At 55.3% G+C, this 103,960-nt stretch overlaps 1 protein-coding gene across 4 annotated transcripts; it reads right to left on the bottom strand.

Moving 5' to 3' along the window:
* Positions 1–12,235: 12,235 nt before the first annotated feature.
* On the bottom strand, positions 12,236–100,376 carry PHF21B (PHD finger protein 21B). 4 transcript variants are annotated; one of them, XM_027595812.1, is made up of 14 exons: positions 100,109–100,137; positions 99,387–99,821; positions 99,136–99,201; positions 34,221–34,313; positions 31,384–31,734; positions 29,066–29,206; positions 21,462–21,513; positions 20,185–20,261; positions 19,666–19,720; positions 18,923–18,945; positions 16,677–16,835; positions 15,156–15,231; positions 14,714–14,817; positions 12,236–13,472 (listed from the first exon to the last, which is right to left on the bottom strand). In XM_027595812.1, exons 2-14 carry the CDS (start codon positions 99,402–99,404, stop codon positions 13,254–13,256), a joined length of 1,434 nt encoding a protein of 477 aa, XP_027451613.1. In that variant the 5' UTR covers positions 99,405–99,821; positions 100,109–100,137; the 3' UTR covers positions 12,236–13,253. The 4 variants fall into 4 exon arrangements, with proteins under 4 accessions (XP_027451613.1, XP_027451611.1, XP_027451612.1 ...); XM_027595810.1 differs by lacking the exon at positions 99,387–99,821 and having other exon boundaries at positions 100,109–100,376; XM_027595811.2 differs by lacking the exons at positions 99,136–99,201; positions 99,387–99,821; positions 100,109–100,137 and adding an exon at positions 96,444–97,583.
* Between the last annotated feature and the right edge of the window lie 3,584 nt (positions 100,377–103,960).

The raw sequence follows: 103,960 nt of genomic DNA, 5'->3' as shown, positions 1-103,960 counted from the left end.
GGTCAGTGGCAAAGCAAGTGGCTGGTCTGCCCCGGAGAGAGCCAGGCTGCCATCACTGGGGGGAGCCAGGACCGGGCACCTCACTTCTGCCACCAGCTGAGATGCACAGCTGTGGGGTCCTGGGCCAGTCATTTTGCCCAGCGTGGGGAGTTCTAGAAGGCTCAGCTTGGGGTCTTGTCCTCCCACGGTGGGTGCATGAGTGGGGTACATTTCTCGAGCCTTTTCTTGCTGGTACAGTGCGGAAGGCGGTATCCACTCTGCAATCCCCTGTGTGCTTTCGAGCACCTGCTTTGGGCCAGGCAGTGCCTGTCCCACAGATACAGAAATGAGAAGGATGCACTTCCTGCCCTCAGGGGCTTGCAGAATAGTTGGGGAGTGAATAAGCAAAGAAATGCACAAAGAAGCGTATTTAGAGCGAAAGCAGTGCGCACAGGACACAGGCAAGAGCAGGGAGGGGACAGAGGAGAGGGTCGTGGGCACCTCCCAGGTTTCTCATCTTGAGATACGCAGGCAGCTGAGGGTGGTGGTCTTCCCTGACGTGGAGAGCGTGGGAAAGGAAGGGCAAGTTCTGCTGTTGGTTTGGTCACAAAAAGTCTGCTGTTGTAAGAACAACCACTGCTCAGAAGGGGAAAAAAAATTCAGTGACAGAAAGTGTAGAAAGAGAAGGTGAAAATCACTTGAAATTTTACTGCCCGTAGATAACCACTGTTCATATTTTGAGGAGCGGGCACTTTTATGTACTGCCAGTAGAGAGAGAAATTAGTCCGGTCACTTTGGAGAGCAGTTTAGCAAGCTGGTGAAGGTAAAGCTGATCCAGCAGTTGTGTGTCTAGGCAAGGAACTGAAGAGGTAGGTACAAGAGCATCACTGCGGTGCTCTTAGCAGAGCAAATAATTAGGTGCAGCCTGAGTGTCCGTCAATAGAAGAAATGGCAGATAAAGGAGTTACATCCATGTGACTGAACGGTAAAAATGAACGAAGCGGATCTGTATGTCTCAACAACGGCAGATCCCCAAATAGTACATTGAGAAGGAAAAGAAAAATCAGAGAATGATAAATACTGTGTGTTTTCACTTGTGCAAAGTTCTAAAAGTCCCCCATCCTATATCTACCTCACGAATTATACGGCATTACGCTTTTTAAAAAAGATTTTATTTTTTTAAAGTAATCTCTACACCCATTGTGGGGCTCGAACTCACAACCCCGAGATCAAGAGTCGTGTGCTCCACCCACTGAACCAGCCAGGCACCCCGGTGTTACACTTTTTGGACAATATACATAGAAGACGTCTCCACATAAAAAGTGAATAGGTAGGAGACATACCAGATTCCTCAGGAGAAGAACAAAAGGGTCCTTAACTATTTCTGTCATGTTTTGTATATGTAAGTGTTCTGTTTCCAGTATGGCTGAATAGCACCTACAGGATTTGACCTTTCCACAGACAACATTATGAGCTCTGGACAAAATACAAAAGAACAAAAATAAACAAAAAAGTGAGCAATGACTTGAAGGCACTGGAGAATGAACAAGGACAGATTCTGGAAGGAAGTCCACACTTAGAAAAGTGAATAGCACAGGATGAGCTTCCATTATGTAGCTTTTAAGCTGAGCCAGACTGAAGTTCGCACCTGTGTTAGAGTGGCTTTATCTCCAGGAGAAATTCACACTCTTTTTGGCTTGAAGAACAGAGGACAGAGTTTGGGACAACAACAGTCACCAGAGAGTGAGCAGGGAATCTCATACAGAAGAAAGCCAGCTCAGGAGAGCCTAAATTCTGTGCATAAACTCTGCTCCAAGTTCTGCCTGATCCCGGAGCCACACCTCTGTAGGACAGACACCAGCTATGGATAAAACACCCAACCTGAGGTTTGAGCTACCAATGGACAGGGTCTGTGGCTTGACTCCAGCGGAACCCAAAGCCTCTACAACGTAATGTTAACAATGTTCCGCATACAACGAAAAATGATTCTATGAAGAACCAAGAACGTGCAACCTACTCTAAAACAATCAACAGACACCAACCTTAAAATGATACAGGTGTTAGAAATAACTGTCAGGGATGTTACAGTAGCCATTATACACATCCTCAAGTATATAAAGGAAAATAGGCTTACAATAAATGCAAAGATAGGAAATCTCAGTAAAAAATAAACATAGAAATCGTAGGAAACAAAGGGGAAATTCTAGAAAACCAAATACAATACCTGAAATTACGGGGGGGGGGGAAATTCCCAAAAGCAAAATAAAAACACTGGTTGTGTTTGATAGGAGAATGGAGATGACAGAAGAGAGTCGGTGAATGTAGCGTAATAGAAATTACCCAGTCTATAAAATAAAGAGTAAAATGGGAGCACCTGGCTGGCTCAATATGTAGAACACGTGACTCTTGATCTCGGGGTTGTGGGTTTGAGGCCCACGTTGGGTGTAGAGATTACTTAAAAAATAAAGAGTAAAAGGATTGAAAAAAAAATATGAACAGAGCCTCAGGGACCTGTGGGACAATATCAGAATATTTTACATACGTGTAATTGGAGTTCTGGAGAGGAGAGAGTGGGGCACAAAAAAATCTAAAAACTTAATGGCTGAAATATTTCCAGTTTGGTGAGACATAGTCAGAGTCAATCATCTGAGTGAACCCCAAGCTGGATAAATTACAAAGAAAACTACCACAGGCACACTATAGTGGGCCTTCTGAAAACCAAAGATAAAGAGGAAATCTTGAAATCATCAAGAGAAAAAACGAAACAGAAGACCAACAATTGAGACTAGCTGACTTACAAGCAGAAACTATGAAGGCCAGAAGACAGTGCAACAATATCTCGTTCCAATACAATAAAGGAGCAATACTAAATTGCTCACAGGAGGGGGAAAATATCAAAATCAGAATTCTCTGTCAGCCAAAAGCATTTAAGACTGAAGGTTAAATCAAAACTTTTTTTAGGTCAAAGAAAACTAAGGAATTATTTTCGTTGGCAGACCTGCACTACAGAAAAAATGCCAAAGGAAATTCTTCAAGGTGATAGGAAATGAGAACAGATTGAAACCTGGATGTTTTGGAAAAGATCAAGATCATTGGAAATGGCAAATATCTGGATTATATAAAGGAATACTTTTCCCTCTTAATTTTAAAGAAATAAGCAGGGCTGTTTAAGGCAAAAGTTATAAAATTGTCCTATAGGTTTTAGGATATATGTAGATATAATACAAACCATGGCTGAGTGGGGCTGCATGGGTTCAGGGCTTCTACCTTTCACTGGAAGTAGGACAGAAGTCATCCCAAGTCAACTAAAAAGGTACGGTTGTATCCCTAGAACAGCTACTAAAAAATGATGCAAAAAGATTTAAAAATAGATAAGTTGCAAGTGAATTCCAAAAAATAGTCAAAAATCCAAAATAAGGCAAGAAAGGATAAACTTGAGAACAAAGAGACAAACAGGAAAAAAATAATAAAGTGGTAAACCTAAATCCAACCCTATCAGTAATTATCTTCTAACGTTAATGTACTAAACTCTACGGTTAAGAGGCAGGGCAGATATTGTCAAAATGGATATGAAAGCAAGACATAACTGTGTGCACTTTATCGAGATAGGCTGAAGGCGAACAGAAGCAAAGACATACCGTGCACACGGTGATCATCAAAACTCCAAGGTATCTATATTACTAATATATAAAACAGACTTTACTTTTATTTTTTAAGAAACGTGGGTTGGTTTACTTTTTTTTTCATTTTTCCATTAAATTTCTATTTTAATTACAGTATAGTTAACATACAGTGTTATATTAGTTTCAGGTGTACAATACAGTGATTACCCAGTGCCCATCATGATAAGTGTACGCTTTAATCCCCGTCCCCTATTTCACCCACCCCCCCACCCACCTAAAACAGACTTTAAAACAGAGTATTACTAGATCTAGATGGCCTTTTTTATAATGACAAAATGGTCAGTTTATTGAGAAGACATGGCTGTCATAAGTGGGAATGCATCTGATAATAGAACTTTAGATATATGGAGGAAGAAATCCCACAATAGATTTAAGGGATAAACAGGCATTTCCATATTCAGAGCTGGAGATTTTGGCATCCCTGTCCCAGCAGCTGAAAGACCAGCTCAACAAAAAGTGGGTAAAGTGATAGATAACCTGAGCACCACTACCGATCACCTTGACCTACATGATGCTTACACAGTACGGCACCCAACAACAGAATACACATTCCTCTCACGTGCACATGTTGTGATCACCAACATAGACCAGATTCTGGGGCACAAAATAAGTTCCAGTAAATTCAAAAGAATTAAAATCATATGAATATGACAATGGAATCAAGGTAGTAATAAAAGTCCTAGCTAGGTAAGTATCACATGATCTCACTGATATGAGGAATTTGAGAAACAAGACAGAGGATCACAGGGGAAGGGAGGGAAAAATGAAACAAGACGAAACCGGAGGGAGACAAACCAGAAGAGACTCTTAATCTCAGGAAACCAACTGAGGGTTGCTGGAGGGGAGGGGGTGGGAGGGAGGGGGGGGCTGGGTGATGGACACTGGGGAGGGCGTGTGCTGTGGTGAGTGCTGTGAATTGTGTAAGACCGATGAATCACAGACCTGTACCCCTGAAACATAATACATTATATGTTTATAAAAAAGTTTTCAAAAAAAATCCTGTCTAGGGAAAACCTAGATATAGGAAAAAAATTTTTAAAAGAAAGGGAGCCACACTTCTAAATAGTTCATGTGTCAAAAAAATCATGATGGAAGGGAGAAGATAATTTGAACTGAAGACTAATGCAAAATATCAACATTTGGGAAACAAAATAGTAGTTGGAGGAAAATCTAAGTGCTTATATTAAAAATAAAAATAAAAAACAGTCTAAAATCAACTAATGTTCTAACTTAAACTATATATATGTATATACACTGTGTGTATATATTATATGTATTGTGTGTGTATATATATATATATATATATATGTGTGTGTGTGTGCGTATGTATATTTGACCCCAACCATGGTCACAGTTGATTGTCCAGGGGGTGCTTCTCACCCTAATGAGCCAATCTGATACACATGTATATCAAAGTAACCCATTCAGTAAAAGGAATAAAATAACAGAAATAAAACAGAAAATTTAAAAAGAGAAAAAAGAGAAAATTGAAGCCCCAAAAGTTAACTTTTTTGAAAAGAGAAATTCAAGAACTTTGAAAAGATAAATTCAAGAACCCCTTGCTAGGCACGCTAAAATAAAAGAAACTCCAAATTAAGAATGAAAAGGCAATCATCACTTTGGAGTCTGCAGATAGTAAAATGAATTACAAAAAATACCTCTCCGCAAATAAAACTCCTGGCCCTGATGTCTTAACTGGTGAATTCTAACAAATATAAAGATGTTCTTTCAAAAAATAGAGAATACTTTCCAACTTGTTTAATACCATAATCTGACAAAGACATTGCAAAGAAAAATATCTATAGATCCATATCCCTCATAAACAAATACAAAAATACTTAGCAAATATTAGTGCATCCAGTAAAGCAATATGAAAGGGTACTACACAATGACCCAATAGAGTTTAGTTAAGGAATTCAAAGTTGGCTTAACATTCGAAGATTACTCTAACTCACCGTATTTACCGAATGGAGGAGAAAGCGCACGTGATTTTAAAGAAATGTAGTTATAAGCATTTGACAGAATCTAATCTTTCAGGATTTTTAAGAAGATTTATTTATTTTAGTGGGGGTAGGGAGCAGAGGGAGAGAGAAACTGCAGAATCCGCACTGAGTGTAGAGCCCTACAAAAGGCTCGATCCTATGACTGAGATCATCTGCCCTGAAACCAAGAGCTGGATGCTTAACTGACGGCACCACCCACACACTCCTATCATTCAGGATTTTTTTTTTTATATTATATGCAAACTAAGAACTACTTTTATGTACTAAATAATATACTTCATGGTCAAACTATTGACACTTCCTCCTCTCTGAAATCAGAAACACGGGGACTCTTCGTCTCACTGCTTTTGTTCAAATTCTGTTGGAGGTCCTGGCTATTGAAATAAGGCAAGAAAAAATAACAGGCACGGAGATTGGAAACCAGAATAAAACCGTCTCTGCGGGGGACATAATTGTTTATGCAGAAAGCCAAACAGAATCTATAAAACAGCTGCTATAACTAATGGATTTAGCAAGGTTTCAGAATCGAAGGCGTATCAGGGTTCGATCAGGGAAACAGAAACCACACAATAGTTTGAAAAGTTAGTATAAACATCACTAAGTATAAGAGGGCAGGGCTGCATGAGAGTAGCCAAGGAAGGTACAGCTTGGGAGGACTCCCCCTCCCTGCGGCTGAGATTCGAACTTTGGAGAAAGTGTGGTCATAGCCCTGTGGTTGGTAACGTGTGCTGGCTTGCCTGGACGGAGCCGGCCCACAGTCACTTGGCATGCAGCAAACGCCCCTGTGGGTTGCAGGTGAGCCGAGGCTGGTGGAGAATCATACAGACTGAATTGGAGCTTCATTTAAGAGTTTAAAGAAAAAGAAAGACGGCCCCGAGGTATTCCAGGCTCACATGGGCTTCGAGAGCCAGATGCTTCTTTCCTGATGTGCCAGTGAGGTTCCTGGGGAGCTCTCTGACTGCACGGTCTGCCTTGTGTGGCCCCTCCTTTCACAAATCCATGGAGCTGGAGTGGGCCCAGCAATCCTGAGTTTCAGCCAGTTCCCCAGGTGATGCCAATGCTCACTAGAGTTGGAGAAATTCTCCTCTAGAATGACATTAAAGACGTGCCTTCTGTCCAAATTTTGGGTAATTTTTTTGATCCCCCCCTGAAAGGCTGGTCTAACTGTGGTTTTGTGTTATTTGGCCAGATTCAATTACGTCCATGTAGGAAGCGGTGTTATTATCTTATGTAAGCCTCCTTGTGAAATCGGTGCAATTTAGAGCCATCCACTTCTGGTCAACTGCTAAATCGACAGTTAGCTTGCGTCTGGAAATTAGGTAAGGAATCTAGTGTTGCATTTGCAAACGTAGCACCTTTGGCCAATCTTGGACACGAGCGTACTTTGGCACCACACTCCCGTTTCTCTGTCATAAGCACCCATGTGCCCACACGCCTTTGCACACAGACACACACGCACACACACAACAGTGTGCTGGTAAGTGTTTAACTGCTGGCTCTCTAGGAATGTCAGGCCCTGATTTGTAGTGTTTGCCCATTTCCGCAGTGTCAGTACTCCCGCCGTGGACGGTTTCAAGCTACTGACACGAAGTCACCGGACACGGATTTGGAAGGAGATGCATAAACCAGTGGTGGCCCTTCCTGGCCAGGCTTCCCTTCCAGTTCTGGGCAGTGCCCCTGCCAGGGCCCCACCTGGCGAGACGGTGAGGACCACTCCTGCTGACTTAACCCTGGGTGAGGGAGGAAGCTGGGAGTAGAAGCAGAGCCACCCGCATCCTCCTGCAGCCCGGCTTTCCTTCCACAGCCCCATTTTCTTACACCGCAGGGAACCACCTGCTGCCACTGGAACAAATTGATCTCTGTCACTTGACCTCAAAATGGGCCTGTTAGGAGCTGCACTGTCCTATAAGTGGGTGGGAGTCCCTCTGTTCTGTCTGGAGACCGGGGATCCTTGGGGGTGGGTGTTGGGGCCTCACCATATGGAAGGTGGCCAGTGCAAGTAGCAGCCACAGCCAGCCCCCTCCGTGGCCTGGGGGGGGATCCTCCCAGGGGTCCTGTACCAGGGGAGAGACCCCTTTCCACCCAACTGCCTGAGGTTTGGCTCTGCAGGTGGTCTCACACTCTCTGGTCTCAGACTTCTCCCCGGTATGAGCCCCAGCCCCATGCAGAAATGCCGTCACCAGAACCCATCCCGCAACACCACCCAGAAACTGTAGCATTGTTTGGGGAGCCTCGGGGGATTCTGAGAGCTGGGGTTGGGGGCAAAGCTGAGCTTAGTGTAAGAAGTGCCCTTCCCCCACTGGGGGACACACAGGGTGGACAGGGGCTGGGTTCAGTGCTGGCCTGTGTGGTCAGCAGTGCTTAGTTGGCTTTATTTGTCCCCTTGCACCTGTGTGTAGCATCACCTGGGTCGCCATCCGCAGCCCCAGACTGGCAAGGTGGCTGGGTCAGGAGTGTGCGTGCATGCGGCTTGGCAGGGTGGCCGGCAGTGGTCCACCTCTGCCCCGAGAGGTGCCCGGGGTGCAGCGGGCAGAGTAGCAGAGGTGCTGGGAGCGCGGGCACAGGGCCACAGCCCAGGCGGAAGCCACCTGCTGGCTGCGTGACCTTCTCGAACTGGCAGAGAATTCATTCTGTTGTTTAAACCCCATGGTCTGTGGTGCTTTGTTATGGCAGCTTCTGGAAACAAAGTGCTCCCCGGGGGAGCCCTCTGGGAAGTGGTGAATCCTCATCACCATAGCTGATGGCCAGCCCCGGGGAGTCTCCCACCCCTGAGCTTGCTTGGTGGGCACCGCAGAGCTATGGTGGGCCCTGCTCTCCAGGGCCAGGTCAGATGGAGCAGGGGAATCAGAAGGTGTGGGGACCCCTGTTGAACCCCACATTTTCCATCACGTGGGCACAGGGCCACCTAGGCGCCAGTGGTGGTGGTGGAGAGACAGGAGGGACTATAGGTGTCCACACACTTTGGGGCCCCCTTTCTTTCTTTTTTTTTTTTAAGATTTTATTTATTTATTTCTTTGACAGCGAGAGAGGGAACACACGCAGGGGGAGTGGGAGAGGGAGAAGCAGGCTTCCTGTGGAGCAGGGAGCCCGATGCGGGGCTCGATCCCAGGACCCTGGGACCACGACCTGAGTCGAAGGCAGATGCTTAACGACTGAGCCACCCAGGCGCCCCAGGGCCCCCTTTCTAACGGCAGAGCTAATCCATGGAGGGGCTTCCCCAGGAGGGAGGGAGTTCTCATCGCGGGGCGGGGGGGGGGAGGCACATTCAGATTTGCGAGGAACTCCTGCCCTGTGTTGGGGCGCTGGAGCCCCCCAGGCCCCCGTGTCTCTTGATGGGAGCTGGGCAGGCTGTCCTGGAACCCCCTATGGATTAGAGGACAAAGATATGGTAGAGTCTGGGCTCACCCCCTCTGCAGCTGCAGGGTCCCACCCCTCCCCAGCCTCAGCTTCCTCACCCCTGCCCCCACCCTCACTGGGCAAGTGGACCTGGCAGCTGCACTGGGAACAAGGAAGCCCTGGGATACGACCCTGAGCCGGGACGGAGGCAGCCCCAAGGCCGGGCAGCTCTGTCTCTCGAAGCCTCCTTCCTGTATTCCGTGAGTCTTTACTGAGCACCTACTTCCTGTGTTCCAGGTACTCTTGTAGATGCTGGGGATTGGAGAGTAAAACTGACCAAGTTCCCTGCCTTCGTGAAGCAGGCAAAACCGAAAAGGTGAGTCACGGAAAGTTGTTATTTCAGTCTGAGGAATCAGGGGCGCCTGGGTGGCTCAGTCGTTAGGCGTCTGCCTTCGGCTCAGGTCGTGATCCCGGGGTCCTGGGATGGAGCCCCACATCGGGCTCCCTGCTCGGTGGGAAGCCTGCTTCTCCCTCTCCCGCTCCCCCTGCTTGTGTTCCCTCTCTCTGCTGTGTCTGTCTGTCTGTCAAATAAAGAAATAAAATCTTAAAAAAAAAAGTCTGAGGAATCAAACAACAAGGAAGGAGAGGAGATGCTAAATCTTGAGGGTGGCTGGGGACAGCTGCACCTTGAGGGGACTGTGGTCAAATTCCCAAGCAAGTGGGGAAGCCAGTCCAAGAGACACCAGGGCACACCTGGTAAGGATATAGCACGTGCAAAGGCCCTGTGGCAGGAGCATGCTGAGTGGGTTCCAGGTAGAGCAGGGAGGCCGTGCGGCTGGAACAGAGTGAGGAAAGTGGAGAGAGGCAGGAAGGGAAGTCAAAGGGCCAGAGAATGCAGTGACTGTGGCCTTGGAGGACTTGCTGCTGGGCAAGATGGGCAGCGACAGCAGGGGTTTAGGAGAGGCATTGTCATGCTGGCGGCTGGGTTGAGAACTGACAGCAGCGGGATGGGGGAGGGGCACGTGTTGCGGCCACGGCTGCAGTCATCCAGGTGAGGTGGCAGGCTGAGACCAAGGTGATGGTGTGGGTGGTGACACATGGCCACCCCCTGCTTATATTCTGAGCGTGCTGCCGATGAGCAGGTGTGGAGGGTGAGTTCGCTGGGCTGCTGGCCCATGTATTAGGAAGATGGAATCTCCCGGAGATGGGACAGGTGCCGGAGGGCTGGCCTGGCGGAGACGGACGCTTCCTGATGCCCAACGGGCAGAGGCCCAGCCCTGGAGAGAACAGCTAGGCACAGGCAGCATAGAGACAGAGAACCAGGAGGTGGGACAAGGTCAGTCTAGGAATTCGGGAGGAGAGGCGAGGTCAGAGCACAGACCCAGGGAAGAGACAGACTGGAACAACCAGGTGAGTGGGGGTCCTGGGAGTGTCCTTCAGCTGGAGGGCGTGGTCAGCGTGTCCCCCACTGGATCTGGCCACAGGGAGGTCACTACTGACCTTGAATTGGGCAGCTCCAGGGGAATCATGGGGAGAGGGGCAGCCCGGTTGGAGAGGGACCCAAAAGGGTGGGAGGAAATTAGGAGACTGGGGACGATGGGAATCCGACGGGAATCTTGAGTCCTCCGGGCCAGGGGTTGGGGGCTCCGCATGGGCCTCCAGGGGCTGAGACTGGGCCGGCTCTCAAGGAGGCAGAGGGGCGCTGGAGGAGAGTCAGCCGGGGGCCAGGCAGAGGCGCCTTGAACTCTAGGCCCCACCCAAGCTCTGTGATTCTGGGCCCACTTGGAAACAGGAGAGGACTGTCAGAGACCCCGCCAGCTGGGCCCCGCAGCCCCGCGCACCCCTCCCCTGTCTCTGGGTGCATCCCTCAGTCCTGGGGCTCCAGTGGGTCATCCCTTCGTATTTGATCCCACCCTTGGCCACATCTGGTGGTCCAGAGGGGGGCTCCCCACCTGACTGGGCCGACTGGAGGCCTCTGAAGTGTCCGGAGCCAGGACGCAGGGGGTCTGGCTCCCCAGTTTGCATGCTCTCTTGAAAGGCCAAGGACGAAGACCCGGGTGGGTAGGTTGCGGGAGCTCATGGGCAACAGAAAAAGTAGGTGCTGTTGATGGGCTGAGAAGCAGGAATGAGCGAGGGAGCAGTGTCCACACCGCACAGCACCTGGCCGGGTGGGTTCCTGTTGCTCCTGACCATCCACTGGGTCCCAAGAGTTGCACCTGCCACCTCGGGGTGGAGGTGGGGGGATCCGCATGTGGAGGGTGCCCATGAGCTCTCTCCTCCCTCCCTCCCTCCCTCCCAACAGGGGCATGACCCTGATTTTCCACCTCTCCAATTTCCCCCTCCCTGCCCCTCGTGCTCCCAGAGGCCTCTCTGCTGAAGGCAAAGCAAACCACACGGCTTTGAAATCATCAGTTGAGTTTAATACATCGTACAGAAGGAAAACTACATTGGCATATTTAAGACAAACACTTTTTCTCTACCCTCACTATCCACTGGACGGTCCTCCTTGGTCCAAAACACTAAGTCTTCAAGACACGTCGGCAGCTACCCCTCCCGGGTCCAACCTTCCATATCCTCCCATTACATTTTTTTAAAAATTTAATTCAATTCAATCCACCCAAGAAGAAAAACAAACCAACAAAAAGGAACCTGAAGACATTTACATCGCAAGCCACGCGGTAATGCATAATTGGCATCTAGAGTAACCAATATAGAAGACGTGTGTCTCACAGTTCACTTTGTTCATCAATAAAAGAATATAAAAATCTTGTTCAACCCAGTGTTAAGTGTATTAAAATAGATCTGTATCGTACAGCACAGTTTCTCCCGGAGTCGAGAAAATGACAGGAGGGACCATGGCAGTCTGTGGGATCCTGGCCAGCCTCCCTGCTCTGCACCTGTCTGCGTGCGTGTGTGTCTGGGGCCGCGTGTGCACACGCGCACCTGTGTTCAATGCAATTCGGCACCGTGTGATATGCTGGGGTGGGAGCCCGCTGGCTTCCGGATGCTTATCCTGTTGTGCTACGTCCCTCAGGACTGGAGAAGCTGGTGGGTGGACATCCCACCCCGGGGCGCGGGAGCCCTTTTATGACGCGAGCGCGCCCTCAGCTCTCACGAGCGCAAGGAGACAGCAAGAAGAGGGACTCTTGCGTCTCCGAAGGCCAAACCCTCCCGAGGCCACTGCCCCCTCTCCCTCCCTCCCCTCGCCCCCCCCCCCTTCTGAAAGAACCCTCTGGATCTCTCCAGTTCGGCAGTCCCCCAGGAGGGGTTTTCGCATTCGTACCTTGCAGCAGAGACCACTGTAAGCAGGAAAAGAAGTCAGCAAGCATCCCCCCTTCACATTAAATATCTTACAATAAAAACGCCATACAAAAATGTAAAGTTATTTTTTGGCATAAGTGTCTGTACTGGCAAGAAGAGAGGAATGGAATACTTTATCGGCTCTTCGAAAGGAGAAAAGAACAGGCTTCAGTCGTAAGTTGAATGATTCAACCCCGAATGGAAAACCCGCCAAAGGCCTCCCCTGCATATGCTTGCAGCTCCATCTTGCCCAAAAACCCCATGAGAAAAATACACCGGTGGCAAAATGAGTCCAGAAGGTCGGCAAAGGGCAAGAGGCGTACAGATGGGCACTCTGAAGACGCGGGGGCACGCGGAGGCCCTGGCAGGTGGAGACTGCAGAGTCCCTCCCCGGGGGGACCCGCCTCGTAGTTTCTTTCAAGTTCAACAGCTGTGACTCTTAATGCTAATAACACTGACAGACAGGGGCCCGCGTTCTGGAAGGCGCTGGAGCGCCCCGGCCCCAAGCCCCGGGGCCCCTGAGCGGGAAGGGCACGGAGTCCTACCTAGATTCGCTACCCACTGCTCGCCCCAACTACCGCTACTACTCGGCTAGGTCTTCGGGTTCTCGGCTCCCCTCCCAACCTCTGTCCTTCTCTCTCCTGGGGCGCAGCACGAGGCCGAGGAGACAGCTGTGCCTGGAAGCTGGAGGCCTGGGCAGCCCCCCAACAGCCAGGGGCTGACTGTGCACCCGGCCATCGGGCACCGCCCTGGCTTCCTCGGTGCCCCGTCTAAATGTGGAGGGAAAGGACTTCCACCCAGTTCCTTCCCCCTTCTTTCCTCTGTCTCTCTCGGTCAGGTTTTATTTTCGTCTGAAATTCATAGTGTTTATGAATTAAGGCGGACAGAACCCTCAGGTCTGCTGAGCAGGGTCCCAGGAACCTTCCGTGGGTGTGAAGCGGGTCCCGCAGGGTCAGTTGTGCCCCTGGGGGTGCTGGAGGGCAGAGCGCATGGCTGCCGCTGGGGGCTTGGTCCAGGGCCCGGCCAGCAGCGGGGCGGGGCTGGTGGTCGTCATGGTGACCTGCAGCATCTGCTCGCCCCGTATCAGTCTCAGGAGGGCCCGCAGGCGGTCCAAGGATGACTGGGTGCCCCTCTGCCGGGCCAGTAGGCTCGTCTTAAGCTCTAGGCATTTCTGGCGGAGGGAGAGAGGGGCGAGGTCTCAGAATCCCACCGCGCAGGCATCCTGGGGCTGCCACCCTCTCAGCCCACCCACAGCTCCCCCCGCCTCTTTCGGGCAGAGGCCTGAAGGCAACCAGCGCGAGGGCCTTCCAAAAACCGGGCAGCTGCAAAAAATGGAATTACAGCCAGACACACAGGAGAAGTTTGTTTTAGAGTTCAGGGCTAGAAATGGCATGCCTGGGCGGGAGCGTGGAACATTCCTCCTCCCGGCCGTGACGCTACGTCAACGATCAGGTCATTTCTCCTCCTGCTGAGGAAGCTGGGAGCCAGTTCTGGTTCAACCACTGCAGCTGCAGAAGATCTGCAGATGGCCAGCCAGCTCTCTGCTCTGTCTGCTGCCTGCCGTGCTCTTGTCTTCGGTTGGCTTTATACGTATCATGGCAGGGCAGGCAGCAGTCGGGACGGGGCCCAAGCTGGAGTGTAAGCTACTTGCTGCTCAGGGAACTAAACACTTATACTCCCTGATGCTGCACCCAAACTCTGAGACAGGAATAATCACAGATCCTCCTCTTGGGTTATTCTGAGGATTGAATGAGATACTATGTTTAAAGAGTTTCACCAGGGCCTGGCATTGCCCTTACCATCATCACCACCACCATCATCATGACCATCACCACCACCACCACTGTCATCACTACCATCATGACCATCACCGCCATCATCATCACCACCACCATCACCACCACCACCATCGTCACCATCACCATCATCACCATCACCACCAGCATCACCATCATCACCACCGTTATCGTCACCACCATCATGACCATCACCATCACTGCCATCATCACCATCCACACCATCACCATCACCATCATCTCCATTCTTACCATCACCATCATCACCACCATCACCACCATCACTGCCATCATCACCATCATCACCATTGTCTTGTTTACCACCACACTACAGAAGAGAAATCATTATGTTCACTTTACACAAGAAGAAACTGAGGTTCAGAGACAGGGCTTTGCCATAGACGGAGAGCTAGGTAGGGGCGGAGCTAGGGGCTCAATTGCTTGATAACTATTTGTTGAATAGATCACAGAGCTGCATTCTCTACCTCCTGGCTCACTGAGTGATGTTGGTGAGTCTGTCTTCTCCTGGAGCCTCAGTAACAGGACAGTGAAGCTTTGGATTTACATCTTGGGGCTCTAAGGTCCCCCATTCTCCTGCCCCCCACTGCCAGCGCACCTTCACTGCCGAGGCCAGGCGCCGGTCCCTCTCCTCCAGCTGCTGGTGCTCACTCTGTAGCTCGCTGCCTCTCTGTAGCAGCTTCTGCTTCTCTTCTTCCTTGACTAGCAAAGAGAAGGCCAGGTAAGCAAGCAAGCAAGGTGAGCAAAAAGCCTGGTCCGTGCGCAAGCGGGAAAAGCAAAAAGAACCCGAGGTCTACGCCTCTAGGCCATTCTGGCTACATCCTCCTGCAGAAGCCATTGGCCCTGGCCGCATACACAGGGGCTGAAAATGCCATCCCCCCACAGTAACTGCCTTGCACACAGGACCAGTCCCAGGGTCCCTCTTTGCAGAGCTCTGGCTGGGAACAGCTTCAGATGGGCCCAGAGTGAGTCCCGAGGATGGGGGTGGGGTTGGAGAGAAGGGAGGAGGTGCCCTTCTTCACTCCCCGAGGCCGCCTTACCCGTCTTGTGGGTGACGTAGGAGTGCACAATGGCCAGCATCCCGGTCCAGGGCACGCCATCGTCTTTCTTTAAGGCCTAGAGGGCAGACGGGTTGATGAGCAAGCGGACAGGCCAGAACCTGCCACGGCCTGGCCGTGCAACCCTGGGCGGGGGGCGGGGCGGACACAGGCTCTCTGAGCAGTAGGTTCCTCAACCGTGATGGGGTGGGGTTGCCCGTGTCTCACGATCTGGCTCACAGAGCTCTTTGAGGGCAGGAACTGTTTCTTGCCAAGGCCCCCCTTGGTGCTGGTGTGGAGGAGGCCCCAGTTCTTGACTGAATGCATCCATGAATGACCACCTGCCTTCTTCCCTTGTCCTGTGAGAGCAGCTCCACTGTGCTCTTGTCTTCGGTTGGCCAGGGAGGCCCCACCATCGTGCTGAACTCAGGCAGATCATCCTGTGCCCTCTCTGTCTTCCCTCAGAGAGCTGTGAGCCCCAGGCAGTCACAGCGCAGGGGCTGGTGGCCCCCACAGGAGACCATGACATAGGGTCCCCTGTACCCACCCTCTCCCTAGGTCCCCGGGATGATGCGAACCCCCGAGAATCAGTGTTTTCTGAAATAGAAATGATTCCCCTATGATTTTACAAGTAACACACATGCATTATATAGAAAAACATCCTTCGCAAAAAAGCACTGCTACTTCCCACGTGATTCTAACATTTGGAAGTATGTCCTCCCACGGTTTTTATTCTACCTGCAGCTTTTCTCAGGGGGCTAATGACTAAACCATACAGCCACTATAAAGCCTGGTGTTTTCTTTTTCAAAAACTTAATTCCACATAGAGAACAAGCCCCGAAAGAATCACAAACTCTTTGTAAAGATCATTTTCAATGACCACATAACATCGCCTTGCGTGCACATGCTGGAATTCATTTCACTGTCTCCTACTGCTGCGAGGCAGCTGTATCTCTTTATAAATATGGGGCGAGGGGCTTCTTCGTGCACAGAACTTTATTGGTATTTGGATTCTTTCTTGAGACTACATTCCCCAAACCTAGATTCTGCATTTAAAAGATATATACATTTTTAAGGCTCTTGATAAAATTCCGCAATGCGGAGTGTCTGCCTCCCCCGCATCATCACCAGAAGGGAGTGTTACTGTTTTTTTGAAACTGCGAGGTTTTCATTTGTGTGGGGGCAAGGAGAAGGAACGTGTTAGCTAGCACTGTTTTTGCGGTTTGCATTGCTAGTAGTCCTGGTCTCCCCAGGGGGAGTCTGGAGTTCAGAGGGGGAGTCACTGGGTCAGGTAGCTGCACAGGGACACCTCTGCTCAGTCGTCACCAGTGGGTCTCCGTGGGCAGTGTCTGAGATCTCAGGCCACTATGGGGGTGCTCCTGGCCTCTAGTGGGCAGAGGCCGGGGGTGCTGCTGAGCCCCTACAGTGCACGGGCCCAGCCCAGCAGACCATCCAGCCTCAGACGCTATGCCGGGGGAGGGTCTTTCGGTGCAGGGAGAGAGTCGGCAGCACAGCCTCCCATACCTTCTGCTGGCACTTGGGGCACCGCCATACGCCCTTGGGCGCCGTCTTGAGGGGCGGGTCCAGGCAGCTGAGGTGGTAGGCCCCCGGGCAGGTGCCGCAAGGCTGCAGGTTGGCCCCTCGCTTGCAGGCAGCACAGTGCTCAGCGTGGGTGATCTCACTCTGGAAGAGAAGTGAGGGCGGGAGGCAGGTCAGCAGGGCTGGGAGGGAGCTGGGGGCCCCCCGGGCAGCTGCCGCCCTGACCTGCTTGCGACCCACTGTTTCTCAGCAGCTCCAAGAGAGAGAGGGACAAGCCTTGGAACCAGGGGACGAGCAGCTGCCTGTCACATGGACTCTAGGGCACCACCTGGGCCACCTCTACTAGGGACACGGCCACCGAGTCAGTCAGGCGAGGTGTGGCCCCAGCACCCTGATTCATCCCAGCTGAGACCTGGACACCAGGAGTGGGTGGCGGGGCGGGCGGTCCTGCTGTGGCTCAGGAAACAGTCCCCCTGGGCCCCCAATGTCCCACAGAGCAATATCCTGGGAGGGGGCAGGCAAGTGATCACAAAGCCTCCCTCCCGCGCGTTCTTCATGCGCGCATGGCCTTGGGAGGTACGCGGCCACGGTTCTCCCCAGTGCTCTTGACAACACCTCGGTCCAACCTGGCATCTCCCAACATCCTGGGTGGGTTACTGTGCTCTTCTGTTTCCACATCTGTAACGTGGGCTAGTGACACCTGCGCCACAGGATGCTGGGAAGACGCAACAGGACACGGCGCACAAAACACAATCCATGTAGGAGCCTGGTAAGGGGTGACTTCCTCTTTCCCTGGGATAAAGGAACTTCAAATGTCCCTTCCAGAGTCGCCCGCATTTGGTGGTTCAACCTCTGCTTACACAGCTGTGGGGACAGGGAGCTCACTACCTCCCCAGCCAGCCTGCTGCACTGTGGACAGCACTGACAGAGAGAGGAGCCTTTCATAACCCCACACCTCCCGTGACCTGCAAAGTCTGAACGGTTTTCCACCACCCCCTAGAAAATCTTCTCCACGCACGGGACGTCTGTTCTCTACCCACATGGCAGCAGGGCCTTCTGACTTCACCAGAGGGCTTTCATCTGGAACGGCCCACGCCACGAAGACTCTGGACCCCAGGCCACCCCTGACGGGGGAGGGGGGCAGCAGACAGAGATGAGGCCTCAGAGACTCGCTGTCACTTCTCATTTCAGTGCAGGAGCTCAGGGAAGGCGAGCCACGCGCCCAGGATGGCTCAGTAAGCTGCAGGTGGACGCAGGACCAGCAGCGGGGTCTCCTGCCTCGAAGCCACGGCTCCTCCAGGACTGGGGTCTGTGGAAGCGGAGCTCAGGCTCCAGGCACGTCCTGCGTCCACACTGGTTGGGCACAGGTGTCTGTGGACAAGCCACCAGCACCAGTCTGTGACACTACACCATTCTGGTGGCAAAAAGCCCGGTATCACCAGAGTTTAGACCTGTCACCTGCTGCTGCTTAGTGGCCCAACTGTTACAGGCATGTAGGGGCTACAAATTCTAGAATTAGATCCAAAACTTATTTAAAAAAGGAGGTCACGGGGCGCCTGGGTGGCTCAGTCGGTTGAACAACTGACTTCAGCTCAGGTCACGATCTCAGGGTCCTGGGATCGAGCCCCGCATCGGGCTCCCCGTTCAGTGCTGAGTCTGCTTCTCCCTCTCCCTCTACCACTCCCCCTGCTTGTGCTCTCTCTCTCTCAAATAAGTAAATAAAATCCTAAAAAAAACCATGAGGTCACGACCAGCTTGTGTCCTGGGAAGCAGGGACACACTGCGTGCTCGGGGAATCGGGGTCTCACAAGATCACAGAAAGGGGAGTCCTGAGGGGTGAGACCCTGGGGATTTACTAGGTCTAGACCCTCACGAGGCGGGCAACGGGGCCCTGAGAGAGGCAGCTCCCCCTGGGGTCACACAGCAGGGCCGAGCAGAGCCAGGTAGAGCCTGGCCGGCATCAGCTGCCTCCACCTGGGCCTTCTTGGCTCCCGGGGTCCCTTCGTCCTCAGCCGTGGGTGGAGAGAGCTTGTGTTTGAGCAGCCTGTGGGCTGACCCTGTGGGGACGCCCGACTCTGCCAGGCTGGCTGCACAACGGCCTGGCTGGGGTTGCCAAGCTCTTGGTATCGCGCACGGAGCCCAAAGGCCCTCCGCTCGCTCGGCTCTCCCCTGCCTGGAGCGCCCACGCCTGCACCCGCCCCGCCCAGGTGTGCCGGCGAGGGGACACCTACCTTCCAGCAGGGGTCCTCATTGGCTGGCACAGGGAGGAAGGGCGGAGAACATGTTAGTGGGAGTTGAGGAACACCAATCAGGACCGGAGGCCACGAGGCCCGGTGGGGCAGGGGTTCCCACCCCGGGGCAGGACGGGAGCATCACGGGCCTGGGACATGGTGTTCTCACCCGGCGCACGGCGGAAGTAAGGGTCTCTGCCCTGGTCGTGGCCAGGACCCACCATGGGGTGGGCAGTGGGCTGCCCAGTGGGGGAGAGATCATTTCAGGGACCTCTCAGAGTGACTTATTTTCAACTGCGGTTTTTTGTTTTTTTGTTTGTCCATAACCCACTCTCCTTCCAGTAAGTGATGCCAAACCACACATTTAATGATCACAAAACATGGTTTTCCTTTTAGTTGCTGGCTCAGAGCAGTCCGCGGATGATACCGTCCAGAGGGAACACACGAGCATTTACCACGTGCCGTCACGTCCAGGCCTCTCTTCATCGTCCCGGCTCGGAGCCCTGGTTCTGACACCTGTCAGACGGCAGCAGGCTCCGCCGGCCCACCTCCTCCCCAGAGAGGGTATCGGGGCAAAGGAGGCCATGGTGTGGAGGGCCCGGGAGCCGGAGTGCACCATCCACCAGAAAGCAACTCTGTCCCGCTGCGGCCGGGCCGGGCCAGCCCCACACACGCCAAGAGCGGAGGGCCACCCACGCCGACAGCCTCAGGCCCCAGGGCAGCCACGGCCTGCGGGCACCTACCTCTCGCTGTGAGGAACAGGGGGGTGTTGAGATAGTTGGACGCCAGCCGTTTCCTCTGCAGGGGACCAAAAACAAAACAAAAGCAGCTCACGTGGAGCCCTCCTCGGTGACACTGCTCCTGCCCAGCACGCACCCGGGACAGGCTCCCCACCCAGGGCTCCGGAGGTCGCAACGGGGACGGACCCGCGGGGCAGGGGAGCAGCCTGTGCGTCAGCAAAGGCTCTGCCCCGTGGGAGGCACGGCCTCCACCCCTGAGCGAGCTCAGGAAATCAAGGAGGAAGTGAGGGGTATAAAGATGGACCCTTCGGGCGCGTTCTCCCGGCAGGGGCTGGGGGTGGGGGTATAAGCAGAGGGCAGGGGCGGCCAATGACATTCTGATCTCCAGCGTCTGTTTCTCAACTGACTCTGAACTCAGGAGGGGAAGGAGGACCCCATTTGTTGTCCTGCCCTGAACGCCAATGCCCAGAGGGGCAGGGGAGGGAGGCAGCCCAGGGCAGGTGCGCGAGGGCGGGGCCTCACCTCCGTCTCCAGGAGGCCACTGTACGCAGGATTAGCTGTGCTTCTTCTCTTCCGCTCTTGGCGTTTGCTCTGGATTTCTGGAGAGGCACAGACACAGCCGTTACTGGATCCTCCCTGGCCTGGGAACCCCGAACCCTTCCTCCGCAAGCTCCGGGCGTCCCCGACCCCTCCTGCCCTACGGCTTCCGTCTGCCCAGCATCCCCGCCCCAGAGTGGCCCCCCGAATCGCTCCCTCCGAGGCAGACGGATGGGCTGGCTTCGGGCTGGAGGGTGGCAGGTACCCGCTCTCAGCACGGGGTTCCCCATGTGCCATCATCCACCCCGGGGACGTCTCTCGTGGGATGTCTGTCGGCCAGGCACTGGCCCGGCCCAGCTGCACAGTGAGGCTCAGGGCTCCCGCAGGAACCCGTCCACCTGCCGCTCAGGTAGGCTCTGCCCACCTGAAGCCTCCAACACGAATCCTTCTGCAAGGGCCCCCAGTGTGGTGTGCTTCACGTAGTGACAGTGAGCACCCCACACGAATGGCCCCGCCTTTCCTTCCTTCTGTTTTGCCTGCCAGGTGGAACCTGGGACCTGTTTCTCTGAATTACAGCTGTTTTGACATTTTTTCCTAACGTGTCTTTTGGACTCCCAAATTTCCCTTTTAAATCTTTGCAGTATCATTCATGTGTTTCCCGTAAGGCACCCCAGACCCTCTGTGGAAGACAGGGTCCAAATAAATAAATATTTAGGGTATCAGGGGTGGGGAGAGAATTTTTACAAGGAGCGCTATTTATAAAAATCCTAACAGTCATGACGGTATCAGGAAAGCTTTTTCATCCCAGTCCTCATGACAACGCTGCAAAGTTTCAAGGTGCAGTGTGTTACAGAAGAGGAGAACTGAGGTTCAGAGTGGGGGAAGCTTGCCCAAGATCACCCAGCTTGAAGCAGCACGACCGGGACTCGAACACAGACCTTCAGACATGACCGGGAGGGCCCAAGCCTGGGTGGTTAGCAAGTGGCAGGACTGGGCATTCTGGCTCCAGCATCCATTCCCCTGGGCTGCGTGCAACGTGGGAGCAGGGGACCCACGCGGTTCCTTTGCCAAAATCAGAAAGTGAGCTCTGTGCACACAGCCATGGAGCCAGGGAGAGCAGGGAGGCTTTCTTGGTCTTTGTGCTGACAACCCTTGGCACTTGGGACAGAGCTCCCAGAAGGCGGTTCACTCATGTGTGCTGCCCTCCCACCAGCCAGCACCCCATGGCCACCACCCCAGCCTGCCACCATGCAGGTCCTTACCTTCCAAGTGTTCCGTTGTGACCAGGCCTAGAGCTACCATGAAGGCGATTTTCTGAGGGAAGGAAACAGAGAAGCGTTAACACAGCCTTCCACGTTTGTTGATTCAATAAACATTGGCTGAGCACCTCCGCGATGGGGCTGGCTTATCAGTTTCGGGTTTCCTTCGTTTTTACCTACCGTCCGTTCTCTGTCCCAGGACCCCATCCAGGATCCCACGCTGCATTAAGTTGCTGTGTCTCCTTAGCTCCTCTGGGCTGTGCCAGATTCTCAGGCTTCCCTTGTTGTTGGTGACCTTGACCATTTATTTGGAGCTTGGGCTGGTCAGGCGGGATGCCCCTCGGTTGGGACTGGTCTGATGGTTTTCTCATGATCAGACTGGGTTATGGGCTTGGGGCGGGAGACTACAGAGGTGAGGTGCCCTTCCCATATCCGGGGTACATGCTATCAGCGTGACTTATCACTCGGGCGCTGCCCTCGATCACCTGGCGGGGGCGCTGCCGGGCTCAGCCTTCTCCACAGCAAAACCCCTCTCTTTCCGCCGTCCACACTGTCCTAGTTGGGAGGAAGTGGCTGTGCACCACTCGCACTTCAGGAGGTGGGAATGATGCTTTTTTTGGCCATTTAAACGAAGAAAACTTGTGTGTGGTAGAAATCACCAGTATTCTCTTTTTCATTGTTTGGGTTTTTGGATCTTAGCTATAGACTCAAGTTACAAAGCAAGTTGCTTGTGTTCGATTGTAGTACCTATAATTTCACTCTTTACATTTATTTTATTCTTCTTCTTATTTTTAAGTAGGATCCACGCCCAACGTGGGGCTCAGACTCACGACCCTGAGACCTGGAGTCCCATGCACCACCAACTGAGCCCCTCACTGTTCACATTCAAATTTTGGATCCATTTGGAATTTACCCTGGTGTAGATGGTGTGCAGAATGGATTCCTTTTATTTCGTATGGCTACTACTTGTTTGTTCCAATCCCACCTATTGAAAATTCCATCGTTCCACTTTTCACTGGTTTAAGGAGCCCCTTTAATCATACACTGAATGATCAGGGGTCTCTGTGGTCTCTTCCTGTGCCTCCTATCCCGTTCCTCCAGCGTTTCCTTGGCTCTTCTTGCTTATGTTTTCACTTGAAACGTAGAAACCGAGAAGGAGACTGAGGTCTATTTCCTGGGATGTAAAGGTTTCCTTTCCAGAACCACGGTGCGTCTCTCTGTTCTTCTGCCTTTAGGGGTTTCAAAATTACCCTCCAGTGGGTATCGACTGTTAGTGTGCTTATCCTAGATTTTTCTTTTTCTTTTAGTTTTTTTTTTTTTAGGATTTTATTTATTTATTTGACAGAGACACAGCGAGAGAGGGAACACAAGCAGGGCGAGTGGGAGAGGGAGAAGCAGGCTTCCCGCGGAGCAGGGAGCCCGATGCGGGGCTCGATCCCAGGACCCTCGGATCATGACCCGAGCTGAAGGCAGACGCTTAACGACTGAGCCACCCAGGCACCCCTATCCTAGATTTTTTAAAGATTTTTTATTTATTCATTTGAGAAAGAGTGAGCAGGGGGGGAGGGGCAGAGGCAGAGGAAGCAAACCTACTGCCGAGCAGGGAGCCCGATGTGGGGCTCGATCCCAGGATCCTGGGATCATGACCTGAGCTGAAGGCAGATGTGCAACCAGCTGAGCCACCCAGGTGCCCCTAGGTTTTTCTTTTCTTTTTTAAAGAAAGGTAGAGAGAGATACCTCTAGAGAGAGAGGCAGAGGGAGAGAGAATCTCAAGCAGACTCCCTGCCGAGCACGGAGCCGACACAGGGCTCGATCTCTTGACCCCGAGATCATGACCTGATGAAATCATGAGTCTGGACACTCAACCGACTGAGCCACCCAGTTGCCCCTATTCCTAGATATTTAATCTGTTTGTTGCTACTGTAAGTAGGGGTTATCTGTAAGCCTTCTAGCAGGATGCTCTGCGTTTCTGTGACGATTATCAATGGCTTGCATTAATATTAACCCTGCCGTGCCAGATTCTGTCTGCAGTAGTTTTGTTTTTATTTTTTAATTGATTCTCTTGGGTTTTCTACACCATTTCAAATAGTGACTGCCCACTGTTTCTTTGCATTTTTTTTTTTTTACTCCTGCGCTGTTAAAAATAGTTCTCCTCCTCAATCTGTCAGCTTTCTGTGATCTTCATTGAGTCACTGAAAACCTCGGCTACTACAGAGGAGACTGGCCGAGAGCTCACGCTGCCTCCCACCTTCTCAGGGACTCTCCCTGCAGGGTTAGAGGTGAAGCCTTTGGATGTTGTTGGAGAACTTAGTATCTATGTTCTCAGCCGACTCGGCGGCGGGGAGCCAGGCCCACGGAGCCGCATTTCCAGAGTTCTTGGGCAGATTTAAACCCTCCTACGTGCAACCTCTCAGTTTGAAGGCCAGCTGGGCTGGACATAAAATCGTCGGCTCCTCCCTTCTTTCCTCAGGATGGTGTAGATATTGCTCTACTGTATTCTGGACTCGAATCCTGCATGGAAAAGCCAGAAGCCGGCTGTTTTCCCTGCAGAGTGACGTGATCACTTTTGCCTGGATGCCTTCTGGATGCTTCTGTGCTGGGTTATGTGTCAGTATTGACCCTTCTCCTCTGGTGCACACGTTCATTTTCCCTGGTGCCCAGTACCGGGGACACAGTCCATTAACACGCACATAGTCTCCTTTGGTTTCAGTAAACTTTTCTCAAATCATATTCAAAAAATCAGGAAGCACCACCACACCATGAAAAGCGGGGCCCATTAATTCTATCCTGGAAGGTGTGCACTCACACGAATGTAAGACTAACAAAATGGTTAACGTGCCCACAGAGGGGATTCTGGGGTCTGGCAGATTCAGCCCATAGCAGTCCAGGCTGCAGTTTGGGGCCACCTGGCTTTAGTGTTGTTTCTGAGCCCCGGGGTTGACTGCATGGTGGCAGGGATTCTCGGGGACCCCCCCCCAGTATTGGCACCTGCCTCGCTGACCCCACCTGGAAAGACTGGGCTGAGCAAATACCAGCAATGTGGAGACCAAGCTCCCCCTTCCTGCCACCCCTTCTTCCACAGGAGATAACCTGAGCCCACATTCACTTGAAGACAAGAAATGGGAGCCAACTGCCTATACGGTAGAGCCAAACCCACATCACTGCAGGTGATGCAAAATGTCACTTCCTCTACTTGGCTCCGTAATTCTGGGATCCGGTCCAGAAGTCTCCGCTTACACATCAGCTGTGTCCTCTTTGCTTGTCTTTGTCAGGGTCACTCTTGACTATTTAAAAACTCATTCTTCCTTTTTTATTGTGTGTACTTTGCTTGCTCACTCCCGCCTCCCCTGTGCCTCACTGTGTCCTCTGTCCTCGGCTGTGTCTAGGGCCCCCTGAGCTCATCCACTTACAGATTTATTTCCGGGAATAATTCCAGCTCATACTTTGTTCTCTCTGGTATGGTGGCCACTCAGCCATCTCCTCCCCTAAGCCTTGTAACTTCTTCCTTGGTGGTGACTATTTTACTGTTCTCTCTCTTTGAATTCATAGTAAGGTGTTGATTTTTTTTTTTAATCTAATGAGTATTACCTTATGGTAAAAAAAAAATGCTTCTCTTTTCCTTATTTTTCCTTAGGATGGCTTTGCAATGATGTTATGCCCCATGCCTCCTTTTATCAAAGGTCACTGAAGGAGCTGAATGTCCTGGACCAGCTCTGTGCAGAGGATGGTGGGAAGCAGTTCAAAAGCATCTGCCCAGTGAACTGACTTCATTCCATATATATTATAAATCATTGCTTCTTTGTATCTCTGTGCTACATCCGGGGCGGTGTATTCTTTTTTTTTTCTTTTTGGTGGGATGGGTAGAACACAGGAAGAGGAAAAGAGAAACTCTTAAGCAGGCTCCATGCCCAGCGCACAGCCTGATGTGGGACTCGATCTCATGACCCTGAGATCATGACCTGAGCTGAAATCAAGAGCTGGATGCTTAACCAACTGACCCACCCAGGCGCCCCTGTGGTGGTGTATTCTAAAGCATTAATTATGCCTGTTCATTCTGTCTAGTACCTTTTTAAATTTCAACCAATTACCATGTTTTTCATTCCCAGATTTTTAAACAATTTTTGTGTTCACCTGATCTTACTTTATTTTTCATGATATTTTTTGCTTCCTTATTCTTACTGAATTCAAGTGGATGTTATTCCTTTCTGAAAAATACTTGCCTGAGTATCCTAAACGTACTTATGTGTCATTCGTGGCTAGAGTACGCCACAAAGTTAACTTCCTCTTGAATAAACTCAAGTTCCAGATGCTGACTCTGACTGCCATCCTTAGCAGGGGTTGCTGCATGGATTCCAGAATTCTGTCCACAGGGTCATTTTGGATACTACTCCTTTTTCTCTTTATTCTGCGTTTTTATTTTCCCTGCCTCCTGCTCACCCCTCCCTTTGGGCAGGACTGCCATCACCCTGGCCTTTCCACCCTCCCCAGGGGCAGCTGTGGCCTCAAGCTCAGGTTGGAGCCTTTCTTTCTTGGAGAACTTCTGGGACCTCTGGCCACGTGTGAGCCATGCCCTTCCTGGTCACCCTCACTCGACTCTGTCTCTGGAGTCCGGTGGCCTGGGCATCGGTCCTGCTCACTGCCTGTGTTTCTGGGACACAGCAATGCATAGCTACATCTCTGTGGTCTCTTCCTGTAGCCAGCTAGACCCCAACACCTGACCTTGACTCCGCCTCCATCTTACATTCTTCCTGAAGTTCTTCTTTCAGGCTTACCTCTTAACTCAGGCAAATGAAACCCAAAACCACCCCTCAGGGGATGGCCCCTGCCCAGACCACCACGACCGTCTGAACTAAACTTGGCTCATGCTTGCACAGATGGGCCATGGAGCAACAGGACTCCATTACAGAACTAAAATCATTAGAGTGCTAAAATCTCTGCTCACGGAGGAACCTCAGCTGCGTTTACATAACATACAATGTACGTACAGGTGTGTTTCCCTAACATGCATGTGCGACCTTATGCCCACCTCTACGAAGGATGACAAGGCTTCCCCATCTAAATATTCATCCTAACCCTAAACAAAAGGTACCCATTCACCCCGTCTTGGGGAGTCACTGCATTGGAAGCGATTCCCTGTGATCTCATTTGCTGCAAATAACGTTTACGTTGTGCGATCGCTCCACCTGGCATATCTGACTCGCCAGGAAGTGAACTCATGTTCGTTCGGTTACGTTCCTACATTTTATCTGCTGTTCTTGTGTGTTTGCAGCAGAGCGCTACATCAGAAGCCTGCCCGAGCCGCTCTTGATGGGTTTCAAGAAGGGGGGTGACTCGGTTATTTCTGAATTTTAGAAAGATCCTTCTAGCTGCCGGGAGAATACGCAGGGGGGAACCCATCCAGGGGCAGGAAGGGATGGGGCAGGAATGGGGGCCATGGTAACAGGGGTGGCATGGAGGGAAGGAGCATCTGTGTGCACAAGTCTTGCCCAGGGAGGGTGGTTGGGCCTGGGGTTGCAGTCAGAGCTCATACCGGGCTGGGACCCTTGCTCTGGCTGCCCCTCTGCAAGGCACATGCTGGTCTCAGGGTGGCCGGTCTCAGTCAGATGCTGCCCGAGGCCAGGATAAAGGGTGTCACAGAAAAGGCCACAGTTCTGTCCTAAAGAAGGCCATGAGCCTTGAAACAGGGAAGAGCGGGCAGAGCCTTGGAGTGGTCCTGGGGTGCTGGTAAACCGGAGGCTCCTTTCCACCACCAGGCTGGCCCGCCACGGGCAGCTTGAGCTCCCAGCTGCGGGCGCTCAGGGCTTGCTCACACAGCCCTGGGAGCCACCGATTGTCACCAGCCACCCCAGGGCTCCAACGGGCTCATCTGATGAAGTTTCTGGGGCAGCTGCCGCTCTGGCCTCAAGTGCTCCTAACTTGGGCTCTTCGTGAACACGTTCTGAAGGGTACCACAAAGCCCCGCGTCTGCACCACACAATGTTCCCAGACCTCTTTAAAAAGAAAGTTTAATAAGGATTTTTACACCAGGACATGTTGTAATTACAAGTTCTATTTAAGTCATTACACGTATTTACACTAATTATGTAGTTAAATGTAATTATACTAATTGTATAAACGCACAATAACTGGCTCCGATATACTTTGAGAGAACACAGAGAATCCACCCAGAAAACCTGCGAGGATGCAATGGGAGCAACGCAACCCCACAGGCGGACAGAGGGTGCGTGTGGGAACCTCAGGCTGCGAGCCGGCCCGGGGCTCACCATGCATACAGCAGGCGCTCCCACGGCACCAAGAGTGCCTCTTGAAACAAACAGGGCCCGGGGCAACAGACCAGACTTGGTTCCATCTCAGCCTCAGCGAGTAGTGGACTCTGACTCCCTGCAGGCTTTTTGGACACCTCAAAGGACAATAATCAAGTCACTCTCCTGCCCAAAGATATTCTGTGGTTCCTCACTGCCCAGGGAATAAAGTTCCACCTTGGCAGCCTGCATGCAGGTCCTCCAGGATGAGGCTCCAACGTCCCTCTAACCCCGTGCTCAGAATTTCTCAGGCATCCATGCTGCCTGCGATCCAAGTAGACTAGCCGACTCTCCTGGGCCTGCCAAGTGCCTCCCCACCTTCCATGCGTCTGCCCAGGCAGCACCCTCTGCACCACATGCCATCCCACCCCCCCACCCCCCGCCTCTGCCCCTCTGTTGAAGCCCCACCTGCTCCCCCGGGGCCCTGCTGATCCCGCCCCTCCTCTGCAAAGCCTTCCCCAGTCCTTCTGGGTGCAAACACGCTCTCTCCTTCTCCCTGCACCTCCCACAGCTCTGGATTTGTAATTCTCTGCTGACGCTTGAGATTTTTTTAGCCGAAGTTGAAGTCCCAGTGGTTGTGCCAAGAGCAGTGAGGTCCCCTAGGGCCAGGACTCCATCTGCCCCAGCTCGGCGTCCCAACCCTCGGCACAGAGCCAACTCTAAGATATGTCCGATGAATAATGAATGGATGAAAGACTGACTTCTTTCGATACTGACAGCATGTTGATAAAAAGAATCCTAAGAAGCTCTAGGAGCCCCAAGGGGCCTCTTCTGCCCACCGAGGTGAGGTGGTCAGGGAAGGCTGCCTGGAGGAGAGGATGTCTGAAGTGAATCTTATAGGATGAATGAGAATTGGCAGCTGTGTGGAAAAAGGCCCAAAGTGTTGACTGTGGCCCGGGATGGCAGAGGATGCAAGCAGTAACGTAAGAGGGGTCACCTGCTGGGACCAGAAGTTAACAAAGAATGACTTTGCCTTAGCTGCTGGCCTCTCACCCCCCCACAGAGCAGGTGGTTCTGTGTTAGTCACGGATTAGGATGGCGCCATGAGGGGGAGGTTGGGGGGGGTGGCACTAATGTGCAATTTCTGGAAGGTTCTACCCATCACCCTGCCAGAGCAACAGCTGCAAGCGATGCAAAGCCAGGCTCCCTGGTTCTAGAATCCGTGCTAACCCCTGCCCCGCACCACCACGCCGTGGGCAAAGTAGACCAGGACGAGGCTCCCGGGACAAGCCCCCACCAGGAGCTCCCACTGCACAGGGCGGCTCCCCGCCTCCTACGGCGACCTCCAGAGCCCAGCCACCCTACCTCGGGGTTCTCCTGGCTCGGGGGCCGGTCGTCCTTCTTCTTTTTGGTCGCCTGAGCTCCCTGAGATGGCTCCTCCGTGGGTGGCCGCGACTCTGCCGTGCTCTCAGGCTGCGTCTGCACTTGAGGCTGGATGATGATGACCTGGAAGGTGTGGCAGAGGGGTGGGGGTGAGGGGTAGCCACTGCGGAGGGCGGGGGGACCCAGGGGGGCCAGAGTGGCGAGGGGTCTTGGAAGTTGGGATTACAGAGGAACGAGGAAGCCTGCACCCAGCTCTCTGGTCCATGGGGCGCCTGCACCGAGGGTGTGCACCTCTGGACAGCCCCTTACACCGTGAGGGCTGCCTGAGTATGAGCCTGGTTTAGGAACCAGAAGGGCCTGGGTTCAATCCTGTGCTACCATGTCACAGCTGTGTGGCCTCAGAGAGATCACTTGGCCTCTCTGAGCCTCAGCTTCCTTGCAATCCCGCCTCCAGGGAGGTGGTGAAGATTCGGGAAGCAAAGACTCAAAAGACATTGGTTTCTTTATCTCCAGCTCAAGTGCAGGGAGACAGGTCAAGAGAGCTCAGATTTGCCACCTGAGCTCATCAGGGGGTTGTCTGAGTGCACTGCCCAGCCTGTCCTCTCCCCAGCCTGCCCCTTGGGCCCCCAGGGCACTATGTCCAAGGCTTTCAAACCTGGCCTGGGCAGGGAAGGGGTGGAGAAGGGGGAGGTGGGTTCTGGACCCTGCTCAGCAAGGCCCAGAGTGGCCCTACTTCAGCCAGCTGTCACCGGGGTTCATGGCTACCATTTGGTTTGATTGAAGGGTCTGAGGCTGAGAAGTCCGAAAGCAATTTACGAAGCCCAGCCCCTCCCTGGGTGGGGGTCCCCTCCATCTGTGGCTCAACTACTTTATTAATGTTTTGGATGGGATACTGGGAAAGAATCATTATCTTTCACAGATCCAGGGGAAGGAATTCACCGGGAGCAGACAGCCAGGGTCTCAACCAAGCCAGGAATAACCTGAACTTGTATTTCTCCCCCTAAGAACGTGACTGTCTTGTGAATTTGACGCTCCTAAACAGGAAGAAAAAATGCATCTGTTTTTCTGCTGGCTTAAGGGAGGGCTCTTTGTTCTCCTTTGTATCACAATTTTAAAACCCCAGGATTCTCTGGATGGAAAAAAAAATGCCCCTCTTTATATTCACGGGAAGAAAAACATTAAGATCCCCAGTAGAAAGCAGGGCAAAAAACATTCTCAAACGAGTCACACAGAAGGAGACAGAATTCTTGAAAAGTATGGGGGAAACATTCAAGCTTCATAATAACCAAAGGAATTCAACTTTCAACAGCGAGCATCTGTTTGCACCAATTAAGTGAGCAAAAAGTGTTTAAAATGACAGTACTGAATGCTGGTGAGCTTGCAGTGAAAAGGGTACACACATCCCACAAAGGCATCCCACAAACACCTGTGAAGCGCCCCCTGGGGACCGGGTGTGGTCCTGAGGAACACGTCTCCCCATCCGAGCACATCCTGTGATGACTGAGCATCCCCGGGGCTCCCGTCCACGGGTGGGAGGGCCCAGAAGCATAATACTCCCAGACATACGCTATGTGCAGTAAAATCCAGGTGCACGAAAGTGGAGCACCAGTTTTCAGGCTGGAAATTGGGAGGGACGCTGGCCCCAGATAAGAGAGAGGGCGGCCTGGCAGGCCCCAAACTGGGCACAGAGGAAAGGAGGCTGAAGAGATGAAGTGGTACCTTTCACGCAGCCCTGCAGTCCCAAAGGCCTCAAACCTCCCAATCCCCAAGGAGCTCGGAGGGGGACAGGGAGAGGACCTCAGTTTCAGTTTTAAATCTAGGCAAGAAATCACAGATTTTCCATTCCGGCACCGGGCATCCCCCAAAGTCCTCAACCACCCAACTACACCAGCCAGAAACCGACCACCAGGACGGGCCTCTTCTGGGAATTCATCCGGCCACGCACCTTACTGGTTAATTCATGATTCCAAAGAGGGAAGTAATTCACTCATTGACCACTCATTCTTTTTCCACCGATATCAATCCCTCCAGCCATGTGTTCGCTGCATCCGCACCGCGTCATTCACGTGCTGATCCGTTCCCTTCCCCTCCCCTCATACCGCCAGCCCTCCCACCGTGGGGTCGCTCGCTTGCAGGGTCATTCCTGCGCAGCCCGTCCTCTCCAGCGCGGACGCACTCACGTGACCGCTCATTCACGCCTCGCTTCGCACCCCATTCATTCGAGGGGCTCCTGGGGTCCTCCCGCCAACCGCTCGCTCTGCTCAGGCAACCGCCTCCAGCGTGAGCGGGCACACACCCACCTTCTTGTCGGCACTGATGAGGAGGGGCTGGACCTTGACGCTGTCGCTGACCACAGACACGGCAGTGCTGGGGGCCATGGCGGCGGCATTGCTGGGGGCGGTGGTGAGGATGGCATAGGCCACCCCGGCACTGCTCAGGGGAGAGGCGATGGCGGCGGGCTCAGCGAGGGCCTGGGGCTGGCTGCCGGGTGCTGGCACATGGCTCACGGTGTTGTTGGCGGTGGGGAGGGCTGGGCTGGGGTTCTTGATACTGACCACGGTGGCCTTCTGGAAGGTCGGGGGCTGCTTGGGTGGCCGGTCCCGGCCTGGGGCGACGGGGAGGCTGTCTGGAATCAGAGTCTTTGGCCTAACCTGGGGAGGGAGGGACAGGTGCATGGTCAGACAGACACACGGGCAGGTGGAGGGGGCGGCCCTGAACCCAGCGGGGACTGGAGCACTGACGTGGCCGGGCTCTGAGCCCTCCCATGTTAGACGTGAGGGGACAGCAGTGGAGAGGCCCCGGGGCTCAACTCTGGGCCGAAGCCCCTTCCAGCCGAACTCAGATAAGATGGTGAAGAACAGGGAAGGAGGGGTGGGAAAGCGGCACGGGGACCAGTCAGGTCCCTCTGACGTCAGAAGTCCACAGAGCGCTGTCGCTGGGGCAGGGACCGGGAGGGCCGCGGGGACTCCTGGCCCCCCGCTCGGTCGGCCTCCTGACCTGGAGGGGGCCGCCGCTGCGTTCCCTGTGAAAGCCATCATGCCGTAAGCCGGAGATGGCATAGGTCACCCTCTGAGAGGCCCACACGCAGGGAGTTAAGGCGGGTGCAGGTGGCTAGGACGCGGCTCTGGCCAGGCCTCCGGACGGCTCGTCTGCGGCCGATCCTGCCCCTCCGGGGCCCGCGCGGTCTCGGGCGCGCACCTCGTCTGTGCGCTGGGGGTGGGGAGAATGCACAAAGTGATGCGTGCCTCCCAACTGTCGGCTGGCACCAGCATCCCAGCACTCCTGCCACCAGAAATGAGCCTCACGCCAACCCCGTGAGACCTGCGCTAGCTCCGCCCTCTTAGGGACGAGGAGGCAGATGAGGACGTGCCCCCCCCTCACCTTATTTGAGCCCCACTGTGACTGCATTGTGAAGTAGGTATTTGGCCTATTCTACAGATGAGCAAATTGAGGTCTGGAGAGGAAGGGACTTAGCCCAGGAGAAGAACGACGCCCCAGCCGTCACTGTTGGGGGAGCGGGACTCGCACTCAGGACTTCCAGAAGCCTGCCTCGCGTCCGTGCTGGCTGACCCCACCCAGCACCCCCACCCTGGCCAGTGACTCTCGTGGAGGGAGGGGTTCAGGGTGGCTCCCACAGGGCTCTGTGACCTCGCGCAGGTCAGCTCAGTGCCGCGTGCCCCTCAGTCAAGCTGGTATCATGTCTGTCTTCTCCTCCCCAGCGTCCGCCGTGGAGCCGGCCTCAATTCTAGCGATTCTAGGGTCCTTTCCTTGCCCCCGCCAAGTGGGCCTTCCACCACGAGGGCCTCCCCCCATCAGGGGACCCACCAAGTCGTATGATCTTGTCCTGCTCTGTCCTGGTACGTGGGGTCGGGATCAGAGCCTGACACCAACACCAATACTGAACGTGGGAACCTCAGATGGCCAACAGCTAGGAGACTGCTGCGCTCTGCCTCTGCAGAGGACGGGTGGGGGCAGATGGGGCGAGTGGTGGTTAATGAGGATCCCCCGCTACGAGGTCAAGGGAAGCCGTTCTGTGCTGTCGGCAGCCCCCCCCCCCCCCCCCCCCCCCCCCGCCGCACCTGGTCACTCTGGTTCACAGTGGCCGGGCAACACCATGTAATCCCAGCTCTGCATATGGGGGAGCCGTGCCCAGACCGCGGGGGCTGGGCTCTGAGCATGGGGGCCTCCAACCCAGAGAAAACCTATTCAGGGGACCCCAGAGCTCATGACTTTCAGCCGGTGCCACTTGGAGACGAGACGTGTACAGACCCAGGCCGGGCCTCCTCCCACGGGGGCCTACGGAGGCCTTCCCCACCCTCTATGCTCTCTCCTTTCTCCGGGCCTGTTGGGATTCAGCACGGGTGGGCACTCAGGAAAGGTTGTCACCAGGACAAGAGCTGCCCTTTATCATCCTCGAGCGAGGGGCATCTGTCAGGCACTGTCCTCACCCCTGAGCCACCAGGGTACTGCATACACAACACTCGCTCAAGGCTGAGCACTGATTAACCACTAGCAGGCATGGCTAAAAAGGCGCTGGGCCATCTGGTTCGGCCTCGCGGCCACGAAGAACACACCTGCACCAGTCCCTCTGCAGGAGGGGAGCCTCGCCGGGTTAAGAGGCCAGGTGAGTTGTCCAAAGTGCGGAGCCCAATCAAGGATGCCGTGGACCGAAGACAGGGTGCCTGGCTTAGCATCTTGCTGCCTCCCCCGAATGAATCGTCTTATGCAGAGTTTCTTGCACTGTCTTGACCCATGGTTTAAAATCTTTATTACCTCATGACCCAGTCCAGAAACAAGCTATTCAAGAAACCACATTTAAGGTGCATCTTGATATTTTCTGTTCTACTCTAGTTCAGCTTCGTTTATTGCATTAAAGAAAAAAACAAAAGAACAAAAAACAAAAACAAAAAAAAAACCGTGGTCCAGACCCACTAAAATGACTTTGCAATTCCTCATCATAAAAACCAGGTCTTGTCGGAAAGTCTGTCTCTTCCCCTGACAGGCAGATGAGGAAGGAGGGGGATGGGACACGCCCAAGCGGGTCCTTGCCCAGCTCAGTGCCGGCCTAAAACCTCAGTGCTTGAGGGTCTGGGGATGAACAGGCAGATCCCCCCGGGGCCCACCATGAGCTGCTTACCTGAGGTAGCACCGCCGCTCCTTGCCCGGCCAACCTCTGCAAGGAGCTGACCTGAGGACCCGTGACAGGCACTGCAGTGATGGCTCCCAAAGCCTGAAAGACAGGAGGGGGCACTGAGCCGGGACCAGGGACACCGCGATGAGGTCACCAGGGCCACCCAGCAGGTGCGCGGCTCTCACCACCTGTCGGGTCATGGGGACAGCAAACTCGGCTCTTCCCTTTCTCCATCAGGAGTTCACCACCACAAAAGTATGTTTTCATCACGCAAGACATTTTGGAAACCAGAGAAAGAAACAGGATGGCATTGTCCAGAAGACAGTCCTCAGCTTCCTTTTTTACAAGTAAGGTTTTTTTATATTGATACCCATCTACTAAAAGCCAACAAAAATCAACATTAATCTATACTTTGCACAATTATTTTTATAAACAACAAAATGAATCCAAGACCTAAAGGTAAAGCCTAAAACTAGAAAACTAGGAAAAAACCACAGGAGAAAAATCTGTGGGACCCTTGGTTAGGCAAAAGAGCCTTAGATATAACACCAAAACCTGATCCATAGAAGAACAGATTAACAAACTGGACTACAAAAGAATTTAAAAGCTCCTGAAGCTTAAGTGTGAACAGAGTGAAAAGCCCCAGACTGAGAACACACACTTGCAAGTCACCTCTCTGATAAAAGACTGGCATCTGGACTATATAGAAGAACTCTCAAAAGGCCATCAACAGAGGGGCGCCTGGGTGGCTCAGTTGGTTACGTGTCTGCCTTCGGCTCAGGTCATGATCCTGGAGTCCGGGGATCGAGTCCCGCATCGGGCTCCCTGCTCAGCAGGGAGTCTGCTTCTCCCTCTGACCCCCTTCCCTCTCGTGCTATCTCTCATTCTCTCTCTCTCTCTCTCAAATAAATAAATAAAATCTTTAAAAAAAAAAAAGATGCTAAACAGCATTAGTTGTTAGGGAAATGCAAATTAAAACCACAATGTGCTACTGGGGCCCGCCTACTGGATGGCTGCATTTGAAAGGACAGACCAAATCAGGAGTTGGTGATCCTGTAGAGCAGCTCATCCACTGCTCTTGGGAACATAAAATGGGACAAGAACACTGCAAAACAGCCTGGCCATTTCTCATAAAGTTCAACATACATTTAGTGCTATGGACTAAATGCTTATGTCCCCCCACCCCAATTCCTGTGTTGAAACTCTAATAAATCTTAAAAAAAAAAAAATTCACATGTTGAAATCCAGGCTCTCATTGTGAGGGTGTTAGGAGGTGCGTAAGTCAGGAGTGTGGAGTCTTATGAATGGAATTGGATTAGTATCTTGTAAAAAAAAGGTTCCAGAGGGACCATGAGCCCTGACCCCATGGGAGCCCTGACCCCATGTGAGGACGTGGCGAGAAGTCCCCCAGCCAGAGAGGGCCCTCGCCCGTGCACAGCGGCGCGGTGATCCGGGCCTCGCAGCCTCCAGAATGGCAAGCAGTGAATGTCGGTGGGTGCTCTGCTGTAGCCGACTCGCCTGGGAATGCCAGCCGCATCTCTGCCCACAACGGCCGGGCGCGGGAACAGGCCCACGGCCGAACGGCCAGTGCTGTCCGCACCCAGTGGACTATCGCTCGGCGATCAAAAGGAAGGAGCAGCTGATAAACACGCAACCACAGGGAGGCACCTCGGAACGATTTGGCTGAATGAAAGGAGCCAGGCACTAAAATAAAAATAAATTTAAAAAAATAGAAGAAGGACATACTGTATGACGCCATTTCTATAAAATTCCAGAAACAGCAAACTCATCTCCAGGACCAGGAAATAGGTCAGAGGTTATATGGAGATGGGGGGATGGGAGGAAGGGATGATGAAGACACCAGGCACTTTGAAGGGGAAAAGGATGTGTTCACCATCTTGATTCTGGTGCTGGTTTCGTCCATCCCTGGAGGACACAGCGGAGGGTCCACGAACCACAGAGCTGCTACTCCCGATTGCGGGATGGCTCCTCCCGCCTCTCGAGTTCGCCACCTGCCCCGCGTGGGTTCATGTCCTTAAGCCAGCTGCCTGCCTCTCTGTGCAGAGCCAAATCCTCCATATTTAACTTGAAATCCACTGTGGACAATTGTCAGAACAGAGCTTTACGTGCAAAGCAGGTAGCATTTAAAGACAGACGTGGTCCCTTCATGAGGAGGTTTCTCGATTCATCGCGCCATCTTCCGTCTCTCGCCAGCACGGTTCAGTGACCAGTGCTAGAAGAACATCCCAAGCACACCCGAGGCCCACATTTTAAAAGATTCTGCCCCACCTTCTGCAAGGGGATGAGTGTACAAGGTTCTGCCCTCCCGGGCCCAGGCCTGCAGGCAATCAGCATCACCATCGGATCCCTGCGCCGGCCCAGGCAGGGACAGGTGGAGGCAGGCACGGAGCCCCATCTGATTAACAAGCTTCCAGGGGATTCTGCCAACCTGGAGACCACAGGCTGAGAGGAAGACGGCCTGTCCCTTCGCAGGTTCTGCATCAGAGACCCACACGGACGCTTGATGTCACCAGTGAGTAAAGCTGTGTGGTCCCCGGACTGCAGGGATTCCTGCGTAGATGGGGGCCGGCCAGAAGATCCTAGGGCCACAGAAATACATGCCCAACACCCATGGGAGCCAGAGAACAGGCGTCAACCGACTTTCCCTGGGAATTCCCTGCTGGCTTAGATGCCCCCATACAAGCCCTCCGGATGCCGCCAGCCTGTGGGGAGGGGCTGGGCAGCCCTTCCAGATGAGGAGTGTGCACCCCCTGCATGTGCGTCCAGTCTTCGTGCGTCTTTGAGCCCATCAGCATACAGCTGTGAGGGCTGCCATGTGTGTTTACTTTGGGGGTGTTCCTATGCACCAGCCATTCGTTTCTCTGGGTGTCCACTTTGGTGCATGTGTCTCTGTTCTGGGCACTTTCCTGGCTCTCTGTCCATGTGCCTTGTGGGCTCGAAGCCTTCATTCCTGGTCGGCACTTGGCTCTCTCTCATGTGTTGTCGGACTTCTGTCCATGTGCCTTAGGAATTTACCGTCCAGGAGGGGAAGGACGGGGACCCAGAGAGACTCGGGTGGATGGAAGCTGCTGGAGGCAGAGACCCTGAGGTCGGGGTGGGTGGGCGTGGGGAGGGAAGGACAGGGGGAGCTTCGCTGACCTCATTCTCCACACTCAGTTACCAAGAAAGAGACACAACGTGCCACAGGGCAGTTCTTGGACGCCTGCAGGCTGCCCACAGAACAAACAGCATTCACCTGCTGACTCCATCAGCGAAAACACTGACTGCAATGGTCAGGGGTGCCTGACCGTGCTATGGTGTGTCGGGGTCCCTCTGTGCCAGGGCAGCGGGAGGAGCCCCGAAGACGGGACGGGTCCCGGGTCAAAGCCCGAAGTCCCGGGCTTTTAGGAGGAGTCTGCTGCCAATGGGGCTCCCGAGCCGGGTGCCCCCAACCTCCCGCTTCCGGGGACACCCGAGTCACCTGCTGCCACCGCCTGCTCCCCATCTGTGCAAGGCAGGCTTCGGGGGGGCCCCCTCCAAGCCCCAGCTACTTGCTTCTCTCTGAGGTCTGCCCCCAGAGTGCGTTCTTCCACGTCCTTATAAAGCTTTAATTAACAAGCTGAAAAGGCATTTTATCTGGCAGGGGCTGACCTTCCTGCTCCGTGTCAGAATTTATCGATACCAGCAGAGACAATCATCTCGGTGGCTCCTTCACGAGGACCACAGAGTTTATAGCCACACTTTCGCCAAGATAAATGAGCTCCTTATGACTACACTTACAGCTCTAAGCATCTTAATAGGAAGAAAAAGGGCCATAAAAGTCAAAGATAACTTCAAATTTTTCCTGCATTGGCGGAGTCCCTGGGGCAGCCTCGGAGAAGCTCAGGTGTCAGGTGTCACAGCTGCCCGTCCGCGTGCTGGGGACAGACCGGCTCTGACACCAGCAGCGTGTGGCCCCCTGGCTCTCTGTGCCCAGTCTCCTTATCTGCAACAGGAAGAGATCTCGCTGCACGGGGCATGCGAGGGCAGAGGGAGTGGGCGCCGTGGGGTCCGCATGCTGAGCACTGGGTGGTGGGGCAGGGGAGGGTCCATCCCATCCAGCCTGCCCAGAATTCGGGAGGGACGGGACTTGTGGCATCAGCCTGTCCGGGTACCAATCCTGGCGTGGCCCATTTCTTGTTGGGCAAACCTGGGGAAGCCTCATCCGCATCCCCTGACTCTGAGGTGGGATGTGCGTACTTGGCTCCACCCTCCATCAGAGTGGAACACCCGGGGGCCCAGCCGTGCGAGAAAGTAGTAAAGGAAACCAGCACTACTGTGACTCGGGCTTCCGGCCTGCGCTCCCATCAGCGGTGTTTCCTTCTGTGTCAGAAGACAGACAGGGAAGCAGGGCTGCCTGCTGGGCTCCCCCGAACCCGAGGCCGGGGTGAGCCATGGGGCCACGCCCCTGCTGGGTGGAGGTGCTTTCAAACTGCCTTGTGGCGGGTCCCGCAACTGTGGCCAAGACCCCCCTGCCGTGGCCTCCCTGGACCTCTGGGCAGCACCGGATGCCCCACCCCCACGGGGACCCCCTTGGTTCCCTCGGTTGCTCAGCAAACGTCCCGGAGCACCCACTGGGTAGCTGGCCGGCAAGCTGCTTGGCCCCGGGGAACTGGGTGGTGGGCCCGGCCTCACAATGGCTGCTCCCATCCCAGCCCCTGACCTGATGGATCAGAACCGGCTTGCACCTCTCTGCTCCCCTGCGGGACTTGCAGCTCCCAGAGTCGCCAGCCCAGGTCCTGGCCCGAGCAGGAGCCTGGTGAAGGTGTGTGATGTCTGTCATCAAACAAGGAGGGTCTCAGGCCTCCAGTGTCCAACCCGGGCACCCTTCCTTCACCCCTGCAAACACGGGCGGCAGAACTGAGCCCGCTCTCCACACACGTGCAAACCTGCTCCCCGACCTCCGGGCCTTGGTTCTGAGTCCTGCACCCAGAACGACTCCAGACCTCACAGAGCTGCCCTCTCAGTGGGACCAAGGGGGTTTCTGAGGTGGCCCCGTCCAGGCCATGTCAATGCGTTCCTGATGCAGACAGAAACCCAGCGGTGGGGGCTGGCCCACCTCCAGGATGGGAGAGGGCATCTCCCTTGCAGCACCTCGAGCCAGGCTCCAGCCCACCTGACCCCACAGGTCAGCCTCGAACGCTCAACAATGGGAAGAGCAACCGTCACATCTTCTACCACATCCGGGCACCACATCCGGGCACCATCCATGGACAGGTGTCCACCTGTACTTTCCTCACGGCCCCCCAGCAGGGCCTGGCCTGCGGACAGCCGGGAGGGAGACCGGCAGCCACAGCCAGCATCACAAAAGCACCAGAACTGATGGAGAGTTCAGTGCCGCCAGCTCGCAGGGCCTCGGGGGCCGTCTGCCTCTCCCACGCGCGCCACGGCCCCCAGGACAGGCGGCAAGTCAGTGGAACTCAGTGTCCAGACCCCTCCTCTTTCCTCTCCCTTGACGCAGGAATGGTGCAGGGGGTGGTGGGCATGGGGTCACAGTGAGCCCCTCCCCCAGGCCACTTCAGGGACAGAATGGGCAGGGAGGGGGACAGACAGCCAGCATGAGTACTGGTCGGGTGGCGGGCCTGGGTGCCCACGGTGCGGTCAGTGACCAGAACAGAAAGTGACCCTGTAGAGGGGACCAAGACGAGGCCGGGTCACAGGCTGACCCTTAAGGACCTCGGAATTCATCACAGGAGCAGTGGCCTCTCGGAAGGAGGCTACATCACAGAGTGACAAGTCTAAAGTGCGTGACTGTCCCTCTCCTTATTTGACCCTATGTGTTCCGAAGGGGGGAACAGGACCAGTGGGGCTGCGGTTCGCTGGGCACCCGGGTCAGTGAGCGGCAGAGCCGGGGTCCGGATGGGGCCCCCTCCACAGCCCTGCGCCCCGTGGTGGCTGGGCTCTGGTCAGCACTGCAGACCCAGAAGAAGGAGCTGCCCCGGAGCCCGCCTGCCTGTATCCGGGCACGTCCCCTGTGACCTCCGCTCACCTCGTCTGGGAGGGCGCTGTCCAGGAGGGGACACGGGTCTGGGACCCTCTCTGCTGGTCCGGAGTGCCGAGCACAGCTTTGAGGACAGCAGGGAAGGGCACGTTCCTGTTTCTCAGGCCTCTCCAGCATCTGGGAAAGTGCGGAGCTGACCGGAGCTGGGCCTCCTGCTTCCTGCCCCCCATGTGGCTCCCCACCTGCCCCCAGCTGGGTGACAAAGTGGGGCAGCCGCCCCGGGGCCTCCAGAGCCACCCAACAGCCCCTGGGAAGGTGGCCTGGCCTCCCGTCCCTCCACGTAAGCCGCGTGGTTGTGTGGCTTCTCCGGCTGTGATTTTCTTCCCATCTTCAGAGAATGGCCAAGAAGCGGGGCAAACATAACAAGGCAGCTCCAACGTCGAGAAGTGCCAATAAATATTAATATAACAGAAGCACCACTTCTGCTGTTGTGCGAAACCAGTTTATTACTCACCGATGAAATCCGCCTGCCGCCTTTGCCGCTGCGGGGAAGGACTCAGGTAGCTCCGCGTGCGGCCGGCGAGCTCCCGCTCGGCCCGGCCACGACCACCCGCCCAGCCCGCTGCCCCCACGCCGGCTCCCGCTGACCCCAAGCTCGTCCACGCGGGACCATCGGGGGCCACTGGGGGTTCGGGTCTGCGTCTACCCCTGTGACCGGGCACCCGCCCAGAGCCACGGTCCCCAGTCGGGGCCAGCCAACCTGCATGCAAATTTCATTCCCCTGCTGGCCTGGGTCCTGACAAGTGTCCCTCTCACCTCCTGTCGAAGCAGGGGAAGCGGGAACCGCCCTCCCTGCTCAAAGGACCTGAGGGGAGGGGAGGAGGTGTGAATCATTCCAAGGGCTCCTCCATTCACAAATCTGCATCAAGGACCAACCGAGGCAAGAAGGAAGAGAGAGAGGGGCCAGGGGGTTGCCCGATGAAGCGAAGACACGCATGCCCAGGTCTGCAGGTCCCCTTCCGGGCACGTACCCCAGGGCCACGCGTGCCAGGGACACAGATGGGAGTGGCTGCAAGACTGCACCTGCCTCGGGGAAAACGAACTGTCCATCGGCAGGGGATGGGTCAGCTATCTTGTCCTTACGATGGAGAGAACATTCTCCGGCTCCCAGCAGCCAGAGTGATAAGCCAGACGTCCACGTGTCACCACAGAGCCTGGGGACGAGCCCCGAGTAACACCCACAAGTGCTACATGCCACCTGACACCATTCACATCTAGCAAGCACCGCCCGGCTGTGGTTTGCTGATGTCTAATAAACACGCAAAACCGATTTATGATTGTGGTTGCCCTTGGGGAGGGGAAGGGAGGGGAGGGGAGGGATGGGGGAAGGGGGCGTGGAGGACACCTACTTCTTCTGCATGTTTTACCTCTTCACAAAACGATCAGAGCAAATGTGACAAAATGCCTGTTTATTCATTTGGGCAAAGACCATATGGAGATTTATTAAAGTTCCCTTCGTGTATCTGTAATTAAAAAAAAAGCATAAAAGGAGGCAGAGAGGGCTCTGTACAGAGAGGAAGTGGGAAGCCTTTCTGCAGGAGGTGGTGTCTGAGCTGGGCCTTGAAGGATGGACCAGAATATTCAAGTGGGCAGCCAGGTAAGTGCATGGTAATTAGGAGAGACAGGTGGGTGGTAGGAGGGGTGAGGGCACCAGAAACAGGGGCATCGAGGGGCTCTAAGCATGAGGGACTGGACCACAAAGCCAAAGGTGGGTAGTGAAGGAGGAGTAGAAGGTCAGGCAGGGCCCTGAATGCCACATCCAGGAGCTTGGCCATCCCCTTGTGGGTGACGGGGAGCCATCGGTCTTTGTAGGCTCTTGGATGGTGTAGCCAGGGAGGAAGCGGGCTTTTGTGTGGAGGTCAGACCTGAGGCCAGGTGGTAAGGTGTGGACTGTGAGCCATGGCAGAGCCCTCTGGGGCAGACAAGAGGCTGTAGGTGGTTCTTAACTCTTCTGACACGATGGATTGCTGGCTGCCCGCGTCCCTAAACGGGCAGAACTCCTGAGTTCTGCAGAGGCCTGTTTAGCTCTCCCCCCAGGACTGGCTGTGTTGTGAGGTTCTTGCCCAGGGGCACCCACACCTGCCGACCCTGCCCTGGGCATCCTGCTCTCTCCTGGGGTCCGGGAGGTGGTCGGTCCCTAGTGCATGACAGCTCCAGGGAGACGGGCGCTACGCCCAAGGGAGCTCTCAGGAGACTAATGCTGGGTCTTAACAACAAGAACGCTCTTCCGATACCAGCTTCTCCAAACCCCACAGGGAGACGTTTTCTGAAGCTCAGACCCGGGGTTGCTGCACACAATGCACCTCCGGGCAGACCCATTTACTGAGTGCGCCATGGGGGGCCGTACTGGGTCCCGGTGACCCTGACCGAGCAGGCCAGCCGAGGCAGGCTGCCCAGGGCCACTTAACCAATGCAGAGGTCCTTCCAGGGGAGGCCGTTCTTAATCGGAAAGCCCCAGAAAACACAAGGGGCTACTCGGCGCTGACATTTAAAACCCCCTCTCAGCAGCCCGTGTTGCAAAGTGGTTGCATTAACTTGAAAGGGTGTAATTTTATGCTATTTAGCAGGAAATATACACTCTAAATGGCATCGTGGACTGAGGACTGGGGGCTGTGATCTTGAGGGTAAGCCAAAAAAAGCCGGCCACGAGTCCCTGGCAACCACAGGCGGGTGCGGGGGCGAGGGCATGCTGGAACCTTCCTCACAGCGGACAGCCTTGGGAAGCCGTGCCTGCGCTGCGGCTGGGGCTGTCCGTGGGACCAGCTAAAGCAGCCGCGTCACACCCACAAAACTGGGAAAGAAGTGCCATTTCTGAGAGAGCACCGGACTCAGAAGCACAGAAGCCAGCCAGGACCCCGGCCCAGGACCACCTGCCTGGCCCGTCGGGTGGCCCCGTTCCCTGAAGGGGGCTGCTGGAACGGAAGCCCCTGGCTAGAAGGCCCAAGAGCTGGCTGCCCTCCACACACGCTGCAGGGGTCCCCTCAGGGAGGAGCCCGGCCCCCGTGAAGATGTGGCCTCGCAGCCCTGGAGAGGACCCGGTGAGGCCTGTGGTAAAGAGGGCCCAGGGACAGCAGCTGGAGCCTTGCGGCCGTGGGGAAGAGCCCGGGGCTACTTTTCCTTCCTCTCATCAGTCCCCCGGACCCTGCTGTGATGGAGAACATACAGTAGGGAAGCCGGGCGGTGGGGGGTGGGGAGGGGGCGGACAAGGGCCCCGGGCCAGAGGGAAACATGGAATGGTTGGTGCCTGCCCTTCCCGGGCCTTGGTCCCCACAGACCACCTGTCCCCCTGGCCTCAGGCCCCCTGCTTTCTGGGACGTGGAGCGTTTGTGTCTGCTCCTCGGCAGGAGGCCTGGGAGCAGCTACCTGGGCCCGCGGATCCGGAGGCCGTCTTCAACCAAATCACAGTGACCACCGAATGCAATCGATGGGGGGGTGCTTCCAATGGGGAGTATTCTCTCCCCACCGGCCTGCAGGCCTCGGGAAGATAATAATTTCCCACGTGACTGGCGGACGCACGCTCCCGCTGGCCTCAGCCTCCTCATCCCGCCACCTCCGACAGCCCGGAATCTCATTTAGGGGACGCCCATCTGCATGGAGCCCGGGTTAGCGCTCCTCCACCCCTCCGAGAATGAGCCCGCCCTGGGCAGTGACCCAGACACTCTTGGCTTCCAAAAGGGGGCCCCAATGTGCAAAACAGAGACACAGTCTACTTACTGCGGTGAATGGTGCAGAGCTCAGCACGCAACTCCGTGGATTGTGACCAAGTCTACGCCCAAGTAACCACCATCCAGACCAAGATACAGAACCTTTCAGCAACCCAGGGGCTCCTGAGTCCCCCTCAAAGCAGGGCCATGCATTTCCACAAGGGTTCTAGCTGGGGAAGCAGCATCCCGTGTGGACAGGTGGAAACAAGGCAAGGTTCCCACCCAGTCTGTGGGGTTACAGGCTCTAAGCAGGTGCTAGACTAGGATGTGAACTCATGACTGGAGATGCCAGCCAGTGAGCCTGTCCCCACTCGGTGCCCACTCAGCCCCCACTCAGCCAGCACAGACGGAGGTGGATGGGAGGCTCCTGCCCACAGGGAAGGGAGGGCATGGGGGTTGACGTTGATACAGCACCTCTGTGCGTCACAATTCTGGGAGATGAGTATCAGGACCCCGATGGATATACAGATGACAAAAATGTAGGGGGTGAAGTGACCTGCCCCAGGTGGCAGCTGGTGAGAGATGGTTGGGAGAGGACCTGGCGTGGACCCGGGGAGGGGAGCCTGGCCCTCAGGCTTCAAGTTCACAGTCCCCCCACCACCCTGCCCCTACCCCTCCCTCTCTTCCTCCTGACCCTGTCTTGCAGGATGAGACCAGGCTGTGGCCGGGGCGGGGGGAGGGAGGGAGGACACACAGAGAGAGGAGCTCAGTGTCCCCCAAGGGCTCAGCATGGCCATCTCAGACACACAGGGGTACTGGGGAAGACAGAGGAACACAGTGCACACAGGAGGTGCTTAATAAAGGCACAAGCCAAACCCCTTCCCCCTCAGAGGTACATCCCAGCACCAGGCTGTCCAGAGCAGGACAGAGTGGGACTGTGACACTTGGTGGCCATACTTGGGGGCCGGGGAGGGGACAGCCATGGTGGGGATTCTAGCATGGGGCCCCGTGGGGTGGGACGGGAGGGGTCCCAGGATCTCTCGTGCCGAATGGAAACAATCCTGGTGCTGCCTCCACCTCAGAGTGACTCGAGACCATTGCCTCACCTCCTGACTCAGTTTCCCCATCTCTAGGATGGGGTCATCAGCATCTAGGGGAGATGGTCAGGCAGAGCGCTAGAAGATATCTTCTGAACTTGACATCGATGAGCCCAGCCTCGGGCAGGACATGTGGTGGGAGCAGTGACGGCCTGGCCACAGAGCATTCCACGTGCCAGGTGCCACCACGGCCCCTGCAGCTCCATTGCAAGGCCAGCCCTGGGTCAGCACGCTCATTTGGCAGGAAAGAAACCCCCCATGTGATCCTCTTTCCCGGGCAGGTTTCTGGATGCCAGACCCACTGTACGCTGAGCGGGCTCTACCAGGTCACGTCTGGGGACTGCCCCCAGCCTCGCCGAGACCCACCGCAGGTAAGGGCGAGCACGCAGGAGGAGGAAGGCTGGCTACAGCCCACCCAGAACCCCTCTCTGGCCTCCCCACCTCCCCAGGATGATCCATCGGCTTAGGGGATGGGGGTGGGTTTGTCAGGGGGCCCCAGGCACAGGGCCACGCAGAGAGAGACTCAGCATGGTTGTCCCGCCTCTCAGCAAGCTCAGCTGGGGCCGAGGCTCCCTTACACCTTTCCCTCCGGGTACCGTTCAGCCCAAAGGACTTTTCTCGGGAGCCCGAGCGTCTCCTGCAAGGCTGCAGGCAACAGGAAGGGGCCAAAGCCATCTCCAGGCACTTCTGTGCCACACAGACGTCTAACCTTCACATCCCACAGGATGGAGGCCTGGCAACAGCTTTGAGACTTCGTAGGGGCAGATGCCTCAGGCAAGAGCCTCTTCTTATATGTAAACACAAACCAACGGGGGCGACTGCGTGGCACAATCAGTTAAGAGATTCATGACCTGATTTTGGCTCAGGTCATGATCTCAGGGTCGTGATATCGAGTCCCACGTGGGCTCCACACTGAGTGTGGAGCCTGCTTAAGATCCTCTCTCCCTCTGCCCCTCTCCCTGCTTGTGTGCTCTCTCTCACTCTCTATCTCAAAATAAAATCTTTAAAAAAGAGAGAGAGAGAGAACAGGAACCAACAGTTGCTGAGTGTCTTAAGCGGCCAGGCTGATGTTCAACGGGTATGACCTCATAGAATCTCACTACCCTTCCCGTTTTACAAGTAGGGAAACTGAGTCCTGGAAGAAATAATTCTGACAGCCCTGAAAGAGAAAGAGAAGGGAACCAATAGCAAACGCGTCCAGTCTCTACACGGCAGTCTGACTCCTGCACTAGTCCGACAGGACCGTAAGTAGGTTTACTGTTCACCCACCGCCTGCCGGGCACCACGCCGGGTGTTTTATACGCACTGTCTCAGCTACTCCTCCGACCGCTCTGTGAGGCACAGAGGACGGCCCGTTTTACAGAGGAGAAAACCGAGGCCCCAGAACTTGACGCTGTGCCAGAAGAGTTCTTGTCAACCAGCTTTCTTACAGGACTCCTCCCTTCACCCCTGGGTGAATGGTTGAGCAGACTTTTGGGGTCCTTTCCTCTGAAATGCATGCCCCTCCTGGATGCACCCTGGCCAGGCTCTGCCAGTGTCCCCCGGAATGGAGGTCTGCAAGTCCCACCCCCCAGCCCACTCCACAGGAAGTATAGGAAGAGAGAACAGTAGGAGATTGGGCCAGCGGACTCGGAGACACGCTCTTCAAGGTTCCACGCCCTTGCATGCACGAGTGTTGGCACACGCGCACATGCACACACACGCTATGCCCCCTGCCTGGAATGCCCTTCCCGGTTCCCATGCCAGGCCATCAGCCCTTCTTCACCCTCACTCAATGACAGTGGGTGACGCTACCCACAGCCCACGCTGCAGAAGGAAGCTCACCTGGCCCCCCATGAACTCACTGGGTAGGTGGTGGGCTGGGACACACGACTCAACCTGGCCAATCACAGCCCTGGATTACCTGGGGATTAGTTTTGGTCTAGAAGGCAGGCACATGACCCAGCAGACCCATCAGACTCCTTTCCTGGGACTGCTTCCCCAATAAGGAAAGAGCAGCTGTCCTGTCGGGGCTGCGGGTAGCCGTGGTCCTTGCTCAGGGACTGCAGGTCGTTCCCCCCTGCCCAAACCTGGGGCCCCAGGGTATCACCGCTGGGCTGGCTCACGTTGCCACCGCAGGCTGTCATCCTCACCTCGTGAGTCCTGGGGAGAACACAGCCTGGGAGCCACGCAGCCTTATGCTTCTCCAAAACTGCCAGGCCGACCAAATGTCCACACGTGTAAGCTGCCAGTGATGGTTCCAAGGAGTCGTGGTGACCAGTCCGGCTGTCACTCCTGCCCCTGCCTCCACCCCCAAGCTCCCGGGTGACTCGTCCGGAGCTGCAGGAAAGTGGCCCAGAGACTTGGACTCAAATCCCAGCCCCGCCACCGACGGGCCATAACCCCTGCACAACTCACGCAAACTCCCTGGGCCTCGAGTTTTCTCATTTGTAAAACAGGGACACTTAACCGGTCCACACTGGTCTGCTCGGACGGTCCAAAGAGAAGCATGTGATACATACCCAGACCCTAGGATCCCTGAAAACAGGGGAGCTACCACGAGGGGGAGGACAACACGGCCTCAGGCAGCTGTGACTTTGGGCAGGCCACCCAAACAATGGGAGCCTCAGCTGCTCTACAAAACGGGGATGATGATATGGGCTTCAGGGGGCAGTGAAGGATCAGTGGTGCTCCGCTCTAGAAGGTGTGGCCCTGCTCCGTCTCCTCCCCTGTCAAGGACGCCCAGGCCTCAAGCAGAGCCTGCTCTGAGCTGGACCCAGTGACGTGGGGTGTGGTGCATGGTGACGGTGTGACCATGGCCCGCTGCCCTCGGGAGACGCTCAACATTCTGTTCTCTCTGCTGTGGTAGTTTTAGAAGAAACAGCACTTCTGGCTGGAAATGAATAATGGGTTGAAGGTAAGTTTTAGATTTTGAGTTAAATGTACTAAGGGAGGGGGAAAAATCCTTATAGGCTAAATATAGGGGAGAACACCTCTCAGGAGTGAAGAAGCGTGCTACCGTCTTCACTGCTGGGATGCACGGGCCAGAGTCTCCGCCGGGACGGTAGTGGCCCACTTCGTCACCCCCACCCTGTCCCCCGAGGGCTCCTCCCGGCAGAGTCCCCGCCAGGGGCAGTGGCGTTGCTGGGCTTTGGGGACAGGGAAGGTGCTAGCAGCCAACCCGGTTCGAGGCTGCTCCCTGCAGAGGCCTCCGCTGTGCCAACCATGCTCCAGGGCATGGCACCCCGCTTCTCAATACTCAGATGGTCCCTTCTCCCCGCACAACCCTTCCACCCCAGCTCCCTGAGACATCCTGCCAAGAAGTAAGCCCCAAGAGAAGAGCAACGTCAGGGAGAAGCTCTACCAGCACGTCTTGTCCACCACAATCTAGAGATGAGTCCCATTTCACAGATGAGGAAACCAAGGCACGCAGAGGCAGAGTGGCTTGTTCAAATCACACAGTGAGTCAGAGGCAGAGCTGGGATCTGGACTCAGCTCTCCACAGCTCCAAAGCCACCTCTGAGTGCTGGACCAACCGCCAGCCACCTGCTGCTAGTGAGCAGGTGAAATGTGGCCCGTGTCACCTGAGATTCGCTGTCAGTGTAAGATACCCATGGGATTTCAAAGGCTTAGTATGAAAAAGGTAAAACATCTCATTGATATTTGAAAAAATTAGCTACATGTCAAAATAATAATGTTTTGGTTATCCTGGTTACTAGGCTTCTAGAAGATATGAGAGCACACACGTGGCTCCCATTACACTTCTAGTGGATAGAGCTGTTCTATGGGATTGTTCCAGTTCAAGACAAAAGCTGTGGATGTCCACTTCTAACATGGAAGTGGAAGCAAAAGCATGAACGACCTTTTGCTCCATAGTAACAAAAAGACACACTCAGAATAAAAACCATACTTTTCCATGGGACTAGAGACAAGTGGTGGATACAAGGGAACCTTGAAAGACGAAGTTCCAGGCAGGAAGGATGTGCAGGGAGGGGAACATCCGCACCGGGGGTGGGCACCCGGTCTGAGCACAGGTGCACAGAGGGGCAAGGCTGCCAAGGACCGAGGCACCAACACACGGGGGCCGGGAAGTCAGCTGAGCGTGCCAGAGCAGCCGGGGGGTGGGAGATGGGGCGACAGCCCTGGGAAAGAGTTTGGTGATTTCTTACGAAATTAAACACACCTGTGCCCTAGGTGCTGGCAATTTCACTCCTAGGTACGGACACGAGAAATGAAAATGTGTCTTCAGAACGACGTGCACACAAATGTTCGGAGCAGCTTTATTCATAATTGCCAGAACGTGGGACCAACTCACATGTCCGTCAATTAGGGAATGGGCAAACCGGTGGCGGCAGATCCACACCATGGGCTGTCACTCGGCCACACCCAGGAGTCAACAGCAGGTACACCTGTAGCGTGAAGGGGGCTCAACAACAGTGCTGAGTGAACAGAGCAAGACAGGAGGCCACTTACTGAACGGGCATGATGCTCAGGAACGGGCAGACACATCAGGTGAGGGCAATCAGAAGGCGGGTGGGGGGGGGGGATCTCAGCAGGCAGGTGCACCAGGGAGCTTTCTGAGGTGCTGGGAATGTTCTGGATCTTGATGGGGGTGTGAGTTACTCGGGTTTGCGCCACTGTCAAAACTCGTCACGCGGTACAATTAAGATCTGAATTTCAATGTATGTAAATTATGCTTCAAAGGAGAAAGCTGTATGTCTAAAACAGGGCAAGGACTGCAGCTCCAAACCCCCAGAAGAGGGGGGCAGCTGGGGTGCAGGACCCCCTAAACCCCATTTTGGAGGCTTCATAGCTGCGTTTGGACTGGAATCGATGTTTGTAGTTACGTCAGTGAGGGCCTAAAAAGCAAGGTGCCGTCTCCAGGAGGGAACCCGCGCCCTGCAGACAGGATCAGGAACAGGTCAGAGGGAATCTCCAGGAGCCGTCCACATAGATAAAACACACACTGGCCTCACTGATTACCGACGGAGCTTTGAAGACTTCTGATCCCACATCTCTGATCAGCACGGGAAGCACCTGAAGCTGCACAGACAGGGGGCTTCCCTCCGACCCCACGGTGGCTCTGGGCTGGGCGCACGGGGCCCCTGCAGCGAGCGGACCCACGGGCCGGGCCCTGACCCACAGGGGCGTCCCGCCTTACCCCAGACCTCCAAGCGGCTCAGATGGGGCTGGCGCACAGAACTCGGTGGGGCCCAGAGGGGAAGGTGATGGAGACGCTGGGGCAGCATTTCACAGTGGGGACACAGAGGGATGTCCAGGAGACTAGCAGATGACAGGGCCAGGGGACTCACTGGGATGCAGCGGGGGCTGAGGCTGGGGAGACTGGGGAGGCAGACAGAGACTTGGGGGGGGGGATGTGAGCAGGGCCGTCACGGTACAGCTCAGGGATGCAAGATGGGCTACAGGTCATACCACTGGAGGCGGGGCTGGGGGTTGGGGACACATGTGACATGAGCAAGAGGCCACGGAGACCTGGGGCTCCGGGAGGGTTTAAGCGGGAGACTGACTTGAGTCACAGAAACCCAGCAAGCCCAGAGTTAGGCGGTGGGGACAAAGATATGAAGAAGACGAAGTCCCTGTCCTCAAGAAACTGACAGCCAGGGTTACAGAGTAGGGATGGTGGGTAAGCCACTGCCCCTGAGCCTCAGCTTCCCCATGTGTCAAAGGGAACGGTTAAGGTAAAAGGTAGATGTGCTTAAAACACCACGGACCCCTGCCAGGCACGGAGTGTTCAGATCAGTAGGAAATCCTCCACCCCTGCTCTTGGCAAGGGGGCCCGATCTGGGCAGGCTTGCTCCTCACCCTCCGGTCAACTTAATTATTTCCACACCCGAAACCCAAAGCCCAGCCCCGAATTGCACCGTGAGCCTTGCACGGAGCCTGCACACATCTGCCCCGGCCACAGTTCTAATCCTCGGCATTAACATTTCTCATCCGCCTGCCTGCCGTGTGACTTCAGAGGCGTGTAGTCCAGCGCTGCATCCTCAGTGAATAGCACGAATAATGAGGCCGCGCTGAGCGGCAGAGCCCAACAGGATGGAGGGATATTTTAATTTCAGGTTTTCGGGTCACACGTTATGTGGGACCACCAGGAGGAGGGAGGTGGCCAAGGTGCGGCCCAGGTCAGTGCGCTGCCTGAAGACGGTGTGGACGAGGCTGGGGTGCCAGGGCTCGGCTCTCTGGAGTGAGGCCGGAACCTTCTGTCACACCGTTCCTGCACACACCTGGGGGCCAGGGCACACCGTGTGGACAGAGGGAGCCCATCCCGTCGGTCCTCACTGAGGGCCCCAGGGGGAAAGGGAGGGTTCCCCTTGGCCAGAGACCCCTGAGTGCACCCAAGCCTGTCCCTGGTGCAGAAGTGGGGTGCCCCGGAGTCCCCCAAAGTGCTGAGAGTAAAATGAGGACTAAGCAGTGTTCAAGGAGGGAGAGGATTGGGCAGGAGACCTGGGCAAGGACAGATGGGCCCCCACGCACAGCCTCAGGGCTAGGGGGCACAGAGCAGCCCGGGACCCCCGTGGAGGAGCTGGTTCAGCAGTGGCAACGGCAGACCCATGGAGGCTTCCTTGCCTTGGGGTCTCCGGTCTCCCCCCGCCCCACACCGGGATCTCCCCCTCTAGCTCGCTAGCTCCAGCCAGGCTGGACTAACCAGTGCGGCCTCCCCCAGGGTTTGGGACGGAGGGGGACTCGAGGTCTACGGTGGGCAGAAGGGGGCAAGCATGGGGTTGGGGGCAGGGGCACCCCAACCCGGCCTGCGAAGCACAGGCGGTGGCCAACTTATTGTCATGTCATGGAATTTAATTTCTAATTAATATACCAACTTTGAAACATTCCAGCTTGTTCAAGTTTTAAAGGTTCAACAAATAGTTGTTGAATAAGTAGCGAGATTAGAGAACGATGACAACATTCCGTTCCCAGTATGTGCCACCCCTGCTGTGGGTCACGCAGCCCCGACTGGACTTCATCCTTCAGGAACCCCGAGTGCTCACAAGTACTGCTCCTTTCACGCAAGGAAACCAAGGTTCAGAGGGTTGAGTGACTTGCCCAAGGTCACCCAGCTTCCAGCCCCACCCGGGCCCCCACCGCCAGGCCTCCCCCACCTCCCGGGGGCTGCGCAGCACAGGGCATGTGCCGAGGGCCCGGGAGTGGGTAAGGCAGCCCCTGCTCCTGCACTTCCAGTCCCTCAGCTCTGGTCTCACCTCCACGGCCGAGAATAAGCGGGCCCTCTCTGTCCCACTCCCCCACCCTGGGTGCATTTTGTTCCAGGCTCACGGAAGCTGGGGTGAATCAGAAGCAGCTCCCATCCTCCAGGGGCTCATAGTTCAGTGGGGTACAGACCCATCCGCCCTCAGTCTGTGGGGGCAGAGGGAGCATGTCGCCTTCCCAGAGGAGGTGAGTGAGCTGGACCAGGAACGAGGGCACAGCAGGGGCAAAGCCTGGCTAGGAGGGGGTGCCCTTGGAAGCCCAGGGCACAGCAAGTCTGGGGCATCAGGCCCAGGACCTGCACCTGTGCCAGCAATGCCTGAGGGCACATCCCCCTTTTCCCAGCTGGACTCAGGAAAGGGGCAGCCAACCCAGGGCCTGGATCATTTCAAACCTGGCCATGGGGGTGGGGAACACAGTTAGGCCCCCAGGCAGTATTTGATGGGCAGCAGATGGACCCTGTGGGCTTCCTGAGCCATGGCAGGACCTTGGGGGGGCACCCTAAGCCCCAGTATCCTGAAACACAGACCCCAGGGGCAAGAGAACAGCCACCAGAATAGCAGGCACACTGGCCACGCTGATGGGCATGGCTGATTCCCCATTACACTTAAATGACCTGCCCAAGCCGGGAGGTGGAGGAAGTCGGTCAGAACCAGGCAGCCTGGCCACAGAGACTGTGCATGCTCTAGACTATTCTAAGAGGCACAGGGCCCAGAGAACGAAGGGCAAAGGCTCAGGGTCACAACAGGGCACCTGCAGCTTGAGCAAGGCCTGGCTGCTGAGCTGAGACCCAAAGGACGCAGGGAAGCCACATGGAGGGCAGGGCCACCCACGCATCCCAGGAAGTCAGAGTACATCTCTGGAGAACACCCAGGAGGTGGGTGTGCAGGGGCCTGGTTCAGGTCCAGCAAACCCCCTTTGGCCCAGCTGGACCTCAGTTTCCCCATTTGCACGGTGGGAGTGGGGCTGCAGTGGCTGATCCCCAAGGTCCAGCATGATGGGTCTGAGTCAGAGAAGGAGGAAGAATCTGAGAACCTTAGGATACAAGCCCGAGGCAGAGGCCCCTAAAAGGGGTGGGGCAGGGGGCCCAGGAGCCACAGCCCAGGTCTGCCAAAGCCAGAGGAAAGATCCGGAGCAAGTTTCTGTTCAGTGAGGCCCTGGCCACGCAGCAGCTGGGCCCTCACACCCACCCCATCCCTCCACCTCTCCTTCCCCCACAGGTGCAATCCTGCCTGCAGACCTCCATCCCAGCATGCTCTCTGCCCGGAAGCCTGGACACCGGGGCTGAACCAGACAGGTCCCTGTGTCTGGCCCCCAGCAGTGCACAGTGAGGGGGTGGGGGGCACCTCTACCCAGAAGTATACCTGGGTTGACTGCAACAGTAGCATGAGAATCCCTGGGACAGATTAAGCCCGGGCTCCTGGCAGGACAGACAGACGTACGCTCCCGTTTTGTTTCACGCAGGACCAGGTCTGTGTAAGCACCTGGGGATGTATTCGGGGAGGTTCAGGACTTGGAGGCTAAGAGGAAGTGTGTGGGGCTCTGGGAAAGGCGCCACTAGAGGTCAGGAGGCCTGGCTCCCCAGCAGAGGCTGGTGTGTGCCTCCATTTCCTCTCCGGGACGCAGCCAGCTCCCGTGTTCCTGCAGCAGCCCCCCCACGCCCCCTCCCATGCCCACCCCGGGCTGTCTGCAGTCCCTGGCATGCACCATGTGATCACTGTGCCCACTCCAAGCCCCCTTCTTTGGAAACCTAACATTCAATCAGGTGACAGGGTTCGGTCCCCATGTGCAGGGACACAGGTGGCACTGGCCATCTGGGGCGGTAAGAGGCTCAGCACTGGGGTCTGCATCCAGCCCGGCCGCACACCTGCTCCGAGAAGGCTCCCGGGCGCCAAGGACATCTGCCCCGTGCATTCCAGCCCACATCTCAGCACCTGGGGGGCCAGCTCCATCTCACGTGGATGCAAAACCCTCAGAGCCCAGCGCACAGTAGGTGCTCAAGAAAATGTCTTCGGCCCTTTGGCCTTGACAGCTCCAGAAGATGGTACACTTGAACCTGAGAGAAGAAAGAGCACTGGGCTTGGAGTCAGGAAACTCGGCTTCACCCAGCTGCCAGTCCTCTGCCTCCTTACTCACCATTCACCATCCGTGGCATGCCGAGCCCCGTGAGCCTCAGTTTCTCATCTGCGAAATGGGAATTATAGCGCCACCCACTGGTTAGACTCAAGTGGGACCCACGGGTTGGGGGATGGCTTGTACACTGTGGGGGGACGGTTGTCCTTCTGCGGCATCGGGCAGCTCTCACCTACCCCTTGCATAATTAGGCTGTTAAGACTTAAAAAAAAATTTTTTTTTAAGATTTATTTATTTGAGAGAGAGAGAGAACACACACAAGCTGGGAGGGGGGAGGTGCAGAGGGAGAGGGAGAGGGAGAGTCTCCAGCAGATTCTCTGCTGAGCACAGAGCCCAATGTGGGGCTCGATTTCAGGACCCTGAGATCATGACCTGAGCTGAAACCAAGAGTCGGACGCTCAACAGGCTGAGCCCCCCAGGCGTCCCCAGGCAGTTAAATGTACTCTGTGCAGAAACTGAAAACCACATCCCTTCAAGAGAAGGTGAGGGAGGAAACAAGCTTCACTCCCGTATGCATCTCATTTCCAGGCTTGGTGGCGTGAGGCTCGGGCTCCTAGGGGCTGGACGCTCATGCTGGGAGGGCCACAACTCCAGCCCACCTGCCATGTGCCTCTCACGTCCACTTCCTCCTGTTCTTCCTCCCCCGTCACTTAAAGGCCCTGACCAAAGCTGGGCCACCAATAGCACACTTGGACAGGGACAAGCTGGGGACTCAAAGGCAGTCAACAGCAGAGCCGGGAAGTGCACTGACCGTCACATCAGACAGCCGCCCTGCCAAACCCCGCCCACCAACCAGCAAGCTGACGGCACACCGGGCTCTGGGCTGGGCTCAGCTGGCACACGCTGGTTCCGCCATCCAGAGCCGTGGGACACAGAACAGTAGGACCTTGAATGGGCACGTGTGCTTGCGGAGAGCGCCCTTAGAGCCCGCCCAGGAGGAAGACTGAGCTCCTGATGAGTGAGCGAACGACGCCGGAAACGACAAATGCCTTGTACAGCCCACCCCACAGGCGTGCTCTAAAATGAAAAAATAGAGCCATGGACATGGGAGGAGGGACGTGGGGAAAAGGGGGTGTCGAGGCTCCGCAGTCAGGCAGAGAGCAGGGCTCTGGCGTGGCACTCACTTGGTCAGAGGTCCGCCTGAGCCTCAGTCTCCTCCGTCGCCTGGGGTGAGAGACCATCACCTCGCAGGATCACAGGAGACTCATGCGTGAGGGGCCCACTGCAGGTCTAGGTGGTGGTTAATATCAGCCCACTCCCCTCCCCTCTCCTGCTTTAATTTCTTGTAAATTGCTGGTGATGACGCTTACATAACATAAGGAGGGAAAGCCCTCCTGCCCTGGGGTGCTGTAGAAACACTGGGTTTTATTAAGCTCTGGTTCACATGGAAATTATTTTACAATTTTTAAGCACTCTCCACCCCCAACATGGAGTCTGAACTCATGACCCAGAGATCAAGAGTCACATGTTCTACTGACTGAGCCAGCCAGGCTCCTCCCTATTTTACGCTGTTTCTGACTCGGGTCCCTCCAGGTCCTCTGTGAAATGGGGCAACTTAACTCTGGCCGAATGACATGAGGTCTGGGGGCTTCCCAGGCAGACACAAGCCTTGAATCTGAGCTCCTTCCGCCCCTGAGTAGGGAGACAGAGTTCTATGGCTCCGTGAGTGAATATGGCAGTCCCCAGGCCAGCAGCCAGCGGCCTGGGGCTTGCCTTCCTGCCCCTGCCCCTGGGCCTCTGGGCGGGCTTGAGTTGGGGAGACAGGCAGCAATGGGGGGTCCTGGGATCCCCTCATCTCCTAGCTCCTAAGGAGGCTCCCCCCAAATACAGACGGCAGGGTGGAGGGTAACCAGTCCCTGCTATCTCAACCTCAGCAGGCAGCCGTGGGCATGCACCAGGTGGGGCGGCCTGGACACACCCGGATCTTAGGGCTCCATGGAGGGCTGATGGTCCCAGGGGGAGCAGAGCCCTCCAGGTCTCAGCAACAAGATGGGGAAGATGCGGCCACCTCTCTGGAGGGTGGACTCAGAGTCACCTGCGCTGTGCCCTCTGCTGGGATCCCTCTCTGCCTCCCTCGGCCCAAGTCACTCATTTGTTCATTCCACGAGGGGCCCTCCTTAGTCAGCCCACATAAAAGTTGAGCAGTGGGTGCTCAACCCTACTGACGTAGCTCCTCCCATTCCAGAGCTCCTGGGGTTTCTTCTACTGCAGCCCAGGGAGAGCAGGGGGTGGGTGGGCCTGGCTCAGCCCTGAGCTGCCTCTTCCCTGCTCCCAGCACACTGGAGCCAGAGGAGAAGTTCTCCACTGCACCTTCCATGCGGACACGGAAGACCCCGGCCAGGGCAGAGACGCTCTAGAGGACCTGATCCTGCACCTGGGACAGAAGGCACTTGCCAGTCTGAGTGTGGCTTCCCCGCTTGTTATGTCAACAACCCATTCGGAACGTCAAACTGGAAATGTAACCTGCAACCATCCCAAAGGTCTTTGCAGCTCCCGTGAGCACATCCCCCCATTATCCCTCAGTCTCGCACGAACCCAACAGGTCACAGGCTCCATAGGGCTTTCCTGCTGTGATCACTTCTCATCCCCCATGTACTCTTTCATTTTATTTTTCCTGTTCTAATTCATTAATTAGTCTCTCTGTTCGTGACATCATCCCAGCCCCGGCATGGATCTTTTAACACAGCGAACGTCTCTGAGTGTTTCCTCTTCTACCGCTTATGGTAGGGAGCCAAGAGGGGGCTCCCTGTTAACATGGAGACCCCTCCCACCAGGAGGGCCCCATCCCTCCTCCTGAGACCTGCAGCTTTCAGGTGTGTGGGTTTGGGGCCCGCAGCTGTGAGCCCTGTTTGATTTGGAACCAAGGCTGTGAAGGTTCCCCCTCTCCCATCAGCTGGGGCGGCCCCCTGAAGCCTCCCTCTCTGCATCCTGCACGCCCTCACGGGGGTCAGGCTGAGTCCTCCAGCTCTCAGGGAACCTCCTCCAGCTCAGGACCCCACTGCCGTGGGGTGTGACCCCCAGCACTCCTCGGCCCATGAAGAGGTCCATGTGTATGGGTCACAGCCCACTGCAGCAGGGTCCTGAGCTGGGGGAGGGCCCCCGAGTGCATTGAGCAGCTACAGTTCCTTTTTTTTTTTTTCAAATCCACTCAGAAAATACTTTTGCAAGCACCCAGTGCTTGTCCAATACTTTCCAGCACCCTGAAGGAATCCATGGCCACCAGGACACATGGCTCCCTCCCTCCTCTGGGCCCACACATCTTTATCTCAGACACACTAGGCGACTTTTGTCTGAGCCCCTTCCTGAATTCTCTCTCGTCGCGGTGCCCGCATCGGGAAGGCACAGGGCGGCCATCTGCCCCTCCCCCAGCCCAGCTTCTGTGGCCAGGACCGCCTTGTGCCAACGCAGCCAACCTGAGCCACAGGGGACGGATTTCTGTGTGAAGACCTGCCTCGACTTTACCATCTTCCACCCCATGCCCCCCTGCTTCTCTGCGAACATCCATCTGGCCTCCCTTGAGTAACGCAGGTCTACAGAGTAACTGAGAAGGAAGTATCCACATCGTGGAATTTGGCTCTGAAGAATGGGGCAGATCTTGACAGATGGCACAGGGCTCTCCCTGCAGGGAGAAGAAGGGAAGTCCCAAGGCAAGGAGGTGTGAGACGGGGGGCAAATGGGGACAGCAGTGCTGTGGGGCGGGCATGATGGAGCTACCAGCCCAGCAGCCACAGGCAAGCCAAGCCCAGAGTGACCACGGTGTGGTCACCGCCCAGCGATCCAGCGGGGGGCAGGCCCGAGTGGGCAAAGGTGACAGTCCCAGGTCAGGAGCACTGGCCATGGGCTCAGAATCCCGGTCACCACTCCTGTGTGACCTTGACCTCAGGGAGGTCCCTAAACCTCTGTGGGCTTCAGTTCTGCATCTGAGTGATCACGACGATGCTCACAGGTCACTGCTTGTGACCATTAAGTGGGCTGATCCAGGAACGGTGCTCAGAACGGAGCGTGGCCCCTGCGGTCAGCACTCAGCTCTACTTGTTAACATCGCAGCCAAGGAGAGTGACCAAAGTTCGCGCAGTCACATGGTAACTATGTGATCAGCCCTGCCCGTGCCGGACAGGCATCGTGCTGCTTGGGGCTCGGCATCCCCTCCGACCCCACGGAGCCCAGCCATCAGCCCGCAAGGAAGGGTGCTGAGCATCTCAGCCCTCAGGGCACGAAGCCAAGGCTCCCAGTCCCCACAGACCGGCCTCCAGTGGGAGATCCCGGGAAACAAAGTGAAGGCAGGTCTCCAGGGAGGAAGACAGGGTTTCTCAATCCTACCTGGGGGAGGAGGTACGGCTGCTGGGGTTGGGCCCCCGCCACTCAGGCTCCAGATTTACCGGGCAGAGGTCTGAGTGCCCGGACTTGCTCACCCGGACGAGTATATCCTTTCCTCATCACTCAGCTCTTAATGGGGATGACAGCCGGGATTAAATAGTAAGTCATCTCCAGCCCCATTACGGCCGCAGCAAGATGGCTCCAAATTAAATCTAACAGTCAATGAAATCGTCAATATTTAATTTACTCATTGCAGGTGGCAATTCAGCCCTCGTGACGCTATTGTTTAATGGCAGAAATATTGGGATTTATCACACATTATGGCACTCAGAATTGCTGGGCTTTCTCCACGAGGCAGCCACTGCCCCCGAGAATGAGGGGGGGTGGAGACCTCAGGGGACCTCCCAGCACTGGTCCGGGAACACAGAGGCCCATGGGGAGCTTTCCCCCCAGGACCACGGCTGTGCCCACCTGGGGCAGTGGTTCCCATTGCTGGAATCCACTGGCCCCCCTGAAAACTGGAAACAGGCAGAGGGAAGGGATAAGTGGTCCCTCCAGGTCCCCTGATCTCCCTCACCCGGCATCACTAAAAGCTGGGGCAGGAGAAGGGCTCTGGGAGAGCAGCATCCCACACGCTTTGGGGCATTCTAGAGTGTCAGCCCGTGCCCTCCTTCCGCCATTGCTCCCACGGTGGTCCCACAGCCACGGCTTCCTGAGCACGCCCCTCCTCTCTGAGATCACCACCACCCCGTCCACATGACCTTCCGCCCTTGCTCCCTGCAACCCTACATGCCCACCACTGAGGATGCTTCCTATTGGCCATGGCCACCACCTGGCCTGGCCCTTGACCTTCTGCAGAGGGACATTTCCCCATGCCAGGTTGAGAACACAGCCCTTTCATGGGTCAAGCACTGGACTGTGTACCTTACAGGGATTAACTGTCTTTGGAAAGTTTCTTCTCCCTGATTCTGTGCACGAAAAACTTTATGAAGGTACAAGAACAGGTTCACCCAGTCGGCGGTTAGTCCGGGAAGGGCTGGTGCAAGAGGTCCCATGTTTTAGGCCGCTCCTCCAGGACGGTTTCCAAATTCATTTTATTTGTATTTAAATAATGCACTTCCCTAATCAATAGTCAGCCTTCCCACAGAACTGCTGCTTCTCTCTGCTCCGATGCTTTATTCATTTGGCTTCCTATGATCCTCTTGCTCATTTTTCCAGAATTCCCTGATTGAATTATAAGTCCTTTTTCTGTACAACCAACCAGGTGTTAATTCTTTTTTTTTTCTTTTTCTGGAAGCTTCCATCTCCTGCTCCAACGTAGATGGGTTTCTCTCGAGGCTACTGGGCCCCTCTCCTGTACTTAGATCCCATTTTTCTGGGTTTAATTCCTTGATTTTGGTGGAGCACCGCACCTCGGGAGTTTACTGAAAAAGGCAACATGCCAGGCCCTGGCCTATCTTTCGCAGAGTTCTAGCTTGGAGATCATGGCCCCTTGGCATTTGAGCAAGCTGCCCGGCTGCTTCTGGCCCCAGGGGCCACTCTGATCCTCTCTGTGACCCCGCAGTCCGGCTCCCTGGGTTCAAACCGTATGTTCTGGAATCTTGTGGTGTTGTGCTACCGTGAGGATCCCTACTTTGTGCTAAGAACTCTGAGGGCTGGAAAGGTGTGCCCTTTAATGATGGAGAATGTTTGTATTTCTTTGACCTTCTTCTGTCAAACTCCCGTTTTATCTGGAATGCACTGTGGTCAGATAGAAGTCCTCCGGTTTCCTTAATTTCTCTTATCCATTCCCATCCATTTATCATTTTATTCCACTTTTTGAGGGATCGCTCCTCCCTCCTGTTGATTATTGAATCGCACTGTCATATACTTGATTTCCAGTGGTTCTTGCTGGGTCTGTGGCAGTTCCCCTTTTTAATGCCTGTTCTGATCCCATCATAGCTTTGAATGTGCTATGATCCCTGACTACATGCTCCCACTTTAGGACAAGGCACCAAAAGTCTCTCGAGGGTCTGTGCTGGGTCACTGAAGTCTTCTACGAATGACGGCATTTTGTCCTGATCCATCTTTTCGTGCTCCTACCTTGGGCTTCCTGCTTCATCTACTGCACTTCTCCCAATTCCTGGGCCCCCTGGCGCCTCTGCGCCTTTACTCCCGCCCGAGCCCTCTCTCCTCCTCTGACTGGTCTAGGGGAGTGCAAGCCCCCCAAGTCCTCCGGCAAAGTGCTCGCTCACTCAGCAGCATCTGGAACACCTGGTTGCAGCAGGCTCTGGCCAAGAGGGCGGTGGGCGGGTAATGAGAGGCGTGCAGGGCGGTGGCCCAGGGCTGGAGGAGGTCTGTTGGGGGGACGCTGTGTGGGCATCGATGCAGGGAAGCCAGTGCCTCCCCAGGGCAGGGAGAGCCCGAGTCTTCACGGAAGAGCCAAGGGGCCCCCTTCCCGGATGTATTTTTCCATTTCCTGCTGTTTATTTAGAGTTAACCTGGTCCTGCAGAGACCGCGGCTACCTAAGTTCGCTGTCAATTGTTGGCTTTAAAAGATAACGTCGAGACATCTTTTTTTATCCTCACTGCCCCCAAAATTAGACATTCACTGGCACAATGCAGCTCTGCAACATGCAGACGGTCGGCCCTCCTGTGTCTCCAGGCCCAAGGCCTTCCCATGTCTGCCCCCATCCTTCCTCGGCCAGTGGGTGTCACTTCTGGCTCCTCCATGCTTCCCGGCCCCGGATTAGGAAATGTGCCCATGCTGCATGGAGCTGCTGATTCCCCTGCAGGTCCGGTCTCCAGAGGAGCCAGGTGGTGGTTCATCTTCTGTGTCAGCTAGATGGGCATGCAGGGTGCCCAGACATTCGACCTGGCATTATTCTGGGTGTGGCTGGGAGGGTGTTTCTGGGTGACTTGAACCTTCGGGTCGGCAGGCTCAGTCAGGCAGACGGCCCTCTCTGATGAGGGTGGGCCTCATCCAATCTACTGAAGGCCTGAATACAACGAGAAGGCTGGTAAGAAGCAATTGCTCCTTGCCTGACCGGAAGCTGAGACAATGGTCTTACCCTGCCTTCCAACTCAGAATGAAACGGTGGCCTTTCTAGGGTCCCGTGCCTGTTGGCTTTGGGGCTAGAACTTGTACCATTGGCTCTCCCGGGCCTCCACTCTGCAAACTGCAGATCTTGGGACTTCTCAGCCTCCTGAAGTGCATGAGCCAATACAAATCTCTTGTACACACACACTGTGTGTATGGATGCATATACATGTTTATATACATACGTGTACTCAATACATGTAAATACATAACATAAACATACAATATATATACATGCATACATTAAAACCTCCATCCTATTGGTTCTGCTTCTCTGGGGAACCCAGTTCAAGCTGGATCACGGGCTCTGTGTCTTACTCGCAGGGGACACCTGATGTTGATGGAACATGAATGGGCGAAGGGCCGTCTGTTCCTCCCAGAACAGTGGTGGGAGTGGGGGACAGAGGAAGCCCTCCCCTACTCTCCATGTGGCCGGAGGACACCGGCCTCCCAGGAACACCTCACTAGCACTGCTCCTTTGTTCCAAGCACCTAGGTGAGGACTATAAAACTACTCATGACCCCCCAGGGCTGTGATGTGTCTGACGGCCACAAACATCAGCTCGTCCATTCTCATTTGGTTCTCGGCAACCCTGAAGCAGACGCTTCACAAGAGGAAAACCCTGAGCTGTCTGGGGGCACGGGGGTTCACCCCGGCTCTCACCTCGCAACAGAATAAGGTCTTGGCTCCCAGCTGAGTGTGCCCCTCAGGGGGCACTCCGCCAGTGAGCCGTGGCCTGCCGGCCCCCTCGTCCTGAGTGATCGAGAAGGGAACTCTCCCGGGAGCCTAGGCACAGGGGCTGTTTTCAGGCTACCTGCCAGTGGGGGAGGGAGCGAGACCACAGGCTGGCAAGCAGAGGGTGGGTGCATCACACTGGCCCGTCCTGCAGGACATGCTCGCGCCGAGGACGGAGCTGGCTCTGGCTGCTCCAGGGCCAACAGATCTGTTTTGCTTTTTCCCAGAAAGCTGCTGCTACGGGGACTTCTGCAGAGAGCTGGGTCCTGAGGATCCAAGATGGCCCGACCCACACGGTGTCGCCAAGCCTCCGCTGGCCCTCGATACCCTTGTCACAGTCATTGCCACCATCATCCTGAGTAGAAAGTACTGCTCAGCTACAGAATGAAGAGAATGGAGGTGCTTTCTAGGCCACAAGGAAGCATTCAGACTCGAACCAAAGACTTCATTTTAACTCCAAGAACCTCCGAGAACCTTTCCCTGACCTAAACCCGATGGGGGGTGCCTGCTGATGCCCCTGCAGGCCTGGCCCCCGGGGCAGAGCCAGAAAATGAGGCAAACACCACCAGGCTTCAGAGAAGGGGGCCACGAGGCATTTTTAAATACCAATTTTGTGGACACAGACCACTGAATCCCTCGTGTTGGAGAAATGCCCGGAGGACAGACAGCACTCAGAAGTTACCCTTGGAAGGGCTTCGGCTCCAGAGCCAGATGGCACCCTGGACCTGTCCAGCTGTGAGTGGTGGGGGAAAGGGTCTCACAAGCCCCAGCTTCCCTTCCACACAAGAGGACCCATGAGAATGGACCAACACGCTCGTTACTATTACTGCCGATCTGGGTCCCGGCCTCTTTTCTGCCTGGACAGGGGTTTACTGTTAGTCCTCAAAACAGAGCCCGGAGCACACTAGACAGACCGGTCACTCTTCTGACCCAGCTCTGAGAGAGGGCAGGAGCTCGTGCGGTTTACCTTGGGGTCCCCCATTCCCGGCCTACCTCACCCCCAGGCCCCACTGGGCTCCCGCACCCCTGGACCCGACCCCTCCCACTTGGGAGCTCAGGCCTGACCCCTGGGCAGTTCCTCTGCATCCCGACCTCCAGCAGTAAGACGATGCCCCCCACTCCACAGGAGGAGTGTCTCACTCACTGCGCTCTGCATTTAAACCAACAGATTATGCTAATTTCAGCTACAGTGATTAATAACTACATTTTAAAGGGAGATACCTCCCAGGGTGAGGTCTTTGGGGGAAAGTTCTTGCCTGCAGTAAATGTTCTAATGTGACTTTAGACAAGAAACAGGTCTCCTCCATTTATTTATCTGGGTGAGCCAATAAAGGCCTGAGTCACCAACAGCCTGAACGGGAAAGACCTGCTTCCTGGGCCTCCTGGAGACTTGCGCCAAGCACTAGGCTTGAAGTTGCCCCGCTGGAGGGTGCTCGGAGTGGAGGGTGTGGCCCAAACCTGCTCTCACTGCTTTTGGCTGTGTGAGCCTGGGCAGGCACCCTAACCTCTCTGATCCTTAGCTTCCTGTCCACGTGCTAGAGAGGAGGTGAGTGGGAAGCTTAACGCCCTGTGGTCTCCCAGTTGGGCTGCCTGCCTGTGGTGTGGGTGACCCAGCCACTCTGAGTCTCAGCCTTGGACTCCATCGACCTGAACCACCAGCCTGGGGATGGGCTTTGCTGTCTGTCCCCACCTGGGCCACCACTGTCCGGAGCAGCTGCTCTCAGTCCAACGGCCCTGCCCAGCCTCAGGCTCACAGCTATCTGCACAAGGCTGGCCACTCTCCTCCTCCCTCGAGATCCCCTCCCGTTGGGATCCTGTGGCCTGGCACCACAGCCCTGGACAGCACACTTCCTCCCATGCCCCCACCCTCACCACGGTAGCCACCTCTGTCCGGGGTCTCCAGTGCCAGTGTCCCTGCCCTTCTGGGGGTGGGGGAGGCAAACAGGAGGCTCAGTGGAGCTCAGCACCTGTTCCAGCCAGGACCTCAGGGCCACCCCCCGCCTCCTCTTCACCCCACAGGTCCTGCTTCTGGCTTTTTCCACTCTCTGTGGTCCTGCTTGGTCTTGGCCTGACAAGTCCCCATCTATACTTAAAGATGCAGTACAGAGTCTCCTCCCCAACTCCCTTCCTGGCACCCTGGGCCCGGTCCATGCCCAACTCTGGGGCTCCTCTCCATCTCAGAGCCATGCTGCTGGCAGCATGTCTGGCTCCTTCCCCCTCCAGACAAGAGCCCAGTGGCCCCGCCTGCCCTGGGAGTCAGCGGGCAGGGTCTCAGACCCGGCAAGGCCAGCAAAGGGTGGCAGGGAACACTTTGGAGCCACTGCCCATGCTCAGCAGAGATGCAGCAGGGCGGCGAGGGGGCTGCTGGGCCCCGGAGCAATGTGGCCCTAGCCAGCCTCCTGGAGGCAGCCCCTCCACCACAGCCCTGCTCAGCTCCAACTCGGTCCCGTGGGAGCTGAGGGCCACCCCGCCCGACAGCGGCAGTGGGTAGATGAGCCATCCCAGGAGCCTGGGCACAAGCACCAACCATTTACCCACAGGCGCCCTGAGCAGAATACCAAGGCCTTCCTTCACTCGGACCATCTACCCCACGGCGACCCGCCCCCCGCGCACAGGAGGCGGCCCCATCCAAAACTCCAAAGGCCAAAGGCCTCACTTCCTCGTGCCTGCTCACCCACCCATCACGAAGGCAGGGCTGTGCCTCCATGTGGAACGAAGCGATGCAGGAAGGCAAAGAGTTGGCTTGCGATGATTCTAGAGACAGCCACTCCTAACCGTCCCGCTGTCCCTTCAGCCTGGACGGCCCTCTCCTCTCACTAGCTGCATCAAAGACCCAACTCCTCTGAACCCCACCCCATCCAAAGCCTGCCAGTCACCCCAGGCTTCCCTGTGCCCCTCCACCACCGAGGGTACAAGTGCCTGTCTCCTCCTGCGGGGTCAGGAGCTGCCAGGACAGGGCTCAGTGCTGGAAACCTGCCCGCCCAGGAAGCACTCTTCTGGAAAAACGAGGGGCAAAAACGTCCAAGCCCGTGCATCCGACCTGCGCTCTCTGCTGGTGTACCCGGGCCACCGGCTTTCCAGCACACGCAGAGATGTGAGTGAAGAGCGGGCCCAGAGCCCCGAGCACGCCCTGCTGCATCTCTGCTGAGCATGGGCAGTGGCTCCAAAGTGTTCCCTGTCACCCTTTGCTGGCCTTGCCGGGTCTGAGACCCTGCCCGCTGGCTCCCAGGGGGAGCCCTCACGTGGCCTCAGAGAAACCTCAGAAGCCTGGTATTTCAGCCCCTTTCCCAGAGAAGCCCGAGCCTCGGGGAGAGGCACTCACTCGCCCATGGCCTCGCAACCTGACTGGCCGGGCAGAAGCAGCAGCAGGCCCACCTGGCCCCACGCCCGGCTCGGAGGCCAACCTCGCGGGAAGCTCTGGGTCACGCGGCACTGAAGACATTGGGGGGCGGGGGGCGGGCCCGGCCACTGTCCGCAGGGAGTCCCCAGGCAGGTGGGGGTCCAAGGCCATTCCGTCCCGGAGGCCCAGGCTGAGTGAGGTCAGCAGGAAGGAGCTGGCTCTGCCAGGCTCTGTGTGAGCGTCGAGGCTGTAGCATTGGAGCGGTGGTACGTACCCCCTGTAACCACAGCAAGGTGGTAAAGGCCGACCGAATGACAGACGCCACTTGGAATCAGAGAGGCGCAGGCTGCAAGGGCCGGGGAGGGACGCCAGAATCTCCTCAACGGACTCCCCGGGCCCCAGTGCCCTTGCCTCTCCCGAGCACATTCAGACAGTTCCTTGTGTGCATAGGAGAAAAGCCTCAGCCCAGAGGCGAGCACGTCCCAGCGCCCTCCTGAGAACATGCGATTCCCCGTGGAGGGCCGTGTGCGGCTGAATCAGGAACTTTTTCTGGCCACCGAGTCCCCTGCAATGGGAGCGTCCCCTTGCTGGGGGGGACCAGCCATCGACACGCCGTGCACAAGAACCAGCAGGACAGGGGCTGGGGCCACCACCCGAGCAGCAAAAGGGCCAGCTCCTAAATACTCTTTTTAATTCTAATTAAAAAAAAAAAATAACCTTTTAATTGCAGAATAGTTTCCAACATACAGGAAAGTTGCCTAGACAGTACGGAGTCCCAGCTGAGTTACATTCTCCGGGGTTGGACCGGGGTCGCGGGGTTGGGGGGAAGCCCACAGGGGCAGCGCCCCCTCAGCCCGCCGCGTCGGGGCACCTGCTCTCAGCCTCACTGACCCGCAGGGTGTCGACCGCGGTCGCGGGGCCGGTCAGGCTTCTCCACCGCGAAGCCCCCCTCTCCCCGTCCACGCTGCCCTCTGAGGGGAGTCCCTGTGCACGCCCCACACCAAGGGGGTGTCCTGCCCCGGCTCCTCCAGGGCGGAGTTTCTTCCTACTTTATTTGGAATTCTTCTGCGTGGGAGTCTTGTCTCTTCTTTGTTTAATTGTCTATTTCTATCAGTATGGACTAGTTGATGCTCACTTTATACTTAGGATTTTAACCCAATACTATGTTTTGGGGCTCCAACTGTCCCAGCTGTGGCCACGGGGTGCTCTGAGTTGGCCTCTGTCATAGTCCCATTGTTGTGATTTTGTTGTTTCTTTCCAGCACGACAAGATGCTCAGCTCCTGGAGACCCTTCACCCATTGCGGCGGAGGACACACACCCTCGATGGCCAGAGCCACCCCTCGCGTCGTGGCGCTGACACAGGGGCAGAGTGATGTGGTCTCCATGTGGTGCCAAGGCTGCAGGGCCCCCGCTCATATCAGTTAGCAGGAGATCCCCCAGACAAAGGGTGTTTCCATCACAAATGACACCCTGCAACCAGCAACTACTAACCACCAGGGGTCCCTGCCCCTCACATTCCCCCACTGCCTGCAGTGCCTGCTCCTGGTCAGAGGCCAGGCAAGGCGCAGGAGCTGAGGAGTCAGGAGGATCTGGGGCTCAACAGAAAAACGGAGCTGCTTGAGGATAATAGATTAGGTGTGAGAGGCTGAAAACCCTGCTCGTGCTTAATAAGAACAAAGCCTAACCTTTGTTGAAGACTTGCTATTTTAGGCATGGCCACAAGTGCAGAATTTCTACTATCTCACTCAGTCCTTGCCATAGGCCCACAGGAGTTTTACTATCCCCATTTTACATATGAGGAAATGGGAGGCACAGAGAGATTAAGTAACCGGCCCAAGTACACCCAGCTACTAAGTGCTGGAGCAGAGACTGAAACTCTGAAAGCCTTCAGGGCCACTACTCTGTTGTCCTCACGCCCTCGGACAGCACCACCCTCTCATGAAACAACAGGCGGTGAGCTCTGGAAAGGCCCAGAGACCACAGCCCCACCCCAGTGTTTGCTACGTGGGGACACCAGAGAGGCTGTGAGGCCAGCCCAAGGCCACACAGCTAGCTCATCAGAGAGCTGGGAAGACATCCCTGCCTCCTAGCCCAGTATGCCTACTTCCAGAAAGATTACAACATCCTGAGGTGGCAAACGTGCTGGCAAGTCCTGACCCTCCCCTGTCCAAGCCCATGGGCAATGTGACTCCGTGGTGTTGCCCCAGACCTTCTAGCTGGGCTGACCACGCAACCTGCTCTGCTGGGAAGGCCAGGGGAATCCCGTTTTTGTAGGATAGACTCCAGCAATTCCAGATCCATCCTACAAAGCCACAGGGCTGATGCTGATCAACCAGAGCCGTAATGCCAAAGGCACACCTGTGTCAGGTGAGGGTGGGGCTGGGCGGGGGGTGGGGGAGACGCTGCTCATCCCCTCTGCACACAGCTAGTGCATCACCCACGCTGCTCCCTGCAGATCTGCGGCTGCACAATCACCCCTCAGGCCAACTCATTGTGTCACCAAGGCTGGCGTGTCCCCAGCCACACCTGCAGGCTTACCCCTCCGCCCCGGGGCAGGGCAGGGCAGGCCAAGCCATCTCTCGCTGCACCTGCCACAGCAGCAGCTTCCGGGCCTGACTCTCTAACTCCCCCCAGAGCTGTAAGCTCAGTGAGCAAAGCTGGGCCAGGGCACCTGTGTAGCCAAAGCTCCCTTGGCCACTCTGATGCAACCCATCCTCAGACCAGCTCTGAGGAATGATGGCCTTGGCACACATCCAAATAGCATTCTGGAACTTGAGGCCCCTGAATCTGGGTCCTGAAACCCCTTCCTGCCCCCAGGGCCTGACTGGACACAGAGGAGTTTCTAAGACACATCAGGGCACCTCTTCATTCATGGCTGGACGCAGCAAGTCACCATCAGTGACCAACCCCCCCCCCCACCGCCACCACTAGGTGACGACAAAGCCTGTTCAGTGGGGAGGCCGCCGATGTCCCCACCTGTACCTCTTGCCTGGCGAGATCGCTCTGGCCCCCTTGAGTTTTCCGCCACATTCCAGACGATGACAGAAGGCTCTCGTGCCTGGTAAGCAGCCCCGCTCGGCAGGCTGTCAGGCCCTTTCAGGAGCCTGCCAGGGCCGACAGCAGAGGCGGTGTGCCCGGGGCTGACGCTCCAGAGTCAGGAGGATGGGCGGAACGGGCTTCACTTTTCCACTCTGTGCCTGGTAGACTTTGGTGGAAGTGAAGCAGTTGCGTGCATCCACCCACCATGTCCCCGGGTCCCTGCAGACATCTGGAGGCCCCCGCACAGCTCTGATGGACTCCAGGATGTGCAGTGACTTCAGGCAGCCCGGACAGGGCCTGGCCCTGCGGTGGCTCTACCCTACCGCTGCTGTTCCATCCCCTGGAGAATGGAGACCTGCTAGGACCTCCATGGCAGGATCCCCACCCCCGCAGCCCAGATGCTCCCAGTGGACACCGTCCTCCGTGGAGAGCCCCCTGAGGGCATGTGGCATCTCACAGACCTGGCACCCCACCCGGCTCAGTGCACAGCGGGGCAGGTGACATGTGCCCACGGCTTCGGACAAACAAGTGAGAATAAGGGAGCCCTGTAGGGAGGCCACGCAGCTCTGCACCCGAGTCCCTGGCTTGGGGTGGAAGTGGGGGTGGTCACGTGGGCTACCCACACCGCCAGCACGGAACCCTTTAAAGTGAGCAAAGATTCCACGTTTGCACAGATTCACCAGCTCCCCTAATGGATGACACGGCTGGGTCTTGGGGGAGCCCTCACAGCAGAAAGCATTAATGAGAGATAAAGCCTTGGCTTTGAAATTCAAATTCCTTCACGTTCTTCATCCACTTCTTCCTAGATGACTATGATTTCAGACTGGTTTTTCCAGAGCTAATCTCTTTGATGTTGTTAATGAAAATATGATTAAGGGGGACTCTTTTTCTTTTTTCTTTTTTTTTTTTTTAACTTTGGGAGAATGTACAATGCGTTATGGATTTGGGCATTTCGGCCGACTGTGCATTTTCATCATTGTGGTAAGGGGGTGGGGGCAAAGAAGCCCAGAAGTCGTGGCTGAGACAGCTTCCCGAGTGGATGGGATGCGCGGAGGAAGCTGGTGGGTGCTCTCTTGGCACAAACTGCTGAGTCCAGACTCCTCTGTGAGGGTCAGCTCAGGGGCGCTCCTGGCAGAGCGAGGCACAGGGCCAGCACCCACAGACCCTCAGTCAGTCAACAAACACTGAAGGAGCACTCCTCCGTGCCTGGGCCTAGTGGAGATGACCTTGTCCTGGGACCAGTTCGATTCCAGCCCTTTCTCTCCCCAGAGAAGTGTGCACCAGAGCTGTGCGTGTCTGCCCCCAGACAGGTCTTTGCTGCCAGGCTCAGCCCTGGCATAAGCCTGGTACCTGGTAAGCTAAGCGAGGGAGGCAGGAGGCTGCCTGGAGACAAGCAGCTATACACAATCACAGCCACCTGTGAGCCGAAGCCACCAGCCAGGAACTGGTAGAACACTTAGAAGGTAACTTCAAAGAACCGCTGGAGACTGAATGTGGACAAGCTCGAAAGTTAAAATCTCCTAAGGGCTCAGTCTAGTCTAAGGCGGCCCCTCAGATTCTTGTGGGTTTACCTCCAGGAACCCTATCAAGTTCTTGCAGTAAATACCACAGAAAAATCCCCTTGTGCTTGACTGAGAAGAGGGGGAAAGTGACCATTGTGAAATATAATGAACATATATTAATCACCTACTGTTTTCCCAGCTTTGGCGAGGCACCAAGAGCTGTGCAACCAGCTGAGGAAGACTGAGCCCAGCACTGTGAAGTCAGGGAAAACTTCTTGGAGGAGGAGGTGCCAAGTCAGTTCTTAAAGGATTGGCAGGAATAAACCAGGAGCAGAGGCAAGAAAAGACAACATGGAATTAACAGAAACAATACTAACTCCATATGTTTTGGGCACCGGTGAGCCATCCAAGTCTACAGCCTGGGGGGTGGGACTGTGTCCCGAGACCCCTGGACTAGGCTAAACCCTCCTCCTTGCTTGGGACCACTAACAACTTTGGGCTGGGGCCACAGCAGTTATGACAACAGACAGGAGTGAAACACCAGTGCCACTCTCGGCCCTGGAGTGTTGGTGTGTGAGGTCGTAACGGGCTTGAGGACAGAGTGGTCTGCATAAACATGCCCCGACGTGTGATACACGCTTACACATTCACATACACAACCCACATATTCGAATGAGCTGGTGCTCCACAGCACCAAGTCCTACGTCCATGCAGCTTACGGCGAGTTTTCACACCAGACAAATGCACTGTGCCAACAGCAGATCACTTCTGGGACCCTGCCACCGCCTCACGGGCTCTCACAGGCATGGCCTGATGCTGTACAGCGTATGCTGAATCAAGCCAGAAATCAGAGGAGAAAGAAAGATCACTCTTCAAACAGCAGGTATCCTTCTACCACGCTGGGTTTACAGTTCAAGTCGGAGCTGCCGAGTGCGAATGTGATTTAGATTTAATAAGATCAGGGTAGTATATGGAGATACAGATGCCAACCAATTCGTTCCAATTAATGGTGTAACGTTCTTGCTGTTACCGAAAGTTTAGATCCTATAGTACTGCTCAGTGCCCAATCACTGAATAAATAAATCAAGAAGAAATGTGATTTAACAAACGAGTGTTGTTGTGCTGGAAACAAATGGCCTGGAATTTAAAGTTGAGAGAATCCTGGTATCTTCCCTCAGTCTTTGCCTTTCCTCCAGCACAGAGCCTTTTCCTCTCTGCTCACACCGCTCCTCCACTTGCTCCCCCATCCACCCAGTATCCCTACACTCAGCTAAGGGCCTTGCTTCTCATTTCACTGAGAAAAGAGAACAGAGCAAAGGACTTCCCAGAAGCCACCACCTCCATCTCACTACCCTCCCCAAATGCACCAAGCCACCCTCTCTCCAGGGCCTGAGCGCGAAGGGCCCAAGCTCCTGGCCGAGATCCCTCTGCTCCCTCCACCTGCTTCACCACTAAGACAAACCCACGGTAACGCCTGCACCCGCCCGGCCTCACTGCTCCTCTGGCCGCCTGGAGGCTGGTCCTGAGCAGAAGTGCAGGTCGTGGATGGGCAGGTGCCCACGGAGCCACAGTGGAGCTCCTGTCCACTCCCCATCCCCTACCAGCTAGCCTAGAAGCATGGGCAGAGCCTGGTTACACGAGTCACCACTCATGGTGGTGACTGGGAAGTCCCTCACAAGTCACGTGGTTCCAACCAGCAGGACTGATCTGGCGCCTCCTGCCCTGGCCTGCCCATCCCAGCCCCTTGACCACCCTTCAGTCCCTTCCCATTCAACAGCACAAAGGGTTTTCTAACCAGGATGGCCATTTCTGGAGCACAGAGCCCACGCTGGGTGCCATGGCAGTAGCTTCCCTCACTTGATGCTCCCTGATGAAGGGAGCCCCTCCAGGCTCCTAAGAGACTTGCCCAAGGCCACACAACTTAACAACTGCAAGAAGCAGGATTCCAACCCCTTATCTCCAGGCGTTCCTCCTCACGCCCCACCGGGCTGGAAAGCTGCTGGCGCTGTCCGTGGTGCTGAACCAACAGGGGCCCCGCGGTCCTACCACCCAGGACACCAGGGTTCCACCTGGCCTTGCCCAGGAGAGGGCGCTAAGCGGTTTCGCTGCCTTTCCAGAATTTATCTGGGTTAAAAACAAAACTTTTAAAATGTGGCCTTTACGCCACCTTAGGGGGAGAAAAAAAAAGCTGATTTAGGACTTACATGTCACAATTTACACAACTGGCATTTTGCCATTTTGACCATTCGGTCTTCCAAAAGTTACACAACTTTGCTCCTGGGAAGCTGGAAATGCCCTGTCCCTGGAGGCTGTATGGCCAAGGACAGCCCTGCCCGCTGTCTGCCTGCTCTAAAGCACATAGTCTCACCATGCATGAGGCAGGACCCTCCACACCTGCAGGTTCACTTTTTAAATGTACACGCGTTATTACTAGGTGCTGAAGACACACCAGAAATGATAAAACGTGTATCGTTTAAAGAATAACAAACCACTGGGGCGCCTGGATAAGCATCTGACTTCGGCTCAGGTCATGATCCCAGGGTCCTGGGATCGAGCCCCGCATCGGGCTCCCTGCTCCGCGGGAAGCCTGCTTCTCCCTCTCCCACTCCCTCTGCTTGTGTTCCTTCTCTCACTGTCTCTCTCTCTGTCAAATAAATAAAATCTTTAAAAAAAAAAAAAAAAAGAATAACAAACCATCTGTGTACCCAGTACCCAGCTTAACAAAGTAAAACGAATACTAGCTTTGAAATACCCCTAGTGCCCTCCCCACTCCCGCCATGTACAGGTAACAATGATTTTGTACTTACCACTCCCTGAATTTTCAATTTTTGTATTAAAATAGATGTATCAAAAGATAGTTTTGTTTTGCACGTTTTTGAACTTTATATAGAGGGATTCATACCCAAGTGCTCTGCAACATCCATTCTGGACTCAACTCCACATTCCGAAGACTCGCTGCTGTTGCATGCGGCCCGGCTGGTCCTCCTCTTCACTGCCCCATGGCGCATGCATGTACTTACTGACCCATTCAGGGTCAGCACACGTCTGTTTGTTTCATTTGGGCTGCTAGGAATGTGCTGAAGTCCTGGTTCACCTGCATCAGACTTTCTGCGAGGCACACATCCAGAAGTAGGACTTCTGGTTATAGGATGTGTGTATCTATCTTTAGCTTTACTGGAAGACTCAAATTGTCTTCCAAATCCCCCAATTTCTGGCCCTCAAGGACTGCGTAGGAGGTTGGGCTGGTCTGTGTGCTCACCGGCCCTGGGCACCGTCAGCATCCTCAAGGAAGAATCAATCTCTATGGTTTTCATGGGCATTATTTCCTGGACATGGGCAGGGCTGAGCATCTTTTCGGCACCCCTGGGTGCTGGGTTCCAGCTTCTGTCAAAAGGCTCTGGACCATGGGTGCATTTCGAGGGACCAGATACATGTCCTTTAGGGGACTGGACAGGCTGATGTGCTGTGCGGGGTCTGCCCAGAGCCCCCGAGTGAGGCCCCCGAGTGAGGCAGGCCCAGGGTCCTCACCTCATAAGAGAGCCCATGTTCCCACTCCCCAGCTCAATGCTTTCTTGCTGCCTGCCCCCCGCTGATAATAATAGTCCCTAAATTCTAATCACACATCAAGTTCAGAAAGCATTTTCTCGAGCTGTATGCCTTTCCAGCTCCCCTGGACACCGCAACACCCAGGCTTGGGCGGCTCTAGGCCAACAGCCCCCATGGGCAGACCATGCCTGTGTCACCCTGCTGCACCTGCCATGCCTGCTCTAGGCCTGGCACAGATCCGCAACCCAGAGGATCATCCTGATGGTAGGGGCTAGGGGGGATGGGAAGGAGTTGCCGTCTGGGGCCACCTCTCCAAGCAGGCCTGGCAGATGCCACTGCTGAGGCCAAGTCCACCTTGAGGCCAGGGAGGCTGTGTGGTCTCTAACGGGCACAAGAGCCACTGGTGGCAACCAAGGCAGATGGGGCTGCCTCCTCCCGCATGACAGAGGCACACCTGCCCCTTCCTGCAGCCCCTGGAGGGTAGCCAGAGGCAGAAACTTGATATGGTCGCACATGGGCTCACTTTTCTTTCACCTCTTCCTCACTCTTGCCCAAAGGATTATACCTCCTCACTGGGTCTTCGTCAGGCCCCCAGGGCCTCAGCGGGGCGGGGAGGGGTGCCCCTCTCCCCTCCTCACCCTTGCACTCCCTCCATCCCAGAGGCAACTCAGTATCCATGACCATCTCCAATACCAGCTCTGTGTTTTCAGAAATTTTATCTCCCTAAAGCCTCTAAGATGTGCTCTGTTTACAGGGTTTGAGTTTTCAAAATATACCTCTTAGCAATTTGCAGTTTTAGAAACTTCAGGTGAATTTCACATAACATAAAAATAACTATTTTAAAGTGAACAATTCATCGGCATTCAATACGCTCACAAAGTCGGGCAACCCCCACACCCATCTAGCTCCAAAACATTCTCCTCTCCCCACAAGAAGCACTTGGCTTTTTTCTGCAGGATGCTGTCAGGTCTGGGGCCCCCACCAGAAGTCAGGGAACTCCTGCCTCACCCCACATCCAAGGTCAAAGTCACTGACAACATGGTGTGGAGAGTAAACTTGTCAAGATGTGGGCACACGGTCCCGGCGTCTCCGAAGTCTACACCCAGCACCTTCCCAGTGTTCCCACACGCCACCACGCGTTGGCAAATGTAACCACAGGCATCTTCTGCAACCTGGGTCCAGCCTGGGACACTGCACAGGCCCTGCTCTCAGGGAGAGAGCCCACAGTGAACCCCAAGGGAATGGGGCACACGGGGTTGGGCCACGATAAAATCGTGTAGAGAGAGGAGTAGGGTATGAAGGAGTCCGCTGCTCTTGTTACCGATGGTGCCAAAGCAAAGCAGCCTGGAAGGTTCTGGTTCCCCAAAAGTCAGGCCCACTGCCCCCCACAAACACTTTACACAACGCAAGTGGGCCCGGCACACATGGCTCTTTGAAGTGACTAATTAGCTGCGACTCAAGACGTGTGGACGATGGGGCCGAGGTCCCGTGTCTCCAGGGAGCCGAGTCCCTTCACAAGGGTAAAGCGCCCTCCCAGTCTAACCCGGGACCAGGAAGCAACAACTGTCACCCTGCACTGTCACCCAGAGTCATCAGCACAGCTAATTACCACTAATTGTAATATCGTTTCTGTCTTGCTGCTAATACATTTAGACTTGCTAATCAAATCAAACCATTCCACCTTGCCGTGCTGCTTCCAAATAAACATTTCTGCAAAGCGAGAAATAAATAAATAACTCCCAAGCTTTGTTCTCTCTTCTCTGCAGCCGCTGTCTGCAGCGACATGGGGTGGGATGGGGGGGTCCATTTATTTGTCTCTGGGACCCAAGGCATAGAGGAAATCTGATGAGGAACTGGCCCTTATGACCCAAAGCTTCCAAAGAGGCAGGGAGAGAGAGGGCTAAGAGATACCCAGGGGCTGGGAGAGAAGGAGGGGAGGAAGTGAGCAGGAGCAGAGGGAGCAAGGGAGGTAAGACACTGTCCTAACAGCCTGCACGATCTGTGAAGCCCCTTTCCTCTGTCACCTCTACCCTCTAAGGGATGCTGTCTCCTGTGGCCCCTGGCTGGGACCCCCTCAGACCTCTGAGTTCCCCCTTTAACCCACCAAGACAGGGTGTCCTGACGTGTCTCCAGACCTGGCTATGAGCTTGTTGTAGAGGGCAGGGGCCCCATGCACTTGGTCTGTTTTCCCAGCGCTTGCCCAAGGTCAGGCACACAGCAGGTGCTCGGGAAACTCCACCCGCCTCCCCAGTAAACACTTGAACAAACAACAACAGCTAGGTTAGTGTTACTCTCCTGTCTGCAGATGAGGAAACCAAGAAGGTAAGAGACACTAAGTAAGATGCCCAGCACCTATAATCAGCAGAGTAGTACCTAAGAACCAGTCCTGGGTAGGCCTGGCCCTGCACCTGTGCTCCTTCAGGAAGTGGGACAGGGGAGGTGGCACCGGATCCTCTGTGGCCCTAAACAATAGCCACCCAGGGATCAATAAGGAACTGTGAAGGGCTACAGGGCTCTGTGCTCAAGGACACACTGGAGTGATTCTGAGAACTCTGGAATGGAAACCGACAAAAGGTTGACCGTGAACGCAAGCTAACATAAATGCACCTGTTACTAATGCAATGCTGCTATACCCACCCCTACACATCCCCTCTGCTGCTGAGAAAGGGGCTTATGTTACCCTGGGGGCAGGGTGGGCAAGAGAATCACAGAGCTGGGGCCCCCGGTGGCTCCTTCTGCCTTGGCCATGGCCGACACCCAATGACCCCGCCAGCCTCCCAAGGCCAGCAGTGCGCTAGCGTGGAAGGTTCACGCCTGGCCTCAATCAAGTCGCTTCCCCACCCTCAGCACCAGAGTTTTCGTCCAGAGGAGGGGATCTCTGCCTGGCTGGCCCCCTGGCCATGTGTTTTTATCAGCTTCCGTTTATCTCACGGCACAAGTAAGCGAGTGAATGAACCAACAATATGACCCCAACAACTGCTGTGTGGGTTAAAATTTCCAGGGCTGGTCAGGGGCAGGGAGAGCGGGGAGGACAGAAGGCTGAGACTAAGCACTGACCATAGCCTCTGAGCAGGCACCTGCTCGCTGTCACCTTCCACCAGCCATCTGTGAGGCCAACATTAGTAAGCCCATTTCACAGATGTGGAACTGGAGGCATGGAAAGTCAGCCAACTACTATAAAGACGAGGCAGGGCCGCCAGCCGGGACTGGGTGAACCCAGACCTGGGGGTTCTGGAGCTGAGGTGCTCCTCTGGCAAATCCCGCCCCCCACCCGGCACCTCGTGGCCACTGCTTCTGCCTGAGCACTATCCACGTGGCTCACAGACATAACTAAAAAATGAGAAGCACATTCCGCATCAAATGAGGCTGTCGATTTTAATTAATTTCAGACTTTGTGTGTTTCTGGCAATTATTTGTAACAAGGTTTACAGAGGGCATTTAAAATTAATTGTGATTTTTATCTAGAAATCAATGCTTATTTTTTAAGTAGCTCATTAGGGCTGAGTATGTATTATAGCAGCATCAGACCCCGTGTCAGGAAGGAGGCACCTGGGGCTAAGAGGAAAAGTCAGCAAGGGAAGACTTCTAACCTGTGATGACAAGATCAAAGCCAGCAGAATTATGAAATGAAGCTCTAGTAGATAAAACAAAATCTGATTTGGATTGAGCAAAGGCAAAGGCACCTAAAATGGGAAAAGAGAGCCTCTCAGCCTCAGCCGGTGGCTCTCAGGAAGTCCAGCTGTCCAAGTCACTTGGCATAGGCAGCTCCCCGACTGGGGCAGAGCCTGCGGCGGCAGCACAGGACACGGCAGAGGGGCCCCGCAGGGAGACCGGAGTGAAGACTGAAGGGAGCGGCCGCCAGCAGACAAAGCTACAAGAGCTGGGGTGTGTGATGTGGGACCCCAGCCTCTCCCCAACACCACGCCAAGGGCCAGGTAACGGAGGCTGCGTCATTGATCCTTTGCACTTTCTGTGTTTGTTTTTTAAGTAAATTTTTAAGGAAAGAGGTTTTAAATCCATCCTAAGAAAGGTGAGTGCAAGCGGAAGTGTCTAAATACCAATGACATAAAAATATAAGGGAAAACAGTCTAACATCGCAAACCATTCTCACTGACAGTCCTCTTTCCTCCTCTACCCCTTTACGTAAAATTGAGTGCAATCCTCTAGTTATAATAAAACCATGAATAGTTGCACAGGCTTCGATAGCTTATAAAGATATGGCTACTTCCATTTTATAAGCAGGGAAACTGAGGTTCAGGAGGTTTCCATACCTTATTCAAGACTGCAAGGTGAGTACTCTGGGGAGCCAGGGCTGGGCCCCACTTCCATGCCCCAATCTCCTCAACCTTTCCCTGGAGGTAGCAAGGCAGGACACCCATCACCACTATCATCTTGACAAAAATCCCCATCACCCCCCATCACCACTCTCATCAACATTATCAGAATAGTCACCACCATCGTCTTCATCATTTTCATCACCACCACATCACCACTATTACAGAAATCACCATCATTACCGTACCATCACCACCATCACCTTCATCGTTACTGTACTGTCACCACCATCATGATCACGACCACCACCATCATCACCATCACCACCACCACCATCATCACCATCATCACCATCACCACCACTACCATCACCATGATCATCACCACCACCACCATGATCACTATCACCACCATCTTCATCATCGCCACCATCACCACCACCACCATCACCATTATCACAACAGTCACCATCATCATCTTCATCATTCTCATCACCAAGGTTGTCACCACCACATTACAGAATCACCAGCAACATTACTATACTATCACCACATCACCATGATCACCACCATCACCACCACCACCTTCAACACCATCACCTTCATTACCACCACCACCATCACCACCTTCATCACCACCATCAATTTCATCATCAGCACCACCATCACCATGATCACAGTCATCTCCACCACCATCACCACCACTACCACCATCATCATCACCATCACTGTCATCACCATGATCATAATTATCATCACCATCACCATTATTATATCATCACTATCATCACCATCACCACGACCACCAGCATCACGAGCATCACCACCATCATCATCACTACCACCACTATCCTCATCCTCATCATCACCACCACCACCAACACTATCATCACCACCATCACCATTACCACCACCAGCATCACCACCAGCATCACAAAAGAGGAAAAGGACTGAAGAAGCATGCTGTCCACATCTTTCCATTTGTCAGGTGGCCAGGGGAAGGGTTATCCTCACTCAGAGGCCTGGTTCTCACACTTCAGGGGCTCCAGAATCTTGTAGAGGGGCATGTCACACACACACTTCTGGGCTCAGTGGTGGAGCTTCTGGTTCCACAAGTATGGAGGAGCACCAAGCACCTGCTGGCAGATGGAGTTCCCAGGAGATTCAGATGCAGACAGACGGTCAAGGGGCCAGGATTTAGGGGACCCTGAACAAAGGTCCAATCAGGGCCTGAGTTTTTGCAAAGTTTGAAAATACTGTAGTGGAGAGGAAAGGGTCATCCGAGAGTTAAAAAACCCTATATTAAGTATGAGAAGTAGCAATTATGTCAGTGAATGACATGTATGCTTATTTTTATTTAAATCTCTCTCCATAATCCATCAATGAAATTTGTAGGGTGGTAGGATTGCTTATCTTGTTGTTTTTCATTTAAAGTTTTAATTCTCAAGGGGTGCCTGGCTGGCTCAGTCGGTGGAATGTGCAACTCTTGATCTCGGGGTTGTGGGTTCGGGCCCCACGTTGGGTGTAGAGAAGACTTAATAACTAAATCTTTTTTTAAAAAGTTGTAGCTTTCACGAAAGATCACATATTATTTTCTATTCTTGGGACTTCCTTCCAGAGCCTCAGCGTTACCCACTGGCAGCCAACAGAACCACAGGCTTGGTCAGAAGAGGGAAAGACAGGGCGCCTGGGTGGCTCAGATGGTTGAGCATCTGCCTTCAGCTCAGGTCATGATCCCAGGGTCCTGGGATCGAGTCCTGCATTGGGCTCCCTGCTCCTTGGGAGCCTGCTTCTCCCTCTGCCTCTCGCTCTCTGTCTCTCATGAATAAATAAATAAAATCTTCAAAAAAAAAAAAAGAAGAGGGACAGATAGCTCACCTGGAGACCTACTAAGTGACACCAGGTGTCCCGAAAGTAACTGCAAAACCACAGAATAGACTTGCCCCGGAAAATGCTATCTGAGCCTCACAGTCTTTAAAAATAATACGGCAACGTTTCATGTTTTATGTCATCTTGTTCTTGACTCTGGAGGGGGGGGGGGTTCCCCGGGAGGGCCTACAAGGCGCATGAGGGACTTTGTTGCTTGGCTGTTGACTTCAGTCATGTTGGAACTATTTCCAAAGCTTTTTGTTTCCACTTTCCACACACACAGCATGATGTCTGTAGGGACGCACTGTAACAGCAAAAACATTTCTATCCCGTTTACAGTCTATAAGGCACATCTGCATCCACTACACACTGATTAAAATTTCACTGTTGTGCACCAACGTGTCAGACACAGATAACGCCCCTCACGGTCTTGATTTTACTGAGGAGTCTGATCGGCCCCAGAGAAGCAAAGCCAAGACAGGCCGCACCGGCCCCGATGCCAGCAGTATTTCCCGCAGTGTGTGGTGGGGACAAGATTTCTCCACTGGGGCTTGTGGTGATGACAGGTCAGGTAGCTCAGAAAACACTCCCACCCGTGCGGTAGTAGCTCCATCATGCCTGACGTCACCCTCGGCATCCCCAGGGACCCTGTACCACCATCCTCACCATCCCTGGTATCAGCATGGCCATCACCATCCTCACCGCCCCCCCCACCACCACCGTGACCCTCAGTACCACCCCCGTGATCCGATCCAAATGAATGAATCCAGAGGTGCCTTCCTCGAGGGTGGGGAGATGATCTCGACCTTGGGGGATGAGCAGGATCTTGCTACAGAGAAAAGGGCAATCCACAGATATTTTGTGTGTCTGAGACATGGTCAACAGCTCCGTGTGGGGAGATGAGGCTGAAGACGTGATCTGAGGTCAGACAACGACAGGCTTGTCATCAAAGAATTTCTGAATCTTCTTCCTCAAGTCATTGGCCTCCACACTGTGTTCCCTGGAGTCCCAGGTGGCCCCCACGGGCCAGCAGCCCTGCGGCAGGGGCAGAGGGCAGTCCAGCCCCAGCCCCGCTCCGGGCAGAGCAGCCCCTCCAGGGACTCGCACCCATGTGAGCTCTGGAGCTCTGTCGTGGGCCATGAATGGAGGCTTCAGGATGGCCAATGCCTTGCTCAAGGTCACAAGACTTACACAGGTCAGAGATGGGATCTGAGGGTTGAACCCATGGAGAGTTGTTCAGGGTCAGGGTCCAGAGCCAGAAGTGTCCCCGTCCTCCGATCGCCCAGAGCACCAACGGCTGCCGTCTCTGGCTGCCACACCAAGCCCCAGGCTGCTCCACCGCTGTTATTGGGGTGACACGGAGCTCCTGGAGGGCAGTTAGCTCATAATTCCACGGAGCACCACCCCCAGCACCACATCGCCCATCGGTCCACGGGTCACAAAGGTCTCCCCCAGGGGGTGGATGGAGGGATGGAAGAACGGGATCAGGAGGCACTGGAACCGATTCAGGGGGCCCCAGATCCGAACGAAAAACCAAACCCTCCGTGTCAAATCCCTCCTTTCCTCCTCCAACAGCATATGCATGACAATACTGAGCCAGGGGTTGTCGTGGGAGGGGTCAGCCCTCTACAAGTGCCTTTTGGCTCAGCCACTGGGGGACTTGGTGTACCTAGTGGGGACAGGGCAGCGAGAGTGCCCGCCAGCCAAGTGATCTCGAGTCCGGGGCTGCATGCCACGTCCTTCTACCCCCAGGTCTCTGGGAGCCACACAGCCTGGGGAAAGGGGAGACCTGGGTGCAAATCTGAGCACCGCCATCTAGAAGGTGGGTGACTGGGGAAAGTCACTGACCTCTCGGGGCTCAGTTTCTTCATCTGTAAAATGGGGATACGAGTGCCTGCTGGGGCAAGTAGATGCTTCTGGAATCCTGGCGCTGCCCCTCACTCACCATGGGCCTCAGGCAGGTCACTTATCTCTCTAGCCCTTAGTTTCCTCATCTGCAAAATGGGGAGAATCACATCGTGATGCTTCCCAAAGAGAACTGAGCGCTCCGTTCCTGGAGCTGCCACGGTAAGCGGGAGGCTGAAGCACAGTGCCTGTGACAAGCGGACGCAGACGCTGACGGAGCACATCCTCTTGCTGTCTGTCTCCCCCTCGGAGGCTGTGTCTTGTTTACAGCCACAGGCCGCCCTCTGCCACGTGGTCAGTACCCAGAGAACTGGGAGGGATGGATTGGGGGGAGGAAGGGGTGTCAAAGGCCATACAAGCACCTACAGGGGGGAAGAAGACTTTTAGGGACGATGACCATGACACCAACCCCCAGCCACCTCCTCCTCCACAGGCCGGTCACACGGCCCAGCCAGAGCACACGAAGGAACAGGTGAATACCAACGGAATGGCAGATGTTTACTGTAGGCCCCAGATGAAAAACTTAATTAAAGAAGACCTTAAAATGCTCGCAGCCCCTGGGTTGCAGAAGGATTCCTTTACAAACTGCAGAGAGCTGTGTCCCCTGCCGGCCAGGCCAGCCTAGCCTGGTCACTGTGCACCACCCTGCCTCCCACAGCAGCCCCCTAGTAATCCCAGAGCCGCCCGCACAAAACAGGGCCCAGGGCAGTGGGGTGTCACGGAGCCACTGCCTGAAGGACACACGGGTTACACCTGGCCTGACGGGCGAGCCGGATTTGGGAGCTGGGAGAGCACACGTATGCACGGGCACAGGACGCAAGCTGGGGAAGGCTTCCATAGGGGCAAGACATGGACCCAGGTCTGTGGGCTCCAGAGGCCGCTCTCTTGCAGCCCCTCCCACTGCCTCTTATCCTAGGCCCTGCAGCTCACAGGGGTACTGGGAAGCAGGTGTGCAGAGGGGCCACGTGAGCAGGAGCCTGTCTGGCGGCCAGCTGCCCAACTGGCCGGGACAACACCCCTGTCCCCTGTGCTGTACCCTCAGGGTTTCTCCACTGGCAAAGGGGGGTCACGTGGCATGCTCTGGCCAATGGAACGGCGCCAAGAGTGACACGGGACACAGCCCAAGGGCTGGAGGCCCCAAAAGGAAAGTGCTGAGCAAGAGCAGAGACCTGGGGCCTGACCAACAGAGCCTCACAAGCTCCAAGCCTCCCCGGGGCACAGCCCATGCCGCTCAGGGCAGGCGGAACTGTGTGGGGAACGCAGTGGGTCTTTCCATTGCAGCATGAAAGAGCAGCTCCTTCTGGACCCGCTTTGTGAGGGGACAATTCCGGATTCTGTTTACCTACCAACTAGCCACTGACACACGCCAGCCCTGCAGAATCTTCCGAGGCAGTGTACAGTAACAACAGGGGGTGAAATAAAAGGAGCAGAATGGTGGTCCATGGCGGCCTCTCTCTTCGCTTCTTTGTGCCTTCAGGCGGCAGGAGCTGGAGCACGACAGGGCTCCCTGCCGAACCCTGGCCTGGGGGACTGACCCGGGGAGGGAGCCCCTCGGCATGGTCTTAGGGGCCGCCAGACCTGAGCCCCCCAGCTGGCGCACGGGAGCCGGGGAGACGGCCACCCCACGGCCTCTCGCACCAGCCATGCCTTCGAGTCCTGCTCCACCGTGGGCAGCAGCAGAGCAAGGGTGACGATTGACCGTGTCCCCCGCTGAGCCCCAGAAGCCTCGGAAGGCACAGGGATCGTTGTCGAGTGGAACCTGCACACGAGGAATGAAGCCTCTGCATAGGGAGGCATGGCAGGGTTCCAGGGTTCTCCCCCAGCTCCGTCTGAGCCCGACCCTGGGCCGCTCACCACACCTCCTACTGAAGGGCTCCTGTGTCACTTCCTGTTCCTGTAAACAGGGATCACAGCTTTGTTCCAAGGAGTGACACGGCACTACGGCGTGGAAGACGGCTGGGATACAGTAGGCGCAAAATAAGTGGTGGTGGTGGGGATGGGGAAGACAGTGGACACTCCAGCCCACCCACGTGGCCCCAGCAGCCCCATGCGCAGCCCTCCGAGTCCCCCGATTTCCCCTCGTGCTTCCATTTCGCTCTTGCAATGACCCTGCGAAGTGCACAGTGACCTCTCATCCCCACTTTACAGATGCAGAGAATGACGCAGAAAGATCAAAGCCTGACCCAGCAGGGCCCTGGGGACACAGCGGGGACTCCAGTTCCTCACTCAGTCCCACGGGAACCCCCTTCCGCCCGCCACTCCCTGAGATGCCGAGGAGCACGGGGCATCAGGTCCAGGGGAGACCCGTGTGAACCCCAAATGCCACACACAGGTGCAGCGTCCCCAGCCCCTGGGATGGCTGGCAGGCAGCGTGACACACAGACATGCAGGTGCTTGAGTTCGCACCCGGGGACCAACTGAGTTCACGCTGCAGCTCCAGAGCTAAGCCCGTGGATGAGTAACTGCCCCTCCAAGCCTCGGTTTCCTCGCCTGGCAGATGGGAGCGAGAGCAGGAGTCAAGGTCGTTGGAAGTGGTCCGGGTAGCAGGGGGCCTGTCACAGGGCAATATGGCTCCACCCTCCGGCCTGTGACTACAGCTCTAGAGCAGACCAGAGAGGATATGGCCTCCCGGTCATCCAGGAGAGCCGACCACAGCCACGGGACAGCAAGCCCAAACCAACACACAGCAATTTGCAGTTTACAGATGGGCTTCCGCATAGTGAACTTCATCCCCACCATGGGCCTTGGAGGCAGCGTCCTTCCTCACAGCCATTACACAGATGTGAAAGTTGAGGCCCGTGGAGACATGTGCCTGGAACAAAATCCCTAAAGCTCCTGGGAGGTAGGAGCCCAGAGGAGGAGAGCCTTGGACTCCAGCCAGCGCCCTCCGCCTTCCTACAAGACAAGTGGGAGCTTCCGTGCCGCCCAGCAGGCGCGCGTTCCTGCTCACTGTCTACCGTGTTCTAGAGCACCTCTCCCTGCTACTGAATGAGAACCAATCAGGGCAAAACCACCAGCTGGCTGGTTTTCATGTCAAACCCTTCACTTCTGGTGAGCCACCAGCTATAATAAATGACACACCCCAGGTTTTCTGGGGATGGTCCTGATGTCCAGTATTCACACCAACTGCTGGGTAACACATCGAGAAAATACGGCCACCCTCTTGCTCATGATGGAGCATGGTTTCGGCAGCTCCTCTCTCAGGGCAAACGCAGAGGGGGCCCAAGGCATTCCTGGCATTGGGCTATAGCATCAAGAGGCCACCATCAATTCTGATCCCCCAACCCTCAGCGTGGTTACCTTCAACTGGCAGGTGCACTGGGTTGAATGGTCTCCCCCAAACTCACGTCCACCCAACATCTCGGAGTGTGACCTTGTGTGGAACTAGGAGGTTTGCAGATGTGATCAGTTAAGCTGAGGTCACACCGGGTTAGGGCAGGCCCTAAATCCAACAACTGGGGTCCTCATGGGAAGAGGAGAGGACAGAGACACGGGGGCAATGGCCATGTGGAGCCAGAGGCAGAGACTGGAGAGAGGCAGCCACAAACCCAGGAGCACCAGGAGTCCCCAGGAGCTGGAAGAGGCCGGAAGGATCCTCCTCTAGAGCCTCAGGAGGGAGCATGGCCTTGCCCACACCCTGATTTCAGACTGCTGGCTCCAGACCGGGAGAGAGTGACTTTATGTTGTTGTGAGCCCCCCGGTTTGCGGTCATCTGCCCCAAGGCACTCATGCAACCGCCACCAAAGTTAAGCTCGGAGAAGGTCAGTGCCCGGCTGAGCTCCCGGGGCTTCCGAGCAGCGGAGCCAGGCCCAGCGCCCCAGTCGTCCTTCCGCTCCTGCAATGCCCTCCCCACCATGTCCACTTTATCCAGAACCCTCCTCCATCCCCGCTTACAGGCTGCTGATTACCATGAAAGATTTGCAAACGTCCCCACTTCCACCACATCCAAATTAGTCATTACAGGAAAGAAATCCAGATAAAAATACCCAAACCCAGGGAGCGCCCGGGAGAGAATCAGCACATCCACGAGCAGCCCACAGCGCCAGCATCTGGACTCACGGGCAGCCCAGCTGTGGGAGGGCCGCCCACCTTCCCGGCCTGGGCCAGGGTCCCCTCTGTGCCAGCTCCAGCCAGCCTGCAAGGTCCCCACTCCTGGCGCCGTGTCTGCCTTTTTCACCAACCAAAGCAGGAGAGATGCACACAGAGCCTTGGGAAAGCGGGTCGGTACATTCTTCCCGCCGTTGCCCAAGAGCGCCCGGCGCGGGGGCAGCGGGGGAGGGGACAAGTTACTGTGCGCGCGTCCAGCTGCATCAGGATGTAATAAAATGTGTTGCTAAGATACAAGTACCAAAGAAGTTCATTAAAGGACACTTTAAACCAAGCTGCCAGACTCTTCTCCCTTTAAAGGCTACTTATTTGGTCCTATCCCTCGTGTTTAGAATTAGATCAACAATATGAGAGCGGTGGTCCCCATTCGAGCCCACTCAGCAGAACTTGTTAATAACATAACTTCAACAAGGCGCCGACTTCGGCCAGGGTGGCTGCAGGCCCATTTTATTTACAGAAATATCTTTGAGCTCCACTTACTTACCTAAATGAGAGCTGAGTGCTCCTGAAGAACCTCAACGGCCCTCCAGCCAGGTGATCGACCGCTTTCCCCTGACAGGGGCTGCAGGGAGGGGGTTGTCTCTAGAGCCCAGAACCACCAACTCTCAGGGCTCGCTCTCAGATGCTCGTGTCTTAGCACCTGAAGGTTATAGAAGCTGAGCACTCAGTCCGCGGATGCCACGCAAGACGGTGACTGGGGGCGATGGAGGATATTACTAGATCACGGACCCAGTGCAACAGAGCTGTGTAGGGGCACTGGCCCAGAGGAGGGACACCAGCCCGCCTCAGCTAGGCCTGGATGATGAAGAGGAAGGAAGCGGGACTCGGGGAGGAAACTTGGAAAGGCGATCAGAGGACGCACCGCGGAGGACACAGCTTGGATCTGGCTGCAGCGGCGTCCCCCTGGGCCAGCAGCACTTAGAAAAGGCCTTAATGCATGCACTACCCACATCCACACCTCACGAGATCTCACAGATGCAGCACTTTCTGGTTTCTCCTGAAGTATCAAAGGAGCAGGCTGCATGGGGCCCAGGCCACGGGGTGACGGGTGACGGGTGACGCCAGACCATGCTGCCCCCACCCCACTGTGGGGCATGGTCTCTCCAGAGGGCCCGGCCCTCAGCAGGACCACGCACTGGCCCACGGGGTCAAAGTCTGCGATTCTGCATTAGTGAGCGCATCTCAGATTGTAATTAGGCAGTTACACAATCCTTGATGAGCCTTAGCATTTCTGAACAGGATCTCAGTGTAGGGAGAACGAGCCTGGCCTCCCATCCAATTGCCGTTGGTTGCTGCTTCCCCTTGGCTGCTTAGATGCTGGTTTGGTGGACAAAGGACTCAGAACAACCAGTTCTATCCCGGGACAGCTCATCAGGGAATTTCTCCAGACTTGGGAGTTAAAATTGTCCATCCAGTAGCTTCCAGCCTCTATTCAAAATTCTGGCCCATGGAAGGGCTGCTCCCTCTTATACATTATAGCCAGTTGACGATTTAAGGGCAGGGGTCAGTCATGCTGGAGAGGACAGCCCCCACACCCCACCCTGTCCCATCAGCTCCCCGACCTCCCTCACATTCACTTGTCACTCTCTCCCAACCACAGTGGCCTCCACTGGAAATGCCAGGCGCACCCCATCTCAGGGTCTTTGCACAGGCTGTTACCTCTGGATGGAACACTCTTCCTGCAGAGAGCCACAAGGCTCACTCCTCCAGCTTCCGCAGGCCTTTGCTCCACAACTGCCTTCTCAAGGAAGGGCTTACGTCACAGACAGCTCTGTCACCCTGTTCCCTTCCAGCCGCCTCCCCACGCTTAACACCCCAGGTCCCCCAGGCCCCGGCTCCTGCTTTAGATGCAGGCCATAGGTGGTTCCTCGCAACCTCCCTGTGACGTGCCCACCAGCTGGTGCTGCAGCCGTGGCCGCGTTCAGGACCTCTCCGATCTCTGCCCACGATGATGCCCGCAACGGTTGTTGTCACCTCTCCCGTCAAGCCAGGACGAGCCCCTGGAGGGGCCTTCTTGAGCACGTGTCCCCTTGGCGGTGGCAGCTGGGAGGAGGCTGGCGACGTGGGCAAAGAAAACTCTGCATTCAGTGGGGCTGTCAAACGGTAGTTTAAGAAATAATTCTGGCATTTATCTGGGGTGCGTTTATTACCACTGAGACGAGACGCATTAATCACAGAGAAGAGTTGGTATCACTGATTGTAGGAAATGCTGCTTGTCACTTTGTAACCTGCATCTCATGTTAAATTCTGGATCACAGTCTCTAATATGTATATATATTTTAATTGCATTTTCAAGTTCATTTACATGTGCAGATTGGCTTTCCGCCTGAATGACATCAAAGAGAAACACATCTCCCTCTCTCTCTCTCCTCTGCCCCATCCCTGCCTGTTTCTCTTTTGTGGGGCAAAAAGCCTCTCCCCACTTGGATTACAGCATCACCCAGGGGCAGCCTGCTGGCACCCCCCCCAGGGAGACCCCAATGGACCACTCCCAACCGGTGTTTCAAGTAACTTTTTGCTGCTTCCACGCAAGAGATGAAAAGGCAGTCACGATTTCCCCTAAAGATGACTGCTCCCCTCATATTACAATCTCTTAGCACCCTTTCCTTTTAGGAGGGTGACTCTCCCCACACAAGCCCACAGTCAGTCTCTGAAGGCAGGAGTGCACGCGGGCAGGCTGGGTCACAAACACCGCTGCAGGGACTCTTTCTGAAACAGCTTTTTGAAACTTACCTGCACCTAGAGAGCTGCAATCTGGTTCAGCGAGTCTCATAAAATGGGAAATTCCGGAATGTGCTGGGTCCTGCCAATGTTGCCGGTCCCCTATTTGTGCCGATCAGGGGGTCAACTGCTCTTAAAGTCTAAGGATGGCTCTGAAACCCACCCCCCGACCGGGTGTTGCCCGGGGTCTATTCTTGGCGGTCCTGTTGTCATAGAGGACATCCTGTGCAAGACCCCAGCACATAACACAGCGAACCCCCACCAGGATGCTTCCCAAAAAAACCCTCCGATGAACGAAATTTAACTATTTGAACAAAAACGACAGGCAGTTCTTGCACAACTGCGGTGTGTGATCAGGAAGACTGGTGTCCCCCAGGGCTCCATTCTGGTCCCTGGGTGCCATCCCCATCCCCCACGCAGGGCCTCAGTTTCATGGGGAGACATGGGGGCTTGGCAGAGGTGCCCCACAACACTCCCCCACCCCGTGGCTCTCCCATCTTGTGCTTTGAGCCGTCAGGCCAAGTCTTGGGGGACACCCACCCTCAATTTCCACCAAATCTCAAATTCATGACTCAGTCCCAGCAGGGGCCACACCAATCCGTGGACACAACAGCAACCCAGGGGTTTCTGTCCCAACTGAAAGCCATCCACTTCTCCATGGCAGTAACATCTTTGGGTGCTGCCAGCTTTCTGCGTCGCCCACTATGGCTGATAAAGTGATTCTGTGAACTGCTCCCTCTAACCCCACTGCCCTGCTGCATGCTGAGAATGACACCAGGTACTTGGGACGCGCATCCTCACTAATCCTCAGGACAACCTGGCCTGGGAAACAGCATTATCCCCACTTTGAGATAAGGATCCAGCCACCTGCCCCTCCTATTGTAAGTACTTGGAGGCTGAGGAGCCATTCAGCCTTGGACAAAAAACAACCCCGAAAATCCCCCGAGGAAGCACTTCTTTCTGCTGTGTTTTAACACGACCAACACAGGTGCCAAGCAAAAAGGAAAAAAAAGTAAAGCGCGGCCCAGCTGAGACCGCACAGGATGCCCGCTGTTGGCAGTTGGAGGCTGAAACCAGAACGGAGCTGGATCAGCAATTTCTCACCGCGCTCTGGAAACTGCTACCACAGAACAATAAGTAACCACCAAAAAAAAAAAAAAAAAAAAAATCTTAAGGAAGCATGTTTGTTCCTTTGGAAAACAGAGGCCATTTCAAAATGAGAAGATGCCTCCACACTGCAGTGTGAAAAAACACTGAAAACAAGAAGAATCCCAGTAGCAGAGCCAGAGGGGGCCAAGGTAGGGCCAGCAAAGCAGAGGGTGGAGGGCGCGGACCCAGGGGCTCTTCACCTGCGGGTGGGGAGGAGAGTGTGCTTTGGGGACAGTCCGAATCTCAGCTTCCATGCTGCAGAGACCCCTCCCTGCACCCAGCCTGCCGCCCACTCCCCACCTTGGTGCCCTATGCAGAGACTGGATGCAGACCCAGGGTCTCCGCCAAAGTTCTATGACCTCGTACTCCAAAGTAAAGGTCCCACTCATCATCACGGACCAGCTACCTCGAACTCACCAGGGCTTGTCTCTGACACGCTAACTCCACTTAACTTCGATCTTAATGCATGTCCTGGACCCTTTTCTAACTCGTGGTATGAAGTGCTATCGTCCCCGCCCCCCCGCCCCCCTGCCCCCACACATACTCCAGCGGAGGGGCGAGGACCATGAGGCCTGGAACTGGATCAGAGCCCCTCCACTCACTGCTTGTGTCATGTCAACAAGCCCTTTGATCTCTCTGGGCTTCAGCCCGTCCTCAATAAAATAAAAATTAGGAGCAGGCCTTCTCCAAAGGGCTATGTGAACAGTGAATGGGTTGGTCCAAGGGAGCCCGAGGAGGGGCTTGACTCAGGCTCGCCTCGAACAAGAAAGCTGGGGCTGAGGACGGAGAATCAGAAGATGACCACCAGGTCCCACCTGCTGAGGACCCGGGGCTTAATGCATCGTCCTGTTGAACCCTCCGAACGCCTCTCTCATGTCATTTCTTGAGCACTTACCGCGTGCCACCCTCTGCTACTTGATTTGCAAGGGGCTGTGATTCCCATTTTACAGCCACTGAACGTGGGGCAGACACAGGATGGCACTGGGTCTCCAACTCCTCCAGGCATAAAGCCTGCGCTTAACCTCTTTGTTACGTGCCTCTCGGAGACAGAAGTTAAAGCCTTCTTGGCGGCCCTCTTCTGGTAGGGAAATCAAATCCAGAGTCCTACTTCCTTAAACAGTGTACCTTCCAAACAGCGTAGCCATGCTGCACCCTCCTCCGGAAACCTGCCTCTTCCCCCCCGAAGGCCCCCCATGTCTGGGGTAAGGGCCTCCTCGAGTCCCCTGTGTGTCACTGTGCCAAAACGCTGCTCGGCGGCAAGAGTCCATGCGGCCAGGGAAGGTAGGCGCTTGCTCGGGCCCAGCAGCCAGCTCCAGCGGGCGACCAGGCAGCGGCGTGTTTAGTGTGGGCTCATCCAAGTGATGTGAAAACGGCAGCACGCCCGTGACTCGCTTCCAGGACAGACAAAGGTGTCGGAGGAAAAACTTGCTAAATCACAGGGCTAATCATCATAGCCAGCAGCTCTAATGAGGCATCGTGGGATTACCAAAGTTATTATCAGAGTCATCTCATTGAAAAAATTCGAAGCTAATTGAAATCAATCGTACAGCTCTGTCAGCAGCTGTTTTAAGACGCTAAATATCAAAGCGAACCTTGGACTGGCTGGAGAAGAAGGTTGTACCACGAGCCACGGGGCAACAGGACGCCCTCACTTGGAAAAGAACGTGGGGAAGAGTCCTGAGCAGCAATGCAAACAAAGGTGGTGGCACCCCAGGCGCAGGGCGGGGCTCAGCAGGTGTCTTCTGTGGTCACAGATGCAGGGACCACAATTCCCTTCAATCAACCCCTTCGCTTCCTGGTTGAGATAGGTCTTATTACAACAACCCGCTTTACGGATAGGAAGCTCAAGGCAGCAAAATGACTTGTCCAAGGCTACCCAGCCAGACATGGGGAGCTAGGATATGAACTGCAGTGTGTGACTTTAGGGTCTCTGCTCTTGAGGCTACATCATGTTTGACTCTACAATGCGGGGGGGCCCATCAGAGATGAGGCAGTGGCTACAACAGAAGGCACCGTCTCAGTGGTCCCAAGCTGTCTGACCTTGGGAAGCTGCCCTTCTCTGATCTGTCCAGCAGGAAAGATTCCCCTGCCCAGCCTGCCCCCAAGTCATGGGATAATCCTGACAATCAAATAAAAAGACAGCATCAAAGAGGTGATGGAACAGACAGACCCGTCGAAGAGTATGGTGCTGTATAGACAGCCGAGGCATGCGTCTCTGTGCAATTTGTCTCTCTGCTCCTCTACAGCTGGAAGCGTCACCTCCTTGGAGCAATCCCCCAAGCACCCCATCAGATCACACCCTCCCACCTGCTGCCCAAGTGAGCCCAGTGGTTGAACATCTCATGCAGATGCCTCACTGAGCTTCAAGGGATAGGAAACGGTGGATACACCTGTCTCCCCAGCTATATGTGAAAATGTTTGCAGAGACTGGTGAAAGCATTTTGTAAGTGTAAAAAGCCTTATAAAATGAGACGTCACTGTTGCTAACAGCACACCACCCGCCATCACCTCCATATCCTCAGTACTTGTATTCGGTGGATGCTCATTCAATGCTTGTGGAATTCAACCAAGTTCTCCCCAAGACAGATGTGCACAACAGGATGTCAAGTGTAAAAAGCAAGCTGAGACCTGGTATGCTTAGTGCCTGCACTGCGCACGTTTATCCGTGTTACAGGTGTTTGTGTGTGCACAGAACATGCCCTGCTCTCATCCCCAAGCAAGGATGGGGCGGGAAAGAAGGGGGCTTGTGTTTTCGGACCTTCAGATTCGTACTGTGAGTTTTTTTCCGAGCAAGCATGTGTTGCTTTTACAATAAAAACTTTTTTTGGAAGCAGAATTCTTCTTTATCTCCTCATTGTTAATAGAAATAATAAAAAGAACGTTGATCACCGTCTTCCTTAGTTAAGATTTTACTTCAGAAGAATGGTAATTATTTTCTTAGTTCAAAAACAAATCCTCTCATTTTCAGTACATAATCCTGAAAATTTATTAACTGACTTATATTACGTACGTATTACATGCACTTCATATATGTATTTATTGGTCCATATTGACACATGTTACTTATTTCATTTATCATATACTTTATAGCCAAAATAAAAGCAAATACAGACATAACTGATAAATACGTGTATATGTATACGTACGTACACACACCTATATTTTTTTAAACCAGCTGACCAGAGTTGCTAACTAGGTTTCTAGAAGCGCCACCCCTCAGCTCTAAGCTCTGGTGAAGGTAGGAGGAAGAAGATCACCAAGTGGTGCCCCTGTCCTCACAGCCTGTTAGTTCTGGTCACCCAGGGCTACGGGGCCAGCAGCCTCCCAGCCTCCTCCCCCATGTCATGCACAGGTCCCATTGTCTGTACGAGAGCCTCCCTAGGCAGGGGACAAACGTCTAAAGAGCTCATCTGGCCTGGCTGGGCCAAGCAGGGAGGGAGTTCAGGCCTCCTTTCCTCTCCTCCCTTCCCACCTGCTCCCGGCACCATTCCTGCCCCTTTTTGATCTGTGAGCACTTTCCAAGCCTATGGTGTAAAATCCAGGCCCTTCATCCAGGCGAGTGATGCCTTCCTTGCTCTGGCCCCAGCTCGCCTTCTCTGATGTCCCTCTTCTGCTCTCTCTCATGGTCTTTCTGCCACAAAGCTCACAGCACCTGCAGGTTTCTTCAGGCCGTTGTCCCTTAGCGGGCTTGGCCACCAGCTTCTCCCGTCCACAACCCCAGGTGTCCTCGAGGACCCCTACCCCAACGCCCTCCAGGAAGCTATCCTCAGTCTCCGGGCCAGGAACAATGCTGGTGTTCCCACAGTGTGATTTTCCCAGCACTTTTCTGGGATTTTCTGGAAACATGGTTATCTATGCCTTGATCTTTGGTGAGGTTTCCAAGGGCAGGGAGCTGTGGGTCTTACTCATTTCTATGCCTGCTCATTTCGAACATACGAGAACCTGCCATTTACCACATGCCTACTGTAGGCTAGGGATTTGGCGAGGACCGTTCGGTAAATCACTGCTAATCCTCATGCCCATCTTGCGACAAGGTCATCCACTCGCTCAACAAATGTGCATTCAGTCCCTACAAAGCACTGCCTTGAGAATACAGGGGCAGAGGTAAAGTAGACGGAGCCACCACCCTTCACAGAGCTTACAGTCTAGCACAAAGCAGACAGGAAAAGATCCAAGAGAGACAATAGCCAGCACTCTCTAGACGCAAGGAAATGCTCGGGGTGCCTCAGAGAAGCTGCTGGAAGCAACCAGAGAGACAGCGCTGCCATGTGCAGGAGGGAGATGGAGAGTGCCCTGAGTGGAGACCAAGCAGAACCAAGCAGAGAGTGCCCTGAAGCGGAGACCAAGCAGGGCAAGCAGAACATACCAGAAGGGGCAAGAGGAGATGCAGTATGTTATTCGTGTGGCCAAGAGACGGAAACAACCCAAATGCCCATCAACTGGTGAAGAGCCAAGCAAACTGTGGTCCACCCGTACAACGGAGTATTATTCAGACACAAAAAGGAATGAAGGGCCACCACCGGTTACCACTGGGATGAGCCTCGAAAACGTTATGCTCCGTGAAAGAAGCTGGTCATAAACAGCGCACATCGTGTGATTCCATTCACAGGAAAGCCAAAATAGGCAACTCGCTAGGGACAGAGGGCAGATCAGTGGTTGCTTAGGGCTGGACGGGGGTGGGCAGCGAGTGAGAGCCAGGGGCGTTCTTTTTGAGGGCTGAAAATGTTCTAAAATTGACGGTGGTGACAGTTGCAAATCTCTGTGAATATACACAAAAAACCCATTTAATTGTGCATTCGAAACAGATGAATGATAGGATAGGTGAATCGTACTTCAACAAAGCTGTTTTGGGTTTTGTTGGTGGTGGGGTTTTTTTTGTTTGTTTGTGTTTTTACAGGGGGTGCAGTGAGGAGGCTACTGCAATCTTCCAACTAAGAGGTGATGGAGGAGGGGCCCTCCCGGTGGAGGGGGTTGGGGAGAGGAAGAGGGACTCCAGGAACAGGGTTCAGGTGAGTGTGGGAGGGACATGGGCTGCTGGGGGGTAAGGGTGGTGGTGGGCCAAGCCAGGCCTGGGGGTTGCTGTCCTAGTGGATGGAACGTGGAACTTTGGGGATGGAACATGGAACTTTGGGACACTTTCCTCTTTAGCACATAATGATGCTATTAGAAGCATGACAACTTCCACTCAAAGCCAGGAAGGTGAAAATTTACCCTCCTGGATAGGGACAGACTTGAAGGAAAGCTCGGAAAATGGCATGTCCTTTTACCAAAGGACTGCAAACAATCGGGAGCTTTCGGAATAAAACCCAGCCTGCAATTTCGTTTGGTGGATACTTACAAGGCGAAGTCCCTCTGGTGTCCACCACGGCTAGTGAATCACAGTGAAGACATGATTCAGCGCCCGGGTGCGTGCCACATACATAATACCTTTCAAGAAGACATATTTTTATTGCTGCACTTAAGGACAGCCCCTCGGAATCCAGAGTCCATCAAATCGATGGATTGAGCGGCACAAAAGTCCCCAAGTTCACCTCCGGGGGGTCTCTCTCTCACAAGGCCACACCAGCCCGGGCTGCAGTTACCACAGAAGGCTCTTCTCCCTCTGTGGTGAAGCTGAACTTCATGAAGTTCAGGTCTGGAAATGCCCACTACACGTGACACCTAAATGTTGTGCTGAGAACTCCAAAGCGGGAAGGTAAAAAACAACAACAACAACAAAAAACCAGTATTTATGATGGGTCTGTTATTTACACGGAAGTGCTTGTTGCTTGACAATTCAGATAAAAATGTTACTGCCTCTCTGCATGTGCTGCAAATTCATGGCGTAAAACCATTGGAGCAACTAATGGAGTCTTCACACATCATATGTCATTAAAGACGAGGGGTCCGTCCTCCACTGGAATTCAAAACCTGGCAGCCAGGCGCGGCCACACCTGGGAATGCAGCCTGGCCAAAATTCAGCTCTGACCAACTCCCCCCACCTCCTTTTTTTTTTTTTTTTAAAGGAAAAAATATGAACTCCGTTTTCAAACAGCGAGGTCCTATGGTAGCTGGTTTCATGTTTATCCCCTAGTCCACCAAAGGTGGGAGACACACCGGAGAGTTATACAGGATTTGTATCTCTCTACTTCTGACCGACAACCAACCTATTTACTTCTGTGAGTCCTTGATAAACATCTTTAAACACCTGTCCATGGTTCTAGAAATCACTGAAAAAATTCCAGTGTCAAGGGTGTGAATGGGAAATTGATGGCTGGGCACCAAAAGATATTACTCAGCTGCTATTGTATTTCTAACAGATGTGGATAATGGGGTCATCCGTTCGCTTTACTATCTAGTTCATCATCCACGTATGCACTTTTAATTGAAACTTAACCTTTACATCCCACATTCCAGGCAGGAGCAGCACAAAAACACATCTCCGGAAGTGTAAATGGTATGAATTTCTTCCCGAGCAAATCTATAAATGAGCACTACCTTTAATTTTATGTTAAGTCAAAAACAAACTCTAAAATACTGGCCTTCTCATACCTGCTCCCACATTTCTGCTACTCCCGGGCAGGTTCCGAGGTGACCAAGCAGAGCCCCCGCTGCTCCTCTTCCAGACCCTGGGTGCAGCCCAGAATCACCTCCAAAGAGCCTGTTCATGGACCTTTCCCCCGCCGAGCTGCCAATCACCACCAAACTCTCCCAAGGAGGGAGAGAGGAGTAAATGTTAAGTCTACCCAACTCATTTCATAGGTGACCTCTGAAAGATTTCACCGCGGAGCTCGGGAGAGACAAGGCAGCTTTATTAGCATGCTGCACCACGGCTCGGCCCCCTCCCCTCCCTCTTTTATGAGCCCTTGTTATATAAAATGCCACAAAGGGAAAAAGAAAAACAACAGACAGTTCCAAACACAAGTTCCGATGGCCAGGCCCAAGGCTGGCTGCTTACCATATGTTATATTTAGTCATTTAAAAGAGAAACATTTTTAAAAGGCCAGAGAACAAAAGTTTTCCTTGTTTCCTTTCTTTCTGAACACACACTCAACACACACAAAAAGATGGAGGTACATTCCATTCGCAAGCATCTTTCCTTCCCCTAGTTCAAATTTAAAGGCAAAGACAGCCTGGAGTAGGAAAGCTCCTTCCCCGAAGCTGCACGGGAGCCTCCAAACACAATTTCAAATGTTTCTCTCAGCCTCATCGAAATTCCGGCATGACAGATAATAAATAGCTACTCATTTACTATCATCATAAAATTTTAAACAGCCTTGAAACAGTTGCTACAACACAGAAGAAATGATCAAACCCAAGCTCTGAAAAGCCACTCCAAATAGTAAAACTATTGCCACGTAGAAGCACACATAAAGACATTGTTGCAATAAAAGCTGCGGATTACTGGATTCTCTCCCTCTCCCTCCCTCCCTCCCTCTCTTAAATCTTCCACTCAGAGCATAAGAGTCAACAACTTGTCGTTCTACCCAGTGAAAAAGGGCTTAGCATCCCTCTTAGCTATCACACTGTACCGGATTTGGTGATGGGGTTTTTTTTCTAAAAAAAAAAATAATAATAATAATAAAGTATCTGGTTTGATTCTACACAGCGATTAAACATCTTTGTGCTCAGCGAAGGGTCTTCCAACCCCTCCCCCTCCAAAAATGGCATCAAAGCAATCAAAATGGTAATGCCGGGCCTGGGTCCCCTCCCCCCGCGAACTCCCCGACTTCGCCGGGGCCGCGCGCCGGACCCCCCTCCGGCGGGAATGGAAGCTTCCACGCCTGGACGGGGGCGCGGGCCGGGCGGGCGCGCGCGGCCGGGGTGGGGGGGCCGCGGCACCGACAGAAAGGGGTTAATGCATTCGTCCCAACCCTCCCGTCCAGCCGGGCGCCCCCGACCAGGCGCGGACCCGCGGGGACAGCCATCTTTCTTTCCGCAGTCCCCGGCCCCCTCCTCTTCCGCACGCCCCCTCCCACCACTTTTCAACTTTAAAGACTCGAAATTTACACCCGGCCTCCGAGTTCTCCCGCTCCGCTGTCGCCGCCACCCCCGCCGATCTCGTCCCTGTCTCTCCCTCCACCGAAAACCCCTCCGGGGAGGGGGCATCGGATCCGCGGCCCGGAGTTGGGGGAGGACGGAGGGGGCCACCGCGGCGGCCGCAGCGGGGGCGGGGGTGGGGGCGGTGCTGTCCAAGTTTGGTGCTGACGGCGGCGGCCGGCATTCCGAAGGAAGCGCGATCGATGGCCAGGGGGCGCGGCGGGGCGGGGGCGGGCCCGCGGAGGGGAGGGGCCGCGGGGAGGGGCGCCGACGCCCCCGCCCCCGCCAGCCTCGGAGCCCCGGGAGCGCCATTGGCTGCGCCGCTCAAAGTTCTCGGCTCCGGGCGGCGCGGGGAAGGGGCGGGAGCGCGTGTGCGGGGAGCGGGGCGCGCAGGGGGAGGAGCGGAGGGGGAGGGGCGCGAGCGGCGGGGAGGGAGGGGGCGGGGGCGCGCGGCCGGCCGCGCTCTGGCGGCGGCATCTGTTCGTGGTGCTGAAACCCCGATCGCTGAGCTCAGCGCAACTAAGTCACAATGGACAACTTTTCCTCCCCGGAGGGGTCGGGAGGGGGGTCGGTGGCCGTGCCCCCCACCGCGAGGCGCTCGTCGGGTGTCCCAATCCACGCCTGCAGGCCAGAGACCAAAGTTGGGGCAGAACTGGGGGGTCCTGGGGGCGCCTTTCTTTTGTTCCCCGGGAGCTGGCGTCAGGTTCCGAGAATAAAAAGTGATGCTGGAGAAGTGGAGGGGAGGGGGGAGCCCAGAGGAACGATTCTTTAAATCAGATTTGCAATGGAATCCAGAAATCGCTTCCAAGGAGTTTGGTGTCCAGGCCCGAAATACCGCCCCCCGCCACCCCTACCCTCACACCGCCGTGAAGTGGGGGACACCGAGCCGGTAGAAATTGCCACACTCCAAAAACATGTCCACCAACTCAAAATGGACGCCGGGCTGCTCGCCGCCTTTTGAGCGCAGCTTCTCTCTTTCGGCCACTGCGGGAGCCTTGCTCTCCCCCCTCGGCCTCCAAGAACCCGGCTCTTTCTTTCCAGAAAAAGGGGGGGCGGGTAACTTTGAGGGCTGCAGACAGACTCCTTTGGGAGTCTGAGCGTGCGGCGCCGAGGCCGGCACTTTTTAGGGTGCTGCCAAAGTGCCGGGCGACCCCTCCTCCCCACCGCGGGCGGAGTTGGGGGGCGCAGGCTCCAGCTCGCTTACTTGTTTGTCGTTGAGCGCGGCGATCCGCGGCTGCCTTTCGTGGAGCTGCTTCTTGAGGTCGCCGTTCTGCGGAAACACGGAGGAGCAGGCTCAGGCCGGCCGCCCCGGGGGGTCGAGTGCGCCCGGGGCCCCGCGGGCCGCACCCCCCCACCCGGCAGCCCGCGGGCCGGGCTGTCCGCAGCGCGCCCCAAGTTCCCCGGGCTGCGTCCCGCACGCGCGGCGGCCGGGCAGTGCCGCGCGGGGCCGCTTACCTGTGGCTGCCGCCTCATCGGGGCAGCTCGCGGGGCGGGGCGGGGGCCGCGGCCACCCGGCGGCGCGCCCCGAGCCGTGCAAGTTTGCAGGCAGGGGTGAGTGTGCGAGTGAGTGTGAGTGTGACTGTGTGCCGGGGGAGGGGGGAGGAACAAAGAGCCAAGTAAACACGGCGAGTCCGTGTCGAGCAAAGCTCATAAATATTCAAGTCGCGTCCTAATCTCCCCAACACACACACGCGCACGCCGCAATTCCGCTCGGGCTCCGGCCGCCACGCCGCTGCTAGCCCGAGCAACAATCGCCAAAACTACTTTTGCAAACTGTGCAGGGTTGCACGCGGGTGGGGGCCGGGTGGGGGTCGTTCCACACTCTCACACAAACACCCCGGGGCAGAATCACGAAGGGGCCCCCTCCTGGCACCCTCAGTCCTGCAGACCCTGCGTGGAGAAAAAGAAGATGCGGGGCTCAGGTCCCGCGGGCTCCGGACCCCACCCCCCCAAACTGTGCAAGACTGCAAGAGAGGAGGGCGGCGGAGGAGGCCGGGGGCGGGGGGCCGGGCACGTAAAAACTCCCCCCAGCCCCGGGGCAGGCTCGAGGAGGAGCCCTTTTCGGGCACCTTCAGCCGTGCAGACCCTGCCACGACGAGGAACGGGACGCTGGGCTCGGGTCCCTGAAGCCCCCCCCCAACCCCCCCACTCCTGGCCCGGGGCCCCGGGTCGCCTACCTGGTGGCGCGCGAGTTCCACGGCGAGCGCCTCGGGCCGGCTCTGCAGCTCCATCCCGGCAACTTGGGCAGCACTTTGCGCTCACTTTGGCCCCGGCTCCCGGGAAGTTGCGCGACTCCACGGGGGCGGGAGCGGGCGGGGGCGGACCGGGCCTCCGGGGAGGGAGGGGGCACGGGAGCCCCCTCCCCCAAGGACAAACGGGAGAGAGGGAGGGGGGGTCTGGCGAGGGGGAAGAAAGGCGGCTGGGCGCCGCGGCGCCAAGCCCGCGGCCGCTCCAACTCCTCAGGCTGCCCGGCAAGTTGCGCCGGGTCCCCGGGCCGCCCGCGCTGGCCGGCGCATGGCCCCCAGGCGCCGGGAGCCCCGCGCAGCCCCGCGCAGCCCGCGCGCGTCCGCCCCGCCGCCACCGCCGCCCGCGTGAGCCGCCGGCCGGCAGGGACTATATTTTCTCCGGCGCGCGCCTGGATCTCGTTGGGCCTCGGCAAAGTTGTGCCTCGGCACGATGCTAATTCGGCAGTGCCCGGATGGAGCGGGCCGGGGCGGCGGGGGGCGGTGCCGGAGCCTGCCGCCCGCCCCCCCCCCCCCCCGCCCCCGCGTGCGCACAGCCGCCCCGCCGCGGCCCGGTACCCCCGACCCGAGAACAAAAGTGGCGGTGCGGAGGGGCGCAAACTCGCCGGCCCGCGGCTTGGGGCTGCCGGCCCCGGGACCGTTCCGGCCGGACGCCCCTCCACCTCTCCGCCCCCGCGCCCAGCCAGACGCGAGGAAAATGGGCCGCGCTGCCCAAGGCCGGGGTTGGAGATACTTTCCGCTGGGAGGAAAAACATTTTTCATTTTTTTTCATTTCTTTTCTGCTCTGGCTCTCGGTGCTCCCTCTCTTCCTCTACTCGCTCTTCCCTGCCTCGGGCAGCCTCCCGCTCCTACTTTATTTAAATTGTCTGCCATCCCCTCCCGCCGCCCTGCACACCAGCGCGGCTCCTTGGGAGATTGCGTTAGTCCTGTCGCAAGATTCCCCCACCGCCTGATGGCCACCGTGTTGTTTAAACAGTATGAAAATTGATCTTTTGACTCTTCCTTTAATAATTTTTTTTTTTTTACACTCACAATTAAACTCTCAACAGATGTCACCGGACTTTTTAACGCTGTTGTTAAAAATCGTAAACACGCCCGGTCAATGTGACATAAAACAGTTATAAGTACAGCTGCTGAGGTCGTATTCCAAAACTCCCAGCCCACAGCCAGGAGGTTAATGTCTCCGAGTCGATATTACCATGGTGGAGTTACCATCCTCAACAATTATCGGCCGAATGCTTTGTGCCCTCTCCATAGCATCCTGGTATGTTTGGAAGACGTTGGGGGGCCGGGGGCGGGGGACGACGGTGCAGTCGTCTTTCAAAGGAAACGTTTAAACCAATAAATCATTGTAACTTCATATTCCTGCACAGCACAAGAAACAACGCAGGCGCACACAATCCACAGACGCCCCATTCCGACATGTGCCCACCCGCCACACGGGACTTCTGTCAGAAGTTGTTGGAATGTTTTTTCAGGTCAGGACCCCAGTGTGGCTCTGGCCTCCGTTTGGGCTTTTGCCACAAGTGACTCAACGTGTTTGTCCCTTGGGCACCCAGATACCAGGGGCCTCTCATCTCTGACCCCAGCCCCAGCCTTTAGAAAAAACTCAGTAATGGATCCCTGGTTAATTTGTGAGCTTTGTTACCCCACGCAAAACTAACACATGTTCTAAGTGGTCATGATCCATTTGGTCTAGCACCAAACAGGGACAAGCATGGTTCACTGAACACAAAACAAAAGGGCTGACACTGGGCATCCTGAAGAGGCTCTGGCTCCTTCCCCTCTGGGTTCAGCCCAACTCAGGATGGCATCCTCCCTCCTCAGTGCTTTCGCTGGCCTGGGCACCAGCCTGATAAAATGGACCGCCCTGCAGGAACCGTGGTCCAAGAGCCAGGGAGAGCCGGCGTGTGAGAGCCCTCCTACTGTCATCTCTGGAAATGTCCCTGGCTTTTTGGTAAAAATTCATAATAATCTCATTGGCCAGGTATGTAGTTAAATCAACAGAGAGGACTCTCAGGTCGTCCGTGACCGTGATCTGTGCGCGCTCGGGCAAATGCCGGCTGGAGGAGACTGCTTTCTGCTGTGGAGACTTCGAAGTGCTGCCTGCAAGTTTCTGTTAATTAATTCAGGGCACAGTGATGATCTTCTGCTTGGCCCTCTGTTGTTTTTATAGCTACCTAATTCCTGAGCAAAGCAACAAAGGCCCAGGGCTGGGGCGCTCTCTGACAGTGAGGGAGTTGAAGCTGAAGTTCTCACGAGCAGACTTGCAGAGTCTGGGGTTGTCGCTGCGGACACACTGTTCTCTGACTCCGCCCTGCTCTCCTGGCCGCCCTCCCTTTGCCCATGCTGCGCCCTCCATGTGGAGTGCCCTTTCCCTCACAACCTAGCTTTTTAAAAATCCTCTTCATCTTCCCGTGTTCACCTCAAATAGCCCCTTTTCTGGGAAACTTCCTCTAGTTTCTACACATGAGTTCTTCACTCCTCCCTCGGGAGACCCACCATGCAGAGCCCCTTAGCATGGGGCACATTCTGTCCCATAATAAAGGTGATTGTTTTCTTCCCCATGGGCGCCCTAGCCAACTCTGAGTCTGCTCTGGGAGCAGAGCCCGGTGTCAGTATGTTGATGGATGGTCCCGTGTGCCTGGAACAAAGTAGGTGCTTAATAGAGGCGTAGGTGAATGAGGGGTGGGTGGATGAATGGACGGATGGAGGCCAAGAGAAATACAATCCGTTTCTGGAAAGGTGGGCTATTAATAATGGCCATAGAAGTGAGCAGTGTCTACAACCCATCCCGGCGTCCATATTTCCCTTCACCTGCATTGTGATCAAGTGGACAGGGGGCCTGGATTGGAGCTTGAGTACCTGAGTTTGAGACTGGAGCCCACCCCTTAATAGCCTCGTGACCTTGGGCAAGTCACTCCATATCTCCTAGCCTCCGTTTCTTCAGATGTCAAAGGGGAAGGGGAATTATCCAACCAACCATAGGTACCCCCAGATCCACTCAGCTCCTCGTAGCCTCAGACCTTGGCTACTTGCTCCGTGGGGAGCCCCAGTCACAGTCCATCACCGGCTTAACCAGTCAGGGGTGAGGGCCAGCCTGCAGCATGGTCTCCCCCACACGGCTGCCACAGTGGGGGCTGAGCAGCTCTGGCACCTCGTCCAACCCTGTGAACCCATGGGGGCCTGGCTGCTCCCTGCCTCCCCTGCTGGTTTTGGAGTGAAGCTCTGCACCTTGGACGTGGCTCTGGCCCCCATGATGACCGACAAAGGATGGAGTAACACAAACTTGGAAGTCCAGGGGAGCTGGCTAGTACCTCATCAAATGAGCTTAAAGCAACCAGAAACAGGATTCAGGAAGGAGCCAGCAAATCAATATCGCTCCCTTCCTTGGCTGGTTGGATGCTCTGGGTTGGATCTGCTTTGTGTGAAGTGGCGGGCTTTGCAAGAATCCATCACCTTGACTTTGCTTTCCTTCTTTCCCTCGCTTTCCCCTCATCTTGCTGCCCTAGGATTGCACCCCAAAAATAGACTTTAAGGTTTGTTTTGCCTCTGTTTTCAAAGGACCCCCCGCTAAGAAGGGGGAGAGCTACAGGGTTCTGGTGAGGATTAATGAGATCACATCTAAGAAAGCCCTTAGTACACTGGAAAGAACAGAAAATGTTGGTGATAGTTCTTAGACTAAAGAACTGGTCTTCAGTTTCTCCCCTGCATGAAAGGTTCCTATGAAAAGCCAAGGTGAATCTTGAAAGAGGACCTCAAAAGTAGCTCAATAAGCATTTAATA

This window comes from Zalophus californianus, chromosome 9, assembly GCF_009762305.2.
Source record: "Zalophus californianus isolate mZalCal1 chromosome 9, mZalCal1.pri.v2, whole genome shotgun sequence".
NCBI classification, from domain to species: Eukaryota; Metazoa; Chordata; class Mammalia; order Carnivora; family Otariidae; genus Zalophus; species Zalophus californianus.
This window is presented reverse-complemented; position numbering and strand designations above follow the sequence as displayed.

What these genes read in the sequence shown, in the direction of transcription:
- PHF21B (XM_027595810.1), bottom strand. Translation starts at nt 100,162, where the DNA reads ATGGAGCTGCAGAGCCGGCCCGAGGCGCTCGCCGTGGAACTCGCGCGC. An exon ending in CACAACGGAACACTTGGAAG is followed by an intron (nt 20,262 to 21,461) that starts GTAAGGACCTGC and finishes GTGCCTCTCCAG; the next exon opens with AAATCCAGAGCAAACGCCAA. An exon ending in CCTGTTCCTCACAGCGAGAG is followed by an intron (nt 18,946 to 19,665) that starts GTAGGTGCCCGC and finishes TCCCTGTGCCAG; the next exon opens with CCAATGAGGACCCCTGCTGG.